We start from the raw sequence: 142,991 nt of genomic DNA, 5'->3' as shown, positions 1-142,991 counted from the left end.
GAGGCTTTGGTGAATGGGGCATGGGAAGCATTCAAGGCAGACATTCCTAAATACAGTGTTGTCTTCTACACCTCGTAAGTATTTTCCTTAAACAAACATATGTACAGTTTTTCATGCATGCATGCATCGTATGTGTGTGTGTTTGGTTTTGACGAAAACAAAATGAACAGAATACTGGAGAAAGCACCAGCAGCAAAGAACTTGTTTTCCTTTCTAGCTAACGGAGTTGATCCCAGTAATCCTAAGCTCACCGGTCATGCTGAAAAGCTTTTTGGATTGGTAACTCTCAGCCAAAATCAAATTCATTTTTTCTTATTTTATAGTTTGATGATATATTTATCATATTTTTTAAATTGTAGGTGCGTGATTCGGCTGCACAACTTAAAGCAAATGGAGCAGTCGTGGCTAATGCTGCACTTGGTGCTGTCCACTCTCAGAAAGCAGTCACCGATGCTCAGTTTCTGGTACCAATATTACTATTGTTTTATGGTCTTATTTAGAATAAATTAATGCATAATTTTCAAGTTTTTTTTATCAGAATAATAATAATAATAATGTGTTAATGAATTGCAGGTGGTAAAAGAAGCTTTCGTGAAAACATTGAAGGAAGCTGTTGGAGCCAAATGGAGCGATGAGCTCAGCGGTGCTGTGGAAGTAGCCTACGATGAATTGGCAGCAGCTATCAAAAAGGCATATTAGGATTGCCATTATTTGTAATAAATAAATAAAAAGAACTTGTTATTAAACATGTTCCCCATATAAATGTTGCCCAAAAATAACTAAATTATAAATTATATTCTATTTGGATAACTGGTCTTGATATATATATATATATATATATATATATTAAGCATTTGTATGGTAAGAAGCACAATTTACCTTTTTTTACCACAATTTTCCATTTTACTTCTCTATTTTCAGAGTAAAGCATCAGGTTCTGCTGCAGCTCCATCTGTTCAGGTATGTAATTACCCGCTCAATTGTGGAAGTTTTCTTTATTTTCTAGTTTTCTTTATCTGTATTAAATATGGTGAAATTATGTCAGCCTGTCAGCAGTGCTGTTACAACTGTATCAACATCTAATTCCAACCCAGCTTCTGATCCTCCAGTGCAGACTCAGTGAGTCTATCTTTGAGGAGGTCGATTTCTATACTAACCAGCCACATTTTTCTTTATTTAATTTATCCAGTTTTGCAGGGCTGCGAACAACATCACATTTAGCATGGATGTCCCAACTACCAAGTATGGTTTTTGTCTCTACATTTTTCTTAAGATACTGTTAATAAATTCTACTGAATTTTTTAATTCCGGATGCCATAATTTACTCCCATAAAATAGTTAATGAGTGAATAACAATGAATTATGGTTTGGATCTTTAGTTCAATAAGAACAATTTGTCATGCTTTGAATTTTAATATTTAGTGTTATGGTTTGACTTTTCTCATGAGCTTTGCGATTGCTGCAACTGTTTTAATCAAAGGAATTAGTTTGATACCTGAAGCAGTCTATTTTTTTATTCAAATAATTTCACTGAATCTTTAGGGGGTTCATTTGGTTATTGTAGTAATCATTTAAGTAAAATTTGATATTTGCTGATCCTAGTTATTATGCAATGTAAGATGTTTTGTCGCTGCTTTTATTGTAACCATGGTGTTATCTTTCTTTTTCTTTTGGCCTGTAAACATTGTTGGGATGAGTTGTTTCTTTCATTTACATTGTTCCCTTTCCTATCATCAAAAAGCCTTCTAAATATTGTCTCTTCGTCATTTTTTCAGTGTTTCTGCAGACACTTATGGTCAGGCTGCAACGAATTTAGTTGCTGGCAGTAATCTTGAGCAGACTATTCAAGAAATCATGGACATGGGCGGTGACAATTGGGACAGAGACACTGTTAGTCTTGCTCTTCGGGTAGCTAATAATAACTCAGTGCGGGCGATTGATTACTTGTTATTGAAAATCATTCTCGATTACATTCATAGTACTGAAGATCTGTAATGAATATCTTTTTAATTTTTATGTCTAAATAATTAGTTGTATGAATCATATTAACATGTTCAACAATTTTATATAATAATATTCAATTTTAGTTCATATTAATTTATTGTTTGTTTTGTCAATAAAATTAATTTTATCACAATAAAAAAAAGTGATTTGTATACATTTTTTATGATTTTTGAATCATGATGGATGTCGAGATTCGTTCAAGACTAAACGAATTTTCCACATTTGTTCAAGCCTTTCTGTTTCTCTTCTTTTTCCTCTTACACAACAAACCACATACATCCATTTATAGAGCACATATACAAAAACAAGGAAGCTTTAACCACAAAACTGTACAAAGGAAGAATAAACGAAGAGAAAGAGGGAAAGAGGGAGGGGTCAAGGCTCTCTGTGTGCGAAGAAGTTAGAAAGAGAGAAAGTGAGGGGTGAGAACTCTTTCTTTGAAGAAGAGATGAAAAGAGAAAGTGAGGGAATGTAGTTTTTGTGTAATTAGAGAAAGAAAAAAGTAAAGAGAAGAGGTAGAGACAGCAGAATTAGGATTTTAAAAAAAACAAATAAAATTAAATAGTAAAAATTAAAAAATTTTAACTTATTTTTGAAAAAGAAAAAAATAGGGTGGTGGAAAGAGTAATTCTCTTTATTTTAATTTTGTTTTAATACCTTATGTTAATTGAGTTTGAGGTCCAATTACCATTTTAACATTCACACTTTCTATATGTTTTAGGCTTTATTTTTTTTAATGAATTTAAAAGGAAAATAAATTTAAAAATAAAATTTATAAAAATTAATATAAAATTATATTAACGTGATAAATTAAAAAAAATTATTTTTAAATTCATTCTCGTTACTCGTGCTCTCGCTTTCTTTTGACATTCCTGCCTCCAAAATCCTCTCCCCTCTCATTTAACCACGTTGTTCATTATTATTGGACAAAACTCTGAATTCTGTTAAGAGTAAAAACCGTCTGAAAAGCGAAAAATCACACGATTTTTCTTCCCACGCTCAATCTGCTTCTGCCCACGCGCAACATACCATTCCATTTTTTCTCACGTTTGAACCCATCAACACTCACGCTTTCCACCCTATACATGTCGAGAAGCTCCAAGAGGTATGCTCTGAACCTTAAATTTAGGCGTGAGTACAGGTAATTGTTGGAAACATGAAATTGCCTTGATGAAACTGCAATGTGTCTGCTGCGTTTTCGTTTTTCGTTACCGCGTCAATATATTCTATTGCTTCAATGTTATATTTCTTTACCTATGGTCAAATAAATATAGCGCCGATTCCTTGCTCTCTGCCGGCGACGCCGATAGTGAGTGATTCTGGAATTAGTGAATCCAGTTTACCTCTTCTTCTTTTTATTTCGGTTTCAGTCCCAATGCCAGTGCGATTTGTTGTTGCTGTTTGGATTGCTCAGCATATATATATGAGTTTTCTGTTTCTAGCTTTCAAGCATTTGATTTGTTTCTATTTTTACTTTATTGTTTCGATGTCAGTGGTTCAATGTCCACCTTATTTGTTTGTTGGAGTATTTTCGATGATATATTGATTCCAGAAAATTGGAGATACTTATGGTGTTCATTTTTTAGTTTCAGTGGCCTTTAATTGTTGTGCGAGACATTTGTTATTTTTTAACAGCTTGTTTGGGTTGGGTCTTTATTTGGATGGAAAATTAAATGCGAGAATGAGGATTGAAGAAAATGTGGTCTCTGCTTGATTCCCATGGCTGTCCTCTTGATCCAATATTGAGAGGTTATCTTGGTTTTACTTTGTGGTTATCCTGGCATGGCTATGTGGCTGGGCTTTAGAGGTATTCCTTAAGCTGTTCTCTTTACATGTGAGTTGTTTTAATGCATGTAGAATGGTTCTCGGTGACATTTTAGTACCTACTGCATCCTTTTTATTTGTTTTATGGTATACTATGTGGTTTTATTCCAAAAGATATTTGCATGATGTATTCAAATGTTAAGAAATCCATCACGATGTATTTTAGAAAAGAGAAATGACAACTCATACCGATATTTTAATTATTAAAAGAGTTAATTTTTGTATCTATGAAAAAGAAAAGAGATTTAAAAGTAAAATAGTATATATAAAATGTGATCAGTAAAAATTTGTTCGTGTAAAAATAATCATACTCTTTAAAAAAATAAAGTGCCTGTGGGCCCGCTTGGTTTTTTAATTATGTGCACTTAAATGTACAAAAGGAAATGTCTTTTTTAACAACTTTTTTTTAACAATTTTTTGACAACATTGACATGGTGACTTATGATGGGTTGATTTCAAATATTTTTCTGAAAACAAATTCAAACAGACCAATAAAACAATAACATGTGGCCCATTGTCAAAAAATTGTTAAAATTTGTTGTTAAAATATCAGGATCCGTGTGCAAAATTTTCCTTAAATATGAAAATGAAAGTAGGCTATGCATGAAGTTATAAATAATGTATAATCTTTTAAAATTGTAATGATATAAAAGAGAGTTATAAATTATAAACTCAACACTACAAGGCATTGTACAGGTAACTTTTGACTTCTTTTTTGTTTAATAATTACCTTTACGTCAAAGCAGAAAGGAAAAATAAATTAAACATTTAAAAAATTCACATTTGAATTCCGTACTTACTTTGACTACTTTCAAAGTGAGATTTTGACGACATTTCTGAAAAGTTCACAGTCTCCTCCTCATAATTTGGATCGACAAGTTCCACATTCCACAACACAAGGCAAGAGAATTCAATTACAATCACAAATAAAAGCAAGTTTTCGTTTCTCTCACTCTCCAAACCATCTATATATAAACACTTATTGGAGTGAAATTATTGAACTGAACAACAGAAAACAAATACAGATAAAGAAATATGGGCGCTTTCACTGAGCAACAAGAGGAATTGGTTAATAGCTCATGGGAGGCATTCAAGGGAAACCTTTCTCAAAATAGTGTTACGTTCTTCAAATTGTAAGTTTTGACTCTTATTATATGAATTGAATCCTTCATAGAATTTGTCAGTGTTGTTTTTCCTTTCGTGTTTGTGAGTATGTTGGGTTTTGGTTTGATTAAATAAAAGGGTATTGGAGAAGGAACCAGGAGCAAAGGACTTGTTCTCATTTCTAGCCAATGGAGTAGATCCCAATAATCCTAAGATGGCTGCCCATGCTGAAAAGCTTTTTGGAACGGTAAACTCAGCCAACTAAACTTATAATTTTTTTACAAATCTAATAACATGTCTTTTATGCGTACTACTTTTCGTGCGACATATGATGTTTTTTGAATTGCAGGTGCGAGACGCAGCTGTTCAACTTAAAACAAAGGGAGAAGTGGTGGCCGAAGCCAAACTTGGTTCTGTCCATATTGAAAAAAAAGTCACCGATCCTCAATTTGCGGTACGTATGATGAATAATAAATCATAGATAAGCGTTAATCATTTGCGAAAGTTTTATCCGAAAAATGAAGGAAAAACATAGAACTGATTATAATTGATTGGTACGTAGGTGATTAAAGAAGCACTGCTGAAAACAATAAAGGAAGCAGTTGGAGACAAATGGAACCAAGAACTGAACGATGCATGGGAACAAGCCTATAATGCTATGGCAGCAGCAATTAAGAAGGCAATGGCTTAGGATCTATTCATATGAAGTCTAATCAATAATCTTTGTTTCGCTCAAATTTTTTATTAATTTCTTCATATAAATGTCAGTTATATCAAGTAGAATATTTTGTATTTGGATAAACATTCTTCATTTTTTTTTGCTCAGGCTTACGTCTGTGAATCACAAATCGATACTTGACAAACGAGTTCAAGTAATGTATACGTGTAATGAATTAGGTTTTTTGTTATTATTTAAGCATTCTCTTACACTTAAATTCTAATATTTAAGCAAGAATTTTCGAATAAGAGGAAAAATTATTTTACATGTATTTGAAATATTAACAAAAAAATTAAAAATCAAATGTAGATTTAAGTCTCCCTTAAGGATAGAAGAGATGTAACTTTACAAAGAAAAAAAGGTTTATAAATTTCTAAAACTTTTAGATTAAAGATAATGTTTAATGTTTTTTTTATCGACAATTATTAATTGTTAATATTTTATTAGTGGATAAGTTGCATTTATAACTTTTTATTTTTATTTTTTCTAAATTATTTAAACCAATTTTATAACTTTTAAATGATTAAAGAAAAGTTGAATTCATAATATATCTGATCTTCCATTCTGTATGAATTTCCTAAAAGAAAATACTATCAGTTGTATCAAACGCTACAGTATACTAAATTGGTTTTATAAACATTCAAGAAATCACTCTGTAATTTTATATAATTTACGTACATTACTTTAGTTATAAGTTATCACTATTTTTTTTTCTGACAGCTACATGTTGAGAAAAAAAAATCAAAAGAAAATCCTATAAGTCACCTTTCTACAATAGGGTGAAGCCAACTTTGAAAATTGGATCTCAAAAATGAAAAGATTGCTTTAACCTTTCAAATTAAAGAAAAAAACGGTTTCAGTGTCTTTGATCGATTTACTAATTTGGAATTTTAAGTTATTTTTAAAAATTTATTCCTCAAACTTTCAAAAAGTACCTGCACAATACTGGTTAAATTTAAAGTTTCAAAGTTTTTTTAACATAAATATTAGACGGTAAGATTTCCATAAATTGTTTGGCAGTCTAATTGGATAAAGGACTCATGGAGCTGTTTGATGTTGTCGTAATCTGACTGCATGCGGTGACTCTTATAATTAAGGGCATATGACATATATGTCTACATATTTACAGTTTTCTATGTGGTGATATATATTTTGAAATGTTAGAGTAGCTAAAATAACATGAAATTATTTTAAAATTATATATATATATATATATATATATATATATATATATATATATATATATATATATATATATATATATATATTTGTTTGGGTTCCACCTTTAAACAATATTTTAAATAAAATATAGACCATTTTTAAAGGTCTAACTTCATTTATTTCAAATTAATGGATTTATTGTATTATTGGTCTATACAAGTTATTAGTAATTATAATTTATTATATTATTATGTAATATATATATATATATATATATATTATAATAGAAATATTATATAATTAATAAATTACTTATTTACAATTGATTATCTGTTAGGATTATTAAACAAGGTATAAACGTTATCATTTTCATTAACTCTAAAAGTTTTACTTTTATGTTAGTCTAATTAAAAAAATTAAAAAAATTTATAATTAAACATTAGTTAGTTTAATTTGTATTTTGAACAATAATTAGTTCAATTTAAATTAATATAATTGAGTTTAAATAAAAAATCCTCCTACTGTCCACACCTTCTTGTACATCCAATCGTAGCCTGTGAAATTCTTTCTATCTGTGACTTTATATTACTGTTTAGGTCTTTTAAATAAAGCAAAAAATAAATAGATTTTCAGTACTGGTAAAAATAGTTAAGTCAATATTATATGTTTAATTTTTATTTCATAAATATAAAAATCAATAAAATTTAAACGATTTAGATTACTATTGTACATGTAATTCAAAATATACTTTTAACATCCACTAGAATGAATTAAGACAATAAATCGATACATTTGCATGACAAATAAGTATCTCATTAGAAATTACTGCTGATAAAAAAAATCTAATTGGGTATTATATTTCTTGTTATAACATGGATTAAACGACATACTCGTTTATTCTTTTTATAGGAACAAATATATTGCTGGTTAAAGAAAAAAAGTTACTGCATGCATCTTTCACATCTTGTTGATTTTTTACAAAGGAGTGCTCCCAAAAATAATAATTCGTTACAGAAAATATTAAAAATCGTTAAATTAAATTTTACTATAAGAAAATAATTAAACATTAACAAATTTAGAAAGAAAAATAATTAATTATTATATTGAATAAGTTAAACACTATTTTATAACTTAAAAGTTATTGATATCTAAAATAGTTAATGTATATATTGAATATAAATAAAAAAATTAAGTAATATGTAGGAAAAAAAAATTATAAACTCATTGTTTTAAAGTTTTGCATTTTGTCAATATCTTATATGAATTTAACTCTCTTCATTATTACTAAATTATTCTTCTGAATTCTTGTAAAAAAAAATTTATTGATGATATCAAATCAAAAGTTCATCAAAGTATAGATCTCATTAACACATTAAAGGAAGGAAATATGGAAATTTCATTTGTAATTTCTTTTACTTTATATTTGAAAACATGTTATTATAAAACAATGTGTAATATATATACTCGATCAGCAAGTATAGATGACTTTTGGGTGTAATATTTGTTGTAATTTGAACAAGTACAGAATCTTTTTTATTTTTGATTTCTTAATTGATGTTCTTAAGGCATATGTTAACCACACTTATAATTAAATTATGAATTTACTTTAATTAACTGAAAAAATGTTTGATGAAGTTTTTATAAAGATAATTGCCTTTTCATCATGCCTTTTGACACTCTCAACAAGCCAATTAATTACAAGACATATGCTTTAGTTTTTCTCACACCAATTAGCTTTCTATATAAAGAAGTAAAGGATGTAAAGTTGTTGCATAACTGAGTTGAATAGAAGAAACAGAAAGAAGAGAAAAGTAGAAAAGAAAATGGTTGCTTTCTCCGACAAGCAAGAGGCTTTGGTGAATGGGGCATGGGAAGCATTCAAGGCAGACATTCCTAAATACAGTGTTGTCTTCTACACCTCGTAAGTATTTTCCTTAAACAAACATATGTACAGTTTTTCATGCATGCATGCATCGTATGTGTGTGTGTTTGGTTTTGACGAAAACAAAATGAACAGAATACTGGAGAAAGCACCAGCAGCAAAGAACTTGTTTTCCTTTCTAGCTAACGGAGTTGATCCCAGTAATCCTAAGCTCACCGGTCATGCTGAAAAGCTTTTTGGATTGGTAACTCTCAGCCAAAATCAAATTCATTTTTTCTTATTTTATAGTTTGATGATATATTTATCATATTTTTTAAATTGTAGGTGCGTGATTCGGCTGCACAACTTAAAGCAAGTGGAGCAGTCGTGGCTGATGCTGCACTTGGTGCTGTCCACTCTCAGAAAGCAGTCACCGATGCTCAGTTTCTGGTACCAATATTAATATTGTTTTATGGTCTTATTTAGAATAAATTAATGCATAATTTTCAAGTTTTTTTATCAGAATAATAATAATAATAAAAATGTGTTAATGAATTGCAGGTGGTAAAAGAAGCTTTCGTGAAAACATTGAAGGAAGCAGTCGGAGACAAATGGAGCGATGAACTCAGCGGTGCTGTGGAAGTAGCCTACGATGAATTGGCAGCAGCTATCAAAAAGGCATATTAGGATTGCCATTATTTGTAATAAATAAATAAAAAGAACTTGTTATTAAACATGTTCCCCATATAAATGTTGCTTAAAAATAAGTCAATTATAAATTATATTCTATTTGGATAACTGGTCTTGATATATATATGTTTGCGATTCATAGATATTCGAGAAAAAGAATCACAAAAAAAAAAAACATACACACACATTATTTAAAATAATATGTTTTTTAATTTTTTTATCAAGATTAATTAAATGGGTCAAAAAAAAATTTCCCCTAAAAAATATAAATAAGTAGCACTGACATACTCTCAAACAATTAATGTAGCATAAATTTAATTTAACCCTATATTGAATATTGAGTATATTACATAATAAAGATGATACTTTCCCACTGGCAGTGAAGAATACTGTTTAAGATTAGAATAGTGCAATGAAAACAAATTTGTATATATGGCAAGACACTTATTTGGTTTTCTTTTCTGTCTGTATAACATGTATATGGTTTAGGACCTCTTTTGTTCTTATCTAATTTTTTTTATGATAAAAAAACATAAATTCAAAATTATATCATAACGGATGGCAAAATTATTTCGACTCATCTAACTTTAGAAATGGAATAAGATGGTTGAGTTATATAATTTTTTCTTTTTAAAAAGTATGAGTCTAAATCCTAAATATAAAAGAAAAAAATTTAACATGCAAGGAAGAAAATTGAAAAATTCAATGTCTTAATGGTTTTGGTTAAAAGTAATGTCAATATTTTATGTGGGTTGAATTTGTGTCTCATTGATATTATTTGTCTCATGTTCTATTATAAAAAAGTTTATCAATGGTATCATAGTTAAAGGTTTGTTTTGGTGATCAGTTTAAACGAGATATAATATTGGTAAAGAAACCTAGATAGAAGAATTAGTTGTATCTAAAGTCTTCTTGATAGGGTTTAAAGTAAGTGTGTTATATTGTGGTATAGCAACCGTATAAGAAGGTTACTATTAAAGTAGGGTTGAAAATGTTTTCGCTTGAGGGAGAATATACTAATATGGAAGGTATTCACCTTATTCTTGAGGTACAGATGGTTGGAAATTTAAGTATAAGTTATCAAAATAAAAAATAAAAATAATTGAAAAAATACTTAACTTAAAATAAAACGAGCTAACATGTGACACATCTTTAACGATGTTAGTGCGGAACTGACAGCAAAGACCTAATTGTTACAATTATTCAAAAATAAGAACTCAATTAAGATTAAAAAAAAAGACCTATTTGGAAAAGTCACCAAAAGTAGGGACTATGTAAATAATTAAATCTTATTACAAAAATGTCATCGCGTCTACTTTTTATACTAATTATAACTAGATCTAGTATAATAAGTTTCTTTCTTTATTACAACAATGTCATCGCACTCAATTTTTATACCGGTTGTAAATATGACCAAATATAAAAAGTGTTATCTTATTTAAAATTCTTCCACCGTGTCACTTATTATAATGTGTTAATTATAATTTGTATAAAAAATCGTTACAAAAAATAATTTTTGCACTAGTTTGTATTGAAAGTCTTCAAACAAATGGAAGAATAATTCTAAAACGTAAGGGTTTCTTTTATCAAAAGTTTTCATGGAGTTTCGAATAAGTGTGAATTTAAATTTCACATTAGATAGAAATAAAATATGAAAGTTGAGTATTTTATATATAAAAAAAACTCATCATATATATATATAATTTATAATTTCATGAAATTTAAAAATATATAATATATTTGTATGCAAATAAATTGTGTATGCTAATAAAATAAATGAATTAATACCTTTTTTCTTTTTACAATTTTTCTTTTTATTGTGTTTTTTTCAATCTTTTATGCTTCACATGTCATTTTATAGTTCAACAACTCTCATCTTATTATGATAAAATGCCAATTAAGAGAAAACATGTAATTTGAACAATATTAACATTAAAAGAAATAGTTAGTTGAGTCCGTATTCTCTCTCAACATCATTTCTTTAATTGGACAACTTATTTTAAAAAGGAAGATACAATATTAAATCTTCTTTAAATATCAACATTTTTCAACTTCCATATAATATATAATATGTTAGGCATCACTGTCATAACATAAATGTTTTATTAAAAAAAAAAGAAAACGGGAATAAAGCACACCAAATCCATGATAAAAATACATCAGATACATAAATAAAAAGTACCTATGATGAAAAAAAGTAAGTAAATACACAAATGGAAAAAAGTAAATAAATGCAATACCAATAGAAAACTAAAGTTCAATAATCAAATTTTGCTCATCATATTAAACCCCCTCACAATCTACAAAAGACCTTTAAAACTTACTATATTTGCTTTTTGGAAGATTTAATATTAACGTCCATCCTCACCAAACTTTCTTGTAGTTTGAATCCACTTATCATCTTTCTTAAAATTATAATTTTCACTCTTAGAGGTTGTTTTTAATTTCTCCATAAAACGAATTTTTTTATACATCAAAAATTAAGAACACCCTCATAATTACAATGAGATAAATATAAATGTGTTAAACCCTGTGAATCTTCAAGGTTGGGTTTTTTCTGAATTCTATCTTCTCCATTGTCATGATTTTTTTTTTCTTAACTTATTGCGAAAATACTCAATATATTTACTTCGTGTCGAACTAAAGACGAATACATAGCACACGCTATATCTGTTTAGCATCCACTCTCGCCAAACACAAGTTTCTACTGATTTTTATAACAAACATCTATTAAGAAGCTAGCATTTTGTTTAAACAAAGGATTCATTATTTAAAGTAAGATCATTCTCGTTTTAATATAAAGATAAATTATTTTAGAAAAAATGTTAATCCTGTGTGATCAAATTCCATATCTATTAGTTGTTGTATAAAAGCTGACAAAATCACGAGCAATATTTCTTGAGACATGTAGATTCATTATCCTTAAGGACTTACCCGCAACCCCCATGATACAACAAGAACTTCTCAGACCAGAAGAAAGAAGAAAGGAGAAGGAGAGAAGACTGACTTGGAATGTGTTTTGGAATGGAGAAAGAGCTCTTTATTTATAGAGCTAGGGAATAATAAAAGTAATAAAAGATAATAAAAAACATTAAATATTTACCGTTGGAACATTTAAGAAAATGAATTTGAACGTTGTTGTCACTCATTGCAAAACAAAAGAAAAAAGATAAGAAACTTTTATTTTGGGTCTCAAAGGATGTAATGCATCAGAGCTGGTATAGTAAGTTATATGAATCAGTCTTAGATTTAGAAACTTAACACACAGTGTAGTTAATATAGCAAGCTATATGAACCAAAGACACTTGACGTGTGTTAGAGGTTTATCAATCACAATACACTTCCACAATCATTGCTGTTATCGTTGTGTTGCGTTTACTAGATCATGCGCGTGCCTGATATTCATGAGTGCTCTAGAGATCATGACAAGATCTCATGCAAGTGGCCCCACTCGACACTCATATAAGTGATTTCATCAAGTGTATGCTGCAAATCATACACCATCCATAAGGGATATGAAAATCATTAAAAACTTTGTTTAAGCTAAAATTCTTTCACCACGTAGAATTTTAATAACAAAGTTTAGCCTCTCAATAATGCAGTCTCTAGCACTTTCACACACACCATAGAAATGGACATAATTGATTAAAATCAATTTAGTGCTATCAGAACTAACAAGTGACTTGTTTTTACCCATATGAACCTTATTCATGGGATCTCCAATCACAAAGGTTGGGTTACCATCACTTGTTTGTTTGCAAGTGGCTTAAGTCTCATTCTCCTATATGTTTCTAATATTATTTGTCTTCTCAGGGGTTTTTGTCAGAGGATCTGCTAGATTCCATTCACACTTCACATAATCAATGGAAATAGTTTTTAGCTATAGCTATTGCCGATTGGCAATCACAGTGTATTGACACCAATGAGTTGGTTTCATTACTAGTGGAATGTTTGCTAAGAAGTTTTTCAACCACTCAGCCCCACTATCAGCCATCTCAAGAGCGACAAACTCAGATTCCATTGTTGATCTTGCAATAATTGTTTGTCTGGCTGATCTCCATGTAATCGCACCGCCCCCAAGTGTGAATATATAACCACTAATAGATTTTGTCTCATCTGAATCAGAGATCCAGTTAGCATCACTGTACCCTTTTAGTACATCGGGAAATCCACTATATTCAATGGCATAATCCATTGAACCTCTTAAGTATCTCATAAGCCTGGAAAGTGCATCCCAATGTTCTTGATTTGGACATTGAGTGTACCTCCTCAGTCTACCTATTGCATAAGCAATATCAGGTCTAGAAAAACTCATCAAGTGCAGTAAGCTCCCAATTATCTGGGCATACTAAGATTGAGATAATGATTCTGCTCTGTTTGTCATTAATTTAGAATTAGCATCATAAGGGGTACTCACTGGTTTTAGGTCATAAAACCTAAACTTCTTAAGAAGTTTCTCAATATATTGTTCTTGGGAAACAATTTAGTTCTAGCGACAATCTCATTGCGTGTACCAAAATTTAGCATGTCATCCACATACAAACATATAATGTCACAATCACCATTTTCAAATTTAGAATACTATCAATATCATTAAGTGAAAAGCCAAAATTTATTTTTTCGAGTAATTAAGTAAAATTACCTACACCCCCACAATTTTAAAAATATTTTTTAAAATTGGTAAACGAGAAAATACCTGGTTGTGTTTTTCCCTTTTTAGGTAAAGTATACGAAAATTTACTCAAGTACCTCATCTTCTTTGTCCTCATCCGCAGTCCTTACAAATGCGATCAGAAGCCATCGTTTCTACGAGCACCTTGGCAGCCTCCGGAAGTTATGGGTTTCACAAACATTGTCTGAGTTCTGAAAACAAAGTTTTGATCCTCCGAGATTGAGTTGTTGATGTCAACCATAAGTCCTTAAGAGTATAAAATAAATACAGAATAATTTTAGAAGAAGAAAGAAGAAAGGAGAAGGAGAGAAGACTGACTTGGGATGTGTTTTGAAATGGAGAAAGAACTCTCTATTTATAGAGTCAGGAAAAAATAAAAGTAATAAAAGACATTAAATATTTACCATTGAAACATTTAAGAAAATAAATTTGAACATCGTTGGCAATTAAAATTTTAACCGTTGGAATCCAACGTTTTCTTTTACAATAATCTAACAACGTTATTACAACATTTGTTTCATTGATAAATAATTCATATCATAATAGTAAAAGAAGTATGGTACCATTAACTTAAACCACAAGGCCAACGATTTGTAAGCATGAGAAGCCAAACCAGTAGTCGTAATCAGCTTAAAATAACAAACGTCACCGTTGTCTTACATGCACCACACGAATTGCCTTTTTTTAATCTTCGATAAATCATCGCCAAAAAATATTTGTATAATTTATTTAAAACTTTTGGTAACAACTTTTAAGAATGTTTAAAAAGAAATAAAAATAGAAAAAATGATACTTTGACTTATATAAATTTTTTAATTTTTTTCAATTATTTGATACTGTTATTTCTTATTTTTTACTTTTTTTTAAATATAAAAATTATTATTTGCATCACCGTATCATTACTCATACAAATAATATAGATTGAAGAAAAAAGTTTAAAATCCAAGAGTTTATTTACAATTCCCAAAACAATTAAAGTAATGTTGAAACTAGTTGGAAGTTGAAAGACTATTTGAAAACCGAAGAAAGAAACTAGTTTGCAGTTGAAAACTATTTAGAAAAAATAATTTTAAACTTTTGCAATTTTTTGTTTGCAAATAAATCATTTTAATTATACGGTTTTCTTCTAATTATTATATATTTTTGTTATGTATTCAACTACCTTAAGGTCTACTAAAAATACAGTAAAATATCATAACTCAGATTGACGTCATACATTCATATAATATAATGGTTTAAAAAGTATATATAAAAACTATCATCTAACAACATTAATATTTTCAAGTTTAATTCCAAAATGACAAAACAAATACTGTAAATATTAAAATAATAAATGTGATATAGATATCCAAAAATAATTATTATTTATCAATGAAAATAATAAAATAAAATTTTATTTTATAAATGGAAGAAGAGAAACAATATATAAAAACAAAAATTACCTCGTATGGAGAATATTAAAAGATAAATTCTAACAGTATAAAAAATAAATATAAAATGCTAAAAGTTAGAACTACTATATTAAACAATACAAGCCACTGAAAGCAATTATCACTTTAAATATGTTTAATCAATATATTTTGAGACTTCAAAATGATAGTAAAAGGAAAAAAAAAGTCAGATTTTGTTTTACTAATGAAACTTAAAACTTTTTGTAGATATATTTTTAAGTTAAAAATTGTGCTTACTTGAAACTGATTTTTTTTATAGACATTATATATTCTAGTGTTTATAATAAGATATAAATTAATTATTACCTTGATTAATGAGAAAAAAATGATTTTACGATTTTGAAAAGATAATTGTCTCTTGATGATGTCTATTAGCAGCCTCGAGCCAAGAGAGTACGTGAACTTAGATGTTTTGTACTGTCCAAGGCATTCTATATAAAGAAGTAAAGGATGTGAAGTTGTTGCATAACTAAGTTCAATAGAAGAAACAGAAAGAAGAGAAAAGTAGAAAAGAAAATGGTTGCTTTCTCTGACAAGCAAGAGGCTTTGGTGAATGGGGCATGGGAAGCATTCAAGGCAGACATTCCTAAATACAGTGTTGTCTTCTACACCTCGTAAGTATTTTCCTTAAACAAACATATGTACAGTTTTTCATGCATGCATGCATCGTATGTGTGTGTGTTTGGTTTTGACGAAAACAAAATGAACAGAATACTGGAGAAAGCACCAGCAGCAAAGAACTTGTTTTCCTTTCTAGCTAACGGAGTTGATCCCAGTAATCCTAAGCTCACCGGTCATGCTGAAAAGCTTTTTGGATTGGTAACTCTCAGCCAAAATCAAATTCATTTTTTCTTATTTTATAGTTTGATGATATATTTATCATATTTTTTAAATTGTAGGTGCGTGATTCGGCTGCACAACTTAAAGCAAATGGAGCAGTCGTGGCTAATGCTGCACTTGGTGCTGTCCACTCTCAGAAAGCAGTCACCGATGCTCAGTTTCTGGTACCAATATTACTATTGTTTTATGGTCTTATTTAGAATAAATTAATGCATAATTTTCAAGTTTTTTTTATCAGAATAATAATAATAATAATGTGTTAATGAATTGCAGGTGGTAAAAGAAGCTTTCGTGAAAACATTGAAGGAAGCTGTTGGAGCCAAATGGAGCGATGAGCTCAGCGGTGCTGTGGAAGTAGCCTACGATGAATTGGCAGCGGCTATCAAAAAGGCATATTAGCTTCTATTGCCTTAAATTAAACTGTAATAAATAAATTATGTTTCATAAACAAGTTACCCATATAAATGTTGGTTAAAATAAGTAAATTATATTGTACTGTTTGATAAACAATCTTATAAGTTATATATTTCCATATATTTATGTTTGCGAATCGTAATGGATAATAATTTACACAAATAAATTCGAAATAGTTTATCTGTTTTAAAATTGTTTCATTAAACTTAATTAAATGGGATTGGGAACGAGAGAACATAAGACTGAATTAGTGATCAACTTTTAACAACCATATTTGTTTGAGATAAAAAAAAATAATTCATAATAGGTTTTTGACCGATTCTTACCTATTTATCTATGACCTTTATATAAATTTTAGTGTGACTTTTAAAAATTTGACAATTGTTAAAAGTTTAAGTCATCTGTCAAATGAAAAGAACAATATGCAAATTAACAAGTTTAATTACACCAACAAATTTAAATTTTTTAATGAATATTGTTTATTATGCAATCTTTATTCTAAAAAAGATTAATATTAAATAAATAAGAAAATTTAACTTATTGTATAAAAAATAGAGATACACAGAATTTATCTTACCACATGATCAAAAACTGAGAAAACAATTATAAGAAAAAATAATACTTAAAAAAAACCTGAAACTATTATCAAAGTATTCGTCTAATGAGCAATGGAATATGATCACTAAGTTTACCAAAATATTTAAAAAATAGTTTAAACAGAAAGATCTTGTTGAAGGGATATTTTCTTATCCGAAAATAAATGGTTAATCCTTATACGATTCAAATAAACTGCACAATCCTATGAAAACAAGATTAATATATGAATCCTTTCAAAATGTACAATTTAAGCACGGTGAAACTATACGCCTGTTTAAAACTATATTCTAAAGGACTTATTATTTATTAATTATTTCCTATATTATGGTTTATTAACCATAATTTAACATCGAAAATAATTGTGGCATATACCCTATTAGTAGTGGTTGTGTAATAAAAGTGATAAAATTTCTTAGATTTAATTAGACCGCTCAGTAGACTTACATGCTTATTCCCGCTTAACTTTTTTTTTTAAAAAAAAAGTTACGTATCTTGTTTAGTATATTTAGGTTATTTTTATGTAATTTTTTATTATTAATTTATTTTATGAACTCAATTGATGTAATTGCAACACTGTATTTAAAGTTATTAAAAAGTAATCTAAATTATTAATTATTTATTTAATAAATTTATCAGTTTAAATAAATTTTATCAAATTAAAAATTAATAATTTCTTATAGACTAGTGGCAGGTGTCTTGGTACAAATACTTCCGTTTTCCCATTCATATGCGGGGGCTTCTTCTTTCACCCCATGCTTTTCTTCTTGCACCCCACATGTGAAGGAGGTGCAGCTACGCAAAGCCAAATATGTATGATATAGGGTTTTTAACTTAATCAAAATCCAAACAATATGGGTGTTGCTCCCTCCACCACCATCCCTTGCTCCCTCCACTACCTCATTTTTGTTTTACTCCTCTTTTTATTTTTTCATTCCTATTTTGCTCTTAGTAAAATTTTATGGTTAATAATTTTTAACCTCTACCCACTTCAATCATCTACATGTATGTAGCGACAACTCTTATTCCTCTTTATTGTTCGTTCCCTCATTGTTTCATTGTGTTCTTCTTCCTCTTTTTCACGTTCCACTTCTTTCTCTCATTCTTTAATTGTGATAGAATTGTGGTCTTAGAACGTGGTGGACTTTCATTAGCTGGTGTGCTTAGTGAGAGATTGCAAGTGGTGGTGGAAGTCATTGATCAACCGTGCCAAGATCGATGTGTGGTGGTGCTTGAAGGATTCATTGTGAAGGTGCGTAATAAACCCTAAAAAAATAAACGTATAATCTTTAAACGGATGTGAGCATCCCTCAACGGATGTTAACATCCGTTTATGGGAAAACAGATGTCGATATCCGTTTTGTCTTAAACGGATATTGACATCTGTTTTGTCTTAAACGGATATTGACATCTGTTTTGCCTTAAACGAATGATGACATCCATTGACGGATGCTCACATCCGTTTATAGTTACATGTTTATTTTTCAGTTTATTTTTATTAGTTTTTTTTTTATATTAATTTTGGAGATATTTTAATAATGTAATTTATATGTTTTGATGTATTATTTTTGAATATATTTTTGATGTATTTTAATAATGTGTTTTTGAATATCTTTATTGTTATTAGTTTATATTTATATTTTTTTGTATTTTGTAGTTATATATAATTTGTTTTTTGTTTTAATGTTTTTGTATAATATATATTTTTTATATATGGTTTTTGTATTCTTTAACAATTTTATAATTATATAAAAAATTATTTATTAGTTTAATTATATGAAATATATAATTTTATTATATTAATATTTTGTAATTAAAACAAACGAATGTGGTGGAGTTTGGGGGTGAGAATCTGAAAAAAGAGAGAAGGAGAGTTGGAAGGTGGGACTGAGTGAAAAGTAAAAATGGATAAAAAGATATAAGGTTTGAGTTTAAAGTAAATAAATAGGGTTAATAGTATAAAAAGTTATTTTTATAATTAAATTTTTTTTGCGGAAGGTTGGGAAGGTGGAGGAAGAAATAGTGGTGGTGGAGCTAGCAACACCCAAACAATATTTTAGCCATTTAAAAAAAAAATTGGAGTTGCAAGAAGAAAACACTTGCATGCAGAAGCCCCTTCATATTTTCATCCACCTTACGTATTACTTCAAAATTGTCCAATTAGAAAGAGTTTTCACCTATTGAGATTAATCACTTCAAATTTAGAGTCTTATGAGTGAGTATTTAGGAATGATAACGAGTAAAATTTCCTTTTTCCTTTATGTTGTTAAAATAAAAATTCATTTTCATTCTTATTCTCGTATTTAATAGGTATAATCTAGTCTTCAATCTCATAGAAATAAGAAATATACTAATAGATGTTTTTGTACTTTTTATTATTATTTTAACATCAATTAATTAATTTTAAAAAATAAAATTACAGTTAAAAAATATAATATTATCAAATATTTAATATTAAAAGAATATATTTTTATTTTTTCAATATTAAATATTTTTAAAAAGATTTAATTATATGAAATTTTAAATTAAAGTATCATATATTAAATAAAAATGAAAAAATTATATATATATATATATATATATATATATATATATATATATATATATATATATATATATATAAATTAGTGTTGGATATTAATAATATTAAAAGAAAAAGATGGGTGAATTCTTCCGCTTGACCCATTCTGAACCAGTTAATTGACAAGCACGATCATAAGGTGGTTTGTTGGGTTAAAACCTTAACTAATGTTATCTTAAATGTTAAAAATAATACAAATATAAAAAAAAATCAAATATATAATATCTGAAAAGCAGCTAAGGGATATTTTTATATTCATTCGCTATTCTTGAATTTGTGCTGATTAACTTAATAAATATGGGAATGGGTGGTAATGATTTTTTTTTTATTAATGACTTTAATTGCCAAAATGAGTTATTATAATTGTTTTAAAATGAGACCTAATTTCTTTGCATGGTTGTTTAAAGTAATCCAAATCACAGTTATTAGCATTGGAAGCATGAGGAGCCAACCAAATATCAAATTGCACCCAACAACTTTTATTATCTCCCAAGAGATTTTGTTTACTATATAGTCTTCCAAATCCCAGTTATCAGAAATTTGGAATTGGAAGCACCAAGAGCCAACACCATTTTAAAATGGTTACACATTCAAAATCACACTTTGAGTACTTTTTTATATTTTTTATATTAATTGTTAATTAAAATTCACTTAAAGACTAACTTTTAAACTAATATAAAATATCTTATTATGATTCCTGCTAGTTCTTTTCTTCATTAGTAAGAAGACACAAAAATATCTTATTAACTTATATTATTTAGACATAATTCTTAAACCCTAAACTTATATCAGTATAATAATTGTAACCTTGTCATAATACTATCTTAAATACATATTTACACTAATTAAAATTCATTTATTGTTAGCCACAAATAGCATATAGGGTAAGTATGCCTGTAGAAAGATGTAACTTGTTTAAATGAAAAATTATGAAGAAAAATGAAATAGAGAACAATGTAAATACATTTTAATAAAAAAATTATTATTATTTCCTTAGAAAATGTGAAAGAAAATATAAAAGATATCAAATAATACACACTCAAATAATTATATCATGAGAACAAAATATTATACATATATCACATATAATATACATCACAATATTATATATATATATATATATATATATATATATATATATATATTATAAATACGTGTAATTTATCATCATCACTATCAAACATATACTCGTCACATAAATCATAGGTATAAATATATAAAATTGCACGTTCATTAGTAAGTTAATTTTGCTTAAAAATTTATTATTATCTTTTTAGATTTGTATTATATCAACTCAACAATATCTTAATGATATATTATATTTTAAAAAAATTCAAATAAAAAATTAAAAAAAAATTATGATGAAACAATGAATGAAATGCCCATACCTTATTTCTAAACTTTGTATTATTTATCTATCTAAAATCTTATCTATAATAAAATCTCATTTCTTACGTATAATTAAGTTGAAAAAAAAATAAAAGTATCTAATTTTTTTAAGATTAAATTTACTTATACCAAAACTTCCTCACATATACTTTAAATGATGGTTGTATTCATAATTTGTGAGGTGCCTTTCCATGCTTAATCCCTTCAAATGTGTATACAAAAACAAAATAGACGAATGTCATCCAATAATCCATTTTAGCAATTTCGCCAATTACATGAACAACTGAAAAGGGATTATAATATAGTCAGTTTTACAACATTTTTAAATTATTGATGCATTTTTAGGTTATAATAAGAACTGTTTGATTAAATTCTTAGAAAAACTTAGTATATAATACCTTATGCCAATTCCCACCCACCACAAGCCAAGGACAAACAATCACGAAATTTACCTAAGGTTTTGTTACCCTCCAAGATTCCTCTATATATATAAAAAGAAGCCTTGGACTCAACATTCTTGGATTAAAAAAAAATACAAATAATAGAAAGGAAAAAAAAATGGGAGCATTAACCCAAAGACAAGAGGCAGTGACCAGTTCAAACGACGAAGTCAACAAACGTATTCTTCATAATAATAGCCTTTGTTTTATTGCCTAGTGAGTGTCTTCTCCACTATATTACTACAAGAGTCATTCTCCCTGCACCTCACCACCCTCGTCCTGCACCTCCAAAAAAAAATTAAATTTTAACTCCCCTTCTTCCTGCCGCATCTCACACAATGAAACCCTAACCTACACCCCCTCCTTCCTCCCTCTTTTTCTCTCTGTGTTGTCTCTGCCATCCCAAACTGCTTGCGTTCCTCCGTTTTCCTCACAGATCTGAGCTGGCGTCCAGGTTAGTAGCTTGCATCTACTATATTTGTTTGTTGTAATATGTGGTTGGTTCGGTTGCTGGGTCGTGTTCGGAGCTCGTTGGAGGTGCACGGATCAGAACCGCATTTCGATATGCGGCAAGGATAAACGCATTTCGAACTGCGGCAAGCACGAACCGCAGTTCGATCTGCGGCACACATACACAGCGTCGCGTTTCGATGTGCGGCAAAGAAGAACTGCGTTTTGCGTTTTTTAAATGTCGTTTTGAACCTTCGTTTTGAAACTTAGTTTTTTTAATTAAATATCTCTATATGTATGTGATCTGATATGTATGTGATCTAATATCCAGTTTAGAGAATAATAGGCTTTTGACACTAGTTTGTTTATTTGAATTGAATGTGTGGTTGAAATCTTTTGATGTTATGATTTTTTTTTCAATTTTTATTGACACTATATCTACTGTAAAATGGTTTTTTTATATGAGTAGATACTAATGTAAAATTGTTTTTTTATACTAGTAGATACTAATGTAAAATGGTTTATTGACACTATATAGCCACTAGATACTAATGTGAACCAGTAGATACTAATAATAATAATGTATTTAATTTTATTTAACTTTTTTAATTTTTTAAATTGAAATAATAATTAAATTTTTTATTGAAATAAATAATAATTATTATTTTGAATTTATTTGTAATAATTTAATTATTATATATGTAATTTTTTTTAATTTTTATATTATTTTTTATTTGTTTGAATATTTTTTATTACATTATTAATTATTTTTTTGTATATAATATGTTAATAATACAATTGTAGTAATATAACTATAAATATAACTATAACTATAAATAATTAATAATGTAGTAATATAACTATAAATAAAAAAAATGCATCAAATAAAAAAAAAAGATTAAACAAAATAAAATAAGCATGCAAATAAAAAAAAACACATAACCGCACTTCAAAGTGCGGCCCTCAAAATAGAAAACGCACTTCAAAGTGCGGCTGGGTCTTTCCGCACCTCGAAGTGCGGTTGCGTACCTGTGTTCTTCGCCGGATCTCACAGTGTCTTCTTCCTCTTCCTCCTGCAGTCACAGTATATCTCCAAATCTTCCAACAGCACTATTACCACCCCGACCGAGAATTTTAACCATAACTCAATCCAATTCAATACACAATACAGTAAACCAGTGAAGTGCTACAGTGCAAAACGAAGAACAGGGCACCTCAGGGTTTATAACCAACAAATATTTTTGTGGTTGGGAGTTAGGAAAATAATTGGGGTTAAAAAAATTAAATTCATTAATTACCGTTTTGACTTTTTATTAAATGGAGGACAAACAGGTAAATTTAGGGGTGCAGGATGAACTGAGTGAGGTGCAGGAAGAATCACTCTTACTACAAATGCATGCATCATCTTTTTCTCATTAGCATTTTTTAGCAGATTTTAATCTGCATAAAAAATTGAATACTTCTTTTTAAATCCTGTAATTAAGCCCTAATTTGGTACATGCTTATCAATTCCATTTCCAATCATCATTACTGTCCATTGCCCTAAAAATGTAGATGATTGGACAACACGTACGTGTGTGTGAAATTATATATTTGTTTTTTGTGTGTGTCGGAGCAATGAAGTTAAAATTAGAGAGTTTCTAGATTGTTATTGTTTACGGGAGTGTTCAAAATTGATGGTGGATATGTTTTTGTTGGTTTCAATATTTCGTGAGCAAATAAAGCTTTCAGAGGAAGAAGGAGCAGTTAAAACTTTCAAGCCATAGCAGCAAACCCAAGTCAAGACTACGAAAAGGTGAACAAATGTTTTGTTTCATTGTGCTACATCTTGTTGTCTATTTAGGATTTCTCAAACTGACATGCTGCTTTTTTTTTAAGGAGTTTTAAAGTATCTTGTTCGAAAGTCCACTGAAGAAATTAAGGTAATTAAGAAATGTTTTTAAGTTTAATTACATAGTAATTCAATCAAACAAGTCATAATTACTGGTTTTTGCTTTAGCTCTGTGAACTTTTCTTGGTGCTTCTGGATATATACATTTTCATCTTGTTGTATTGCATGTAAACCTTTTATTCCAAATTTGACTATTCTCCACTATTTCTGATACCAGTCCATATCAGAAGAGAACGAAGTTGATAATCAATTGTCTGGAAATGATGTTCCATCTGATTTAAGTACAAGGGTAGATTCAACCATAAATGTGAACAAAAGAAGGAGTTTTGGTCTTGGTGTTCTATATTTGTTTCCACTGGCAAAGATTTTTGGAAGGTCAAAGGATGTGGATGCTTTAAGAAGTCAAATTGAAGCATTAAACAAATCACTCCAAGAACAGAAAATGATAATGAGAAATGAGTTAGATGAGATTAAAGAACAAATACAGACTTTAAAGATCAGTGGTTCTTCTTCTGCTGCATCTTAAGATTTATTCTTCTTCATCTTCGTCACTTCATTTCAACAATAAAAAAGACTCTCCTGCTTCTCATATATAAAATAGGATTGCATTTGCTATATCTGATATACCAGATGTCTAATAGAAATAATATGTTGCAATAAATGTTTAGCTTTTGTTGTGAAAAATCAGTTAACTTACCCAATTTAAATTTAATATATTATTTTTCTTTTATATACAAAAGTCATTAACTTAAATAATTTTTTAATATTGTGTAAACTAAATGTTATTATAATAAAACAATAATAATTAAATTTAAAACTATAGAGTCATGTGTTATTTACAAAATAAGAAAAGTATTTGATTTTTACATTTTTCTGCTTCAAAAATTATTTGTGAAATTTTCGGGCACATTCACCAATATTTTCCGTAAAAATTACTTGCTCATTTACCTGTGGCCTTACTTGTAAAACCTTTGCTACGGATGTTGTATATCAGCAGAATTATTATGGATTTTATTTTTTCTAGGAAAGCTATTCTCCTTATAACTATCTACAAAATTATTTATATGTTACGTGAATACATATTCGATTATTTTTTAAATAATTTATAAAACAAAAATAAAACAATATTTTTTTAATGTGTGTTTCAATAATATATACAAGCATGGAATTTTATACTAATTATAATTTATTAAATAATATATTTTCACTACTTAGTGATTTATAAGAAAAATTAAATATAATAATATCATATAAAAACAATAAATTTATTTATATTTTTATATATATTATATGATTATTTGCGTTCAAGAATGTTTTACTTTGTTTAATTTGATTACTTTCAATTATCTTTCAGGACAATTAAAATTAGAATAATATTTTTAAAAATAAATTTAATCTAAAAAAAAATTATAATGGATTATTTAAATCAATAACCTAGACTTTCAAATAGAATATACTATATTCTCTAAATTAAAACATTCACAATCTCATATTCCTATTATTAACAAGAAGGTTGTGATGAAAAACTTATTTTGGCTTATCCTTGTTAATATCTCTTCAATGGTACGAAAGATACAACATTGATCTCCAGTAATCTTCTTATCTACCAATTTATATTCAAAATTATGGATATAATGTGTTATAGGTGCGATTTTTTATATTGATGACTAATTTTTGTGGGAAAACTCAACTCGTTAATTTTAGCTCAATTTCCTTTGTGAATCACGTTTGTCATCGATCAACTATTTCAATACAATTCAATGCTTCATTTTTCAACACCCATAATTTAAAAGATAAAATAAAATAAATTCACGTCGTTTTGTGTTTGGAAAGCTTGAAACCATAATTTAAATATAAAAAAAAAAAGCTGTCTAATACGCTTAAACCATGGTTGTAAGACTTTCAAACTCGGAATAAAATAAGTTAGTCACGCTCAATATTTTGTTAAATACTTTGTCCTTACAAAAGAGGTTTAAAATCGTTTACGAAACACAATTCTTTTGACTTTTTACTGTAAAAAAAATGTAATACTAATGGGTCGTCCTACATTAGATTAGATGAAATGATATATTTAATTAATACAAATCTTAAGATTGACTCTAACTTATATTAAAAAATAAATTTTAAGCTTAATTTAATCTTAAATCTAATTTGTACTCTACATTCATATACATTTTAAATTAATTTAATTTTTAATCGATCTAATATTTTTAGTACTGTTTTTTTTTTTAAGTAATGAAAATGACGAAACCAAAACTTACCATTGGACCGCAAGAAATCACAAATCATAAGTGCTTACTTCCCTTCCCCATTTCATTATTCAATCAACTTTTTCCAAAAGTGCTTTTTAAAGTTCTTGCCGTCTAAGAATGGGGTTAGTTAGCACATATGTATATAAACCTTCTTGTTCTTTTCCACAATTTACATACCCCTGCTATTATCACACTTTACTACTCTCTGCACTGCATATACAAGTGGAAGGCCCATGTCAGTGTCAAGGTAAAATTTATTTTGCTATTCCTAAGATACACTACGTTCTTCATAACCACATCCACCATTATTCTAAACTTTATGATCCTAATAAAACCCAAAATGAATCGTATTTATTTTTTATTAATGTGAATAGCTAGTTATACTATGAGCAATTGTACAAGGAAGAACATATTCTGAAAATCAAGTTTTAGTTTTAGTTTTAGTCTCACAAAGTTAAACAAGAAGACCATTAACTCATTTTCTTTAATGTTTGGGTTGAAAATGATATCAATTTCTTACATAAGTTTGGCTCGGTGTAGTTGGTATCGTTCTCGTGAATATGAATTTCCGTAAAAAGAAAAAAAATAACAAATTCATCTATATGTTTCTTTCTTATTAATCTGTAAACTATGCACATCTCATTATTGTAGCAAATTATGTGACGTGAATTGGTTCAATGTGACAGAGTTGAAGCCTATTATGAGAGAAAAGGGAAAAAGAAAACATGCAATTTGAGCAGGCATAGCAGAGATAAATTCCAGGAGAGATTAGATTTCAAATTCTATGATTTCCACGCTCTGGAGGTTTTTTTTTCTAACTCTACTTCTTAGTATTAAAAAGGTTCATGGTTACTTACTATTATTATTATTATATTGCAGATAGAAAAAGGGTGGAACAATCTTTTTGTTTCCATTATTTCCATAGAAACAGGGGAAACCATAGCCAAGTCTGGCAAAGCATCAGTACAAAATGGGAAGTGTCATTGGGAAGATTCGATGCTAAGTACCATGTGGATTTCTGAGGATCTTTTACAAAACAATGAAAGCTTCCTCCTTAAGCTTGTTGTTGCCATGGTCTGTTGGTTACATTCATTACCATGCTTCACATTTGATTTTGTTTATTTAATATATGGTATAAATCAATTTTACACAAACATATGATAAGATTTAACCTCTAATCATATTCATTATTGGGAAGATTCGATGCTAAGTGTCATTGGGAAGATTCGATGCTAAGTACCATGTGGATTTCTGAGGATCTTTTACAAAACAATGAAAGCTTCCTCCTTAAGCTTGTTGTTGCCATGGTCTGTTGGTTACATTCATTACCATGCTTCACATTTGAAAGCTTCCTCCTTAAGTGTCATTGGGAAGATTCGATGCTAAGTACCATGTGGATTTCTGAGGATCTTTTACAAAACAATGAAAGCTTCCTCCTTAAGCTTGTTGTTGCCATGGTCTGTTGGTTACATTCATTACCATGCTTCACATTTGATTTTGTTTATTTAATATATGGTATAAATCAATTTTACACAAACATATGATAAGATTTAACCTCTAATCATATTCATTATTGGTGCCAAGGTAAATTCCAATCAGCAGTGTGTTTGGTCACCCTAAACATTGTGCAGTATAACTTACTGAACCTGAAATTCAATGGCTGTTAGGGATCTGCGAGATTTGGGACTCTTGGGGAGGCTATCATTAATTTAGCAACTTACGTTAGACCAGATGTGAGTACTGCATCATTGCCTTTGAGACAATGTTCCCATGGGACAATCTTACAAGTAAGAATTCTCTTTCTTCAATTACATCATTAAATGCAACAAACTTGTTAATAACCTTGGGCTATTACCAGTTTTCAGTAAGTTTTACTCCCCCATACTACTGTAGAACACGGACATCGTCAATTTGTCCAATTTTTTATACTTTTTTTATAATTACCAGTGAAGTTTAATACAGTACTCGATAAGAAAATGCCTTAATTTTTGTAGAAACACCTCCAAGTCCCAAAATTTCTGAAAACGTATTCAGTGGTTTAGAAAAGCATATTAATTTCAATTGCCGGTGAATTTGAACACCCAATGACAAAACAAGATCATAGGTATTCTAAGATGCAATTCATACATCTAGAAATTAATAGAATCAGTAGAAGGTTTTCAGTTGTGGTCGAAAATCATGATTTCAGCTTTTAGATAAAAGCTGGTTTGCCTTTCTTAAATCTAAGTTTTTGTGCAGTTGTCAAAAATCTTATCTTCTCTCTTTTCTTCAGGTTAAAATTCAATGTTTGACCCCGAGAAGCAAACACAGGTCTTCTGCTTTTAGAATAACTATTCTGCTTTAAGTTATGTTTGCTTTTTATAAAAAAATATATTTATGTATTATTCTTATGGGATTACACAGGAAGGGAGCAAATTCATTTGTGGAAGAAATGAGTGTTTGCTCTGATGATGTAGACAGCATATCTGATGTATCTGACAATACATTCAGCAGGACTAGTGGATCTCCATATTGGGACTATCAAGAAAATACATATCATCGAAGAGAACTTAGCAGTAAGGTATGTGGATTGTTTAGTTAATCAACTTCCATGTAATCAACCTTTTATACCTTCCAATGTCCTGTGTTTCAGTCTTTAGTCAAACAATTGTACATGTTAATAGTGGAATGTTCAATGTTCCTACTTAGCTGGTAAATGAAAACTCTTGTATTTTGGTAAGAGTCATCAAGTACTATCATTTCAGTGACGCAATTCCTTCGTGTTCATTGATTTCTCTTTTCCCTTGAAATAATTAGTCTCCACTTTATTATCTGAAACACACCTAGTAATCAGGGTTGTACTTAAGAGGAAGAATTTAGATTCTACTGATTACGACTTACATGAAGCAAACCTACTAGTTGCTTGAAATCATTAAGCGTGATACTCGTAAAAGCATATTCACATGCACCTGTGCAAACCATTCCCGATCTATCTTTTCTTTGCAAAGAACTATACTAATTATTCCCATAACTCCCAGAGTATATACAAGTATATTTTCGTTGTAATTTTTGTCCTCTTTCCTCTTTTGATAAGTTCTTGTTCAAGTTGGTTTTCCTCTAAGACAATAAATTGATAAAATCACTTTCTGATGTTACAGAGAATAAGTCCACTGGCAACATGTTCAGATCACGATACTGGCAGCTCCTTGTCCTTCTGGATCGGGAAGCTCCCCCAACAAAGCAATGTCAGTGGACTGAAGAAGAATATGAATGAGAGACAAGATTCAACTTACTCTGAAAATATCCACTATCCATTATATGATGCCTCCGGATCAATACATTCATCTCCAGTAACCTCAAGTTCGAGGACACCGGTTCAAGGTAAAATTGAAGAGCATGGGAAAGTTTCACATGCCAGCGACACGACGTTGACAAGGAGTGTTGGTTCATCTAAAGATCTTCTGGGTGTGGCACAAGTAACCATTGATTTACTTCATGGTGAAGCAAAGATGTGGGAAGAAAATGCTACAAAGTTGATGGTTGATGTGGAGAGACTGCAAAAGCATTTAAACAAGAAATCGAAGAATAAAAAAGAACTGGAAATGGAGTTGTCAGCATCACGCAAAGAGATTGATGCATTGAAGGATGAAATTCAACTACTAACCTCAGCAATAAAGCAAAATGACAGCAGAAATCTTAAGCTCCAGATTGAAGAGATGGATAATACAATAAAGGAGTTGAAGAATGAGATCAAGTATCAGAAAGGACTTAATTGTGACTTGGAGTTGATAAAGCAAACACAGGAGTCAAAAATTGATCTTGTTTCCATCCTACAGAAACTAGAAAAGATAAAAGAAAAGCAGAGAATGAAGATTGCTGGTCTATCAATGAATTGTTTGCCGTTTCAAGATGTTGACATTAGTAGCTGTGTGCCTGAAGACAGTGAGGAAGAGGACTTTAGTTTAAGCAAGGAAGTGCTACCAGAGAAAATGAAAAAGGAGTTTTGTCATTCAGATATTGATCTTGGCACTAGTGAAAATGCAATAAGATGCCTGCATGAAGGGATTGAACTACAGGAATTCCGGAACTTGGAACTTGAGCACCAACTTATGCAGGAGAAGCACAAAAGTATGGAAAGTACTATCCAGTTTCTGGAGAAAACTCTGAACGACAAAGATAAAGAGATGCAAACTGCAAGATGTTTTATGGCTCGAACATTAGAAGAAAATGAGGCAAAATGGAAGAGTAGGCTGTTTGAGAAAGGCAAACAAATCATCAACTTTGAAAAGAGGTTGTCTGATGGTGTTTATGCTTTTGGCAATGAAATCTTATCTTTAACACAAAGGGTGCAAGATCTTGAAGCTGAATATTGTGAGGAACAAGGAGAGTCCAGAAAGAATCTGATAATTTCTAGTTCCTTTTCCTCTAACTTTCCACTCTTTTGCTCTGATAGTAGTACTATCAACATCATTGAAGTGTTCCTTGAGTTATATAAGCAGCTGCAGCTTTCAGTAGAAAAACTGAGGGGTCAAGAGAATCTTCTGAATCAAATGACATTAACCAAGAATGAGAATTGTTTCAGTATATCAGATCTCTCAAAAGATGTGGGAAAAATAGATTTAAAGGAATTGTCTGAAGCAATCCTATGTACCATTATCCTGTTGAAGAAGTTGCTTGAAACAAAAACTTCTTCCTTTGAGTACAAGATTAATTCTCAAGATGAGTTAGTTGGGAGAAAAATCAGAGATGATAATGTATATCAGAATGAAGTTAGAGATTGCAGTGTAAGGGGAAATATAGTCTGTATTTCTTGTCAGGAATTGAGAAATATACAGGAAAAACTCATGTCTCATATTCCACCAGAGATGAAAAATCAACAGGTTGAATCTGCAGAGACGAACAAGCTGAAATCTCACAATATGTCAGGGAAGGAGAAAACTTGTCTAAGATATTCCAAGTTACAACTTGAAACTGAAGTTGCTTATTTGCAATCCAAAATTTCTTCAAGTTGCTCAGCTGATTTTCCAAACGATATGAAGTTTCATTATTGGACAAAGGACTCCCACACTTTGATCAGCAAAGATCGTGTAAGGAATCCATCTTTTGCAAGTTGTGATGATGAAGGCAATATTTTGTTTGGACTAGAAGCAGAAAAGGAACAGTTTTCTGAAAGGGTGCTTAGCTTAGAAGCTGAAATGAGACATTTGATTGAAGAAAAGGAGTCGACTCATTTGGCACTGAAGAATACTGAAAATGTTGTAAAAAATCTCCAGGATGAGATCAGAAGAATGGAAGGATTGAATGAGGCACAAGAAGTTGAATGGAAAAGAAAGGAGGAAAGCATGCAGAAAAAATGGAAAGAAGCTCAAGAGGAGTGCAGCTTTCTGAAAGTAGCCAACTTAGAATTACAAGCTACAAATGAAGAATTGATTGAAGAATCTAAAACTCTTCAAACAACAAATGATGAGTTAAGAATGCAAAATTTGGACTTGCATGGCCAATGTACAGTATTAGATTCTAAATTGGGGGAATCACATATTGCATTTTCTGATATGTTGAAACTAATTCAAGAATTGGAATACAAATTTACTTCAATGCAGGAAGAAATAGCTTTGAAAGAAAAAACCATTAATGTAGATCTTGATTTCATTCTTGAGGAAAGCAGAAAGCAAGAAGAAAGGTTCATTATTGAAGAGAAATTGTTAACACAGACGAATTTAGAAAAAACAACTGAGGTAGGTTACTTGCAGAGAGAGGTTGAACACTTAAGAGACCAGATCTCTTGTATCTGTGATAGACACAAGACGATGGCTTCTAATACTATACTTGAGGTCTATGATTTATGTGCTGATAAAGCTATGATTGAAGCTGCTCTTCAACAAGAACAGGAGAAAGGAAGGCTACATCAAGCCAAGCTTGATAATCTTCAAGCTGAATACAAAGTCATGATGCAAAATTATACCGAAGAACTGGCAGCCTCCAAGGCAGACCAAGAAACTCTTAAGGTTAATTATGAAAAAGTAGTTGCTTTGTTGGATAACGTCAAATCAAACGAGGAGAAACTGAAGGGCACTGTTAGAGGGCTCGAAGCAGAATTGAAAGCCTCTGAACTAGAGAGGCTACAAGCAACTGAAGAAATATTTGAACTAGAAGTTCAACTTCAGAAAACAGAAATGCTTCAAGATGAAATCTTTATCCTTAAGAGATCACTGTATGAAGCAGAATTTGAATTCAGAAGATTGGAAGCTTCATATCAGACGCTATCCTTGGAGTTTGAGGAGCTGAAGGCCAAGAATGCATCTTACATTGGAAGAATCTCAACCACTGAGAAAGTTACATCTGAGTTGGAGGACTGCAAGCGCAGTAAAATTGAGTTTGAGGAACAAATCCTTCGGCTGCAATGGAATCTAAAAACAAAAGAAGCTTCTTGTATCAATAAGGCCCAGTTAAAGTATGAAATTTCCCAAATGACAAAAGACAATGCTGAGCTTCACAGGAAGAAAGATTTTCTTCAACAAGAGAATGAAGAGTACAAGAACAAGGTTAAAGATCTTGAAGAAAGGCTGAAACAAAAGAAGGATGTAAAAGAAGACCATTATGACGCCAAAGATTGCAGTACTTCTACCACTGCCATACATGATTTGAACATTTTTACAGGTATGTACAAAAACAAACAGTTAATTTATTTTTTATTCTTTCAAACTGCGCCAAAAAGATAATGGGGTTCATAACTTTGGTTCTGCAGGAACAGGATAACTGAAGCAGTACCAAATCCAGTGAAGGGTCATTCTTGCCAGATCGTTTACATTAGAACCATTCTCTTTGTTCCTTTTTCTGTACAAGACTGCAAGTCATAACAATGTAGCTGATTTTAACTTTTCCTAATTTCGAAATCATTATTCTATGGGTTTTCAATCCAAAGAACCTGGCTTTCAGGTCCATGAAATTTCATTCCTACTAGTTCTTTCTCCACTCTATTTGCCACCAATTATGCCTGCGTTATCTTGTTAAAATTTCATGTAGCAACGCTTCACAGCAAATCAGCAATAACTATTTAGTTGAATTTATCGAGATTTACCAAGATTCAATGATGATTGTTGTACAAGTTAAACTAACAGGAAGCACTACTGTCACGCTTCCAAAATTAAATAACAATATTGCGACGTCGCGGCCAATATCCTAACAAAGAAAAGTGGTGGCTATATTATAACATGCGCATCAATAAACAAAACTTAAACTCGCTCTTCATGACGTCGCCATCCTCGCAAATCCTTTTCCCCAACATCACGTTATTAAATAAACACACGGGAAATTAGCTTTCATTTAGGTAAGGTAGCAGGCAAATAGCTTTGGATGTGTACGTATTATCTTGAAAGGAGGTAATATGTTATTTTACAGTTTCACTTAGGTTGTTCCAACATGTGTTTCTTTACCTGCTTCTTGCATTTATTTGTTGTAATAGAGAACTTATTAATGTTTTTACACGTTTGCGAATGCTTAAATTACTACAACATTTAAGCAAACGCTAGGGAATATACGTTACACATAAAACTAACTATTCCAGTAATCAATTGACTTAAAGGCCAAAATACAGTAAATTAAATTTCATGCAAGCCCTTACTTTGAATCAACTTGTACTCAAGATCAACATATCTTTTGTACGAGCAAAGAGAACAGAAGAAAAATAAAAAAGCAAGCAATACAGCACCTAATTTACTTTGGGTGTTATAGGCACAACGTGCCTGAATTTATCTTCTTTTGTTGCTCAATTTATCTTATTTGTTACAATTAGAGTCGAGTAACCTATAAATCTTTTGACTATATTTCCTCTAGTAATGATGAGGATTGTAAGGTTAAGAATGTAGACAATATCAATTAAACATTAAAAGAAACCAAAAACATACAAAATTAAACACCCGTTATTTTTAAGTCTCCGAAGCTGGTTGAGAATTATTTGAGAAAAAAATATTCTGAAAATATGCAGTATAAGTAACCATTTCCTATTTGCGATATACTGAGGCAAAGTATTGACCATCTCTGTTTTTTGGTAATTCTGTTTTTATTCATATACAAGATTGGAATTTTCAACGAAATTTTTTTGGAAAGAATAATCAGGGCAACTATTTATTTACGTAAGAATGATGAATTAACAGCGCCATTTGTTAATCCAAAATATACAATTCGTGGAGTTCCATATAATCAGAAAAACAATGGCATCTACTGAACACTTATAAATAAGAACCTCTGAGACCTTGAGAATTGACATCAACACCCTCAGATTTTTTTCTTCTCCGTGTCCTTTTAACTTCCTTTTTACAGTATGGAATATGCTCGGACCACCTCAACAATTGGTGCTCGGCATAAAGGACACTTACCACCACCACGAATTAACTCATTGGCACATTTTGAACAAGTACACATGTGCCCGCATCTGCAAGAAATTGCAATTTGGAGAAAGGAAGAAACAAAACCATTGTTCAGAAAAGTTACGAGTATAAAGTACGGACCCCGAAATGAAATGTACAGTATAATGTATAAATACCTGTACAAAAGAGAATCTATATGGTTATCACAACAAACACAGCAAGTTCCTTTTTTCACATGCCCCCATCTAGACCCATCATCAGATGTCTCAGCACCCAATCCTACAAAATAAATTAATATCTAATATGAACAGGATATAAAGAAAGATATACACGGATAACTGACACTTAAATAAGTCAACCGATACAGTTGCACTATCATGAAAAGAATTAAACCCCTCATACGAAGTTAAAAAAAATGACTGCATTGACAGAAGAGAAAATAAATCACACCGTTTTCACCGGCTGAGCGGTTCAGAGCTGCAGATACTTCCTGTCTGACAGAGCGCTGCAACTCCAGTTGCATATCCATGCAGGCCTCCAACATCCTCTGCATGTGATTCATACCTTGCTGAAGTCTTGCCATATCTGATCTTAAATCATTCATTATCTCCCACTCCTGCTACCAACCAGCAAACAATACCAGTACTTCAAAAAGGATTTTAATAAAACACAGTATGAAAACTATTTAGGCTAAGAAAAAACTCCAGAAATGAGAGGTAAAATAAGTTGACCGATTGTCAGAAAGGAAAATTAATATTCAATACCTGAATGACATCAAAGATTTCAAACGATAATTAGCCTAAGATTATAAGCTACCCAGAATTCATTTTAATTAGACTAGAATTCATTTTAGTATGGTGTTGTTAGATTCAACTAATACTTTTACTTGGACGCCTTAATAAATATGTGGCATCATTTAACACGGTAGCAATCAATACAAAAAGGTGATTGCTTACTAGCTTGGTAGTGACCACTAAAGACTCTGCAAAGAAATGCCTAGATTGGTTGCGAGTAAATAAGAGAAAGAAAGAAGTAACGTAATACTATTCTACATGACATTACATGAATGGAAGTCCACAAGGAATTTAGATCTGAAAGATGCTCACAATTTCAGAACGATGCATGCTATGGCGAGACCATCCAGTTTGATGTAAATCCTGGTGCCACAGAGGTTGTGGCGGAGGCACAGGTGGAGATGGCAACACCAGTGAAGGTCTGTTAATTGTTTCATGCTGACCCTCAGCACGTTCACCAGTCTGCTGATCTGGGTCCCGTTCAGGTGAAGCAGGAGTTGGTGTCGGCAAGTTCCGATGCAAATCCCAGTCAATTGGTGCACGACCTTGCCTTTCCACATATGACTGTATTAGTTGGTCCAGACTTTCGCGGAAACCACTGCGTAGAAGGTTAGAAACACTTCTCCTGAAATATTTGCAAAAAAATCCATAACAATCATAAGGCTCAGTGGCTAGAATAAATGAAAGACAATAAATGAAGTATCAACCACATTCAGTACAATCTCAATGTATAAATTGCCTACTCGTTCAGATTTTGTAAAGGGTAAAACAGATATTGTATGAAAAGCAAGATATTCTTGAGAGAAACACCTCTGATTTCCATTTCATAAAGGCCCATTGGGACAAATTGAAATCCATCTGAGGCAAAAGATCCAAAAGGAAAAAATTACCTGCTCAGAAGTTCTCTAAGCTCCATACTGTATACATTATCATCATCAGGTGGATGAAATCTATTGAATCTTCTAACAGGAACCCCACGATGATTCCTCGAAACTCCAGAAGGTCCATCAGACCAATTACCAGCAGTTTCCCTATTGTTATCTTCATGCCAAATTCTTTGAGCTTCCCGCGGATGAGGATTTTCCCCAGCTAAATTTCTGGGAGGTTCCTGTGGCCAATCATTGACTGCCCTTCCATCTCTCATCTGATTGAATGGACTATGTTGCCAATTTCCTCCCCCTTCCTCAGCAATTTGTTCCTGCCAATTCCCTCCTTGGTTACCAGTTTCTTGCCAACTAATACTCTCACTTGTGCTAGTCTCCATAGTTCCTGTTCCATTAGGCAACTGACGCACATCAGTTTCCAGGCTCCTAATCTGCTGTTGTTCATAATTTTCTTGTTGGCCATCTACCATACTGTTTGCTTGGTTTTCATCCCCTCTTGTTTCAGTGGCATTACTATTTGATATGGTATCAGGATTTGTGCCTGCTTGACCACGGACAATATTTTCTAATCTTGAACGAAACCCCTCCCTGGATTACATATTTAAGAATCAATGCATGACAATGAACTAGTAACTATGACAGGAACAAATTGTACACACATTATTCATTGACATACCATATTGGAATAGAACTATAGAAGTATAATCATAAACATATTTATTATAAACGTACGTCAAATAAAAATCTTAAAAGGAAATAAAAAAACAAGCCAAGTTAACACACATGGTATAGCCCAGCGTCTTATCAAAGGGCATAAATATATAGAGCTCAGAAAATAGAGTAAGAAACTTAAGAGAAAAAACTAAAGTGCTAACAAACATGACTAAATAAACGGAAACTATAAAAAATGATAAATTAATCATAAATATTTTATTTATAGTGCCACTCAGAAGAGAAGAAACCTATTATAAGTAAACAACCACAAAAATAAATCAGCGAGAATGTGTATTGGTACATTGTCATTATGAACAAAAATGCCATTTTTCTTGCAGAATAAATAAAAATAAACATTCATTTAAAACCACAAACAAATATCAAAAGAAATTATACTCTTCCCCGTACCAAGAGTATTTCCCAAGATATAATGAATTAGAATGAAAATCAACCATTGTGCACGAAATTACATAATACAAGACATGGAGTCCATAAAAATTCCACCAACGTGTGCCTAAGTTACTACTTCTTGTCAAAGATGTTAGAGCATCTCAATTACTTTTATTTTATTTACCAAAAGCTACTACTCCCTGTCACAGACGAGTATTGGCAGAAGAAACACCCACATACTGGATTTAAAAGAGAACATTCAATTTCATTTAAATTATAGGATTGTATAACATTTCTTTCTTATCTTGGAGAAGCCTAAAATATAACAGGGTGAGGGCCAGTTTTATTTTGTATCAGTTTGGCCTCTAACAATAAAAGAAACGAACATAAAACCCCTAACTAGATTGAATAAATAACGAAAGGTGGGGGTGGGAGTTGGGGGACACTTTGGAAAACTCTTGAATTGCATACCTTAAACCAGAGACTGTGTGCCGCTGTCTTAGCTGAACTAATTCACTAGCGGCCATAGATGGTGGCCTCTCGTCTTCAACAGTTCTTTCATTTCGCAGGAATCTACCTCTAAGCAGTGACTGGCAAAAACAAGTAATCATGGTGAAAAAAAAATGAATCGAATTGATGGGTGCATAAACATCTCCTAATCAAATGATTTGTCAAAATTTCAAATACAAAATAATTAAAAACAAAAAAGTAATCAACTGAATAAATCAAATTGAAAAAGAAAGCAATAGATTTTAAGAGAACAATAAAAGATCTCTTATAATAAGTAGATTATATATAGAAGCACAATTTGGCCACTATCCACTATGACAATCAACAGAACCGGAGGAATTAAGAAAAATGTTCTTCCTTCCTTCTATTATTCCCCTCGAGAAAAAGGTTTGGTAACCCAGAGCACAAAATTGCCTTTTTATAATATTCAAAATATGCCATGCATCAGGCAAGAAAATAACTAAGCATATTTAGCAACCTTAAGTATTCCATTCTAGAAAAGAGTTCGGTAATCCAGACCACAGAAATACCTCTTTCATAATATTCTAAAATTGTCATGCATCGGGCAAGAAAATAACACAGCACATGTAGCAACTTTAAATACTAGGACCAATAGCAATCGATAAACATATCCAAGGAGCGAGAAACCACACTTTTAAGAGATATTGTTATGTTAAATATTGCAACAAGCAAAGCCTCAAACTAAACTCAGGTCCTTATACAATTCATTACTTCCATTATCATCTCAGGTTTTCTATTTAAGTGAAGACACCATCAGTTGCAAAACAATTCAAATAGAGTACTCAACAAACCTGAATACGGTTGCGATGAGCAAAATCAGAAACAGCTCGATGCTCCAGCAATCCCTGCAGCTCTCTTTGTCTTTCCCTTTCTATCCTCACTAGCAAATCAACTAGAGCCTGTCTTCCGCGCAACCTCAACATGTCCCGCCGAACATGCTCTGGCTGACTCTCATCATTGTCAGCTACATCACGGACTGGATCAGCTTGAGCACCTTCACTTACTTGAGAATCCCTACGGCTCCCACGCGAACCTCTCTGCTGGCTAGTCATTTGCACCCACTCCCTGACAATTCTTACCCTCTCACGCTCTGTTTCTCCAAGCCATTCTGCTCTCCGGTTATTGTTTCGCTGACTCACATTGGAGGAATGATCACTAATGCCGCTTTCCATCCACCCCCGAACTATCTGTCTAACTCTCTCCCTCTCAACTTCGCCAAGATCAGGAGATTGCTCCCTGCTAGACCCGTTATGATCCCCATGTGCATTCCTCGACCCAATCTGATCATGTGACCAAGTACCATAATCATTTTCACTTTCACTTGCATCTCCCAAACTCCCATGATTCTCACTGCCTCGACTATCTGACATGGTACTGGACACATTGGTATTAGAGTCAGAATTCCTCTGCTGCCGCAACCTTACCCTCATCCTTTCCCGTGCCCGATTCAACAAATGTTCATCTTCCAATTCACGCCACATCTGCAAAATGGCAGACGCCTGAGTGCTTGGCCTCTCCACAGCCCCCTCCTGGCCAGAAGTTGGAGACTGTGAACCCCTCAGGAAAGAAGAATCCAACATCGAGACTGTATGCAAACCCGCAAGCGCCATCAACTCAGACTCTCGATTCCTCCTCTCAATAGTGGTTATCATTTCCTGTGCCTGCCGTGCAGCCCATCTGCTCAAAATTCTTGAATGCCGCCGGCGTGCAGCCGACGACTCTGCTAAATCATCCCCTTCAAGGTCAGACCTCCGTCTCCTCCGAACCAGCTGATCGCTCTCGTCATCCTCATCATCAGGTGCGCGGGAGGAGCTACATGAAGCAAACGACATACACTCATCCAAGTGCCCGCGCATAAACTCCTCCAGTCCCCTCTCAAACTCGGAATGGGAATCAGCAGGCTCGGGTTTCTGCTGTAGCGGCTGAAAATCTGTCATCCTCACAGAAAATTCCTTCTTCTACCCTCCTCTTACCACTACACTATAGAGAACCCAACCAACCTCTATCCCTGTATGTATCAACCCACGAAGCATAAATACACCTCAAACAAACTCCATTCCTAAGACTAACATAAATACAGAGCAGTGCTAAGCCACCACCATTTCAATCTCTCGGAAACCGAAAAGGAAAACAAAAAAGAAAAAGAAAAAAGGGAACCCCAATCTGGGAGTGAAGGCCATGGGGAAACAGGGGAAGAAATGAAAAAGGGTTTCCCTAATTAAACTGAAATTCAAAGCCCCACCGAACATGCCACCTGATAAACGATGCGAGTCAAAATCAACATACACAACCACGAAGAATTCTGGTGCAGAAAAATAAAAAGAAAATAAAAGAAAAAGAAAATTGGCGAAATCAAGCCAAAAATTATCGAAATTAAATCAAATTCGGGATCACCGAAAATGGGAAGGTGAGGTTGAAACCAAAGCAGGGAAGAGCATAGCACGTACCTGGGATGAAAGGAGAAATGGAAACCCTAGATTTCGTGGGAATGGAGGAAAATTGAGAAGCGAAGAGAGAAAAATTTGGTGAAAAAAATGGAAATAGAACACAACACAACACAAACAGAAAAAGAAAGAGAGATGGGAAGAGCCTTTGATGGGACAATTTATAAATTATTACAGAAGAGAGAGAAAGAAGAGAGAGAGTGGTGTGTGTGTGCCTAATCTAATCTAATCTTAACACGAAATTTGTGTTTTCCATTAACCATGTTTTTTTCTTTACAAACAAACAAAAACAAAAAAAAAAGACTTAGTTCCACATAAATAAAAATAAAAATAAAAATCATTATGCTCGTTATTTTTTTATATAGATAAAACACTTATAATCTTGTCCCAAATTTTATCCATGCAAATCTAAAAATATCCGTGTTTGCAAACTTTTGACTTGAGTGAAATATCATTATAAACGAACTTGATTTTTTTAACTCAAAAAAACTTAATTTGGTAATTTCTAATATATTAATCCTTTTTTATGGTAATAATATTTGTGGACTATTTATTATTTTGACGTAATTCTTAATTATTAACTGAAAGGTAGTTTCTGACACCCGTTATAACTAAGTTTTAGTTCTTTTTTAAAAGTATTTAATGCAGTCTAACTTATTTTAATGTTATAAATTTGAATGCATTTTTCAATGTAAAGATAGTAAATCTTTACCCCGAGAACTGACACATAAATAACAATTTTTTTCAAAAAAATAGAAAATGAAATTATTAATTAATACGTGACATTTCTGTCATTTATAAAATATTAGCAGAAAAAAAAACTTAACTGAATAAATTTTTCAAAAATTAAGATTTAATTGATATAATAATAAAAGTAAAAATCTATTTATAATTTTTCAACCAAAATAGATACTTAATGAATAATTAAACCTTTATTATGTTAAACGACAATAAACAAAATTAATCAATTTAAATTAAGAGTTAACAAAATATATATGTTATTAAATTATTTTATTATTATAATAATAATAATAATAATTAAAATTTATTCTATATTTTATTGTATTTTAACTTGGATAATGTTTTGTTATTTATTGTATAACTATTATTATATTTATTAAATAAATTTAAGTTTCATTTATTAAAAAAACTAAATATTTAAAACCACTACATTATTAATCTATATTTTTTTATAAAATTAAAAATAATTAATTTAAATGTAATCTTATAATATTAGAGTTTGTTTAAAAATAATTTCAAAATTATATAATAAAAAGTTGATTTGAATATAAATATTAATATAATAATGATACAACTAATAAATTTGTTCCTAACATAAGAAAGAACAAAATTGTTTTATTTTAAAATAATAATATTAAATTGAGTTAAATATATATATATATATATATATATATATATATATATATATATATATATATATAACTAAATTGAATACAAGATAAAAAGACAAGGTATTATCCTACCAATCACATTAGGAATATCTGTGACATGTCACAAAACTAGATACATGAATAATAAAAAAAATTACAAAAAATAAAAAAAAATTAGATGAATAAAATACAAAAACAAAACTACTTATGGACATGTAACATATTTTTAATGTGACTTGTGAATAACGACTAGAAAAATCTAATTGAATTAATTTTAAAAAAAATAAAATTTAATTAAACAAATATAAAGGGAAGAACTTGCAACTTTTCAAAAAAAAAAGTCAATTAAACCATAAAATAAAAACTATTGCATCATCAATTTTTCTCTTTTAGTCTTCTTGTGACAATAAAGATTCATATTAATACTAAAATCCAGTTTGTTTATCATTGCTAATTTTGTTTTACAGTATATTAATCTAGAGTACCTTTTGAATTCATCTTTCATAATGAAATTAAATAGCTGTAAGTGAAAGCCACGAAAGTACAACTAGGAGAGTAAAATAACTTTAAGAAGGAAAACTCTATTAATTCTTTACCGTTTTCCTTAATTAAACTCAAATGTTTTGTCTTAATTCTTATTTTCTTCTTCTTCAATATATATATTTATGGTAAGCCTTCCTCTCCTTTACAACTTGTAAAAGAAAGAAAAATGATAGGAGAGAAAGAAAATAAACCAAATCACAGTATTTATCCATAATTTTTTTTTCTATTTAGTGACGATTTTTTTCTGTAATTATTGATAAAAAAAATTTAATAATTATCAATGAATATAAAATTATATTGATAAATTTACCGATTATATTATTAATGACAAATTTTAATCTATCAGAAATTCATAAAATAAAAAAGTTATTACCTATAATTTTTTTATATTTTTAACAAAATTTAATTATCGATAATACTTATAGTCTTGTTGCCAATAAATAGCAAAGAAGTAATGAAGTAAAGGAATGAAATAATTCAATGGTTTTAAATTTGTTGAGAATATTCATATAGAGCTGCATGCAATTGGCTGAACAAATTCTTTAACATGTTACCTTCAAATATTGATTTAATTGCAAACTTTTTGAGAGATTACAGAAGCACGAAACGTATCTAATGCAAGTTTGTAATGTTGAATAATGACTTCACGTTGTAATTTTTGCTTTAAGAAAAATTACTTGAAGCAAAAAGTGACAACAATGGTTTGCATTGATTTTGATCCTATTCATCAAATTGCTCAAACCTAAGTTACTTCCACTTTTAGGAGTTGCTTCTAAGTTTATTCCGAATTCGGTTTAAGATTACGAGCTTATTTATCCAATGTTTGTCCATAGTTTTGTCGGGTACATTAATCAAATTTAGATTTATGGTTTCATATCAATTATTCAGACCCTTGTTATCACACCAGTCCAATCTCAGGGCTTGGACTTTGTTTATAGAGTTGTAGAATTTTAATATCACTGCTTTTTCAAATTCAAACAATATAGTATATCTTTAAGTTTAAGTGAAATTTATCAATATAAATACGTAAAACATAATTAATGTTATTAATCTACTAACAATAAACGTTTTATTGGAAAAATTGAAGTTAAAGAACTACAACTTTTAAAATTAGGGAGAACTTTGTGAAATAAAATTAAAAACCAGAACATGCCATTTTACTGATATGACAAGTGAAACTTTTAAGAAATAAATTAAAGTTAACTTAGATTATATCAATAATATTCTTCAAATTATCTTTAATCTATAGTAATTTGTCAACATTACAAATTTAAATTTAGGTAATGCAATTAAATTTTAAAAAAAAGTTAGAAATTTACGTGTCATACTTAAGTTTTATTAGAAATGAAAACAAGTATTTAACATAAATATTAAAAATAACGTCAAAATCTTTTTTATATAAATTTGTTGATTAGCCGTTGGTCTTAAATTTGTTTGGTGTCTTTATCTTAAAATGTACATAACAAATAATAATAAATAGAATATAAAGGAATACTCAATTATTTGATTATTATATTTAGGATTATTTTTTATTTTTGTTATTGTTTTTCTTATTCAATTGAGTTTTAATATTTTTTTATAACATCAATTTGATATATTTCATTAAATTATTATAAACATGTTTGGAAGATACAGGGAAGATATCATGTATCAAAACTGGAATATATCATTTTTTAAGATTAAAGATTATTTAGATTTTGAAAAGTGATTCTTTCAAAAAAAAAATGGTTAATGTTAATTTAATAATATATTGATTTGAATTGAATAAAAATATATATAAGAACTAAAATAAATCATATGATTAAATATAAAAATTAAATTAGTAATTAACTTATAATATAAATTATAAATAATAATAATTCTATTCATTTGGACAAAAGAATAAGTAAGAAATAAAGATTTGTTTTTGTAAATGATAAAAATAAACATAAAATTAAAAACAATTGTTTTTACTTATTTATTTATTTACTTGATATATATATATATATATATATATATATATTATCCTACTCTATGTCCTTGTTAGATCATCACTGTATATCTGATTTATAGAAACATCTTCATCTCCTCCAACCATTATCTACTCACACTATCAATATAATCATAATAAACAATAAAACAAACAAACATACAAACAAACAAAAGGGTATACTAATTTATCAAAGAAACATACACAATTAAATTATGAATATTAACACTTAAACACAAGTAAATCAAATAATCCTAAAGCGTACAATCATTAATTTTAAATTTGACCATCTTGATACACTAAACTCTGACAAGTTATGCATTTGTGATAGTCTCTACTGCTTTACGGAACCATTATCGATGAATTTTATCCTACCACACACAAGGTTAATCATTAACATCTTAGGCTAAGATAAAACCTCTAGACTAGGACCTCATATTCCTCTCACCACACACCCCATCATTCTCTACTTAAGATTGGATGATTATTAGAGCGTCAGGATAACTCCCAATATGGAATCCTTACATCATTACATACACAACTTAAAACCATATAAGAAACTTTTCCTTGAATTCTCTTTCACAATATACTTGATACATATATATAATCATACTATAATTCATAAGGCATCCAAATTCATACTAAACATACATAGCATCCATGTAGAACCACTTTAGGTAAGCAAATATCAGAAAATTACAAAAAGACGCATCGGTGTTAAGATTGATGCTCAACACAGAAACTCTCGCAAAAGAGAGCGTTCAGTGCCAAAGCTCTCGCACTTTTGCTAACTCAGCGAGACTCACTTGCCATTCAATGAAAAAGACAGAAAAAATAACACTAGACTTGTAGTGATAACTAGCGCTCAACGGTACCCTATCACTCCTTAGTGTTAGACCATTCGCACTTTGGGTCGCTCAGTAGTGAAAACTGACATTGAGCGCCATACCAAAAACATGCAACACAATTTTAATATGGTGAACTAGAGACCTATTCAGATGATCAAATTGATATTCCTGACTCAATATTTAGTCCAAAAACATGTTTCAAAGTCAAATTGAATATTAATTTGCTCAAATGATCCAAGACTCAAGTTATCAACTTAACACTAAATATAACCAATTTCAAGCATCACACAATAGTACAGAGTAAATTTTTTCTCAAATATACGTATTAATGTAATTTTGGAGAAAAACTACATGATTCTCTTGATTTTGCCAAAGATTAAACGTCACCACCATTGTCATAAAATAGTGTTGAAGCAAAAGACAGTAATGAAAGTAAGGTAATTTGGCCCTTTAACTTTACCAGAAAAAGCAGTTTTTATTCAACGAGTGGAATTGTGTTTTAGTGGTGCGATTGGTTAAACAGTAAATTTTAATTTTTTGGATTATTTTGATGGAGAATAGATGTGTTGTATAAAGGTGGGGAATGTTTGTTGTTCCCTTTTGTGTTGGGCAGTCCCTTCATTAGGTAACCCTTGCAGAACTGATTTCCAACTTTTAGGACTCAGTACACTATGAGTACACTTCGTACTCTCATCTCAACCAACCCTTCACATAATATATTCTATTCAAACTTCAAATTAATCACAACTATAAAGTTGGCCATTCATGAATTTCAAATTAGGTTTTGTAACAAAATTCATCTTCATTTTATCCTTCAAGCATCAACTCATCTACCTAACAAAATTAATTTGGGTCAAAGGTTTGTTCAACCATCAATCATCACACTCAGTCATTGAGCTGACCTACTATTTATATAGTTATAGCATGGATTGGATTGTGATTTTTAAAACTTTATTATCTTTCTCTAATTAAAACGGAAATTAGGTTTTTCAATCTTTTTTCTCAAACTAGAAAATCACAATACATTATAGAAAATTTAAATTGTTTTTCTATTGATTGTTCTTGTAATTAGATGAACGAGTGATTACAAGAAAAATCACTGGTTACACCTAACCAAAATTAGTTTTACTGAGAAAATTATATTGAATGTGAATCTTCTTAAAATGTGTGCAATTAGTTTATAATCAAAGATTATAGTGGTCCTGATTACGAAAACTAACCCAAGACCTAATTCTAGGTGGGAACCACATTTTCAAATTAATAATGATTTCGCGATTCTCAAGCATGATTAGAAACTCAATAAAATAGTATTTTAGCACTGATCCATTTTTTTTTTCAGAGTTAAAATATCAAACATATATTCTCACTGATTTTTTATTTTTTATCTTCCGATTCGATATTTCATAAATATAATTTAATCCAGATTGTGATTGTTGAGTCAAACTCTAATGAATATATTCAATATTCAAATAGTAATGTATTCGTTTGAGTTACGTACTGAAATTTATATATATATATAAAAAAGTGTTTTTGAACTTTTTCTTACACGAAAACGTAGATACACGTATTTTCCTTGAAGATTGGAGTATTTTTTTAATCCATAATGGAATTAAGAAAAATATAAAGTTAATCAGATTGATGCATGTGTTTTAGACGTTGAAGAAACCAATTCACTTTGGTTGTTTTCAAGTCACTGTCTCACCTTTCAAGGGCAAATATCTAAATTTTCGAACATTCCTCCTTGTTTGACTTTTAATTTTATATATTATTCCTCATCTTTCACCCTCGATTTTCTGAATTCTGCAAAATCCATTCACTCATTGAGTTTCCAATTTCGTAGATTTCCACATAAACTTCTTCCATACTATTTAGAAAAAGACAAAAAATACGGAGCCAGTATAAATTATAAAACTCTTAAAAATTATTTATTTGGTACGGGAAATAATATATTAATATAGATTTTTCTTAACTTGTCACATAATACATTTATTATTTTCTAATCAAGTTTAAAGTACAATAACAAATAAATAATGAATAAGTAAAATATGACACACACACACATATATATATATATATATATATATATATATATATATATATATATATATATATATATATATATATATATATATATTGTGTTAAGATGTAGTTAAGATATCTGAATCAAAATATTTTATTTCATTTAGTATATACTTACTTCTTATTATAAATGTTGATAACATCCTCACAAAATTAGAAAATGTTGATTCTTTTAAATGTTATGTGCTTTTCTTCCTTCTACTTGGTATTAGTATTTTTGTAAAAACACTCTAATATTAATAAAAAATAATATGTGTTTAAATCAATCAAATAGTAAATATATTGATAAATGTGTAATAATAAATAATTATTGTGGCTACTTTATAATTTGAACAGTGGTTATGGAATGAGTTTATAAGATAATTATATTTTCAACTAAATTTTATTTTATTTTATCCAATAATTTGTCTGAAGTTTAGGTTAATTATAAATTAAGATCTCTTACTCAAATCATTCAAAGTTGTCCGCTTCTTCATTCAGTTACTTTATCTCTTCTTCTTGTCCTAACCAATGCAAGTCAGGCGTAATAATTTTGTAATAAATATTAGTAAATATTATAATGAGTTTACCATTATGTATGACTCATTAATTACTAATAAATGACTTTATTCCTGTTAATTGTTAATTAATGATTATTATTCTCATTAACTATCAATTAATGGTTATTATTGCTTACAATAATTTCTAGACCGGTCAATATTTTTTCGCTGGACGGTCTATCCCTCGGTTCTTGACTGACTGGATGACCATACAAGGTTAATTATAAGTAAATTATTTTAAGATTTTAAATTTGACATTGTGTTGTAATTTTTTTATATGAATGGAATAATGAATATAATTTAAGGAATAAAGATTCTTACCACACAAATGTATAGGAGAGATACCTCAGAACTAATTTGATGATCAAATATATTTTAAACTCAATTTTTTTATTATAAACATATAATACAACATTTTTAAAAAAAAAATTGTATATATTAAGGCTTATATTATTTATGAGTTTATTAGAATTACTTTATTAAAATTTAAATTATTCAATTTTTTAATATTATATTAATTTTCTCACAAGCAATATATTTTATAATAATTTTAGTTATAGGTGTCGTGTGATTAATATCAATATGTTATAAAAAGAATTAACAATATCAATATAGAAATGAAAAATTCCAATTAAAATTGGATCTAATTAAATACTAATTTTCTTTAAAATAACATTAGAAAGCTTATACAAATTAACTCATGAAATTATTTTTAACTCGTTAAAAAATTAATTTCATATATTTTTCTTGTTCTTCCTAAAGTTTTTTCAAACAAGTTTATCCAAACATATTTAATTTTTATATTAAATTATAACTTATAGAAGTGAGAAAATACTTTTTTGAAGAGTGATAAAATAATTTAATTATGAATTCAGCTACTCAATTTTTACAATGCTCTAATCATATAAAGGATTAACACCACTTTTTATCTAAAACCTTAAAGCAATGAGTTAATGAGTCTTTCACCTTTATATAATGCTCTACTTTCTCAAATATGAGACTTTGACTCACACTTGAATTCCCAACAAATTGATATACTATAAAAAAAAATTTGAATAGAATGAATTCTGTAAACCTTATACATTCTTGATATTGGTAGTTTTATGTAAATTTCACTAAGCATTCAACAAGTATTTCAGCAATGTTAAAACAATAAGCAATTATCATTTATATTAAACATTTTTACTTAAGTGAGATCATAGTTGCTCAATAAATAGTCTCTTACTCAAGTAAAAGAAAACATAAAATTGGATTACGTGTGTGAAGAGCTAATAAATTAATATTGAATGCTTCTAAAAACTGTGATATTTTTGAAAGTTTGTTTTATTGTATGTAAAACCGAAACAAGTAAAAGGAAAGAGAGGTAGATGATGATTGATAGAAAATGTTACCTTTCATTGTTTGGAAGAAGATGGAAAAGTAAAGGAAAAAACGAAAATGTACTTGAATCTTAGGAATCCTTTTTCTTGTGCTTAAACGTAACGAAAGAAGAAAAGTTTATAGCTCTCTCCTTCAAAATACGAGATTGTCCTTCCCAAAATGTTTCTTACCCTTTCTTCTTGTTGTTTATGTGTGTTGTCATGATAAGAAATCACAAGTATAGTTGGTAGGACCACTACCCACTAATCTACAACCTTCCTTTTTCTTCTTCATGTTAACAATGTAAGCATTCTCGTGTGAAGCCTCTTTCTTCATGTTGTGGAAACCTAGGACCCTCTCACCATCACTGAATTACGAAACTCACATCCCTCACCATATTTTCAAATTCTTATCAAAATAAAGAATAACAATGACGTTATAGAAATCATTATGCTTGGATCAAAATTTTCAAAAATGTTTAGAAATTAAAATATTGTTTGTTTAGATTAAATAATTGAAATATTTTAGATTTTTTTATAAAGTATTTAATTTCTATTTTAAGATAAAAGTTTATTTTAAAAATATTTTGATAATTCATATATACGTCTTAAGTTGATTTAACTCAAACTTCAGTCTGAGTCCATTTAGTTCAATTTTTGACCTATGTCAACTATTTTTAACTTTCAACCTAATCGACTTGTTTTGATCTTCGACTAGCATTGACTTGACTTGATTTTCAGTCTGAACTAACTTTACTCGACTTTTGTCTTGAGCCGACTCGTTTCAACCTTTTGCCTACATTGACTTGTCTCAACTTTTGACGTAACAAATTACTGTCAACCTTTGACTTTGGCCAACACGCTTCAACCTTTGACTTTGGTCAATTTTTCTTAAACTTATAATTCGAATTGATTTGACTTTCAACCTAAGTCGACTTTGTTGAGTCTTTAGTCTAAACTGATTCTGACAAAGTTTTTAACTTTAATCGACTCAACTCAATCCTTCAATCTAAATCCACTCAATTTGACTTTCGTGAATAAAGTGAAAATGAGTAAAATTTCAAATTTCTTATATTTTTTTAGAGTATTTGAAATTTTTCTATTTTATTCATTTGTAATACTTTCCAAAAATTTATTAAATTTCAATTTTTTTCTATTTGCCTTATTCAAATAAGTATGTGAAATATTTAAACTTTTTAAATAATCATCCTAATATATATATATATATATATATATATATATATATATATATATATATATATATATATATATATATATATATTATTGTAGTGAACTATTAAATATTTTTAAGTGTATGTTAATTTCAAAGGTAAGATTAAACAAACAAGATAATACTTTTTTCTTTCATTTTTCAATAGTTCAGAGACCAAATTTGTTTTGATGTTATTTGGCTTTTTTGTTTTTCTAGTTGTGCAGGGCAATGCATTTCATTTAATAATGTTTATGTTAATCTTTATTAACAAGTGTTTTCATTTAATTGATATAAAAATAAAAGTATGGTTTATACAAAAGTTAAAAATAATAATTAAGTGACAAGCATACTAAAGTCACTTGATCTAATTTTAATATTTAAGTCAAAACTATATATTTGACCATTGTCTTACCTTCTCAATTACTTTCCTTACCTTTTCTGCCTTTTGCAACAAAGTTTATACCGAATCGAAGGATGAAAAGACCAAACATCAAAATCAAATAAGTTAATCATCAAATTAAGGTTAGTTTACTTATTTTCTTTATTTCATTTAGAATAACACTAGTAAAAAATCGGGTTTTTACAGCGCACATTATGCCGCGGTTCAACGAAAACCGCAGCATAATGGTGCGCGGTGGCAGTTTTGTAAATAAAACTAACATATATGCCGCGGTTCTACTGGGAACCGCGGCATATACCCCAGTCAACCATTGCCTTTGACGCCACGTATGAATAAAAAATTAAATAACAGAGTATATGCCGCGGTTCTCTGCACAACCGCGGCATATACCCTGCCAATTTATTGCAGGTGCTGACTGGGTCAGAGAATTTCAGAAGTTACAGGGGGTATATGCCGCGGTTCTCTGGGGAACCGCGGCATATACCCCTGCAACGTCTCAACTTCTCTGCCAGTCAGAGAATTTCAGAAGTTATAGGGGGTATATGCCGCGGTTCCCCAGAGAACCGCGGCATATACCCCCTGTAACTTCTGAAATTCTCTGAAAGGCAGTTGGGGAGACAGTTGTGTTGAACACGTTTTAGGGGTATATGCCGCGGTTCCCCAGAGAACCGCGGCATATTCTCCTATATGAAATTAATTTAATGTTCATTTGAAATATTTCGAGGTTTATGCCGCGGTTGCCCGCTGAACCGCGGCATATAGTTTGAATATAATTTCAAAAATGCCATTTCAAATAATTTTTTGAATTAGTATATGCCGCGGTTGGGGGTTAAACCGCGGCATATAACCCTTTTATACCGCGGTTAAGTAGGGAACCGCGGTAGATTCCCCCGTTCAGAGTTAAAAATCAAAACTTGGAACAGTGCATCGTCTTCCTCGCTGTTTTCGCGTTTCTTCATCCTCCGAACCACCCTTCATCTCAGATTTTGCGTTTTTAACCGTTTAAACTCAAAATTGTTCGGTCATTATTCGTTTTTGACTTTAAAAACGAGTTTTAGCCGTTCATAATCGTGATTTCCTGGCGTTTTTCACCCTCTCCGCCGCCGCCGCCGTTGTGTTGCGTTTTTCACCCTCTCCGCCGCCGTTCCTCTTCCAGGTATTTATGTCCATTTGCATTTTTAACGTGATTGCTTCATTAATTTTTGCATAATGCTATAGTTTTGGTAATGTATGAAGTTTCTATAGTTTTGGTATAATTTTTGCTTTAATTTTGATAGTGCATGAAATTGTTATAGTTTTGGTAATGTATGAAGTTTCTATAGTTTTGGTATAATTTTTGCTTTAATTTTGATAGTGCATGAAATTGTTATAGTTTTGGTAATGTATGATATGGTTTTTGCTATAGTTTTGGTAATGTGTGTTGTAGTTCTTCTATTATTTATAAACCTTAAAATATTATTTATGTAATATTTAGGAATATGGATCGAAATTGGATTAATTTACCACGTATTAGTGCTGAGTACGAGAGAGGTGTAGAGGAATTTATACAATTTGCGCAACGTAATGAGGGGAGAACTAATGATGAAGTGAAGTTTAGATGTCCTTGTGTGAACTGTTTGAATGAGAGAAAGTTTAACGCAACTCATGATGAGGGAATATACATATGATGAATCCATATCTTTATGTATGAATTTTCAATTTCTGTACTATTACATGTTTTGTTAATTTATATGATATTACATAAGTCTTGAAAGAAAATTTAATGTTGTTATTTATTTTGACAGATATATGGCTGATCATCCACATTCTTCAGGGGATGAGGCTCCCCCACCCAGATCCACTAGAGGACCCACTAGGATGAAACAACTATTAATCAGGAAAAATAGTGGTGAAAGAACTCCGGTGAATGTGAATGTCACCACGGGTGTGGCAACTGGCCCCCATGCAGATGACTTCCGATCATACCTTGGAGTAGTGGCACGTAATAAGATTAGCATTCTCATTCCATCTTTTGATCATGTGTCCGAGGGTGATAGGAACATTATTTGGCAAGATATATTGGTAAGTTAGTTAATAGCATTTGAATTATAATTTGTTTATATTGATAATTTTGTACTAATACAACTTTATTATGTTTTTTTCAGATGACATTTGACATTCCAAATGTCCCAACACTTAGAAATAAGTGTTTGTCAACTGTTGCAGAAAATTTCAGAAACTTTAAAAGCAAGTTGACATCAAGGTACATCTTTGGACACCTTAAACATAAAACTCCATGTAATGCATATAAGTCCATTGATGAGGAGACTTGGCGGGTTTTTAAAGAGAGTCGGATGTCAAGGAATGGCAGGTTAGTGTAGTTCATATTATTCAATTCCTCATTAACAAATATATATCATATGAACTCATTAATTAATGTGTATGTGACAGGCAATTAGAAGCAAAGCACAAGGAACAAGTGCTAAGAACAAAAACCCCCACCTATTATCTCGTGGTGGGTATAGGAAGCTTGAGGAGAAAATCCTCAAGCAAAAGGCAGATGCTATACCACCATCTCAGAGTGGTAGCCCTCCTCAGCCTCCTTCTCCACCGTCTAGACATGAGAAATGGAAGTTGGCCCGTATGCAACCATCGGGCACCTACTCTTCCGACACTGCACGAGAGATTTCTGAAAAAATTGTAAGTTATCATTGTTCCTAAAATAATGAATATTGTCATTATACATACTACATTAAACTATTTAAAGAATAATGGTGTTTTGTAATGTTACAGGACGCCTTGGTTGAGCAGAGCTCCCAAGGCCAATTCACTCCAGAGGGTCGCCAGGATATTCTTGCTGCTGCAATTGGACGACCTGAGCACCCTGGACGTGTACGTGCTGCAGGTCCTGGAGTAGGCATTACGGATTATTTTGGGAGCTCTTCTCGTCAGCCTTCATATTCGTACAGCGATACACAAAGGATGACAGAAGAGATCACAAAAAAGGTCCGACAAGACCTTATGCAGGAGATCAGGGCCGAGGTGAGGGCTGAATTCCAGATGCTCTACCAGGAGCAGTTTCAGAGCATGCGTCCGATGCAGTCTCCTATAGAGGAACATGTGGTCCCTCCCCCTCCCACAGGTAAACTTAATAAACATTTATGTGCAATTATTTCTATCTCTTGTATAATCTAACATTTACTCTGACAGGGAGAAGCGGCAAAGGAAGTTGTTCCGCATCAGCCATCCCAGAGGATGACATGGACGATGGTAGTCCATGTCTGCTATACATTTTAGAAGAAGATGAGATGGTGCTGGTAGCTCGTGGAACAGAGTTTAGGTCAGCGACTGTATGTCATGGTATGCAACTATTAGAGGATGAGGTGAAGGTATCAGTGGATGAAATGATCATGCCAGATGCCTCGATTCCACTGTCCACGGAAGAGATTTTCACTGTGGAACAAGCATATAAGTCGTTTATCACTTGGCCTAAATTTTTGGTTAAACCAGTTTCTGACCCCTCGGTATGAAATTCTTCTTTAAACTTCTCAATTTTAAAGGTTTTTGATGTCAAAACTTATCTTATCTTTTCATGTAACAACAGACGCAGGAACAACAGAAGATTCCTCTATCTGAGGATGACCCTCTTTCTTCATTGCATCTACTTGCTGACATCCTTGATGATAAGCCTTTGGAGGTTCAGTATGATGCTAATGTATTTGGGCATGGCTCTGAGGTCCCAATATACCTTAATAGCCAAGATGTCCGTGAGCTTGCGTCGGGAACACAAGAGTTGAATATTTCAATTATTCAACTATGGACGATGTAAGTCTATGACCAATTATTTATATATAAAATTGATTTATATATCAAGTATCCTTATATCAAAGTTAATTTTTGATTTCAGGTATATGTCTGGGGTCACTAATAAGTTGGGGCGTTCTGATGATTATGGATTCATTGATCCCCAAGACATTCATGAATCAAATGATTTTGATCATATCAACATGAGAATGATAAGCAATTTTCGAAGAGGCAAGAAAATATACTTTTTGCCTTATATATCCGGGTAAGTGAACTTTGTTAACATAATAATGTTCCATATGTGATTTTAATATTTAATAGTTACGTTATTATGAATTTCAGGCGCCATTGGCAACTTCTTGTTATGTCTGTGCAAGACAACTATGCTTTGTGGTTCTGCTCATTGCACAGGCCTCCTCCCACACAACTCAGACAAGCAATTGATTGGTAAGAACCTCAATGTTTGGACTTTCTTTGTTATATAACTGAATGCTAAAACATTTTTTTATATACAGTTCTATTCCAGCAAGTATGATGATGGACGGGAGATCAATTGTTAAGAGTAGAAAGATTGCTTGGATTTCTCTCAAGGTTTGACATATGCTACCGTCTATACTTTGTTATAATTGTTTTATAACAAATGTTATTCACTAACTATTATCAACTGTGATGATATATTGTAGTGTAACAGACAAAATGGGTCATATGAGTGTGGATACTATGTAATGTATTGGATGACCCATATTGTTCGTTCTCACATCACAAGAAGCTGGGAAACGGTAATATTTAACTTTAACAAATTTTGATTTTTTAACAAATGTTGAATTCATATACACTAATTAAAATGAATTGTCTTTTGCAGAGATTCAAGACTACTACACCAGTTCCTGAGAAGTCACTACTATTCATTAGGAACGCTGCTGCGAAGTATATAGTTAGATTATACAATAGCTCTTAGATTTAGATTTAAACAATGCATTTGATTAGATAGAATTTTCTTAGACTCTCTACTTTATTTGATGTTGAAATACATTTTAACATGTGTTTGTTATGTTGAAATTGAATTTCTGTAAATGTTTTTATATGCAGGTCTGTTTTTGTGGTAGTGGATATCACAAAAACAGACCTGCAATTTTAAAAAACTGCAGGGGAATATGCCGCGGTTCTAACCACAACCGCGGCATATAAGGGGAATATGCCGCGGTTCTAACCACAACCGCGGCATATAGTGCTTATTTTTTTTAAAAAACGAGACATATGGTCGCGGTTCAACCGCGGCATATAGTGCATTTTTAATTTTTTTTTATTTTTTTTTTTTTTAAAAAATGAATTTAGGCAGCGGTTCCCTAGACAACCGCGGCATATTTCTCAGCCTATATACCGCGGTTCGAACCGCGGCATAAAGTGTCTGACTTACTATCGCGGCTGAATATGCCGCGGTTCATGAAACGCGACGTATAGTGAAAATCAACCGCGGTAAAAGCCCCTCGCTGCACTAGTGTAAGTTTCATTGTATTTGCATGTAGTGCATCCGAAAAGCAAAACGGTGTCTCAAGTATCAGAAAAATCATATCTACGTTGGATGCATGGAAAAAGAAGATAAAATAAAATAAAGCAAGAGGAGGAAAGTTGAAAAAGCTGCAATGAATAAAGAAAAGGTTCTTCCAGGTGAAAAAGAGCAGTGATATATATAGTAATGAAGAATATCACTGAGACAATGACTATGCAATGCATGAGCTTCAAATTGGGAACTCCACCAGACAAATTAGGCCGCCCTTTTCTTACTCTATCGGCATTCAATTCAATACCATCATCACAATATACATATTATATATATTTCGTGATATTATAACTACTGTTTAATAGATTAATTTTAACGCACATTAAAAAGATAGAGAAAGTTTTGGAGAATGTACTTAGAATTAAGATTGATTTGGTGGTAAAGATGGAAATGATAATGAGAAAAGGTTTTGGATTTGACTTCTCTACTAATATAATATTAATAATTAATATTTGTTAATAACAAATGAGAATATACATTAGAGAGAATAATTTTTTAAAAACTTTTTTACATATTGAAAAATATACATTGTTTATTTGTTTTTACTTTCTAAAAACATATGGTTGGACATCTCAGGTTTACTAAAAACAAAATGAGTTTATATTATGAACTGATATAAATTTTACTTTTATATAAGGTTAAGTTAGATTTAAAATTCATTTTTTAGTAAATATCTGTTGGGTATATCGAGGAAGAGATTCACTGGAGAGACATAATACCAAATGAGATCTGAGTTCAATCCTACAAAGGATAGATTGACACTACTTTCTACCCAAAACCTTAAGATAATATGAACTTTCATCTTTATATAGTATTTTAATTTCTCATTTCTATCCAATGTGAGACTTAGACTCACTTGAATTCCCAACAATGTCAAAGTTACGAGTGTTTACAATTTATAACTAGATCCAAATATTATCTTTCAAATCGATTTTATAAGGTTGAATTAGATTAAAATTATTTCTTAATAAATTTTTTAATTCAATTTTTATATATTTATATAAAATTTTATTATTAACAATTCGTATTTACAAAAGATTATATGAAGGATAAAAATATAATGAAAGAAAAAGTTAAATAAAATATTATTAAGTATAAAATATTATAAAATGTTATTAAAATAAATAATTTTATGAAGTTGAGTTACTGTTTATTAACCTAATGTTAGAGTCATATTAGTTTTTTAATATATAAATTGATAAAAAAATTATCTTTTAGACATATTTTGTAAAGTTCAATTAGATTTTAAAAAAATTTAAACAAAATTTATAATTCAATTTTTATATATTTATTTAGAGTTTATTGTTATAACTATTTGAAAATATCTATTTAAAAAGGATTTTATGTGATATATATATATATATATATATATATATATATATATATATATATATATATATATTATTATTAATTAGGAAATTAAATAAAATATTACGGAGGAAAATGTTATAAACGAATAAGTTTCACATATAGTGCTATGGAATAATCTTTTATGGTTTATCTTTGTATTTTGAATAATCTACTCATCTTTTGTTAATCAGAATTCGACGTAGCAATCTAGATAAGGAACATTTTCTTTAGGTTTAATAGATTCGGAGATCCTGTTTGTGCATATTTTGAAAGTGCTCAATTAGGTCTCTATTTATGTAAAATTGAGTCAATAATGCCCTTGCCGTTAATTGCTGTGGACGACGTTAAATTTTTTGCGTTGTGGCATGCTGAGGTAGCATTTAATAATGACGTGGCACAGTAACAACTCATTACGGATTTATTTGATTTTAAATTTTTAAAAACTTTAAAATATGGTAAATTTAATAAAAACAAAACGTTATATTTATTTCTGGAAATGAAATTAAAACGTATTAGGATTAAGTTTGGTATTTTGGGGTCAGATTTTGAGTGTGCGAGAAAATTGGGGAAAATAGGGTTTTTCTGTGGATTCATTCTTGTTTGAAATTGGGAGAAAATATGGTTATGGTGAGAAATTAGTTGTGGATGAAGTTTGGTTTTACGATTTTGGCGTCATCTACCGGTGATTTTTCGGTGGAATCGACAAATTGTTAGCGGTAAAGCACTATGGGCAACACCTGAAGCAAAGTCTTCTGAGTTGACTCAAAACCAGCATAGAAACATTACATGGTGTTGGCGGCAGAGGAGGTCGAGGAGTTGGGAGGGGGAGAAGTCAAGGGGGAGAGGGTGGTGAGTGGCGGAAGTGGAAGATGAGAGAGTGGAGGAGAATTTGAGAAAGGTGTTGTGTGGCGTTGGGTTATTACAGTGTAAGGAATAAGGTGGCAGTAGAGAGAGGATAGTACCATTGAGGCAAATTTACAAACATGTGGCGTGCGTGAAGAATTGGTAACCACAGCAGCGACGTCTAGAAGCCAAAACCACCAAAGGAATTGAATAATCCAGTACAAAGATAAATCAACCAATTCACCAGTGAGAGATAAATTATCACAGAAGAAAAATTAGCTCCTTTTTTCCACTTCTTTCTCATCAATAAAAACACACTAAAAGTTCATAAACCCAGAAGCCAAAGCCATAAACAGAAAACACTGTAAGACTGTAAGGCATGTGAGGTGCACTAGGCGGTTGGATTGGGGGATAGGCGTGGATGTAAATGTTGAAGAGGTGGGTGTGGGAGGGTGAGAAGAAAGTTTCCCAGCGAGGGGAGAAAGTAAGGAAGAGGAAGGCGATTCTGGAGGTGGAGGAGAGGTGGGGGGTAGTGTGTGGGGAGGCGGCGCGGCAGAAGAGGGCGAGGGCGTCGACGGAAGAGGGTTATTCAACCATTTTTAGGTTTTCTTCTTCTCTATCTGATGAGATTGTAGACTTGATTGTGGACTTGATTGATTGTGGAAACAAAAATATAGAGAATTTGTTTATTGTTGGATTTAGAATGATTAACACATTTATGAGCTTTGAAATCTCTTCATTTACGAGGACTATATTTATTAAATATAATTTATTTTAAACTTAAAATAAAATAATTTCACGTAATAAGTTGTTACTATGTCACATAGTTAGTAATTGCTACCTCAGTATGCCACAACGCACATTTAACGTCATCCACAGCAATTAACGGCAAGACATTATTGACTCAATTTTACATTAATAAGGACCAAATTGAGCACTTTTAAAATACGAGAATCCTATTGACGCAAATCTGCACATACCTCCGAATCAATTAAACCTTTTCTTTAATATTACTTTCAAATATTTGATTAAAATATTTTATGTACGTAACTTTTCTATTAGAGCAGTGGTTGGAAATTCGAGTTCGAGTTTTGTCTAATAAGTGTATATTGACCGATTCATGTTTGGTTAAGTAGTAAAAAGTTAAAATAAATTAATTAAGTCAAAATTGATTTTATTTTATAACTGAATATATCATGTCAGACCTAAAAAAGAAAGAGAAAAACTCGATCCTAAAATCTTTTATTCTAAACTTCTTAAATCATCCTTTATAAGATGACAATGAAACGTAATTAAAAAACAAATGTTTAAAAGCACCAATTTTATTAATACAATTAAAAAGTTAAGGAAATAATTCTAAATATTATTTATTCGACATTTAGCAGTTTTTTTTTTCATTTTCGTTTTTATTTAACATTATACTAGTAAATAAAGTGGACATCTAATTTATATTTTTCTTGTATGGTTAGATAATCATTTGATGTGTAGTATATGTCCTAACATGACTTCAATATAAAGATACAGTGGTCCATTTTATTAAAGTTTTTTTACGAAAATGATAGTGTAGATATGGTTTTGATTCTCTTAGGTTAAAAGGGTGAAGTTAATAAAGCAAAGAAAGTGAGAATATATAATAAAAGTGAAAACTATATCTTCCGTATGGTTCGAGTTATCTAAGTCTTGTACAATTTTCTCTCGACGTTGTCTGGTTCACGCTCTTTCAATTTTTTTCGTTTGGTCAAGTCTTGTTTAGTCTTCTGTGCACTGACCGGATCGGTAAGTTAAACGCTGTAATAAATGCGTAATTAATGAACTTATCTACCTCTTGTCATTAACTTGTATTTATAGTTTTGGTCGTGAGCTTCAAATTAACAAAATCTTAATCATGACCCAATCCACAGTTCAATCATTCTTAATCCGTATTTTACTTTAATCACGTTCGAAAATTAACCTATCATCGTCCGACCTTAATGTTTATCGAATACCATTTGTCAAAGTTGTCCAGGAATCATCAGTAAACTATAGGTTCATGTGATTATTAATATAGTTTGTGTCTAATAATTTGTTTTTGAAAGGAATGTGTAAAAGTAAGAAATGTTCAGAGAGCACTTAAATTTCTTAAGAAGCCGAAATCAGCATGCTTAGAATTACAGTGAAGGAAAATTATTTGATTAGTGGGCCAATGATGCATTAAATTGTGTGTAATAATAACTGATTTATAGGCATCAAATGCGCTATATAACCTGCTACCAAAATTAATCATTGCTATAGTTTGGAGTCAAATCATGTTTGATCAATCAGATCAACTTCTACTTGCCATGCTCCTCTAAAAAATGTGGCGAAATGTAAATGCCTACTTTCTTATTCCCATTTGCATTCATGCATTCTGTTAAAAATAATAGATATCTTCCTCTAACGGATACGAAATGATAAATCCCATTAATGAATAATATACTAAATAATAAATACTATAAGTATATCCTTTATATATTATAATTTGATTTTATTTATAATCCTAAACATTTTTATTCATGAAATTAAATATTTATAAATAGTTTTAAAATAATTCAGATAATAAAATATTATATATATATATATATATATATATATATATATATATATATATATATATATATATATTGAGTTTAAATTTAATTCATTTTTGTAAAATAAAAATTACTCTCACTTATATAACATATAAATTAATGCTATTTTTAATTAATACACGATTTTCAAGTAAAAAAGTTATTCAATATGAGATACAGGGATGAGTCTCATTAGTATATATTGTTCATTTTTTATTACATATATTGAAATTTTTTATTGAAATAAATTAGAAAGATTAAAAAAGGTCTGATAATTGTATAAGAAACATGACATCATTTCTAACATAAAACTATACCTGACTTCGATACTATACCATTAAAATATTTTATTGAAATAAATGGTGAACCTAATTGTTTTTGAAATATGAGTTGTCTATATATCTTGAGACTTATCTGTTTGTAGTTTTTATTTTTTTTCATATCATTTTGCTTTCCCATTTTTATTAAATATCAAAATTATAAACTCATACTCTTGAATTTTATATTATTTATCTTTATAAATATTATAGAAAAATATAAGATATTCTTTTGAATGTATAGAAAAAAATTGAATTATGATATAAAAAATGTCTTTTTAACAATTTTTTTTTTACAATGTTTTAACAATCATCTATGTGATAGTCTATTTTAAATATACAGAATAGTAACACATTATTTATTGTCAAAAAATTCTTAAAAAAAATTGTTAAAATATGATGGTAGGATATCATATTACACGTTGCTTAAAAAGGAGGGTGGGCTTCCTTCCCCAATATGTATGGAGTACTTTCTAACTAAGAAAACAACTAACAGCTTGCAACAAAAAGGATGAAACAAACACTGATTTCTAGAGAGAAGATCCATCACCACATGCAATAATATTCCAGAATATGGGGATTAGGTATACAACTGGGGTACCTTTGATTAATACATCCTCAATTATTTGTGTTCCATTCATATCAATACAACGACACACACAATGTTTTTATCTCCTTCCAAATTGTCTCTTTTCCACTCTCTTCGCTTTTCAGCAAAACTCCATCTCCAACATGCCATAACATTATTTCATCCATTCAACTTTGTTCCCTTCCTCTCAAACAACATCACCTTATCCACCTTCAATTCGCTCACTCTTTCCGAAACAAAACTCTCATTGCATATTCTTTACTGCTGTTTTTAGGGTTTCTTCCTAAGATTCTTGCATTTTCGAATCCTAAGTTGTTGATAGGATCTTCTGATTAGTGAAAATGATAAAGGGACGGTGGTTGCTAATGTCTACTTCCATTATGAGCATGTGTACAAAGAGAAATATATTTTGCATACTATATACAGAGAGAAGAAAAAGTGAACAAATAGAAAAGATTGTTAAGGATAAAGTTAAAAACCAAAAGAGAAATGAAGACATATATAACAAGCATGATACGAATTTGAATAGTAATATAGGTTAATGTTTTAGTGTATGAGTATGACTGATAATGGAACAGAAATTTTCTGTTAAGAGAAACTCGAAGTAACATGTAACTGAAGTACTTTTATTAACAAGCAATCATGTTAACACTGATGTTTATTTTAACCAAAGTACTTTTTAGTGGAGTCTTTTGTATTTTTTCTGTTAAAAGTTGAATTCTTGTTTAAAGTTCACGATAAATACTATCCAATTATTTTAAATAATTTATATAACTTCCCCCAAATTTTTAATTTTTGATGATTAACAACAAATATATTATAGAAATGTTTGTTTGGTTTATCTTAGCAACTCACTTAAATAGTTTATCTCATTCAAATTTGGTTTAATGTTTTTTTTGAAAAATTAATATTCATTCTAATATTTACTTAATGGTAAAGTTGAAAAGAATGGTAAAAGAGATTCTTCGTTTAATTTTTCTATTAACAATTGGTTTAATGAGTTTAAAAAGAAGAACATAAGAAGTTGTGAATTTATCTAATTTACTAACAATTAACATAGTCTATTGAAAAAAAAATACCTTATTAATTTTTCTAAGATATAACGTGATTTAATTTTTATGTGATTTACTATCCTTATTAATTTATAACAATAGTAATTAATAACATGGCTTAAATTTTCTAATATTTGTGATCCTTTTTCATCCATATTCGTCGGACATAAAAGTCAACTTAATGAAGAAAAAATAAATCATAAAAAAAATTGTAATAGTAAATAGTAGACATTTGGGGCAGACAAAACAATGAATGTGGTCGCAAAAGAGTAGAAGAACTAGCGATATGGAAAGTAGCAATAACGATGGTGTACAAGGAAAGACCAATATGGAGAATTTTCTTAAGGAATTTAGAAGGAAAAAATTGAAAAGAATGAATAAATTGTCCACAAATTAAAATGAGTTTGAAATCTTTCTTATATAATATTAATTTTTATTTATAAAGAAAAATAATTTTCTTCCCTTCTCAAAGTCCTTTAAAAAGAAGACTATTCCAACATAGTCATTGTCATTCACTAACTCAACTCCACTTATGTTAATAATAATCATTAAGCCACTAATTGAGTTGACTAACTGCACCACCACTAACTTTACCACACAACAAATTTTTATCTTCATCCTATTATTTCAGATTTTATTTTTCGAAACGCATTAAATTAATTTTGGAAATTTCCAGTACACACTCTTCTTATTCTGGATAAAATTTTCCAAAAGCTTTGATGTCGTACAGGTAGAAAAATGATAGGGTGCAGAAAAACAAATTGCATTCGAAAAGTTACCGACATCCAAAACACATCTCACAACAAGCCCATATTAGAGAATGGGTAACCTTCGACTATAATGGGCCTAGATGTGGTTCTAGAGGCAAATTATTTTTGGACTTTTTCTTATGCACCCCATCAAATTTCTCTCTGCATCCTATCATTCAAGCTTCTTTTTTCAAAACACGCTAAATCAATTCCGGAAAGAACACTCATCCCCATTTTTTCCGGATAAAATATTCCGGAAATTTTGATGGGATATTGAAAAAAAAATATTGATAAGGTGAGGAAGAAACAGCCTCCTATCTAGACTGATATAAATTTGAAATTTTCAAATAAAATTGTGGGTGTAGAAAGAATTAAGGTAGTTTTTTGGGAGGAAAATAGTTTCTGCACCCATTGTTTCTTCCTATATTCTATAAAGTGCTAGTTAATAGACATTTTCCGTAATCCTTTAAAAAAAAATTGCCAAAACACTTTCAAAGTATTATATATTTTCAAACTAAATTCTAAAATTCTATTTATATTGCAAACTTAATTTTCCGATGACCTATTTACACATTCATCATACTCCCCTAATCTTTCTCCTCTGTTTCTCATAATCCTCTCCTCAATGATGCAGAATTTGGAAAAGTTACTTCGCTGATATGAAAACGTTCCTAAAATAAAATTTCAAAAGCTATTTATGTAAAATTCTACAAAACTAATTATGGAGCACATCTATACCCCTGTTTCAGTAATTAGTGGATTTGAACCAAAATTTATATCTGCTTTGCACTGTTCTGTAAAAAATTTAAGTGCCAATGACAAACTTTAAGAGCTATGTTGAAGAGATATTCTTTACAACTATCATTGACAATCCATCTTTAATTAATAAAACATTTAATCGTGAAAAAAATGTAATTATACTGTTCAGAATGACTAAGATAAATTGATTGTAATTTTCTAAAAATGTGAAATAGCTGTTAACTGATATCAAAGTATCAGCACTCCAGTTGATCTTGGAATTTGTTGAACACCCTTCGAGTGTGCTGTCATGTATAAACCACAAATCCAGAGATTCATAGGTACAAAAGTCAACTTAAACTCTTGGTAGATCAGCAACTTCACCAAATAACCATGCTACAATGCATAGGAAACAAAACAATCACTCTGGTTACCAGTTTCTGAGAGACAATTGAACCATAAAACGCATGCATGCAGCAATCCCTTATGTAACAACTTCAGTTGCATCTTCAGCCACTCAATTCAACGACACAATTGCCCAAATACTTTCTCCATCATAGACCTAACCTAACCCAGTGAACTATGACACTCACACATAACATTTAATTGAGTTATAGCTCTACCATTCATTGGATAAAAGGTGAGTGTCCAGAAAACGTAGGCTGCTTAATAATGCTGTTCTGTGAAATGTATATGGACCATCATAGTGTAACATTTTTAAACCAGTTCTCAAATCAGGGACCCAGAAACAAAATTGTTCTAGAATTTACTGAATACGGTCACAGTTGTCATTATATATAAACTGTCAACCATATATTTGAAGGTTAAACATCTTCATGAAGACAGCACAACCAGGACTTCATGTAAATTCAAACACAATACTACCATGAAATAGCACAATGTTTGTCATTTCTAATGAACTGCAAAATCTTAAATTTCACAGAGTTTTGACTCCATTTAAAAGGAGTATACTCAATAACAAACTAAACATTAAAAGTACTTGGATACACACAGGAACTAATAAACAGAAACAGAGCAACACTTTAAATAAAATTCTGCAATATCCACAAGATAACCAACAAAAATGTACAACCAATTGCAAGAGGCAATAACACCTTAAGAAACAACGAGGCTTAAAGAACTCCCCAATGCTATACGCCAAACCAGAATATCAACCCTAATATCGCCAACAAAACAATTTAACAAAAAAACATTACTAAAATCTCACAATGATATAAATATACCTTACTGTATAAAAAGAAAGGGAGTACCACAAGAATCATTTTCGGCTAATAAACCCATAAAATCAACAAAACATTACACACCAAAGGGTTAACCGATAAACGAAGAACATTTAAAGCCACTTATCCATGTACATAAAAGCTACCATCTTGCTCAAAAAAATTGAAACTTTACAGATACAACGCAAAAAAATGTGTTTATAATAGAACGCAAACACAGCCATTCCCAAAAGAAAGTGTTAGAGTTACGGAAAATTCCCAAAACATAAAAAAAAACGATAAAAAAACGTCTTCAAGAAATTGTAAAAAGGGAAGACAAAAATTAAAAGACTGCGATATATATTTAAATGTTCCAGAAAACAAGAAATGCCATTAAAAAGAACGATCCAAAATATACATCAAGAAAACCCTAACTCTCATAAAAGATCTCAAGAACTGGTAAATTTGGTGACTGCCTTGGTGCCTTCGGAGACGGCGTGCTTGGCAAGCTCACCAGGGAGGACAAGACGAACCGCGGTCTGGATCTCACGGGATGTGATGGTGGGCTTCTTGTTGTAACGGGCCAGTCTGGATGATTCTTGGGCAAGCTTCTCAAAGATATCATTGATGAAGCTGTTCATGATCCCCATTGCCTTGCTGGAGATCCCAATGTCAGGGTGGACCTGCTTGAGGACCTTAAAGATATAGATCTTGTAGGTTTCCACGCTCTTGGCCTTCTTCTTCTTCTTCTTGTCACCGGAGGTGGCATCCTTCGGGATCTTCTTCTCTGCTTTCGTTTTCTCGGCCGGAGCCTTCTCTGCAGGCTTTTTCTCAGCCGGTTTCTTCTCACCCTTGGCCATTGCTTGGTTTAAAATGCTTGAGAGGATATGAAAGGGGATGACAATGCAAAGGTTCAGTGATGAGATCTATCAGAAGCGGTGGAGAGTGGTTTATATAGGAATGAGTCGTGGAAGCTGATTGGTTGGGTTACGGTCACACGGATCGATGACGTGGCAGTATTTTTTTTGCTTTTGGAGGGAGATTTCGGAATCTTGGCATGTTTTCATTTTTTATTTAACTTTACAGTATTTTGTGCTTTATATTGTTTTGGCGGGTTATGATTTTTTCAATATTTTGGGTACGCGGCGGGGCGTTTGCATGTTTGAAAATAAAACTTCAAATGTAAATCAAATCAAACTAGTGTGTATGTCATATGCAGCCCAAATATAATAAGGTTGAGTTACATAATATATATATATATATGTATAAATAGTTAAAAACATTTGATGTGATCAAATTAAAAAAAAATAGTTCATATATCATATGTATTTGTTTATGAGTATTTATTTCTTAAGATGATGAATGAAGATGGACGAAATGGGTCTAAATTAAATATAATTTGTGCGGATGAATTTAGGAAAAATAAAATATTTTCATTTCTATCCTTGCATACACGAAGTGATGAGAAGCGACAGACAATTTAACACTTATACTTTTACTTCAATGTCCATAATTTTTTTTTAAATTCCAACAGTAAAAATATTAATTGTGAAATTAAAACTATTGAAATAATAATAATTATACTTATTATTATTAAACATTATAGATAATTAATAATAATAAATATTATTATATTAATAATAATAACATTAACATTAATTATTATTATTATTAATATTATTATATTATTATTATTATTGATGATAATAATAATAGTCAATAATTACAAATTATTCTATATTAATTTTAACAATCAAGATAAAATTATCATTTAATAATTTTTGTATCTATTATATTGTTCACTAACTTTCACCCACCTTATATACAAATCTTTTTACCACCATAATTTCTTTTCTCAAAACAAATAATCTTATTTTCTCCTTTTTATTCGGTCAAATTTATCCTTTTTACTCTTTTTCAGATATATAGTTAGAAACAAAGACATCATAATAAAAAAATATGCAACAAAATTCTACATAATGCATTATATAGAATAAAATATATTTTAAAACACTGTCTATATCTGACTCGATCCGTTGTCATCCCTACGTGTAAGCTAGAGTTAGAAACTATTTTCTCAAAACATTTTTTTAACAAATGTTCTTGTATGCACAAAAAACATTAAAAACTTAACCCATGAAATAGCTTCAAATATTGTGAGTTGTGAATGTAATAATTTTTCCTATTGTTTCATCCATATAAAATACTAAATTTGTTTTTTCACATTGTCATTTATTTTATCACGTTAAATCAAACCCTGGTTAAAACACTTTCCTTTTCAAATCAAACACTATCTCTCTCTACATATATAAAAATCAAAGTCTTTTAATATATTTAAAAGATCTAATTTTGTGAAACATGACAGAGAATGTGACAATAACTATGGCAATGAAGGTGAGTTTGACGAAAGTGGAGGAAAAAAGGTTTAAGATGACAATGGGGTTAAGGGTTTTTAAGGTTTGTGAAATGTGTTTTGTTTGGATGACGGCTAAGATGAAACTCTTGTGGAAATGAGGCTGAGGTTATTGATGAGGGAGAAGAACTTTGGGGTTGTGAAGAAGAAGGCTCAACACATGGCAATACTAAAATAACCATGTGTAATTGGAGATGTTACATTAGAATGTTGTTTAACATGTTAGAGAAAAATAATATATTGAATAGGAAAAACTATATCTAATAATAAAAAAAATCTAAATTTGAAGATGAGACAAATTTTAATTTTATATTATAATCGAAAAATCAAAAACATGTTTAACTTAATTTTTTTTAACCTTACCCACGGGAAACAACATGTAAATCCACATGCCAGGCATTATGTTGAACAAACCAATAAAATTGGTTTATTATTCTTAATCAAGTCACTAGTTAAAATAAAATCCTCAACTAACATTGTCTTCCTAATTATAAGTTTAATTTTTTAATATTTTTACACTATAAAAGAAATTATAAAACGTTGCGAGTTAATTTATTATATTAAAAAACACAATTTACTTATCTAGGTAATAATGAAATATTTATAACAAATTTTCTCTTCATAATTTCGTCACTCGTAATTTTGATTTTAATATTAATTATTTTATAAAACATTTACCACTAGAATAAAAACAAGTTATACCTTTTTATAAAAACTCAATTATTCATATTAAAAAAATATAGCAAATCACAAATTCATATCTTAACTTAATTTTTCGTCCAACAATTATTCTAACATAGAATAAACCTTCTACCTCAAATTGACCTTCTATCATATTTTTTATCAATTACACAACATTTTTCTCCTGCGTCCAGAAAGAATGATCTTTACCTTTAGATAAATAAAAATACAAAATTGACTCCAAATTTTTATCTTCAATTACGTATGTTAGATTATAAACAAAATAAGGACAGAAAAGTGAAAAAAAAGAGTAAAGTGTAGGAAATTGAAAAAAATATTAAGTAACTATATTTACAAATTTTAAAAATATCATTTTAAAAATGTTTATTTTTCCTTAAAAATAAATTTTGTGAATGGAAAGTGACGAGCCCATTGATGTGTTTGAATGAAGCGGAGATTAATGGTCCAAAACAATGCAGTTGATGAAATTTTATTGGTTAGGTTTACCATACACAGATTGATGACATGGCACTATTTATTATTCGAACGAAAATGAAAGGAACGGCCTGATTAAGAACAGTTGGTGGAATTTAATTGGTGAAGTTTTCTGTACACGGATTGATGACATGAGATTATGGTACCACAAAAATTATTAAATGGTAGATATTTTAATAAGGTTTAATCTCTATTTTCATCCAGAATATTAGGAAGGTCATTTTTTTTTGTGTGTTTTAATTAGGTTTTTATTTTTATAAAACTGAAACAAATAAATTATTACAGTTAAATTGGATCTAACGAGTTACTATATACTTGACATGACACAGTGAACTATATTTTTAATTATTTGATATAAAAGTAATTTAAAATATAAATGTAATAGTTATTTTAATTTTATCCAATTAAAACATTAATTAATTAGTTAAAAGTTCATAAAATATTATATGATTAAAAAATAAGCAAATATAAAAAAAAGACAAATCAACTTGTCAAGTAATTACTGGAATGATGCTTCCTCCACCACTCCATCTTCTCCTTATATCTTTTCAAATTTTTTTAAATTCTAAATTTACCCTTTTTACTTTTTATTTTTTAAAATCCTAATATCAATCTTCTCTCACTACCCCTAGTGTCACTTTCTCTCTTTCTCTTAATTTTCACTTTCGTTAACATCAAATTTGACAAAAAAAGCAAATTCTGCATAGTAGAGAAAATTTGATAGATATTTTTTCTTTTATTTACTTTTTATTTTGTACTCAACAAACATACTTCTATTTTCATTGCACCATTGTAAGCACGGATGTAATTTTAAGCATAAATTTTCAAGTTTGGTTATTTAAGACAAGGTAGTGGGGAAGAAATTTTTAGCAGATTATATTATGTAATCATAATACTTCAAAACTCATCAAAGTTATAAATATTTTAAATTTATATCATGCAAAATTTGCTTTTTCTGTTAAATTGTGTTAGCGGAAGTGAAAATTAAGAGAAAGAAAGAAAGTGATAGTGGGGGGTGTAGGCTTGCTGCTGAGAGTAAAAGGGAAAGTGAAAATGAGGAGATTTTGGAATTAGAGTTTTAAATATAAAAAATAAAATTGGTAAAAATAAAAAATAAAAAAGATAAATTTAGAATTTAAAAAAAATTAAGAATATATAGAAAGAAGATAGGATGGTAGAGGGAACATCACTCATATTACTATGAGAGATTAGCTCAGCCGAACCCAATTTTAATGGTCAAACCCATTTCAACTCGTTTTTGTTGGATCAATGAGAGGTGATATCACTCCCACATTCATCATTGATCATTTATTTACATAGAGCTAAAACTCATGCAAACAAATATTTACAAAATTTGATGAGTTCTTACATATACAGTCAAAATCCACTTATGTCTATACAACAACTAAAAGGATTCAGAATATACTCGTGTCTAAGGTTTTACGTACATATTAATTATATAACTATACTACATATATATACAAAATATCAATTTTCCAATAATTATTAACAAATTTACCATATTTACATCCATGACAAAACAAATAAGAAAATAAACCAATAAAAGAACAAACAAAATGAAATGTTAGCCCCTCTTATTTAAATGTTTAGACTAATAATTTTTCCTTTACTTTAAACTCCTCCCACAAGATATTTCCCAAAACTTCTTCAAAAAATCACTCACATTCTTCGTTAAGAAAACTCTTCATACCTCACTCCCTGAATAGCTTTAATTTACAAATGCTCACCAGCCTAACACATAAATTAATTACTCCCGCTAAGATTCAAACTTGATACCTCCAACCTACCAAACAAGCATTCTAACAATTTGGACTATAACTTCATTACTTCCTTAATCACAATATTTTTTCTAGGATCTCCCAATGTATCTCATTTCTAACCGAAGTCCTCATTCCTTTAAATTTCATTACAAGGACTAAAAAATTTGGTGTAAGACATATTTCACTTTGGTTACTACTTAATGATTCCCCAAGGCTCATGTTCATAGGCCTTTATTCTTGGTGAAGGATGTCCCCGACAATGGCGAATGGTGTTTGGACTTTAAATTCAAAGGTTTACATCTTTCCCTGTAAGAGGATGTCATTATCCACAAATCCAATTTTTTTATTAATTTACTCCAATCAACTAAAATTTATGCTTCAGTGATTAATCAACCAGTAGTAATAACTTAAATAATAAACTCAAATAGCTAATTAGATACAATCAGACAATTAGACCAAACTGGAACGAAATCCTCAATACAATGCTATAATCCCTTTAACTAATCCACAAAATACTCAGATTTTAGAATCTATTTTACCAGGATGGCACATAGCTAAGAAGTGAGAAAACATTATTATTATCAATTTGTGGCCATTTGTAACTGTAAGCAAAAAAGGACCAGGTGTAAAGTCAGTAAAAACCTAATTGTATTTCCTTGAATATTCTTGTCACACAGATACTATTCAAACCCTAATAATTGGCGACACAATCAAGAGCTGGTGAATTTTGTAACAGCCTTGGTGCCTTCGGAGACGGCATGCTTGGCAAGCTCACCAGGAAGGACAAGACGAACAGCGGTCTGGATCTCACGGGAAGTGATGGTGGGCTTCTTGTTGTAACGGGCCAGTCTGGATGATTCTTGAGCAAGCTTCTCAAAGATATCATTGATGAAGCTGTTCATGATCCCCATTGCCTTGCTGGAGACCCCAATGTCAGGGTGAACCTGCTTGAGGACCTTGAAGATATAGATCTTGTAGGTTTCCACGCTCTTGGCCTTCCTCTTCTTCTTCTTGTCTCCAGAGGTAGCATCTTTTGGAATCTTCTTCTCAGCCTTCGTTTTCTCTGCTGGAGCCTTCTCTGCAGGCTTTTTCTCTGCGGATTTCTTCTCACCCTTGGCCATGGATTTCTTAGAGAAGGGTTGATGAAATTCAGTTCAACACAAGACAGGGAATGTGAAATATGAATGATATGGCTTGTAGAAAGGAGCGGTTTATATAGGAATAGTGGATGGAAGCTGATTGGTTGGATTTACATTGCACGGATCCATGACGTGGCAGAATGAGTTTTCGTTTTGGAGGGAGATTTTTGAATCCCGGGTTTTATGTTTTCCGTATGTGGGTGGCCTGCGTGTTTGAGAAGGTAATTTCAATTTGGGCCAAAGTGGATGAGTTTTTAACTTAGGCCGAAGTGAATGAGTCTCAGGGTAGGGTGTTGCTCCCTCCACTACCATTTCTTACTCTCTCTACCTCCTCAATTTATCTTATTTCTAAAATTATTTTTCTTGTTTTAACTTTTTTACTTTTTATCTTTTGAGATTCTTTTAACATATTTCAAAATCCTAATTTACCTCTCACTTTCACTCCTGCGCCAGCTGTATCCATCACCACACCACATCTTTCACTCTCTTTCTCTTTCCATCTTCGTTCAAGGTTTTGTTCAAGGTTTTTTCTTCCTTCTCTTTCTTTTTCTTTCAACCTTCTCTTCCTCACTTTCCTTTCTCTTTGCTTCCTTTCATTGTTGGTGTTGATTCCTAGTGTGGAGAAGCGTAGAGGAGTAACGTAGATCTAGCGGTAGATTTGGTTTTTCATCTCCATCTCAGGTTAGTTTAAATCTGTATATCTATTTATCATGTGTTGTTGTTGTGCTTGGTTGTTTTTGAGAGCCGTAAAGGCCAAAACGGATGCGGGATATCCGTTTGGCCTTAAACGGATGTCGACATTCGTTTCACCTTAAACGGATGTTGACATCCGCTGAAGGATGACATTCGTTTAAATCTTTATTTTGGAGTTTATTGATTACGCACATGAACGAAGCACCACTGTAACCTTCGAGCACCACCACCCCACCAAGACCGAGTCCTGCTGGATCAATTCCTTCCACCACCACCAACCTTTGCAATCTCCCACGCACACCACGTAATGAAATTCTATCGCAGTCTCACACAACACGACGAATGAGAGGAAGAAGTTCAACTTTAAAGAGAAAAAAGAGATTGTGTGTTTGCCACTGCATGTTGGAGTATCAGGTATATGTCACTAAAATGGGTTGGGAGTGGAAAAAAAATTCAAAAATATAAGGGGTGATGGTGTAGGAGCAATACCCATTTTCCGAATTTATTTTTATTTAGATTTAGATACTAATGAAAAAATAATATTATGTCTATTGTAGTGTACGGCTTTTGGTAATTTTATCCAATTCTAATTTGTTATTTAGGCATGGTATGTTTGCTTACATCAACCAATTTAAAGACTAAATGTAAAGAAAAGTTATTATTATAAAGATTGAATTCTGAAATTATTTACTAGTATTTTGCATTGTCATAATAATATTTATTTTTTCACTTTCTTTTAGGAGATAAATTTTTTTTTCTTGAATGAATCACAAAATAAAAGAAATTTATTTTTCATTTTATATTATTTCTTAGTTTTTCTCTTCCTTAATTTATCAAATTAAACGTGTAAACAAAAAATTAGATTAATGTGATAAGCGTGTACTATGAAATTCTATAATTTTTTGAAGTTCATCACATGAATTGTTTTTTTTGAAAATTAAATTGTTATCCAAGAAAATTAATATTTAGCTCATCAACTCCAATACTTAACTAATGAATATTTTTACTAACTTGTTCGAGAAGACCCCAAATTCAGTTTATATGTTAAAAGTTTGATGCATTCAATTTATAAATCGTTTATAAAGTTAATTATGTTGTATCTTGAATGTTAAAGGCTATAAATTTTAGGTTTAATGTCTCCGTAGGTCCCTATTTTGGTCATGAATTTCAAATAGGTCCTCTTTCTTTTCGGCGTATCAATTGAGTCCTTGTTTTTGTAAAATTGAATCAATTACAGGCCTGCCGTTAAATTGAACAAACGGCCGTTACAGTATTAGTTATGTGGCATGGTTCAGTGCAGTTACTAATCAGACGTGGCATTTAAAACGATTTTTGTATTAAATAATTGGTATGCACATATGTATATTCACTTTTGGGTAAGGGCATACTAGGAAATTTGAAAAAATTAAAGGGCGAGACGTTTTAATTGAGGAATGCAACTGAGATTGGGGAAAGAAATTGGGGGTTCTTACTACTAGGGTTCGCGTGAGGGGAAAAATCTCATTCTTTCTTCGATTCGAAGCGCCGGTGTTCGTGGGTGAAGATTATGTAGTTGGAAGTGGGAGGGTGCGCGTTCTTTGTTCGATTCGAAGTGATGGATAATGAAGTGCAGAAGTCGCATTCTTGTTCATCTTCGACATGCAATGGGTGGCGGAATCAAAACTGTGATGTCGTTTTTCGTGGTGGTAGAGTATCTACGATTGATGGTGTATCACCCCTTTGCCTCCGTGGAGAGAAAACAATGGTAAGAACAGCTAGAACTGCTAAGAACATAGGGAAGCAATTCTGGAGCTGCCCTAAGTACAAGGTAAGAACGTGTAGAAGTAGTGTTTTGTTTGAGTAGAAAGTCGTTTTAATTGTAATTTTTTTCACAGACTGGACATGAAGGTGGTTGCAATTTCTTCAAATGGTGTTGTGAAGACGATAATGACAAAAGCTATACAAATGTGAAGTGGGAAGAAAAGCATGAGTGTTTGTCAAAGATAGGAGAAATGGGAGGTAGATCGAAGATGATGAGTGATTTGATTAAATCTGTCAACGTTGTGGAGAAATGGATGAAGGTGTTGACAAGATTGGTTATTTTTATTTTTTTACTTAATATTATTGTAATTTCAATATGGATTATAAATCCATAATGTAGTAGTGTTGATTGTTTTCTTAGGAAGAAATTAACCGGGTTTTTCGGTTTGTTAGGATGGAACTGTTTATGTATATGAGGAGATGTGAAGGAATGAAGTTGTGTTACTGAAGTGATAAACATAATCAATTGAGGTTTTGGTTTAATGTAGCAGGTTTTAAGGCCTTTTAAAAATTGTTTAATGTTTATTTTATTCACAACAATGTTACATAATAATTAACGCTCGGTCCGGTCGTCCTACCGTGTCTATCGCTCGTCCAACTAGCTCCTTGTTCCCGAGCGTTCGGTATGGTCGTCCTCCCTCGTGTATTGCTCGTCCAACTACCTCTGTGCTGAAGACCGTTCGGTCTGGTCGTCCACCCTCCTGTATCACTCTTCCAACTACCTCCGTGCTCAAGACCATTCGGTCTGGTCGTCCTCCCTCGTCTACCGCTCGTCCAACTACGTTCGTGCTCAAGATCGTTTGGTCTGGTCGTCCACCCTCCTGTATCGCTCTTCCAACTACCTCCGTGGTGAAGACCGTTCGGTGTGGTCATCCACCCTCCTGTATCGCTTTTCCAACTACCTCCGTGTTCAAGACCGTTCGGTCTGGTCGTCCACCCTCCTGTATCGCTCTTCCAACTACCTCCGTGCTGCAGACCGTTCGGTCTGGTCGTCCACCCTCTTGTATCGCTCTTCCAAGTACCTCCATGTTCCCAACCGTTCGGTCTGGTCGTCCTCCCTCTAGCGTTCGGTCCCCCTCTCTCTCCCTCCCACACCTTCTTCTCTTGTACACTTTCCAGCCCCTAACATGTGCTCCCTGCCTTCCAACGTTCGACCTTTACGATCGATATCGTTCGGCCTCACTTCTATATAAGACGTCAAAGAAGGAAATTCTAATATATCCAAAATATTGTAATACATCCAAAACAGTTCCTGGTCATTGACAAAATAGTTCATGGTCATTGTAATACATCCAAAACATTGTAATACATCCAAAACCATACATAGTTGGCATCATTGTCATTCATTAAATTACATAGCAGTAAAACCATAAACCTTGTTCCTTAGACTATTACATAATAAGATCCTTAAACTTGGCATCATTGTCATTTATACACACATCTATAGTTGAGCTTCCTGGTCATTCATACACACTTCAAATAACTGTGATGATGGCATGATTGGTTCTTGGGTTGCTTTAGGGCAACGACTCCTGTTGTGCCCAACCTCCCTACATAGCCCGCATCTCTTCCGCAAACCACCCTTGCTCACTCGTGAATCATCCTTTCTGATCTCCCACTGCTCCAGTCTTCTTTTCCTTTTAGGTCTTCCAGGCATAACCTTTTTCCTAGGAGGCATGACATCCGGATATGGTGTTAGGTCCCACATGTTGTTTCCGTTGATGGGATATACGATTGATGCATGAGTTTCTTCATAGGTGGACTTTAGAAAGCAAGCCGGAATGAACTGCTGGCCATCAATATTAAGAAACTTCATTGCGGCTAGGGAGTGACAACATGGAATTCCTGTGATGCTCCATCTCCTGCACGAGCATGAGAACTCGTCTATGTTTACAACAATTTTTTCTCCACTTTGGGAGACGTGTCTTACTTCAAAGAGTTTGTGTGCTGACCAGCTATAAAGAAATAAAAAAAAATTTAAACTACACATTTAAATAACATAAAGTTTACCAAGGAATGAATAAACATTTATGAAGTTATGAAGAAAGTTACCTAGGTATCCAGTTCTTGGTTGCTTGGGATTCGTTTGTAAATCTGGCCTGGATCTTTGGACAAATTGGTCCTAAAAATGATTGTATCTTAGACCTGTTTTTTGCCCATCTTTGCATTATGTATACCCTAATTTCTTCCAGCATTGTTATGATTGGTTTAGTCCTGGTGTGAACCAAGACACTGTTGAAAGCCTCACTCATATTGTTGACCAATGTGTCACATTTTGGTGTTGGACTGAATCTGGACCTTGACCAATATCTACAACATATGATATATACACATGTTAAAACTGCAACTAATATGGACAAACATAAAATAATATAGAAAGGGCAAAAATAATTAATACAAATTGTCAACCTTGGAGGGATGACAATCAAATGCTTGAATGCGTTTTCATTTATATCTTTAATGTTTCTCATCTCCCTTTCCCAGTTTTGTGGATGAGTGGCAGTAGCTGCCCTCCACATCAGCTGTTTCAGATTTTTACCAGGAAACTTTTTCCTAAAGTTTGAATATAAGTGTCTGACACAAAATCTCTGGTCAACACCTGGGAGTAACTGTTGTATGGCTGGTAGTAGACCCTGTGGTGTTAACATAAAACATTTATCACCATATCAAATTATTGAACCAATATACGAAAGAAGCAATTTAAATATGATTATTAGCTTTTGTTGGTCGGAGACAAAAGTAATTGAAGAACATACTTCTCCACCACCAAGATCATCAATCAAAAGATTCAAAAATCACATCCATGAATCTTTGTTTTCCACTTCTACCACCGCATATGCAATGGGCAACATTTGATCATTTCCATCCCTCCCAACAGCCGTCAAGAGCTCACCACCATACTTCCCTTTCAAAAAGGCTCCATCTAATCCAATTATTGACCTACAGCAGACAAAACTGTCTTTGCATGCCTTCAGACAACAGTAAAATCTGTTGAAAATTAACTCACCCTCATTATTCTCAACATGGACCTTAACTGTAGATCCTGAATTTCTTTCCAACAACTCATGCGCATAATCATGTATCCTCTTATATTGTTCATTAAAGGACCCATCAATTTGATTAGAAGCAATAGCTTTGGCTCTATAAGCCATACACCTTGATATACCTATGTTCCACTTCCTTTGAACTTTTTCACGAATATCAACACCCTTCATCTTAGGATTTTCCTTAACTGTTTTCACCAACTTTTTGCTCAACCACTTGGCGTCAACTAACTTCAGGTTGAACTCTCTACTGCATGTATGAATGTCTTTTTTAGTTCTCAGCTGCCGTGATTTTACAGCCTCCATATAACCAAAGTATATGGTCCATGGGCATTCTCCTTTTGCACCAAAGCACTTCATCCTCAATCTTCTTTTGTCATTTTTTACAAACTTTATATTCCTCCCATTTTCCAAGGCATACCCTTTTAGAGCATCTAAAATATCTTGCTTTTCTGCAAAAAAAGTCTCAACTTCCCATGTAAAGTCTACCATACTTTTTGGCATACAAAAAATACCAAACCTCCCATAACCTTCACTGTCATTAACCTCTTCATCACTATCTGTTGCACTAAGAAATTCCTCAGATTTCCACTCAAAATCTGACAATCCTCTATCGTCATGATCATGACATTCAACACTGACATTATCACGGTCATCATCACTGTCATAAAGACTTTCTACTTCTACTTCTACTTCGACATTACCATCTACATCACCATCTATATCACATTCAACACTCACATCTACTAGGCCCTCTAAGCACTCATTATTTCCATGTACATCACCTTCTTCAGTAGATGTACTCCAACTACAAAGATAAACTTCATCCTCCACAACTCCTTCACACACATTCAACTCTTGCTCTTCTTCAACCTCATGCAACTCTTGTACGTGACCATGACCTTCAACCTATACTTCAACAGCACCACCATCTTCTTCACCCTCGTTCACCTCTTCTAAGTCACCATCAACTACACCATTTACTTCAACACCGTCACCATCTTCTTCACAAACATTCACCTCTTGTAAGTCACCATCAACTACACCATTTACTTCAACACCGTCACCATCTTCTTCACAAACATTCACCTCTTGTAAGTCACCATCAACTACACCATTTACTTCAACACCGTCACCATCTTCTTCACAAACATTCACCTCTTGTAAGTCACCATCACCTTAACCATTTACTTGAACAAAATCACCATCTTCTTCACCCTCTTTTTGTACTGTACCATTACCTTCGACTTCTCCTTCATCATTAGTAATGTCTTCAAGCATATGAATGACTTCGGGATCAGAAACTACATGGACAACGTATAAATGAACTTCAACATTAAGCCTAGCTAAGTTAGCCATATGCATGGCACCTCTGTCATCAATCAATTGTTCCAACCTATTTTCCAACACTAAACCCCCTCCTAAACAGTACCATAAATCTTTAAAATTCTCATATCCTAAATTTTCACTACACTGACAACCACAAAAAAACTCCACATGTCAGGGTCAAAGGACAAAGTTGTTGTCTCCCCTTCATACTTTAGGGTACTATCATTAATGAACTTTCCTCCATGGTGGAAAACACACACAATAGCGTCCTCCATTACGCACAACACAACATAAATATATCTACAGACCTATTATGAAAACATATCACGACAAAAAAAATATATACTTAAATAGGCACAGAGATCAAATAACTTTAAACATACGCACTCAGACAAAGTCAAATAACTTTAAACATACATGGGGGACCACCAAAATGCAATCAAAACCAGAGACCAAACCATACATCAATGGGGGACCACCATCGAATATTGTAGTTTCGATTCAATAAAAACGAAGACAATAAAGCACAAACACTGACCTTCCTTGAGATTAACCTCCACTCACCACGTGCTTCAGCTTCTTGCTTCCAATAATAAAAGGACCCACACCTGACCTACCGAGACACGAACCCCTGCATGCACTCTGCCGCTTCAGCTTGAACTTAGGATCGCGATTTTTCTTCTCTCACGCGAACCCTAATAATAAAAACCCTCAATTTCTTTCCCCAATCTCAGTTGCATTCCTCAATTAAAACGTCTTGCCCTTTAATTTTTTCAATTTTCCTAGTATGCCCTTACCCAAAAGTGAATATACATCTGTGCATACCAATTATTTAATACAAAAATCGTTTTAAATGCCACGTCTGATTAGTAACTGCACTCAACCATGCCACGTAACCAATACTGTAACGACCGTTTGTTCAATTTAACGGCAGACCTGTAATTGATTCAATTTTACAAAAATAAGGACTCAATTGATATGCCGAAAAGAAAGAGGACCTATTTGAAATTCATGACCAAAATAGGGACCTACGGAGACATTAAACCAAATATGTATTATGATACTAAAATTACACCACTACAAAACAAGATGTTTTTATATTATTATTGTTTTTATTTTCACGACACTTTTCTTTTTTATATTTAATTTTAGACAATATGTATCTATTTCATGGTAGAGAGCTATATATTTGAATTTAAATAATATTGATTTAATGTAAATATTATTTATTTAGTCGTAAATTATTACACACACCTAATTGATTTTAAACTAAATAGTTTTAAATTTGTTTGCAAGGTAATTTTAAGTAATTACTTAAAATTAAAAGTATAAAACACAAATATTGTAGAAAAGTAGTTAAATTCGATATTTTTTTTATTGGATTAAGTTGAAGTCGAAGAATATGTATATTAAAATAGAGCAGACCAAAGTTCAAGAGAAAGTGTAGAGAAGATACATAAAAAAAAGGTCAAAAGAAATATTAAATAACAATCTTAACATCATTATAATGATTAACTTTATTCATCCTTGAAAATAAAGTTGCATCATCGCCCTAGAAAAAAAGGTTCTAACAATATCAGTATGCTCCATGCATCGTAAAGCTGAGGATTCAAGCTTTTGATTCGTATTAAAAAAACACGTATTTGTATGATAAATAAATTACATTTAATATAGTCAGACCAACTAATTTGGTTTAAGTTCAATGTCATTTTTTAATTCTAATTTTTATAAGTATTTTGATTTTAAGTGTGGTGAGTAATATAGTCAAAACTAATCATTATATATAAGAAATATTATTTGTTTTAAAGACTATAATTTTATTTTAAAACATAAAATTATGTTATTATTTTATTCTTAAAAAATGTTTCAAATAATGAAAATAAAAAAATATATTTAAACTATGTTAAATTACAATTTCTGAATAATAAGAAACGATATATCAAAAATATTATGTAATTTTTTAAAGAAGTCATTAAATTTTAATAAACAACACTTCAACTTCTCATGTAATAATTATTTTTGATGAAAATATACATATGATTTTTAAAATTCTCGACCAACTGACACAAAATGATTTTAGCTTGATAAATAATTTTTAATCTGTGTTTGATATACAATTGCATTAATTATTTGCCATCCTGTTAGACTAAAGTTCGAACATAATTGTCATCAATGCGAGATATTTGTGGTCTATAATTTCAGCTTTTTTTTCTAAAAGGATTTACTCTCTTTATTTTTTCCATCAATATGTATAAAGAGAATTGCATGTAAATTGTGATTTTTTTTTTTTAGTACACAGCACAGTTGAGTTTTATTATCTAAACGTATTTATTTCAATAATATAATTTTTATTTATGATCAAAATTTGACTTCCAAAAACTTGAATTCCAATTTTTATTTTAATCCATTTACTTAAAGAAAAATGTTAAAATTCAGTTTCGGACCGAATTCTAAATTAACATTTAATAACATTTCTTTTGAACCGCACGCGCGCTTTTGAATTTAATTTCATAACCATTTTGCCCTTCGACTTTTCCTAATATTCCCACTCACTGCTTCACTGCCCATGCTCTTCACACTCCTCATTCTTAATCATTAAATCTCAAGCAAGAGCATTAATTTCCCATTTCAATTCCATTTTTCAAATTCATTTTTCATACCAATCATATTTTCGGTTACAATTTCTCAGCCAAACCTTCGTTTCTGTGTGTAATTTTTCTAAAATCCACAATCAAAAACCTCTGCTTCCTTTCAATTTCGAATTGTTCTTCTGCGCAATCTTCTTCTTTTACCGTTTGAAATTCTGTGAGTTCCTCTCCCTCTGTATATATCTTTTGTTTGGACAATTTTTTTTTCTTTTTGTTGAGTTTGTGTCTCCTGGGAAAGTCGATAAAAGACAATTGGAATGGAAAAGTTGGTTTCACTTTTTCTCCACCTCACTCACGTCACCAAAACCCTGAATTTCAGGTTTTATTTCTTTTAGGGTTATGCAATTCAGGTTTTGTGGAGCACGGAAACTGGGCACACCATTGTTTGCCTTCTGTTCTTTAGCTTTTCTTTTTTTCTTTTCCGAGTAATTTATGAGAAAATTGGATTATTTTAGGATGTGGGTCTGCGATAGTTCGTTTTCTTGTGTATGGTTGGTGTTGTTATTGTTTACTTGATGGAATTGATCAATAATCGGACCATGTTTGTCGTATGAATCCAAGAAACAGGGTTTTTGTGTAACGGGCGAGGTTTGGGTTGAGGATAATGTCGTCTTTTCGTTCACTGCATCAGCTTGGTTGTTGGCTGGATATATTCTTACTAATTAATTAATAATGCCTTGTCGTATCCGTTGGGTTTTGATATTCTTTGTTTAATTTTCATTTTGAAAAAGTGAACGTTCTTGAAATCAAATAATCGGTGTTTCTCTTTGGTGTAACGTGTTTCTGCTACTCCTTAGTGCGATCTTATTCTCTCTTCTTTCTTCTGTTTTATTTTCTTTATTTTTCTGTTTTGCTTTTCTGTAGCAGGTTGTCATCTGCCTTGGTCCTGGAAATTTCCGGAAGCTGAGATTTGATGAGCTTGTGGCAGTGATTGTAGGGAAGGTTTAACGCATGAAGAAACTATTCTTTTTCACATCTTCTGCGTCTAGTAGTGGAAATAACAACAATGCAACTCCGCCGAAATCAACAAATAAGCAAAAGGCATGGGATAGTGTTTCCGAGATTGGAATGAACAATCAAGCTTACGGTAAAGCTGATGATTATTTCCAGAGCTCCAAGGGCTTTTTCTCCAAAACTCGAAAAAATGTTTCTGATGATCAGAGTTCTTCTGGTGTTCCAGATCTTAGAAGGAGCAGGTCACTGTCGTCATCTGCTTGCCAGTTCAGAGATCCAACGAGGTCTTCTTCAAGTAGCATTGTTAGTGATCCATATCATCAATTTGAGCGTTCATCTCGGTGAGACTTGATAACCTAACTTTTGAAGCATATTGTTGACTGAACTGAAGCTTATTCCACGTTGTATTGGCTACATTTTGCACATATTTATTTTGGTTGAACTTTCTATGTGTATATATCAGTTGTCAGGCTCCTAACTATGAGAAACAAAAGCGAGACACGACAGCCCAAGTTTCTTCTGTCCAGAATTCGCACGGATATGAGAGACCTGGGTCTACCAGTTCTTCAAGATCCCATCACGAGTCATATGGGAACTCATTCCAGCAACATTTCAAGTAAGGTTCTTGATCGTTACATTGATGGGAATTTATATTTTAACATTTAAAGATTTTTCTAAAATAAAATAGAATAATTTGTAGTATTTGGTTTTACATAATAAAACACTTTATTTAATTTTATTTGTACTGTGTTTTAGTTTAGAAATCATAAGTGACGATTAGTAACTTATTTGTGGTTAGTTTAGAAATAATAAGTGACGTTTAGGAACTTATTTGTGGTTAGTATAGAAATAATAAATTGTGGGCTAGAAATAATAAGTGACCTTTAGTAACTTAATTGGCCGTTATATTAACATCATTTCATATATTATCTCTTCTTTTACTGTAGCTATATGTGGTTGATGATTTTCATTACTTTTGGGCTACAGGTTGGTTACATACCTCACAATCTCTTTTGCAAACAATTATTCGGACATATCCTCAGGTACGAGAGTGCACTGTATAGTTCATTTGCACTATTTATGTTGAACTATTTCTTTCATTGTTTGCTACTATGTAGGTAACTAATTATCAAATTATATATTTTCTGAATAGAATTTCTAGAACTTTATTTTATTTTTTTCATCTCAATTTATTGGGCTACTGGTTGGTTACACACCTCACAATCTCTTCCATTTGCAAACAATTATTCGGACATATCCTCAGGTACGAGAGTGTCCTATGTAGTTTATTTGCACTATTTATGTTGAGCTATTTCTTTGTATTTCTTCCATTGTCTGCCACTTTGTAGATAACTGATTATCAAATTATATATTTTCTGAATAGAATTTCTAAAACTTTATTTTATTTTTTTCATCTTAATTTACTAATATTGGCAGTTATACTAACTAACTCAACCACTCATTTTTTTTCCCATTTTGGTTGGTGGGGTGCTGTTAATTTTGCATTAATGATGTCGCAAATGGAGGGAGGTTTCCCAGTTGATTACAACACCATAACTGATTCTTTTCTTAAGGTGTTTATCTACTATGATTAAGTGATAACGGTAATTCTTACCATTATCTGTGTTGCATTTTTTTACCAAATCAACTCTCTTCTTGAAGCTTGAGACCTGTTTAATCCTTGTATCTAACTTTGTGAATAAGTTTAGTTTAGGTTACACTTAGGGATTTTCATCACTAATTCCCTCAATTTTGTTGGAAAATTGTGTGCATTGGATGAGTATAAAAACCATCAAGAATGAAGCTGTAAAAGCAAGTAATTAGAGGACTCACGAAGATAGTTCTCACACCTGTGCGCCCCAGAAAGGAGGCTAAGCGCCAATCTTCGCGCATTCTGTGCGCAACTTTCACACCAGGGCACCTCAGAAGGGGGCTGAGCGCGATACTTGCTGATGTGGCACCCTAACCCTATTTAAGGCTACCATACAATGAGGATGTGATCTTCTTGGTGGCTGAAGCACAAAAACACCATCTTGGACATTTGGTAGCTGGTTTTGGTCGTGGGAACTCTCCATTCTTCTTCCTTGGGTCTCCATCTCTTCCATTTTCTTCCATTGTAAGTTCAAGCTCTCCATGACAATGGAGAGCTAAGTTCATTTTGTTGGGGAATGATGTAACTATCTTGTAAATGCACTTGTTTTGAATGAATACAAGCTTGAGTGTTTATTTCCTTTGCTTAAAGCTTGTTGTGACTTGATCAATCCTAGCATGATTCTCTGGTTTGCTTAATGTTGGGAAATATTGGGTGAAACATGAACTGGACTAAACACCTAAAGGAAATTGTATCTAGGGATAGAACTTGGACCTTTAGTTGTCTTAAACCTTATTTCTTAGTGCAGATGAACTTGTTAGGTTTCCAAGGAATTGTTAGGTAAGACCCTATATCGTATCTCTTGGAAACCTAACAAGTTCATTTGCACTAAGAAATGAGGTTTAAGACAATTAAATGTCCAAGTTCTATCCCTAGATACAATTTCCTTTAGGTGTTTAGTCCAGTTCATGTTTCACCCAATATTTCCCAACATTAAGCAAACCAGAGAATCATGCTAGGATTGATCAAGTCACAACAAGCTTTAAGCAAAGGAAATAAACACTCAAGCTTGTATTCATTCAAAACAAGTGCATTTACAAGATAGTTACATCATTCCCCAACAAAATGAACTTAGCTCTCCATTGTCATGGAGAGCTTGAACTTACAATGGAAGAAAATGGAAGAGATGGAGACCCAAGGAAGAAGAATGGAGACTTCCCACTGCCCAAAACCAGGTCCAAGATGGTGTTTTCGTGCTTCAGCCACCAAGAAGATCGCACCCTCGTTGCATGGTAGCCTTAAATAGGTCTAGGGTGCCACATCAGCAAGTATCGCACTCAGCCCCCGTCCTGGGGCGCCCGGGCGTGAGAACTGTCTTTGTGAGTCTTCTAATCACTTGCTTTTGCAGCTTCATTCTTGATGGTTTTTATGCTCATCCAAAGCACACAATTTTCCTACAAAATTGAGGGAATTAGTGATGAAAATCCCTAAGTGTAAGCTAAACTAAACTTATTCGCAAAGTTAGATAAAAGAGAGGATTAAGCAGGTTTCAAGCTTCAAGAGAGTTGATTTGGTAAAAAAATACAACACAAATAATGGTAAGAATTACCGTTATCATTAAGTCATTATTGTGGTGATTAGTAACATGATATTCATGCTTCATTATGTTGGTTAAATGTTTCTTTATGTGGCTTTTTGTTGATTTTTATGTACAAACACTCCCTTGGTCCTTTCCTCATTGTTTTAACTATTATTAATTGATAGTTCATGTATTACCTTCTTTTTGTCATGTTCACAGAAATCTGATCCGTGAGGTAACTGCCTTTCTCCTAGATTTTCTGTATCCACAGGTTTGTGTGCTCCATTGCTTTTATAGTTTATATATTGAAACATTGTGCTAATTTAAAAGGCACTAAGTGGTTTTTTGGTTCTTGCAGTCACTTGTTAAATTTTTGATGAACAACAAATAAGGCATATGGCCTAGTGCGCTACGCATAGGATATAGTGCATAGGGAATAAGGTATAGTGGACAACATAGAGGACATATGGCATAGGGCATAGGGTATGAGGCATAGGTAAGGCTTAGATCAAAGTAAGGGTAGAATTTAGGGTTTAATGTACTAGGACTTACCACCTAGGCCATAAAGCTTAGGACTTGCTACAGAATATTGCAAACAATTGTGCATTGATGCCTGCATATGGATTTTTGAGCAATTCAGGTCATATGAATGACTGTAATTTTTTTTTCTTGGATCATATTTGAGCTCCAGGTAATTATTTAACTTTTTGTAACGGTTTTGTCTGGTGGACAATGTATGCCTTCTGTAAAGGGGACAAGCTTGGATGCAGTGAGGAACTAGGAGATCTTGTAAAGGTAGGTTGCATTTGAAATTTTGAAATACTTTGAATTGATTGCTTTTTTTATTTTTTGCTTTTTGTTTCGTTCTATTTGTTGTATATTTAATATGAAATGAGATTTTTTTGTTAATTTTGGTAATATGTTCTAATGTAAACTGCGGACAATGATCTTGTTTTAAAAATATTCATCAAAGTCTGAGCTATTCCAAAATTGTTGTTGCTTTTGCTGAGAGAACAAAATTTGACAAGATTCTAATATACTCTAAGCAGGTAGAGGCTTGTTTATATTATTGATTTCTATGTACAAGCACTCTCTAGTTCTTATCCTCTTTTTATTGATTACATGATTTTTGATGCAGTATTCCATTGCTTGTATAATTTATCTAATGAAACTTTGAGCTAATTTAAAAAAACTAATTCGTTTTTCGGTTCTTGTAGTCACTTGTTGAATTTTTTGGCAATCTATCAGGAGAATGGGCACTAGAGAGCATGAAAGACTTATTGTTGTTGAAACTCAGAGGCAACCTACAAATTACTGTGCAGGTATGAAACTATAATTTTCTTCTATAGCATGATATTATTAATATTTGATTGATAACTGAATGCTTATTTATATCTGTCTAGGTTGCTAAAGAATGTTGTGAACAGTTGGGCATTGATGCTTGCATAAGGATTTTTTAGCAATTCAGGTCATATGAAGGGCTGTCATTTTTCATGGGATCATATTTAAGCTCCAGGTAATTATTTCATTTTTATTTAACTGATTTTTTTTGGTGGACAATGGATGCCTTCTGTAAGGGGGAGAAGTTTGAATGCAGTGAGGAACTAGGAGATCTTGTAAAGGTAGGTTGCATTTGAAATACTTTGAATTGATTGCTTTTTTTATTTATTTATTTGGTTTTTCTTTCATTTTAATTGTTGTATATTTAATATGAAATGAGATTTGTTTCTTAATTTTGATTAATATGTTGTAATGTAGACTGTGGACAATGATCTGACTTTAGAAATAGACATCAAAGCCAGAGCTACTCCAAAAGTTGTTGTTGGTTTTGTTGAGAGAAGAGAATTTGACAAGATTCTAATATACTCTAAGCAGGTAGAGGCTTGTTTATTTATGAAATTCTATTGATTTTTGTTTATCAGATTATTTGATGCTTCTTTTGTTAATTTCATTGATATTCTTCTGGCCTAGAGTGTTTTAATTGGCCGTTATATTAACATTATTCCATATCTTAGCTCCTCTTTTACTACAACTATTTGTGGGTAATGATTTTCGTTACTTTTGGGCTACAGGTTGGCTACACACCTGACTATCTCTTCCTTCTGCAAACAATTCTCCAGTCAGATCCTCAAGTACGAGAGTGCACTATGTAGTTCATTTTCACTATTTTTGTTGAGCTATATCTTTGTATTTCTTTCATTGTCTGCCACTCTGTGAGATCCCAAAATATTATTATAGATATTTTATTTCTTCGTGAGTTTAATCAGTAAAAATTTATTATTGAGCTATTATAATCTGGTGTTCAAATATTGAGAGTATGATTCTAGTATTTTATTTATTCTGGTAATTTCCAAGGCACGTATATATATTTTTAAGTCATAATACTTAATCCAATATAGTATATGTTTTTTTTTTTCAATGCAAGTAATCCTTGTTTTTTTTAGCCAAGGAAAAACCGTAGCTTCCTTTTATTCTTCCTCTTTAACGTCTTTTGTCCTCTTTCCCATACAATTGCATTATTTCCTCCCTTTCCCCACACACAGAGTGTTGTCTTCTTCCATTGTAGCGTCCTTTGACACCTTTTACTTCATATCAAGACTTTCTTTGTATAAACCAAACGAAACAAAACTTGTACAGGACTTTGAAGTGAAACTACGGGAAACAATTAAGCTTAGATTAAGGAAATTTGTTCCTTCTTTGATTGAAAACGTCCAAACATAGGGGCTGCTAGCTTCAAGGATAAAACCTTAACTTCCCCTTAATGATAATTAACAAAAATAATAAGGAAAAGCAGAGGAGAGAAGGTTGGTCTGAGATAGGAAGAAGTAAGTAAAGAGGTTGGACAAATTCTGTAGATCTAGACAAGTAGGAGCTACCTTAGATCGTGTAGAAGAGTTGGAGCTGCTAATTTTCGTAGAGGAGAACCAAAGAATCTAGGTAGAGGAGCTAAGCTATACTTTAATTGTATGAATACTTGAAATTGTTGATCTGTGAAATGTGTTCTGATGATATAGTTGATGTAAGAATAGCATAGTTGCTTGGCTTGTGTGTATGCTCTGCTTCATGAGTTTGGTTGAAATGTATATTTTAACTTTGAGATGGATGAACTAGAAGGATGAATGACCGAATAATATGGCTTTTAAATACCTTATATCTCTGCGTTTGGAAAGAAAGGAGAGTTTGGTTGGCAGTATATTGTTTGTGGCTATTAGAACTCTCCGTTTGTTTCCCTTACATGCTCGAATGAGATTAAAATCTCTTGTATATGTCTTGAAGCCGTGTAGAATTATTGTGTTAGAGAATTAAAGGTGTTCAAAAGAAAGAATAAGAAAGGAGGGAAGGAGATACAGTAAAGAAGGCGGGAAACAGTAGGATATCAGTTAGTTGATATCAGTTAGTTGTTAGTTAGGAGGAAAAAGGGGAGAGTATAAATAGAAGTTAGTTGAGAGGGGAAGGGATCGATTCTGTATTCTTTGAATTGTACTGGAACTTTGTCCAGTGGAGGAAGGTTCAGGCTTCCTTGAGAGAACCCATTGTACATTGAATTCTTGGATTAATTCAATAACACGAGAGTTATTCATTGTTTCTAATTTTTCTTGAGTATTATCGAGTGTGGATCGACTTCTTGATTAAAGAAGTCTATCATATTGCATAGGGCCCCTACATCCATTTATTCATGGCATGAATTTTATATCCTGAAGAATTATGGTTTCACATGGGTCACTAAGGTTAATTGTTAATCTTAATGGTTCTGCCACTCGATACTTATATTTTATTGTTATTTGACCATGCCTATCGGTGCAACATTACTCCCCATCTGCTGATTAACTCTTTGTTTTTTATCTTATGTATGTGAAAGGCCAAAAAGAGTGAAAACTTCTGATTCCTTTTATTAATAGTTTTGTAACTGTGCAGAATTTTACTGCTAGAAATAATTTCGTGTCCTCACTCATCTATGAGTGAACTGGCTGACTTTCTTTTCTTATGGCAAGTCTGAAGTCTGAATTGAGTCAGTGTGGGGCAATGGTATGTTGTTTTGTTGTTGTTTTGGTGTCTTTTATAAAATAAAAATAAAATAAAAATTTCCAAGCATGGTTGATATGTATATTGATAGGTTCTTTAATCTAGAACCTATGGAAAACACGCTCTATACACCCAAGTCACACAACACAGAATGCGAAATAACCTCTTCATATTGACTTTCAATCAAAGAAACGAATACAAAGAGCTTAACCTCCCCCTCTCAGGACAACAAGTTCTTGACAAAACTCTTATTCTCTCCCCCCAAAAGTCCCTCTACAATTAGACCTAAAACTATTTATACAAGTTTCTTCCTGCTCTCCCTAACTGCCTAGGCAGTTAGGTTAACTAATGTCTCTTCCTTCTCTCATACACTAATAACGGCCTAACATTACTCCCCCCTCCTTCAGCAACCTTGTCCCCAAGGTTGAACTCAGGGTATTGATCCTGCATGGTTTTCACGTCTTCCCACATAGCTCCCTCTCTCCCTCCGTCTTGCCACTCCACCAAGACTTGCTGCATTGTTTCTTCCCCCTACTGCCTTGTTCTCTTCTCAAGAATCCTCACTGGCCAATAGCTGGATCCTTCTGCCTGTAGCTCAGCTGGCAGCTCCTTTTCTATTCTCTTTTCCCCCACTGCTTTCTTTAATTGGGAAACATGAAAGACAGGATGTATCCTGGCTGTTTCTGGCAGCTGTAGGCAATAAACAACCTTCCCAATTTGCTGAATGACCTGGAAGGGTCCATAATATCGAGCTGCTAGCTTGGGATGCAACCGCACGGGCGTAGAAGCTTGTCTATGAGGTCTAATTTTTAAGTAGACCCAATCTCCTACTTTTATATCCACTTCTCTCCTCTTTTTATTCGCTTGATTAGACATTACCTCCTGGGCCCTGCGTAGATGGAATTTTAATTGTCTCAGAGCCTCGTCTCTCGTTATTAAATCTTGTGCCACCGTTTCCACTGCTGTCTCCCCTGGAACGAACCTACTCAAGGACGAAGGACGCCGTCCATACACGATCTCGAATGGGAAGCACCTTGCCGCCCCCTGATAACAGGTGTTGTACCAGTATTCCGCCCAAGGTAACATCGTCTTCCAGCTTTTGGGCTGCTCGGAGCAGAAACACCTCAAATATCCTTCTACAATGCGGTTCAAGACCTCCGTTTGACCATCAGTTTCTGGATGGTAGGCAATGCTCATTTTCAATTGGGTTCCCTGCATCTTAAAGAGTTCTTTCCAAAACATACTAAGAAATAGGGGATCCCTGTCACTTACAATTGACAAAGGGATGCCGTGCAACCTGACTATCTCCTGAACAAAAATCTCTGCTACCATTCTCGCTGAGTAGGGATGTTTCAGCGCTATAAAATGGCCATATTTGCTTAATCTATCCACAACCACCAATATTGCATCAAAGCTCTAAGATTTAGGCAATTTTACGATGAAATCGATACTCACTTCTTTCCACACTGCCTGCGGAATAGGGAGGGGCTGTAATAGACCTTGGGGAGACGCGGCCATATATTTATGCTGCTGGCATATCACATATCCAGCCACAAACTCTGTTACCGTGTTCTTCATTCCCACCCAATAGAATGACTACGCTATCCTTCTATAAGTTTGAAACACCCCTGAATGCCCACATGTGCTTGTTACATGGAACTCTGCTAACAATTTGGGGATCCAAATAGATTTAGCCAAAAGCACTATCCTTCCTTTGTAGTGGAGCCAGTCATTCTCTAACGTATACAAAGCGTGGCAATTCAGGTCCTTCTTAAGGTCATCAACTATTTTCTTGAGTGCCTCATCCTCTCCTAATTCTTCCAATATTTCTCAAAAATCATGCCAATACGGTCTAGAGATAGCATGCAACTCGAGTTCATCCATACCTCCTTCCCCCTTTCTCGAAAGGGCGTCATCAACCTTATTCGAGCTTCCTGTTTTGTATACAATGTCAAAGTCGTATCCCATGAGTTTGGCTATCCAGTTTTGTTGACTGTGCGTGGTAATTCTCTGTTCCAACAAATACTTCAAGCTACGTTGATCGGTATGCACCACAAATCGCCGTCCCAGGAGATATGGCCTCCAATGTTGAATGGCCATTACCACGGCCATAAGCTCTTTTTCATATATGGATTTACTTAACGACCCCTCCGATAGAGCTTTGCTAAAAAAAGCAATGGGTTTCTTGTTTTGCATGACCACCGCCCCCACACCAACTCCCGATGCGCGCAGTCCAAATGAAACTTCTGCTTGAAATCTGGCAGAGTCAATACCGGTGCTGTTGTAATGGCTGTCTTGAGTGCTTCCATCACTGTTCTGGCTGCTTCCGACCACTCAAACTTCCCTTTCTTAAGCAATTCGGTAAGAGGCTTGGCCATTTTCCCATATCCTTGCACAACCCTCTGATAGTAACCGGTTAAGCCCAAAAACCCCCTCAAGGCCTTCAGATTTTTCGGTTCTCCCCACTCCAACACTGCCTGGATCTTCTCCTTGTCCATCTCAACACCCCTTCCAGATATTATGTGGCCTAGATATCCAATCTGCTGCCTTCCAAATTCACATTTGCTTTGATTAGCTACCCACCTCTGCTGCCCCAATAACTGCAACACCTGTCCCAACTGTTCCATATGATCTTTCCACGTAGGATTGTACACTAAAATGTCATCGAAGAAGACTAGCACACACCTCCAAAGGAAGGGCTGCATCAGATTATTCATCGCATTTTGGAACGTTGCAGCTGCGTTAGTGAGCCCAAAGGGCATCACTAGAAACTCAAAGTGGCCTTGGTGTGTGCGGAACACCGTTTTAGGAACATCCTCCTCTTCCATCCGTATTTGATGATACCCAGCCTTCAGGTCGATCTTGGAGAAGTATTTGGCACCATGCAGTTCGTCTAATAGCTCCTCTATCACGGGAATGGGGTATTTATCGGGAACAGTTGCTTTGTTCAGGGCTCGGTAATCAACACAAAAGCGCCAGCTTCCGTTTTTCTTCTTCACCAATATCACCGGGCTGGAGTATGGGCTCTTGCTTGGCCTGATGATCCCAGCTTCCAACATATCAGCCACTTGTTTTTCTATTTCTTCCTTCATCAAATAGGGGTATCTATAGGGCCGGACGTTGACGGGATTCACTCCTTCTTTAAGGGTGATGTGGTGCTCCATTTCTCGAGACGGGGGTAGACCTTCTCTTTCCTGAAATACCCCATAGTGCACCTGCAACACTGCCCTCAAGTCAGCCTGCTGTTCCCCTGTCAATTCCCCAACACACTCGTCGCACCCCTGTTACTCCACTTGGCCCAAATCCTACACCAAGACCCATGACTCAGCATCCACTAATTTTAACAAAGCCTTGGGTTCCACCAGCTGTCTGGACAGTGTTGGGTCCCCCTGTATCCGTACCTTCTTACCCTCCACCGTATACGCCATGGACATCTCCTTCTAGGTTATTACCACTTCCCCAAGCTGTGCCAGCCAAACGATTCCCAATATAATATCAATGCCTCCAAGCTCGAACACGTACAGATCCTCCACCACCGTAGCTTCCCCTAAGCATATTCGAACCTTCTCGCAGCATCCCCTCGACATTCTCCGATGTTCGTCCCCAAGGCTCACTACGTAAGGTGGTGTGTCAGTCACTGGCAACTCCAATTCCTCTGCCACCCTTCGACTAACAAAATTATGGCTGGTCCCACTGTCGATGAGAACCACTACTCTCCTATCGCCGATCATCCCTGTCAGTTTCATGGTCTTGGGTGGTGTCAGCCCCTTCACTGAACACGCTGATAGTTCCAGGGGCTTCTCCTCTGGATTCTCTCCTTCGGTCACTTCGTCCTCCTCGTCTTTCCCCAAGAACAATACTTGCAAGCTCTTCTCCGAACAACGGTGACCTGGGGCGAAAGGGCCCCGCAACGAAAACAGCATCCCTCCTCTCGTCTTTTAAGGAATTCGGGATAAGGCAAATTCCTCACCATCCTTCTGCGATTATCGCCCCCTACGGCTGTTTCCCCTCTGTTGTTATTCGCCGTCAATGAGACCTCCCTTCGATTCAACCCACTTCCCTCCATTCCTCCAGAACGGTTCAGCGGCTATCGGTCAACCTCCCCTCGAACAACAGTGGTCGAAGTTCGCGGACCCACGGCGTTTAGCTTTATGCCGTTCCAACCTCCTCTTCTCGCTCTAGATATCGCGTCCTCCACATCACGTGCAATCCTTATCGCATCCTCTAATTCTTTGGGATCTTGAATACGTACTTGGCCCTTAATGTCATCCCGTAATCCTGCCAAGAAAAAACCTAATGAAAGTTCCTCTGACAAGCTTTGCGTCTTCCCAATAACATCTCGTAGCTTCTGGTAAATTCCTCCACCGATCCTTCTTGACGCAGAGTCGCTAATTGTTCATACACCGTCCCATGACATCCCCTCCGAAACGATTTATCAATGCTGCCTTCAAACCCCGCCAAGAACGATTCTTGGTTTTATCTTTCCAGATTTTGAACCAATAAGTTGCACTACCCTCCATACTAATATAAGCAAGCTCCACCTTATCCTCCTCTGGCACCTTCTGTATGTCAAAGAAGCGCTCTGCCCTGTTGATCCAGCCGTGTGGTTCTTGTTCCTCAAACCCCGGTCTTTCGCCAATTATGTTGTATACCCCCATTATCGCGTCTCTCGTGGTTATCATTCACCGAGCTACTACTCCTTTCAAAACCTCCGTCTTGATTATTCTGCCCTCCGCTCATCAATCTCATCATTTGCTGTAAGTCACGTCGTATAGCCGCTGTCTCCTCTTTTATTCCCTCCACGGTGATCTCAAGATTATCTAGTCTCCCCTCTGTTTCACTCCCTATCGCTGATTCCCGCCATTTTTTGAAATCCGGCAGGTCAGACCAAATGATAGGTTCTTTAATTAGAACCTATGGAAAACACGCTTTATACACCCAAGTCACACAACACAGAATGCGGAATAACCTCTTCGTATTGACTTTCAATCAACGAAACGAATACAGAGAGCTTAACCTCCCCCTCTCAGGACAACAAGTTCCTGAAAAAACTCTTATTCTCTCCCCCAAAAGTCCCTCTACAATTAGACCCAAAACTATTTCTTCCCGCTCTCCCTAACTGCCTAGGTAGTTAGGCTAACATCTCTTCCTTCTCTCATTCAGTAATAACGGCCTAACATATATGGTGGGGGTCTTTTATTTGAACGAGCTTGTCTGTTCTCTCTCGGTGCAACTTTGATTTCCACCATTCACTACCTTTTCTGATTTTTCTTTAATGAAAATAAGAAGCTTATCCTTTGAACTAAGTTAGATAATGAATCATGCGGGACAATTTTGGTCACTTTCTCGATATAAGTAATCAAATGATTCTTCTTTGTGTGTTAAATGGAAACATAGCCTACTTTTCGTATTAGGATTGTTATTGAATGAAGAAAATTTTCGGTACATCAAATTTTATTCCTAGTTGTTGTTTATTCCTCTTCCATTTAGATTAATACAGACCTTGGAGACAAAGGCTGCAGACTTTTCATTCTTTACATTACTTTAATATCCAGTTATGATCATTAAGTTTTATCACAGTAGGAGAGTCATTTCTAGTCATAATTTAAATGGATCTTAGCTATGGTAGACACATTTAAAATTGAACCAAGGTTAGCACCACTTGCATCAATCAATACAACTTTTATTTTTTCATTCAAATACTACACGTGACAGCCCCTTTGTGTTTGCTGCTATCTTATCACTTTGAACCAAATTAAGGCAGACTTTGGAAATGGTGTATTTTATTCCTTCTTTATTATTATTCTTGTGCTTGGACCCATCTTGTTCTGTCCTTTTTTTTACTTCCTTTTAGCAAGCATAGGTTAAATGTGGGACAACTTTTCCTTGGTGTTTTACTTTCAGTAAACGTGAATGATGAAACTAACTCTCACTTCACTTCCATTCCACAAAGGCCACTGAAACCAACTCCTCTCTTCAATTCTTATTCGTTATTAGTGCAGTTTTTCTGGTTTTGTTTTTTTACTGGATGGTTAGACTTCTTTCCGGCTAAGAGATGCAGTGCTAGTGCTCTCACTCATCTTGAATCCATGAACAACATGATAACTCCTAAAACCAGTAGCTTAATTTAATGAAAACTAAAAAGGATCCGCAGAACGTTTTAGTACAACATCATTTAATTCTAGCTTTGGTTTTATAATCTAATATATGCAAAGGAATTCTGTTTGGACATGCCTGGTTCATGAGCCTTGAGTTCATGAGTTATTCTTCCTTGACCATACTTGTATTATACACCTGCAAGTGTGCAACCGAGAGAGTCATGCTCCCTTCTTTCGAAGTTTTTTCATAACACCATAAAATGTCTAGTTTTTGTTTTAATAATGAATAAGAACCTGTACCCTGAATGAATATTCGTGAAATACTTTGAATGGATTGCTTTTTTATTTATTTATTTGCTTTTTCTTTCATTTTATTTGTTGTATATTTAACATGAAATGAGATTTGTTTGTTAATTTTTATTAATATGTTTTAACATAGAATGTGGACAATGATCTGACTTTAGAAATAGACATCAAAGCCAGAGCTACTCCAAAAGTTGTTGCTGGTTTTGTTGAGAGAAAAGAATTTGACAAGATTCTAATATACTCTAAGTAGGTAGAGGCTTGTTTATTTATCAAATTCTATTGATTTTTGTTTATCAGATTATTTGATGCTTCTTTTGTTAATTTCTTTGATATTGTTCTGGCCTAGAGTATTTTAATTGGCCGTTATATTAACATCATTTTATATCTTATCTCTCCTTTTACTGCAGCTTTTTGTGGCTGATGATTTTTCTGACTATCTCTTCCTTTAACAAATAACTCTCCGGACAGATCCTCAAGTATGAAAATGCACTATTCAGGTCATATGAAAGGATGTATTTTTTCCTGGGATCATATTTAAGCTCCAGGTAATTATTTCATTTTTGTGTAACTGTTTTGTCTATGGACAATGCAGGCCTTCTGTAAAAGTGACAAGCTTGAATGCAATGTGGAACTAGGAGATCTTGTAAGGGTAGGTTGCATTTGAAATTTTGAAAAACTTTGAATTGATTGCTTTTTTATATTTAAGTTGAAATGGGATTCTTGATTAATTTTGATTGATATGTTCTAATGTAGACTATGGATAATGATCTTGTTTTAAAAATATACATCAAAGCCCGAGCTTCTCTAAAATTGTTGTTGCTTTTGCTGAGAGAAGGGAATTTGACAAGATTCTAATATACTCTAAGCAGGTAGAGGCTTGTTTACTTATCATATTATATTGATTTTGGTTCATCAGCTTATTTGGTACTTGTTTTGTTAATATCTTAAATATTGTTGATTGACAGTTCATATATTACCTTCTTTTTGTCATGTTTAGAGAAATCTTATCCGTGAAGCAACTCTCTTTCTCCTAGATGTTCTGAAACAACAGGTTTGTGTGCTCCATTTGCTCTTATAGTTTATCTATTGAAACATTGTGTTAATTTAAAAAATACCAAGTGTTTTTTCGGTTCTTGCAGTTACTTGTTGAATTTTTGGCAGTCTATCATGAGAATGGGCATTAGAGTGTATGAAAGACTTTTTGCTGGTCAATCTTAGAAGCAACCAATAGAATATTTTGCATGTATGAAATTGTAGTTTTTTTCTATAATATCAAATTATTAATATTTGATTGATAACTAAGTTTATTTATATTTGTCTACGTTGCCAAAGAATATTGTGAACAGTTGGGCATTGATGCCTAGATAAGGATTTTTGAGCAATTCAAGTCATATAAAGGGCTTTATTTTTTCCTGCGATTATATTTAAGGTAATTAGTTCATTTTTATGTAACTGTTTTGTCCTGTGGACAATGTAGGCCTTCTGGAAAAGGGACAATGGAGTGAGGAACTAGGAGATCTTGTAACGGTAGGTTGCATTTGAAATTTTGAAATACTTTGAATTGATTGCTTTTTTTTTTTATTTTTGGTTTTTGTTTCGTTCTATTTGTTGTATATTTAAGTTTAAATGGGATTTCTTTATTAATTTTGATTGATATGTTCTAATGTTGACTCTGGATAATGATTTGGTTTTAAAAATATACATCAAAGCTTGAGCTATGTTGAGATTTTGGCAAGTGTACCAAATCGTTTCAAGTAATAAAACTGGTAAGACTGGATATTGTTTCCCAAGAGACTCGTGTCACCAAACAATCTTATAATTTTCAACTAACTTAGACTAAAGAATGCTTCCTTAATTTGGATTTTAGTGCAATTAAAGTAAACATGAAACATAAATGATAAAAGTGATCTTAGATACTCAAACACTTGGAAATGGAAAGATTAGAAATGATATAGAATGGTATTGTTGGGGGTATGATTTCACTTACTTTACTCTTATGTATAGAAAATCACTTCCTCTTCATTAATATGCCAATGTCAATCTACTAAACTACTCAAACTCAATCCCTTGGTAGAGAGAGCCTATACTTCCTTATTAGGCTCCAATCCCTTGGAAAACCTAACAATTATTTTCGCATTAAGAATTGAGATTTAAAACAACCAAAGGTCCTAGTTCAATCCCTAGATACTATTTCCTTTAGGAGTTTAATCCAGTTACCCAACATTTCCCAATATCAAACAAACTCTAAAATCATGCCATGAATAACAACTTCACAACAAGCATTAAGAGAAGGAATTAAATACTAACAATCAATGAGAGAGGCATATATTATTCAAAACACAGTCGTTTACATAAGAGTTCAGTGGTGACATCAATCCCCAACAACAATGAAACTAGCTCTCCATGAGTGGAGAGCTTGGGCTTACAACAATGGTGGAAATGGAAGAAGGAAGAAGACCCAAGGAAGAATATGGACTGTTCCCACAGCTCCTAACTCGCCTCCAAGAGCTCCAAATGAGAGAAATTGTGTCTGGGTGCCAAAAAATCCAAATCCCTTCGAGTTTCAGCCTTAAACAGACCATATTTACCACATCAGCGTCGCCACCACTCAGCTGCACCCCAGCATCAGTATTCCAGAGAGCAGGCGCTCAGCTGCACCCCAGCAGCAGCATTCCAAAGAGCTGGTGCTCAGCTGCGCGTCGGCTGCACCTTAGCTACAGAAAGCTAGGATGAATGAGGCTCAGCTGCACGCTAGCTGCACCCCAGCCACAACATTTATGTTCAATGTTCTTCTTTTCACATTTCTTCTTGCTTCTATGGTTCTTTGTTTGTTTGGATTCGCACACAAGCTTCATGTGAATGATCTAAACATAGTAAAAAGTGGGGATTAGTGATGAAATTAAATCAATACAACTCAAGAGAGCGTCTGTCGGTGCGCGCCGAAGACCTTGGAAGAGTTCTGTGAACGAGTAGCAGTTGAAATAAGGGTTGAGGAGATGAAGTAGTCCTACCGGAAGGAGGCTCAGGAGGCCAAGGAAAAATCGGAGGGCAAAAGCCACGGAGGGCTGCCGGGGAAGGTCGGGGGGTTCAGGCCGAAGGATCCCCCCATGGGCCCGCGTTTCCAGCAATAAACCTCGTTAAACGCCCCTCGAGCTAAGATATTACAAGAGGCATTGAGTGTCGAACTCATACAGACGCCTAAGTGGCGCCCGACCCCGCCAGGCGCTGTCGGGAACAAACATCGCTTGTGGCACCAAAACTTGGGTCACACTACGGAAGAATGTGTGACTCTCAAAGATCGAATTGAGGAGCTGATCTAGGCTGGCCAATTGAAGAAGTATGTTAGGACCGAACATACCGAGCGCCACGTTGGCTCCTCAGTACGACCGCGCAGTCCCCGCAAGAGTCCATTGAGACAAGATGACAGGGGGTGCTCATGGCATTATGGAGGTAACCGTCTCCGGAACGAGAGACGTCGGAGTAGAAGCCGAAGGAGGGTTTGTCGGAGGAGGGTCGTCCTCATCGGCACGGAAGAGTCATGTTAGGGGCCTCTAGCTGGTCAATTCGGTGCAAAAAGCTAAGAGATCCATGTCAGCGATCACTTTCACAGATGATGACTTCCATGCTCCAAACCCGAAGCAAGATGATCCCATGGTAATCACAGCGGAGATAGCCCGGCACAGGGTGAGTAAGGTCTTGATTGATTAGGGAAGCTTTGCCAACATCTTGTATTGGAAGAATTTTCAGCGCATGGACCTGTCGAAGGATCTTATTGTGCCATACAATGAGCACATAATGGGATTTGCAGGAGAGCAGGTGGACACTCGCGGCTATGTTGACCTCTGTATTCGTTTAGGAACCGAACGGGAGGGCAACGAGAAGAAGGTTCGATATCTGCTGGTAGACGCCAACACGTCTTACAATGTCCTTTTAAGCTGTGCCTAAACGCTTTTGGAGCAATAGTGTCCACCCTACATTTAACTATGAAGTATCCATCAGAAAGAGGAACCATCTGCACCGTTAGAGCTGACCAAAAAATGGCCCGAGAATGCTATGCAGCGGGGTTAAAGCTCCACCCCCGGGTGATGCGACGACGGACGGTCAATTCAGAGGTGGCGATGGCTGACCTCGACCCCCGGACGAATACAGAAGATTGGATTGAGTCGATTGGAGAACTGCACGAAGTGAAGATAGGGCGTGATGAAGAACAAACTACTCGCATTGTAGGGGGATTGGAGTCGGAGGTGGAGCGGGAATTACGGGCGATAATTTGGTGTAATCACGACCTATTTGCTTGGGCAGCGTCTGACATGCCGGGAATTCAACCCTCGGTAATGTCACAAAAACTGGCTTTGTTCAAAGAAGCCAAGCCGGTCGCCCAGAAGAAGAGGAGGTTAGGCATGGAGAATAGTGCAACTGTCAGTGAAGAGGTGCGCAAGTTGAGGGAGGCTGGTTTCATACGAGAAGTGACCTACACCACCTGGCTGGCAAACCTCGTCATGGTCAAGAAAACTAGTGGAAAATGGCGAATGTGTACAGACTACACCGACCTCAACAAGGCATGACCCAAGGATTCTCATCTACTTCCCAGTATTGATGGTTTGGTCGATGGGGCGTTCGGCCATCATATGCTCAGCTTTCTGGATGCCTACTCCGGCTACAACCGGATTCCAATGTACGCCTCGGACCAGGAGAAAACGACCTTCATAATTGAGAAGGCGAATTACTGCTACGATGTCATGTAGTTTGGCCTTAAAAATGCAAGGGCCACTTACCAGCGCCTGATGGATAAGATCTTTGCGGGACAGATCGGCCGCTGCATGGATGTTTACATCGACGATATGGTTGTACGGTCGAAGTCCGACGGCGACCATATCAGGGATTTAGAAAAGGTCTTTGGACAAGTGAGGTGATACTCCATGAGGCTGAATCCAGCTAAGTGTACTTTTGGAGTAGTCGTCGACAAATTCTTGGGCTTCATGCTGACTGCTCGTGGTATAGAGGCCAACCCGAACAAATGCGCGACCATCCTAGAGATGAGAAAGCCCGTCAGTCTCAAAGAAATTAAGAGACTGGTGGGTCGACTTACCTCCCTGTTCAGGTTCATTCCCTAAACTTGCCGAGCGCATAAGACTGATCGTCAGAAGAATGAAGAAAGGAGCTGGCGTGGGGGATTGGGATGCTGAGTGCGAGCAGGCGTTTTTGGAAGTTAAGAATGAATAAACCATGGCTAGGCGAGGAGCTGCAAGTTTATCTGGGCGTGTTTCCAACCGCAATCAGCGCTGCGCTGGTACAGGAGAAGTCGGGGCTCCGACTCGTCTACTTTGTCAGTCGGGTATTGCAAGACCATAAACACGGTACCAACAGGTGGAAAAAGTGGCTCTGGCCCTCCTCAACACGGCCAGAAGACTTCGCCCTTACTTCCAAAGTCACTTCGTGGTGGTTTGAACAAACCATCCCATATCCAAGATTTTGAAGAAGCCCGATCTGGCCGGGTGGATGGTCAGCTGGGCGGTGGAGTTGTCAGAGTTCAAATTAAGGTTCGAGCTTCGAAGATCGGTTAGAGGTGAGCACCTGGCCGACTTCGCCGTAGAGTTACCACAAACTCCCGACCTGGGCGAATGGAATTTATACAGCGACGGAGCCTCCGGAAGAGCAAGAGGGCGTCCGGGCGTGGTCCTGGAAGGGTCAGACGACTTCCTACTGGAACACTCCCTCATATTTAAGTTTAAGGCGTCCAATAACCAAGCTGAATATGAGGCCCTGATAGTCGGCCTTGCCCTAGCTCACGATTTGGGGGCACGCAGACTGACCTGCAGCACAGACTACCAGCTTGTTGTAGGTCAAATGAAGGGCGAATTTCAGGTGAAGGATGCACACCTCCTCCGGTACTTCCATTAAGCCCAGTCGTTGCTTGAAAGGCTCGAAAAGGTGGACATTAAACATATCTCGCGAGAAGAGAACGTCCAGGCGGACATGCTGTCGAAGCTCAACAGTGCTCAGCAGCGGGAAGGAAAATGGACAATTAACTACCGTAATCCGGCAGGTGCTGTCAAAGCCTTCAGTCGTATACCTAGCTATCGGAAGGGACGATAAGGAGGATTGGTAAAACGAAATTCGCAAATTGATGCAAGAACAAGACAACAGACGCCTGGTCTGACCAGTGGACGCCCGCAAAATTTCAAGATATGTCGTCATAGGGGACAACCTCTACAAAAGAGGATTTTTAACTCCTCTTCTCAAATGTATGGATCGCCCGGAGGCGTTGTACGTGTTGGACGAACTCCATAATGGCATATGCGACTTTTACACCGGCCACCGCACCCTGAAGGCCTGCGTCCGAGCAAGCTATAACTGGCCAACGATGAAGGAAGACGCCAGGGACTTTGTTCATAAGTGTAGGAAATGCCAGGCCCATGCTAATATCCCCCAGGCTCCCCCAAGCAAGTTGCATACTCTAGTCTCACCATGGTCGTTCGTCCAGTGGGGAATGGACATCGTAGGACCTTTTCCACCCGGACGAACACAGAAGAAATTCATCTTAGTTGCCATCGACTATTTCACCAAGTGGGTAGAGGCCGAGGCCCTCGCGAGAATAACGGCCCAACAAGTTCAAAAATTTGTATGGAAGATAGTGTGTCGGTTCGGCCTCCCACCAACGGTAGTGACCGACAATGGTAGGCAATTTATTGACAGAAAGCTAGGATCGTTTTACCAAGGTCTGGGGATTAAACATGTTACGATTTTGGTGGAGCATCCCAAGACGAACGGTCAGGCAGAGGCTATAAATAAGACAATAGTGGCTAAGCTTAAAAAGAGATTGGGAGAGAAAAAAGGCGCATGGGTGGACGAACTCCCTAAAGTCTTGTGGGTGTACCGGTGCACCTCACACGGGACCATCGACGACACCCCGTCCGCCCTCACTTACGGCACTGACGCCATGTTACTAGTAGAATTGGGGGAACTCTCCTTGCGGCGACAACCCCAAGACCCTCTACTCAACGACGAAGAACTTAGAGTAGAGCTGGATACTCTGGAAGAACGTCGCGACCGAGCAGTCCTTAGGGCAGAAGCCTACAGATGAATGGTGGAGAGAAAATAAAACACTAAGGTACGACCCCGAAGCTTCAAGGAAGGCGACTTGGTCTGGAGGAAGACGGGAGACGCACGAAGAGCGCCAACCCATGGCAAGCTTGCGGCAAAGTGGGAGGGGCCCTTTAGGGTAACTGAAGACCTTCAGAATGGAGCATACCATCTCTCCCACCCGAACAGTAAGACCATCCCTAATACGTGGAACCCCTCGCACCTAAAATTTTACTTTAGTTGAATTTGTCTTTGTAATAATATCTTTTTCATTTCAGATATATAATGCAATGCTCCGGGTTTTCACTAGTCGTACTACTTAACTATCGGTGCATTAACCAGAAACTGGGCGGTTCATAAAAAGAACCCCTGTCGTCCAGCACGAAAATTGGTAATTGGGTGGTGAATGACGAGTTTATAAATAAAACCACTGCCACCCAAAAGCTAATAAACCGAACGGGTGGTGAATGGCGAGTTCATAAATAGAACCACTGCCACCCAAAAGCTAATAAACCAAACAAGTGGAGAATGACAAGTTCATAAATAGAATCACTGCCACCCGAATCCAGAATTAACAAAATGATCAAGAGGCGAACGACTAGTTCGTAAAAAGAACCCCTGTCGTCCGACGTGCAGAACGACGAATCCAATCATGGAGTCAGTACACTTAAGAAAAATAAGTTCACAAAATGAACTCCCATACCGAACAGTCGAAACCCAACAAAGCCTCTTAGCAGCATAACTTTCAAAAAGCATAAAGTATCTTAAACGGAAGATAAAGTAAACGGTCAACCGATAAAGCACAGTTTAAAAAAAATACTTCAAAGTTCATTGATAAGAATTCAAGTTTGTAATTACAACCAGGAGTGAACGGCCACCGGCCGGTAAAAAAACCAATATAACCCCCACAAAAAGCAAAAAACACTCCCCCAATGCTCAATCACTCTTCATCGTCCCCGTCCGGACGCATGTCTTCCTCAGCTGCCACATCCTCATTAACCAGCGAAGTAATGACCAACATCATCTTCTTGTCATAGACGTCTTGGCCGATGTCGAAATCAACGACCAAGGGATCTGCGCCCAACAGAAAAGCCGCTTGACGGAGGGCCTTATTGAAGCCCTCCTCATGCTCAATTTGAGCATTGGTGTTCAAAGTGGCAATGGCCTCGTTGGCCCTTTCCACCTCTTCGATCAGGCGGTCCACCTTACTCTGCAGCTCTTTCTCCCTTTCCGCCAGCTGCCTTGCCTCCAGCTTAAGTCGCCCAGCTTCCTCAACTATCCGGGTCGCTCCTCGACCGAGTGTCCTTCAATTGTTGGGCGGTCGTGCTCAGCTCGCCACGTACCTCGTCCATTTCCTCTTGCAATTTAGACTGCTGCTTCCCACAGTCTTTATTCTCGAGAGTGAGAGCTTCCAGTTGAGCGCGGAGGTCCTTGACGACCTTCTTCTTGGTGACCAGCTCCGCTTGGACATCCTTGGCGTTTCGCCGATTGGCGAATTGCGTAGGTACCAGACCAGCATGGCCCCCCGGCTTGCGATTTCCAATGCAGCCTTGGTGATGTCCTTCTTTGACATAGGTTCAATCACTGCTCATTGGGAAGAGCTCGTGTGGCAGCTCACTCGGCCCCCCACGTTAAAGGCCGGGTTGAAGAGGTTGCCCGGAGAGGATGGGGGGCACTATTCTCTTGGCGACTTCGCTTTGAGGATGACTTCTCTTCCTTAGACTTTCTCTTCTTGTCTAAAGCGGTGGTAGGTGTAAGACCCGTATAAATAAAATGATTTCTTATCTTAAGTATTTTATTTTGTGGTATTGTATAATAAATTATGATGAAAAATAATGTTGAGGAAGGGAACAAAATTAAATTAATATTGATTTTATATTAATTTTCGAAAAAGTTTGAAAGAGTGTTTAAGTATAATTGTTTGCGCTATTATATCAGCGGATGGAGCTTGGTCAAGTGGTTGATGTGAGTGTGCATGGGAGGGTATGTGTGCTTGGTCTCAAGTTCAAACCCTCCTAAGACCAAGAAGGCTCCTAGCTCTTTTTAATTTCCACCTTGGGTGGGTACATGTTTTTCTAGACTTAGGAGGCTTGAAAGTGACCTTAGGGGAGGTTAAAGCTTGGAGAGTGGAAAAGAGATTTTGGAGAGCAACCAAGTTGGGAGAGAAAGGAAGAGCCACCCTAGCCTTGGAGTTTTTGGACATCTCTTGTAAGAGACCAATAGGAGTGGAAGCTTGTTGTCTAGTGAGGAAAGGGAACCTAAGAGCCTTTGGAAGCTAGCTTGGAATTGAGGTAAAGAGTTTAACTTGGGATATAACATAGTGTATGATGGGTAGAAGGTAACAATGTAATGTTGTTGCATGCTTTCTTTTTTGTGTGTTGGGATTAAAGTTAACATGTTGAGGCATGTATTTTTATTTTGGGTTTAAGTTTCATGTGTTGTTGCATGGAGAATGGGTATTCACATGTTCATTTTCGTTTTTCTACTATATGGGGTAGTTAATGGATTATACATGTTCATATTTTATGAAAAGTGGTGCTGTTGTAATGGGTATACATGATGGATGTATTGGGGAGTTGTTTGTGTATAAAAAAGTGTCATGGATACACTTTAAAATCATGTATATTTTGTATATTTTGGTTCTTATTACCTTGTAAGAATTATATATTGTTGGGAGCACTTATCTATACTCTTTAACCAAGAGTGTGGGTAAGAGGGTATTGAGAATTCTCTTCCATTGTTGGAAGAGGAAAGAATGAATTATGAGAATGAGAGGAGTGAAAGAGGTGTTTGGTGAGTTGGGGTACATGTGTTTGATGAAAAACAATGAAGAAGAATGAAAGTTTGATGTCTTGGGTAGAAGAAGAACATGATGGAAGAAGAGTAGAAGTGGAAGATGGAGATGGGCATGACTTGGTTGATGTAAAAGTGGCAAAAAAAAAAAAAAGAAAGGTGCTGGAAGAGGACCAAAGACCATGAAGGAAGAAGCTTCGAATGACCATTGAAAGCAAAGAAAAAAAAATGAAGGAATGGTGGGTTACGTAATGGGTAGAAAATAATAAGAAAAGAGGATAGGAATGCATGGGGTGTGTGTTACGTAAAATGAAGAGAGAAAATCAAAATGAAATAAGGTGTGAGAGTAGGTGTGGGCCGTGAGTTAATGAAGGAAAAAAAATGAAATAAAGATTGAAGATGGTGGTGTGCGTAACAGAGTATGTGTAGGAAAAGTGAATTAGTAAGTTTTAATATTAGAAAAGAGAAGTGGGAATAAAACAAAAGAGTGAATAAGGAGTGTGGGACCATGAGTGTTAAATGAAGAAGGGAGAAGAGAAAAGGGGAGTGTGAGAAGAAGGGGTTGCTACGTATGAGATTGGTGCATGGAGTGAAGTTGTAGTTTTAGTATATAAAATAGATTAAAAGGAGTAGAAGAATGGGAGTTGGGTCCACGGTTTTGTTTGGTGAGAGAAGGAGGTGAGGTGGACTTGGTGTAGTTAAATGAAAAACAAAAGATAAAGAGAGAATAGTAATGGAGAAAGAGAGAGAAAAAGTGATTTAGGTGAGAAATGAGTAACTTAAAGTGGGACCTACCTTGGAAGTGAGAGAAAAATGTAATTTAATGGCCTTGGAGCCCACTTGAAAAGATAGACGTAGAAGGGAGTGTGTTTAGAGAAAAAGGGGTGTATCGAAATTAGGTATTTTTGGGAATTTAGTAAAAAGTGGGGGTGCACTAAAAATGTTGTTATAGTTGATGGAAGTGTGAAATTAGTAATTTCAGAGGGGTGCGGCAGTAGGATAAATTATTAAATTAAGTTATTTAATTATTTGTTAGTCAAGGAATTTAGTTGACTTTATGTATGATGGTGATGGTTGTGATGGTAAAATTGTGAGAGCAAGCGTTCTGTCATTTCCTTAGAATTTTTGTCGAATCGATGTGTTCGTATTGCGATACGATATTGTGTTGAGTCTCTGCAGAGACTGAGATTCGAGTGTCACCCTTTCCTCATGCGTGGGGACTAGAGAGGGTTGGATGTCTTGCCCAATGACTTCGGCTCGTGTGATTATAGTGCTCGGTGGGTGCGCCTAACCGAAGTTTTTACTCGTAATTCCTTTAGGAGTTGGGGAGATAGGTCTGAAGTTGCGATGGAAGACGACTCGAATCGCTCTGTTTTGCGAAACAGGTTTGGTACGACAAAAATTTAAGGAAACAACAGAAGCTTGAGTAAACGATTGAGTCGTGAGTTAATACTGTGATGTATTGTAATATTGTGACTTGTTAGTCTGAGTGGTGATGATCTGAGGTATTAATATTGTGACTTTGATAGTCCGAGTGGTAATGATCTGAGTTATTAATATTGTGACTTTGATAGTCTGAGTGGTGATGATCTAAGTTATGAGTTGAATATTGCGTTGTAATGTAAGGTTGTGACTAAGAAAATCTAAGTTGTGATATTTTGATATTGAAATTATATGCTATGTTAGGTTCTTCGTTACTCACCCTGAAATGTTGTGGTTGTGGTTTTCACCTATGATGATCGTACTTGTACGGGAGTAGATGGCGTTGCAGATGAGACAGAGATGAAGTAGCACAACGAGAGTTACGGGAAATATTATGGGGAACTTATCATGTTTTTAAGTAATTTTATGTCTTTGAATAATGAATTTGATATTTGTAAGATTTTAACCTTATGTTGTAAGATGCTTAGACTTTTGATGGTTTAGTTCCGCGATGTTATGTTAATAAATAAAAAAAACTGGCGTAAAAGTTTGGATTTGTTATTTTTTTAGTGACACTCCATAAGGGGTGTTACAGTAGGGGGGACAACTGCCGCCTCAGACGACTCCAAGTTCACCATAGGAGCCGGTTGCGCCACCACGACCATCACTGGGGGATCGGTTACCATCCTCGATTGTGCGGCCGTCAATCCATGACCGGAACCTCCCGATCGGGGATCCCTCTTTCGGGACGACAGAACGTAGCTAGTCTTGCGGGGCGGTGGAAGAGACATGATATCTGAAAAGGAAATATAAATTTAATTAAGTTAATATGAAAATAATATGCAGATATTGGCAAATGCTGCATCGAACACCATTTGGTCAAAATCCTCATGCCAAGGCATTTGACTACATGTCGTAGTTTGATTTAGCTACATGCTGCAAGGTCGAAGTCGTCCAATCCGTTTGTCCAAGATCTCCTGCGACATCATTCGAAAACATTTACACATGTTGTAAGTAAGGAAAACACAGTGTAATTAACATTCTTCATTCACTAGGATACATATGAGGGCATACCAACTACTGCAAACTTGATGGGAAGTTGAGAAGGTGGAGTCTTGAAGTTGTATGTTAGGGAAGAGGGTGGATCACCCAAACGGTAGTAGTAGACAGTGTTGGGGTTGAGGGGACCAATTACAACGTCATGAATTTCACCGGACTTGTAAAAGAGATAACGGTAGGATGAGGTAGTCCCTGTGACAGATAATGCATTTGCTGAAGGAGATGGACCGTAGGAAACCTTTGGTGAAGTTGGGCTGTCTGTGATCCACGATATCCTCATCTTGTTTTCGCCCACTTGAGATATGTGTACCTGAGACAGAAAGATCCACCCATTGCCAACACATTCATTATTAAGACTTCGTCGGAGGAAACTTGTTTAGAATAATTTATGAGAGAATAACCTATGCCAACACTTTAGTTTAAGAATTTTCTCTTAGATAAACTAATAATTTAATTAGTGTTTCGATCAGACCTATGTAACCACTTGCATAAAATTACATGATTATCTATATTTTTATAAAATTACAATAAATGTATATAAATTAAATCATTCAAATATTTAAATTAAATTGTGTTCTTAGTTGTTATGGATGATCAGACCTTTTTCTTTGGTACATGGAACAAAAGCAGGACTACACTTCGAGTTAGAAATCTCATCCCTACAAGTGTTAGTGGAAACCAGTTAGAAGAAGCAGATGGAGTTCAAAACCGGTTTGATAAGCTCAATCTCATTGAAAAAAAAGATTGACCGCAACATGCCATGGGCAACTATACCAGCAAAGGGAATTCCAAGAAGGTGAATTGGTCCTAAAAAAGATTTTGCCAATACTAAAGGATCATAGGGGCAAGTGGACTCCAAATTATGAAGGTCCGTATGTAGTAAAGAAGACTTTTGGTGGTGGTGCACTTATTCTCACCAGAATGGATGGAGAGGGGTTACCTTTGCGAGTTAATTCTGGCACAGTCAAAAAATTCTAATGATTCCATGATAGGGAATGCTTTTAAAGTGGAATTGACAATATTATATTGTTTTATTCAATAAATCTTTTTTCATCTCTTTCATAAGGTCGTTCTTAACTTTCAAAATGCCTCTCAAAAATAATAAACATCACAGGCAGATTCACTGAGTGCGAGTGTATTCTTAAAGGATGTCGTGGAATTAAAACAAAACGAGAAGTATTTGGGTCTCACATGAATTTTCACCCATATATTCATGCATTCATCATAGTGTAGGCATCATCACAGGAAAAGCATGGCACATTTTAATATTAATTAATTAAATTTTAAAAAAAATTACGATATTACTAAATATTCACTATCAAATAAATGTATTTTTATTTTTTTATTATCAAATATTTATAAATAAAATATAATTATATATTTTAAATTAAAATAACAAATAAAATTTGTGAAAACTAAAATATTTATTAAAATAATCAATAAAACAAAACTGATAAAATTAAAAATATTTTTAAAAAAGTTATGACAAGAAACAAGTATCGAGTTTAAAAATATTTTAAATATTTTTTTATTTCCTTTTCCTAAATTTTAGTTAAATCTTTTTTATATAATAATAAAAATTATAATATATCACTTCAACGAAATCATATAAAAAATTAATAATAATTAAAATTTAATATAATTTTTTTATTTTTTAAAATTTAGTTGGATAATAATAAATATAAAATTGATGATAATAATATTAAATTAATACTTATACATATATATAATTTGTGTATATAATGGTTAACTTTTATATTTCTATTTTAAATTAATGGTTAACTTTTATATTAAATTAATAATAATAATCTTTTTGTGTATATAATTTGTATTTCTATTTTATCTTTTACAATTTAATTATTAATTGGCTTTTTAAAAAAATATAATGGTTAACTTATTATTTTTTATAATAAGAGCTATTTTGAAATAGTTTGTATATAACTGTCAAACGTTTTTTCTTTCTTTTATATATATATATATATATATATATATCATTATATCATATAGTAAATTATGACTATTTTAATAATTAAAATTGAACGAGAAAAAATATTAAGCAAGTATAAAAACAGAGACGAGATAAGTATGTAGATACCTATCCTTCTTCTTCTAATACTCAATAAGAAAATCGAATATAACTTATACTTACTATATCGTTAAAACGGAAAATGTTTAAATAATACTCACTCATTTGTCACTTAAAATAAAAAATATACATGTTACCATACAATGATTTTCAATTTCATGTATAATCTAAATAGGCTACTCTTGTTTTCTACTACTTTAAAAAAATAATTATTTTTGCAGAAAATAGGTTTATCATTTATGAAAAACTCGGCATTGAATGTAACTTGCATAATGCATGAATCATAATGACATGTATATAAATAAACCATTGCTTAAAATGGAGGAGAAGATTAACTACAGTTTCAGATTCAATTAACTAATATTGAGTGTTAGTTTACCTGTTCTTAACATTATTTTCTTTTTTACTTTATAAACCATTTTATTGCTAATGAAGATTTTAGGGAGCTATTTATGACTCAATTTCTTCCAGCTGATATCCTGATCCGTATTCTATATAAACTTACTCATGCATTTTATTAATCTAATTACACTTTTCATCAATTAATCATTTTTTTAAATTAAAAGTACATTATGAAAAGTATTTTACGAAATCCATTATCTCATTGACATTCATTTATCTCTTTATTCGTGTTATCGTGTCATGTTTTACTAAATTCTTATTTATATTAGATATTATGTGTTTTTTTGTTCTGTATAAAAACATTTGTAATCAATACAGAACTGAATATACAGATAATACAGTTTCATTCCTCTCTACTTCTGCTATTCTTTTGGTGCATTATCTTCATTACTTTAACAATTTAACGTTAGAAAATCATTAAATTTTTTGTAATAAGAGAAATGTAAGAATGAGTTGTAAGCATTACGATTTCACTGTTCAAGGAAATATTTATATTTTATACATGTCGAGTGTTTTGGATGATATTTTTTTATTCGAAAACATATTTTAAAATATTCTATTCTGATTTTTTTTATATTCTAAAATAATTATTTTCAAATACAACTTTTAATCTGGTAATATATTCAGATCTCATAAATACATTTCAAAATTGAAACTGCTATTCCTAAAGTCATTTCTAAATCTTAAAATACTTTCAAAAACATTTGTTGCAAATTTGTATTTTGAAATGATGGTTCAGGAAGGTGTTTAGAAACACATTTCAAAACAATTATTCTAGAATAAAAAATTATGAAATGATTGTTCTGAAAATTGTTTTTATGTTTCGAAATATAAAAACTTTCATAGTGCTCGGGAAAATAAGTTCAAATCTAAAAATGCCTTCATAAATATTTATTTTGGAAATTTTTTTCTTATAATCCGGATAAGATGTTTCCGAAAACATTTTCCGAATACAATAAAAATTAAAATTAAAAAATAATAATAATAAACTACAAATATAATGAATGATAAACCATAAATCTAAGAATGATTAAATATAACTCCAAGAATATAAAATTATAATAAATTGGAGGTCTATATCATAAATATAAATTAAAACACATTGTTCAAAGTCCAAACATGAAGGGTGTGTTCTTTTGAAAGAATTTGGGGGAGATGATTTGAATGTATTTGAGTCGATTTGAGGGCAATTTTTTTGTTGTTTTTTTGAGTGGATTTGTGGTTAATTGAGAGTGAATTTGGAAGTAAAGTTTGTGAGAATTAGTATAGGATTTGATTGATGTGATAGATTTTAAAAATTTGTTTAATTGGTAGAAAATAAAGATTACCAAATTGCCCCTACTTATAAAAGTATTATAAAATGTTATTTTGTAATGTTATATTTAATTGTAAAAATGTTTATAAAGAGAAAAAAATTATGAAAAATTATTAAAATTGTGAAAAAGTTTAGGTTTAATGTCTCCGTAGGTCCCTATTTTGGTCATGAATTTCAAATAGGTCCTCTTTCTTTTTGGCGTATCAATTGAGTCCTTGTTTTTGTAAAATTGAATCAATTACAGGCCTGCCGTTAAATTGAACAAACGGCCGTTACAGTATTGGTTACGTGACATGGTTCAGTGCAGTTACTAATCAGACGTGGCATTTAAAACGATTTTTGTATTAAATAATTGGTATGCACAGATGTATATTGACTTTTGGGTAAGGGCATACTAGGAAAATTGAAAAAATTAAAGGGCAAGACGTTTTAATTGAGGAATGCAACTGAGATTGGGGAAAGAAATTGGGGGTTCTTACTACTAGGGTTCGCGTGAGGGAAAAAATCCCATTCTTTCTTCGATTCGAAACGCCGGTGTTCGTGGGTGAAGATTATGTAGTTGGAAGTGGGAGGGTGCGCGTTCTTTGTTCGATTCGAAGTGATGGATAATGAAGTGCAGAAGTCGCATTCTTGTTCATCTTCGACATGCAATGGGTGGCGGAATCAAAACTGTGATGTCGTTTTTCGTGGTGGTGGAGTATCTACGATTGATGGTATATCACCCCTTTGCCTCTGTGGAGAGAAAACAGTGGTAAGAACAGCTAGAACTGCTAAGAACAGAGGGAAGCAATTATGGAGCTGCCCTAAGTACAAGGTAAGAACGTGTAGAAGTAGTGTTTTGTTTGAGTAGAAAGTCGTTTTAATTGTTATTTTTTTCACAGACTGGACATGAAGGTGGTTGCAATTTCTTCAAATGGTGTTGTGAAGACGGTAATGACAAAAGCTATACGAATGTGAAGTGGGAAGAAAAGCATGAGTGTTTGTCAAAGACAGGAGAAATGGGAGGTGGATCGAAGATGATGAGTGATTTGATTAAATCTGTCAACGTTGTGGAGAAATGGATGAAGGTGTTGACAGGATTGGTTATTTTTATTTTTTTAATTAATATTATTGTAATTTCAATATGGATTATAAATCCATAATGTAGTAGTGTTGATTGTTTTCTTAGGAAGAAATTAGCCGGGTTTTTCAGTTTGTTAGGATGAAACTGTTTATGTATATGACGAGATGTGAAGGAATGAAGTTGTGTTACTGAAGTGATAAACATAATAAATTGAGGTTTTGGTTTAATGTAGCAGGTTTTAACGCCTTTTGAAAATTGTTTAATGTTTATTTTATTCACAGCAATGTTACATAATAATTAACGCTCGGTCCGGTCGTCCTACCGTGTCTATCGCTCGTCCAACTAGCTCCCTGTTCCCGAGCGTTCGGTCTGGTCGTCCTACCTCGTCTACCGCTCGTCCAACTACGTCCGTGCTCAAGACCGTTTGGTCTGGTCGTCCACCCTCCTGTATCGCTCTTCCAACTACCTCCGTGGTGAAGACCGTTCGGTGTGGTCGTCCACCCTCCTGTATCGCTTTTCCAACTACCTCCGTGTTCAAGACCGTTCGGTTTGGTCGTCCACCCTCCTGTATCGCTCTTCCAACTACCTACGTGCTGCAGACCGTTCGGTCTGGTCGTCCACCCTCCTGTATCGCTCTTCCAAGTACCTCTCTGTTCCCAACCGTTCGGTCTGGTCGTCCTCCCTCTAGCGTTCGGTCCCCCTCTCTCTCCCTCCCACACCTTCTTCTCTTGTACACTTTCCAGCCCCTAACATGTGCTCCCTGCCTTCCAACGTTCGACCTTTACGATCGATACCGTTCGGCCTCACTTCTATATAAGACGTCAAAGAAGGAAATTCTAATATATCCAAAACATTGTAATACATCCAAAACAGTTCCTGGTCATTGACAAAATAGTTCCTGGTCATTGTAATACATCCAAAACATTGTAATACATCCAAAACCATACATAGTTGGCATCATTGTCATTCATTAAATTACATAGCAGTAAAACCATAAACCTTGTTCCTTAGACTATTACATAATAAGATCCTTAAACTTGGCATCATTGTCATTTATACACACATCTATAGTTGAGCTTCCTGGTCATTCATACACACTTCAGATAACTGTGATGATGGCATGATTGGTTCTTGGGTTGCTTTGGGGCAACGACTCGTGTTGTGCCCAACCTCCCTACATAGCCCGCATCTCTTCCACAAACCACCCTTGCTCACTCGTGAATCATCCTTTCTGATCTCCCACTGCTCCAGTCTTCTTTTCCTTTTAGGTCTTCCAGGCATAACCTTTTTCCTAGGAGGCATGACATCCGGATATGGTGTTAGGTCCCACATGTTGTTTCCGTTGATGGGATATACGATTGATGCATAGGTTTCTTCATAAGTGGACTTTAGAAAGTAAGCCGGAATGAACTGCTGGCCATCAATATTAAGAAACTTCATAGCGGCTAGGGAGTGACAACATGGAATTCCTGTGATGCTCCATCTCTTGCACGAGCATGAGAACTCGTCTATGTTTACAACAAATTTTTCTCCACTTTGGGAGACGTGTCTTACTTCAAAGAGTTTGTGTGCTGACCAGCTATAAAGAAATAAAAAAAAATTTAAACAACACATTTAAATAACATAAAGTTTACCAAGGAATGAATAAACATTTATGAAGTTATGAAGAAAGTTACCTAGGTATCCATTTCTTGGTTGCTTGGGATTCCTTTGTAAATCTGGCCTGAATCTTTGGACAAATTGGTCCTGAAAATGATTGTATCTTAGACCTGTTTTTTGCCCATCTTTGCATTATGTATACCCTAATTTCTTCCAGCATTGTTATGATTGGTTTAGTCCTGATGTGAACCAAGACACTGTTGAAAGCCTCACTCATATTGTTGACCAATGTGTCACATTTTGGTGTTGGACTGAATCTGGACCTTGACCAATATCTACAACATATGATATATACACATGTTAAAACTGCAACTAATATGGACAAACATAAAATAATATAGAAAGGGCAAAAATAATTAATACAAATTGTCAACCTTGGAGGGATGGCAATCAAATGCTTGAATGCGTCTTCATTTATATCTTTAATGTTTCTCATCTCCCTTTCCCAGTTTTGTGGATGAGTGGCAGTAGTTGCCCTCCACATCAGCTGTTTCAGATTTTTACCAGGAAACTTTTTCCTAAAGTTTGAATATAAGTGTCTAACACAAAATCTCTGGTCAACACCTAGGAGTAACTGTTGTATGGCTGGTAGTAGACCCTGTGGTGTTAACATAAAACATTTATCACCATATCAAATTAATGAACCAATATACGAAATAAGCAATTTAAATATGATTATTACCTTTTGTTGGTCGGAGACAAAAGTAATTGAAGAACATACTTCTCCACCACCAAGATCATCAATCAAAAGATTCAAAAACCACATCCATGAATCTTTGTTTTCCACTTCTACCACTGCATATGCAATGGGCAACATTTGATCATTTCCATCCCTCCCAACATCCGTCAACAGCTCACCACCATACTTCCCTTTCAAAAAGGTTCCATCTAATCCAATTATTGACCTACAGCAGACAAAACTGTCTTTGCATGCCTTCAGACAACAGTAAAATCTGTTGAAAATTAACTCACCCTCATTATTCTCAACATGGACCTTAACTGTAGATCCTAGATTTTTTTCCAACAACTCATGCGCATAATCATATATCCTCTTATATTGTTCATTAAAGGACCCATCAATTTGATTAGAAGCAATAGCTTTGGCTCTATAAGCCATACACCTTGATATACCTATGTTCCACTTCCTTTGAACTTTTTCACAAATATCAACACCCTTCATCTTAGGATTTTCCTTAACTGTTTTAACCAACTTTTTGCTCAACCACTTGGCGTCAACTAACTTCAGGTTGAACTCCCTGTTGCATGTATGAATGTCTTTTTTAGTTCTCAGCTGCCATGATTTTACAGCCTCCATATAACCAAAGTATATGGTCCATGGGCATTCTCCTCTTGCACCAAAGCACTTCATCCTCAATCTTCTTTTGTCATTTTTTACAAACTTTATATTCCTCCCATTTTCCAAGGCATACCCTTTTAGAGCATCTAAAATATCTTGCTTTTCTGCAAAAAAAGTCCCAACTTTCCATGTAAAGTCTACCATACTTTTTGGCATACAAAAAATACCAAACCTCCCATAACCTTCACTGTCATTAACCTCTTCATCACTATCTGTTGCACTAAGAAATTCCTCAAATTTCCACTCAAAATCTGACAATCCTCTATCGTCATGATCATGACATTCAACACTGACATTATCACGGTCATCATCACTGTCATAAAGACTTTCTACTTCTACTTCTACTTCGACATTACCATCTACATCACCATCTATATCACATTCAACACTCACATCTACTAGGCCCTCTAAGCACTCATTATTTCCATGTACATCACCTTCTTCAGTAGATGTACTCCAACTACAAAGATAAACTTCATCCTCCACAACTCCTTCACACACATTCAACTCTTGCTCTTCTTCAACCTCATGCAACTCTTGTACGTGACCATGACCTTCAACCTCTACTTCAACAGCACCACCATCTTCTTCACCCTCGTTCACCTCTTCTAAGTCACCATCAACTACATCATTTACTTCAACACCGTCACCATCTTCTTGACAAACATTCACCTCTTGTAAGTCACCATCAACTACACCATTTACTTCAACACCATCACCATCTTCTTCACAAACATTCACCTCTTGTAAGTCACCATCAACTACACCATTTACTTCAACACCGTCACCATCTTCTTCACAAACATTCACCTCTTGTAAGTCACCATCACCTTCACCATTTACTTGAACAGAATCACCATCTTCTTCACCCTCTTTTTGTACTGTACCATTACCTTCAACTTCTCCTTCATCATTAGTAATGTCTTCAAGCATATGAATGACTTCGGGATCAGAAACTACATGGACAACGTATAAATGAACTTCACCATTAATTATTTTTGCCCTTTCTATATTATTTTATGTTTGTTCATATTAGTTGCAGTTTTAACATGTGTATATATCATATGTTGTAGATATTGGTCAAGTTCCAGATTCAGTCCAACACCAAAATGTGACACATTGGTCAACAATATGAGTGAGGCTTTCAACAGTGTCTTGGTTCACACCAGGACTAAACCAATCATAACAATGCTGGAAGAAATTAGGGTATACATAATGCAAAGATGGGCAAAAAACAAGTCTAAGATACAATCATTTTCAGGACCAATTTGTCCAAAGATCCAGGCCAGATTTACAAAGGAATCCCAAGCAACCAAGAACTGGATACCTAGGTAACTTTCTTCATAACTTCATAAATGTTTATTCATTCCTTGGTAAACTTTATGTTATTTAAATGTGTTGTTTAAATTTTTTTTTATTTCTTTATAGCTGGTCAGCACACAAACTCTTTGACGTAAGACACGTCTCCCAAAGTGGAGAAAAATTTGTTGTAAACATAGACGAGTTCTCATGCTCGTGCAAGAGATGGAGCATCACAGGAATTCCATGTTGTCACTCCCTAGCCGCAATGAAGTTTCTTAATATTGATGGCCAACAGTTCATTCCGGCTTGCTTTCTAAAGTCCACCTATGAAGAAACATATGCATCAATCGTATATCCCATCAACGGAAACAACATGTGGGACCTAACACCATATCCGGATGTCATGCCTCCTAGGAAAAAGGTTATGCCTGGAAGACCTAAAAGGAAAAGAAGACTGGAGCAGTGGGAGATCAGAAAGGATGATTCACGAGTGAGCAAGGGTGGTTTGCGGAAGAGATGCGGGCTATGTAGGGAGGTTGGGCACAACAGGAGTCGTTGCCCCAAAGCAACCCAAGAACCAATCATGCCATCATCACAGTTATCTGAAGTGTGTATGAATGACCAGGAAGCTCAACTATAGATGTGTGTATAAATGACAATGATGCCAAGTTTAAGGATCTTATTATGTAATAGTCTAAGGAACAAGGTTTATGGTTTTACTGCTATGTAATTTAATGAATGACAATGATGCCAACTATGTATGGTTTTGGATGTATTACAATGTTTTGGATGTATTACAATGACCAGGAACTATTTTGTTAATGACCAGGAACTGTTTTGGATGTATTACAATGTTTTGGATATATTAGAATTTCCTTCTTTGACGTCTTATATAGAAGTGAGGCCAAACGGTATCGATCGTAAAGGTCGAACGTTGGAAGGCAGGGAGCACATGTTAGGGGCTAGAAAGTGTACAAGAGAAGAAGGTGTGGGTGGAAGAGAGAGGGGGACCGAATGCTAGAGGAAGGACGACCAGACCGAACGGTTGGGAACAGGGAGGTACTTGGAAGAGCGATACAGGAGGGTGGACGACCAGACCGAACGGTCTGCAGCACATAGGTAGTTGGAAGAGCGATACAAGAGGGTGGACGACCAGACCGAACGGTCTTGAACACGGAGGTAGTTGGAAAAGCGATACAGGAGGGTGGACGACCACACCGAACGGTCTTCACCACGGAGGTAGTTGGAAGAGCGATACAGGAGGGTGGACGACCAGACCAAACGGTCTTGAGCACGGACGTAGTTGGACGAGCGGTAGACGAGGGAGGACGACCAGACCGAACGGTCTTGAGCACGAAGGTAGTTGGAAGAGCGATACAGGAGGGTGGACGAACAGACCGAACGGTCTTCAGCACGGAGGTAGTTGGACGAGCGGTACACGAGGGAGGACGACCAGACCGAACGCTCGGGAACAGGGAGCTAGTTGGACGAGCGATAGACACGGTAGGACGACCGGACCGAGCGTTAATTATTATGTAACATTGCTGTGAATAAAATAAACATTAAACAATTTTCAAAAGGCCTTAAAACCTGCTTCATTAAACCAAAACCTCAATTTATTATGTTTATCACTTCAGTAACACAACTTCATTCCTTCACATCTCGTCATATACATAAACAGTTCCATCCTAACAAACCGAAAAACCCGGCTAATTTCTTCCTAAGAAAACGATCAACACTACTACATTATGGATTTATAATCCATATTGAAATTACAATAATATTAAGTAAAAAAATAAAAATAACCAATCCTGTCAACACCTTCATCCATTTCTCCACAACGTTGACAGATTTAATCAAATCACTCATCATCTTCGATCCACCTCCCATTTCTCCTGTCTTTGACAAACACTCATGTTTTTCTTCCCACTTCACATTCGTATAGCTTTTGTCATTACCGTCTTCACAACACCATTTGAAGAAATTGCAACCACGTTCATGTCCAGTATGTGAAAAAAATAACAATTAAAACGACTTTCTACTCAAACAAAACACTACTTCTACACGTTCTTACCTTGTACTTAGGGCAGCTCCAGAATTGCTTCCCTCTGTTCTTAGCAGTTCTAGGTGTTCTTACCACTGTTTTCTCTCCACAGAGGCAAAGGGGTGATACACCATCAATCGTAGATACTCCACCACCACGAAAAACGACATCACAGTTTTGATTTCGCCACCCATTGCATGTCGAAGATGAACAAGAATGTGACTTCTGCACTTCATTATCCATCACTTCGAATCGAACAAAGAACGCGCACCCTCCCACTTCCAACTACATAATCTTCACCCACGAACACCGGCGCTTCGAATCGAAGAAAGAATGGGATTTTTTCCCTCACGCAAACCCTAGTAGTAAGAACCCCCAATTTCTTTCCCCAATCTCAGTTGCATTCCTCAATTAAAACGTCTTGCCCTTTAATTTTTTCAATTTTCCTAGTATGCCCTTACCCAAAAGTCAATATACATCTGTGCATACCAATTATTTAATACAAAAATCGTTTTAAATGCCACGTCTGATTAGTAACTGCACTGAACCATGTCACGTAACCAATACTGTAACGACCGTTTGTTCAATTTAACGGCAGGCCTGTAATTGATTCAATTTTACAAAAACAAGGACTCAATTGATACGCCGAAAAGAAAGAGGACCTATTTGAAATTCATGACCAAAATAGGGACCTACGGAGACATTAAACCTAACTTTTAAGTGTGATGTGTCAAAGTTGTGTTAGAATTCCATAGCAAATATTTGCTTGTGATAAAATTCAAAAGGAAATAAATTGATTTACTTACTATAAAATCTTCATTTCTATGAAATAATTTTATAATAAAAAATTATCTTTTATAAATAACAACAATAGAGATAAAAAAAATAAAAAATTGAACAAATAATTTTACATTGTTCATATCAAAACGTATATTTGTTAATCTTTTTAAATATAAATTAACTAATCATTATGAAATAACCAAAATTTACACTCACGTATAATAGATTTAAGGTTAGAAAACACTCAAAATGTTATGAATAACACCTTCTTTAACACACAAAGCATTAACAATTTTTCTAATAACAATACTCAGTCACATAAAACACACTTAGTTAAAGTTCACATTAAGTGTTTAAAAGTGTTTTTCATAAACACAGTTTTTTTAGTTTTTATTACTCTAAATTTATGAGTGAAAAGTTATTTTGAAAACTAAATTTAACTAAGATATATAGAATTTCTTTTGAAAATTAGGTTAAAAAATAAAAAAAATCAGTTTGCAACTGTGACTTAATTCCAAAAACCTTTTTTAAAAAATATTTTTCTCAATGTAATAATTAATTACCAATAGTAATAATCAATTTTCAGAAACACTTTTCTAAAAAAAATCATTTTTAATTCGATAATTAATTATTCCATAAAAGAATTTATGAAGAATATTTTTTTTAAACGTTCTATTACTTAAGTTCTGTCTTTAGACTTTTATCCTACTAATTTAAATAATATACACAAATTACACATTTTTCAGTATGTTTTTTTGAATTCAAACATTTCTTTTAAGTCTTCAACCCTTTTTCATAAATCATTGTCGTCAAATTATACATTATCAAAGTCACATTCTATTTCATGTTACGTTGAAAATCATAGTGCTAATTTTTATACTAGGGTATCCTATCATTTACATAATACTATATGGACTTATGATTACTATGCAACTCAATAAACTCGGCAAACCAACTTTATTACTACAACAGAGATCTTATTGAAGGTTTATATTCAACCTTTTATTGTATACGTGCATATACTACTTTACATATAAACAGAGACGTGCATTGATGGGTCACAGATCCTCGTCAGGACAAGCTTCGAGAAACTCCTTTATTCTCAGTCGTTCCTCCGGTGTAAGATCAGGATCATCAGAACTGAATCTCTCCCGAAGGGAAACACGACCACTGCTGCTATTATCAAGGACCTATTAGGAGAGGATAGAATATGAGAAATCAGTCCAATAGAATGTGCACAGACTAATAATTCAGAGTAAGATGGTGAAATATAATGTGATGAGCTAAAATGTGGAGAGACAAATAAAAAAAAAGGGTTAAACCCTCCAAATTTTTTCACTGTTTTTCATAGCTAACATTTAACAAATTTATTAGTAAGATTGAAATGTTTTTTGAAGGTACCAGTTTGAATAACAGTCAATTTTTGGAGTTACAAAAAAACATTTAACCCTAAAACAATAACATGGTTGTGAGCGATAAATGTTCTGGTACATTACATTTTATTTTTTTATTTGAGCAGATTACCATGTACTAATTCTAGCTTTGAGCTTCTAGCAATTTCCTAGGAGTCAAAGAAGTTACCAATCGCAAAATTTATTTTCTGAGCTATTTAGTTGAAGTTTATAACTTACTTGAATGAAATTGTTGACATGACCATCTTTGTTGGGAGCAGTTACAAGCTCATCTTTATTGCATGTCCATTCCCCATCAACAATGTACTTGTACTCATAGCGTCCTTCCTGGTAAATATGACAATAAACTTGTTTCTCATCAATCTATTGTTTTAATCACAGCGGCTGAGCCGACAAGTTATTAAACGTTCAATATTAAGACCAAGCTTTGAACAGGCAAGTAATACCAGCCCAGTTTTAGCAATTTCACTTACAGGTAATTCCCTCTCGAGATACCACAAACCCGATTTGTCATCAAAATTTAGGGGTACTCTCTGAAAAGAGATCAAGATTAAGTAAAGATTTTGCATGAATTCGTATAAACAAAGCATATGTTGAAAACATAAGTCAAACTGTGATTCAGATAATTTTAAAGGTAAAAAGTCTTCGAATCTGAAATCAGACTTCGTATCGTACGTTGAGGACATCAGTTTGGCAAGAAGACATAAGTTATTTTAAAGATAACTTTGAACTTCCCAGGACCAAACTACCAAACTAACAGGAACTACAAGCTACAGTACAGACAATATTAGCAAGATGATGAATTACGAATATACAACATAAAAATCCCGACAGGAAACCAGAGATCATACATGTGAATATGTTTCACAACAAAATGATAGATGGCTGTAACCGAAGCAGTTAAGGATGATGGTGCATATAACATCTCCATGTAATTTAATGACCGTTACACGTACTATAATAGAGGAACAAATATTCTTAAATCTAAATAAAATGAGACTCAATCATCACCTGCCCCCATCCAATATCAAGTCCTGAAATTTCCACCCTAGAGCAACTGCTGTCTTCCCATGTCAAAGTGACAGGTTTCTTACTAAGGCCTGTAAGCTGAGTACCACAAATAAATAATGTTCAAAGGTGATATATATATATATATATATATATATATATATATATATATATATATATATATATATATATATATATATATATATATATATATATATATATATATATTTTAAATAAGAGGGAAACCAATAAAAAGATATAAAAATGAGGAACAGTTTCTATTAAATTCTCATCTTGAAACATCTAATTTAATTATGTTAGCTTTTAATGAGAAAAGACTTATCAGGAAGATCACACCTATATTAATATAAAAAAAAATTCACATTCAAGATTTAAATCACAATAAATATAGAAAATTAAATTGACTCACGATGTCTGCCGTTGCACTTTTAATGGCATCTAGTTTGGGAAAACACTCCCTTTTGCTCTGCAAGAAAAAAAGAGTAAAAAAAAGGACACAAGAAAACTTGACCAAATTTCAATCTCATTTCTCTCTTTACACCAAATGTATCCAAAAACTGATTCAGAAGAATTATAAACCTCAAATATGAAACCGCTAGAATGAAAATTCTATGACATGCAGAAAACGAAAATGACATTAAATTAATTTCTTTAGGCATACACAACTAGAGAATAGGACATATATTTTGAGTAAAAGAACTCCTAGGAAAATAAAATAAATAAGAATGCTTGTAAACTAGCTGTAAGAAAATAATTCTGTTACCAAGTAAACTGCCCAGTTCCATAATTCACAGATACCAAAATTTAGAAACTAGTGATTTAACTGTTGACGAATTGGTAATTGCTACACAATCATCTCACTGTGTACAGAAATAAAAAAAATGCCATGAACTAAAGAGTTACTTGTCAGTCAAGGAAATTAGTGGAACAAAATTCACTAATAAGTTTACCAAGCCTAAAATAGATTTTTGTTAAAAATCATTGAGAAGAAAATCAAAATGGAAAAATCAATTTTGTTTAATCAAAGCAATATGGATGAGTACTGAAAAACATTCAGCATATTATTTTACAAGAACCCCGCATGACTTTATTAAGCATAAGTCACCTGAAGTAGTGTATGAGCCTCTTTGAATGTATAACCCAGAGCCCAAAACATGTAGGCCGTCTGAGCAAAAAACAAATTGTTAGTAAATAATCTTACACACACAGAGAACTATAAAACAGATAAATGATACATGAAATGCCAAAATATTTGAGAAAAACAAAATCATACACGTCCACCTTTTTCATCTCCATCTTCGAGATAGATTTAAATGATTTCATGGACATATCTACCAACAAAATAAAAGAATATTGATTTTATGATTTCATTTCACTTTTTTCATAAAAACAATGGCATCTTCAATACCAATCTGCAGATGAAATTAGGAATGAATGTAACCAGATGGCATAGATCCAGGCTATATAAAGTCAATCGATTTTAATAGCCCAAAGCACAAACAATGGACAATAAAAAGGGTCGCCCGATGCTTAAGGCTCCCACTATTGTGAAATCTTGGAGTGGGGAAGGTCAGATGCAGATAGCCTTAATCATGAAAAGAGTTTGTTTCTGTAACTATGACCTGTGACTGCCTAATCACAAGTCAAAATTCTTATTATTGTTTGTTTAGACAAATTTCTTTATAAACATTTCTGAAAAAAATAAGAAGGAAAAAACGAAATAAGTTTCTCTATAAGGTGAATTAACTTATTCACAGTTAAATATAAGAAGTTAGAAAAGCACGAGAGAGTTTCTACAAATTAACTAACGGTAAAACTCATTTCATTCTGTTTTATTTCTCTCTTAAAAGTACTTATAAAGAAGTTCATTTCATTTTATTTCTTAGAAGTGCTATTTGAAAAACTTGTTCAAATAAACCTTTATAGGTCTGTTTGAAATTCCACCAAACCAACTTAACTGAGGATTGCTCAATTTTTCTAAGCACTCCTTGGACTCCAAGTCACTGTATGCCAACAGTGACAACTTCACTCACCAATTTGTCAGTCCTTTGCAGGTACGCAGACACATACAACCAACTTTGATGGGCTGCAACAAGGCGTGCTAGGCTTAACATGGGGATTTTCAACAACTTTCATCATTGAATAATTTATAGGTGTTTCGTTGTATCAATATATTTAAGTCAAAACCTTTTGAAACCATTCTGTGAGAGATTACTGAATACATTCACCACCTGCCCTTTGTGTATTTAACTTCTTAAACAGGAAATTAATTCTTTACCATACACATAACTAACCAAAACACGTTTCAGGTTAAATATTCTATCAGTAATAAACAAGTAACACAATGAAATCAAGGGACATACTGCAACGGCAGGAGCTCTTCCAAGTCCAGCAGTGCAATGAATATATGTTACGCCTCCGTTGGAATTTATTGCCTTATACAATTTGCTAACTACAGCTGGAAGTCGCATCCTTAGATCAAATGCATCAAAGTCCCTGTCACATCCATGTTAGATCATCACACAAGGTGAAGAAGAACATGAAAAACAAAGGAAAGAAACTGTAAAGTAAAGAGAAACCCTAGTACAACACAATGCACAACACATACGTAAAGAAGAAATGACTACAAGTACCCATTTATACTAGATTAGAAATTATCATATGAAGGTGACATTACCAACTAACCTTACACAAAAACACACAAAGAACTGAACTAACTGCTTGAGTTTTGGCTCGCTGACAACCTAATGCCTAAATCTCATTATTATATTATGTTCAGGGTTACCTACCTATTTATCATGATTATATTGTGTCTAGGGTTACCCTATTTATCATGATTATATTGTGTCTAGGTTACCCTATTTATCATGATTATATTGTGTCTATGTTACCCTATTTATCATGATTATATTGTGTCTATGTTACCCTATTTATCATGATTATATTGTGTCTATGTTATCCTATTTATCATGATTATATTGTGTCTAGATTACCCTATTTATCATGATTATATTGTGTCTAGGTTATCCTATTTATCATGATTATATTGTGTCTAAGTTACCTTAATTATCATGTACTCTTATCAATTTATTTTTATAAATAGAAGATTATGAGAGAGATCAATTAAGTCCTCTAGAATTCTTTCTTTTCAATCTCAAGTATCTCCAACATCCACTTTTGGTAACAATTTAAAAGACATTTTTCAGATTTTTTTTTTCTAGAAGATTTTGGGATGGGGGAAGTTATGAAAATATAAAACTACTATATGTTTGAGCAAGGGAAAAAAGGAAATGTAGAATTTAGATTGATAGTATAATAAGTATTACTACTAACTAACTGAAGACCCAGATAGAAAACTAGGATCTTATCTTATTCCCAACCAAGCTCCACAATGTCAGTAGGACAGCACATCCTTGCCTCACTCAGAAAAAAAACTTGGCATACCCTTACCATATTTGAGGTTTTCTTTCAAAGTCTTTTACCACCATAAAAGCAAGTAGAATGCGTCTTAAACCATAACTACTAAAGACACATAGATACCTTGTGAGGAAGTCGTTTTTAAATTCTTAAACCATAACTACTAAAGATATACAACAGTACATAATTTTGAGAAAGTTACTATGTGTCACATACACATAGATACCTTGTGAGGAAGTCGTTTTTAAATGAAAACGAGAAAAGAAAATTCAGATCATACAATAATACACAAATGATTTATATTTTAAAGTTTAAGCCACAATCTTCTAATTTAATATCATAGCATTCAAAGCATCTTTTTGTTTTGTTCCTGCCAGTTTAAACATAATTATTTCTTTGACAGTTATGATAGAAATATTTCATTACATAACTAACCTTATCTCAGCTCGCAAGTGTTGAACATCATGTGCCTTGGCATATTCTTGTATGGCCTTAATATCAACTCCAAAATATCCAAGCAATTGTAAAGAAACACAATGCTTCATTTACTAACTAAATATGGTCTTTGTCTAAAAAGATGAAAGTGAATCTAATTAAACAAATTGATTAGGATACTCAAGGTCTGGATTTTGTTGTAAACAAAATATTGTTTTCACTCCAATTCTATGCAACTTCTCAACATCGTCAGGAGTCTGTCAATTTGAGTAAAAGAAAATAAAAGTCAGATGACCAGACAAGAATTGACATAATTCCATTAGGTATCCATGATTGAAACAAAAATACCTGTGGGCATGATCCCACAATTAAGTCTGGACGGATGAAGTTATAGTTCATTCCTAACTCGTGCCTATAAGTCAAAACTGAGTAGCACTTTGTTAGAAAGGGTAACAACATGAATTATTCAAAGAACAAAATAATAGGATAGGCAATTGAGTGCTCTTATAGTTAATCCAAACTATTGTTTGAATATGAGTATTACAAAACCTAAGAATGTTAGAAATAATTGCATCCCCAATATGAAATATTTTGTCACAGCTTACAAAAAAAATTACAAACGATCAGGGACCTTCAAGCTAAAGATACTCTAGGTTTACCCAAATTGTATTCCATGTCTTTTACTAATCTAGAACCACAAAGTAAGAAAAGAGAAATGTACATTGGAATATATTCTGATTCAAAGGCGCTGAAGGAAACTTAGGAGAAACAATTAAAACAAGACCTTGCTCTATATTGAAATTTAGGTTTCTGCAGGGCCTAAATGATGTTTGATAAGTGCAGTCAAGTCTATATAACAAGATAAGACTACATCATTTGTTCAACTAGAAGAACCAAAAAAATTAAACATACCAACACCCATGGCTTCGGTCATGTTATGAGAGTATGTCTCAGACTTTTCCTCTTCCTTGCTGACATTACTTTTGTCTGCACTTGGTACAGAACCTGAAGCAGCCTGCAAAAGAAAATGTCAATCAAGTTCTCTAGAAAAACAAAGTATGAAGCAAAAACATGAATAGCATATACCAATAAGTTCATTTACACAGTCAAGCCTAAGTGAGGATGAATATTTCACAGGGCAGGGCATATAAATAACAAACATTGTTCATCTTTTTAGAATTTAATAGTTACTGCTACAGCAATATTTTCTTTACATTTAAATTTGCTCGTTGGCTCACACCAAAAATGACAAATCTTACAACTTTCAAATGACAACACAGTCATGAATTCTGGTTTATTCCAGAATATGCGGTGAGCAATCCACAATTTCTACGCATTCACATGTTCTAATTATTCTATCCATAACCTCATAGTGTAATCCTCACAAAAGCTGAATCAGGTTCAAGACAATAAATGTATTGAGCAACAAAAATCCAGTAATACTAGCTTATTAGATGGATCTTGACAAAATGCTTTATTATTCCAAATCTTAGCATTTGGGTGGGAACAAATTCAATACTACATAACCGACTTATAATGAGTATAACTTCCACCGTACATAGTTCAATCAGGTCATATCACTAGTCGTACAACAGAGACTCAGGATTTGTTTAGACAAACTTCTTCAAAAGACTTCCGAAAGATTAAAATTAACTAGTGCATAGGCTAAAAAGCAAGATTGGGAAAGTTATTACTTCTACAAATTATATATAAACTAATTCAAATTTTTAAAGAAAATCATGTCACTCTTTCTTGTAAAAGTTGTTTGAAATAAGTTTGTCAAAACATGATAAGATGGGTACAGCTTCCCACTTATATACTTCAATAAGGTCACTTCATAAGTTGACGCAAAATTTCCAACACTAAGGCCTTGTTCTCTTGAGTGGATTTGAGAGAATAGATTTGAAGATAACTCGTTTATTTGAGTGAATTTGAAAGTAAATGAGTGTGAATTTAGAAATAAAGTTTATGATAATTAGTATAGAATTTTATTGAGGTGAGAAATTAAAAAAATTTACTTCAAAATACACTCTCATTTACCTCCAAATTGACTCAAATAAACAATAACAAAATTTATCTTCAAATCTTCTCAAATCCACTCAAGAGAAAGGCATAAGAGCTTTTAATAGATTGAACTTGAAAAGACTATAAAGAAAGACTACAAAGAAAATAGTATACTAACAAAACAGTATTAAAAAGGAACTAAAGAAACGGAAAATCAAAGAGTGTAGCTACCTTGAGCGCCATACTTCGATTACGATGAAAATTATTGACGATTCTCTGTATCCAGCGTTGAAAAGAGAGAGTGTGAGAGAGAAAGATAAGTATAATTGTAGATAGGTATCAACGAAATAAAAAGGGAAAATGGAACGTACCAGCGAAAGGGGAAGATTGTTGCGGTGGCGCGTGGCAACAGTTTCAAAGGGCAAAATAGAGAATCTGAAAAATAAAGAATCTGATTCTTTGAATTTGGATAACAATAAAATGAATTGATAAGGAAGAAGGATAAACGAACCGAGAAAGATTGTGAAGACAGTTCATGATATTTGTCTGAGTTGAGAGGCACGCTGCTACACTGCACTGGGTTTTGTTTGGATTTGATATTGATATTCTTGTTTTTCTTCTTCTCACTCTCTTCTTTGTTGTGAGGGAAAAGAGTCAAATCAAAATGAAGCAAGAAAAGCCAAAATCCTTTTCCACTTTTCCTCTCCTCGCATAACTATCTTGTTGAATCACGAGCAAGAATCTTTAAAATCACGCACAAAATATCCTTTTTCCTAAAAATTCATCTTCATCAAAATTCCTAAATTTTCGTAAATTTAACCGGTGTAAAAAAGTGCACAGAGAAGTTATTCTTTTAACGAACACAAAATTCTTACTTTAAATAACTGTTGAGTTTCTTTAGCTGATTGGCCTTAAAATATACTACTTTTAGTATATTGAATTTTTTTTTAACATATTTTAAAACGTTAAAATTTGTGTACGTATTTTAAAATACAACAGAAGAAAGCACAGTAGTATTTAGTCGAAAATTCAAATGCTAAATAAATGGTTTTCTTTCTTCTCTTTGCACGTCTGTTTTTACTTTATTTTTCTTGAGATATTTTCTTAGAAACTATGTTTGTTCTAGCATGGTATAGTTATTATGTGACTGAATACAACGTTAATCAATGCTTTAAAAAGAAAATGTATAAAAAACATATATACATACCGAGTGATTTTTTTTTCATTAATGACACATATTACTTTTAATTTGACATATAGCATACTGTTTTTTATATTTACTTATATAACACACTTTTTAATAAGTTCATAATTCAATTTTTGGAAAATCGAATTTTAAAATATTTTTACAAAAATTAAAATTTAAAACTCATTTGTCAAAAAATAAATTCTAATTTGGAGATTTTACTTTGAGAAATTTTTATTTTTTACTTTTAAACTTTTCTCACTCTTTTTCTTCTTTCTTTTCTCTTTGACCTATCCCTTCCCTTTTTCTTCTTCCTCTGTTAGTTCTTCTTTCCCTTTGATCTTGTGACACTCCACCACCACAATATATACGTACTATTACAATTTTGATTAGATTTTACATAGTTATATATATTAGTTTGGTCTGGCCTGTGAGAAAAATAGTGATGCATTGATCTGGAAAGCATGCGAGGGAAAAACAATAAGGCTTATTGAAAATCATTGAGTCGTTCAATGGGTTTGGAAAACTGATGAATGTTTCAATGATTTTCGAAACCCAATGAACAACTTTTTTTTAAAAATTATTGAAAATCATTAAATTGTTGAATATGTTTAGAAAATTCTGGAAGGTTTCAATGGTTTTGGAAATTCGGTGAACAAATTTATTTATTTTTTAATCTGGAAAACGTTGAAGGTTTGAATGGTTTCCTCCCCTTGAAACCTTCGACAGTTTTCCAAAATATTCGACTTCTTAATGATTTTCAATAATTGGTATCCAAAACCATTCAAACCTAAGGGTTTTCCAAACCTATTAAATGACTCAATGATTTTCAATAATTTAAAAAAAATTGTTCACCATACTTAAAAAATCATTGAAACCTTCAACAATTTTCCAAACTCATTCAACAACTCAACGTTTCTCCAAAAACCGATTTGTAACCTACACATACTTTTATAAAAAAATCAAAATATAGGTTTAATCATTCAATAAGTCCTTATTTTCGAGGAGAATCTTAATTTGGTCCTTTTCTTTCTTGGTGTTTCAATTGGATCCTATTTTTGTGAAAATTGCAACAATTCGGCCCCTACCATTAAATTGAACCTAACGGCGTCAGTATCTGATAAACGTGGCACACTGTACTTTTTTTTTGACGTGTCACGGTGAACTAACTCATGCTGAATGACGTGGATTTAGTTTATTTTAAAATTAAAAAATTGAGAGTTTCATGGGATAGCCACCCACCGCAGATCTTCTTTCACAGGTTAGAATTTTTTCCTAAAGTTCCACCGGAGACTTCTCTCCCTCCTCCGATTCTACCACCATTCAGATTAACTTACATATAAGGTATTGAAAGGTGTGTTTTTGTAACTACTTCGTAAGGTTCAATAGTAGAAAGTTCCAAAATCCCACCAAATCACGAGGTTCATCAATGGCGTCGTCGCTCGCGGTTCTCTTCTTCATCCCCTCCTTCGTCTTATCCTCTCTATGCCATGCACTACCGCACGAAGCCGCATTTGACGTCGTCGATGTCCTCTTGGATTCAAGGTTCGTATCTATGGCTTTAACACTAGAAGTTGTTCAAGAAATCTGGCCAGCCGTCCCTTGACCTCCTCCGCTTCCACCTCGCACCGTTCCCGCTCACCTCGTCCAGCCTCCGCCTCCTAAGCGTTGGCGCAAGGATCCCGACAACGCTCCCCGGTCAGTCTCTCACTGTCACAACCTCTCCATCTGATTGCGCAACCTTCATTAACAACATAAAACTCACGCCATGGTCAATCTACGACGACGTGGAGAAACTTGCGATTAAGGTGCGAGTTAGGGTTTTTGTAATTAGGGTTTTTTTGGTTTTTGATTTGGGAATTTTCTCAGTTCTTATTTTGTCTTGCAGTGGTTAAAATGTTGAACGAAGGATTGGGTTCCTGTGCAGTCTAAGGTGGCTGCCATGGAAGCTGGGCACTGGAGAAGATGAAGGATGGCATTCGAGGAGATGGCAGATGACTACTTTGTCCTTATTATTTTTTAATTCAAAAATTAAAATAATACACTTCACATACATTTCTAATGCCACATCATTTAAAAAGACATCATCAACATGCCACGTCACACTCTTCCTAACGGCGTCTTCTAAATTTAACAGTAAGAGTTTATTTGATTCAATTTTACAAAAATAAGGACCCAATTGAGACGCCAAAAAAGAAAGGGACCATATTCTGGACGAAAATAGGAACCTACCGAAACATTAAACCTAAAATATAAGTCAGAAAAAATAATTAAAATATAAGTCAAAATTCGATTTCCTAAAAACTGAATTCTGATCTAAGAGAAAATTGTGCTACTTGTGTAAATATAAAGCACAATATGCTATCCTCATAATTTTAAATATAATATGTGTTGTCAGAAAAAATATCTACTCAGAGTTCACTCTTCTAGGAGGGTGCAACTTGACATGAATTCGAATAAATTCAACTTGGTCTGACTTGATTTTGAGTTTAAGTAAATTCAACTTGATCTGACTTGACTTTATCTTGATTAATATGTCAAATTTACTCTTAATCAAATTAAGACTGACATGGATAACAAAACATGGTTAAACACAAGTCAAATTTAATTTATATTACGATAGACCTATCATTACTTGATCGGATGTAGAATGCACAAACTCGACATTAACTTGTATCAACCTAAACCAGAATTAACTTAATTCGACTTTGGATTAGGTTGATTCAACTCAATTGAGATATACTAAGTAAGTTCAACCTATGTTCAAACTAATTTACTTTAGTCTAGACTCATACCAACTTAGGTAAACATGAACTGAAGTCAACTCAACTCAACTTGAACCTAGTTTAATTCAATTTAACTTAAATCGACTTAATTTAAACTTGACTAGGTGTTATTTTAATATGACAGTAAGTGAGTTTATCACCTCTTAATTTAAAGACAAACTTGTGTAACATAAATAAAGAAAAAAGTTTTACAAATATAAAATAAAATTATCTTGAAAAAATTTAACGAAAAATAACATCAATCAAGATCAATTATAAAAAATTATTAATATTAATATATATCTTTTATTTTTAACAAATATTTAATATTTAAAAAAAATTTTGAATTTGATGATAATCAAAGTACTTTAACCAAATAAAAATTTTCATTAAATTTAAATTACTATAAAATATTTAAAAAGTGAAACAATATGAAATAAAATCAATTCCAATTCAATATATTTGAATGCCTTAAAAATGATAAAATCGTTCATCCAAACTTTGTAATATCTATATAATAACTTGAAGTCTAAACTTTCAAATTAGAATAAAAAAGTGTTCGTGGAGTAATACTGGAAAAAAAGTGCTACATTATTTTTAGTTGACTTTTTAGGTCAAATCCTTTTATGTAATTGATTATGCATCCTGTAGCTGTCTGTATGGGTGTGAAAATGAAAGCACTCATTTTTAAAATAATTATTAAATACTTAGCCTACTTAACACAAATTTAATATATCTAACTATAGAATCAGGGGATATACCATCTTCATGCTCAGGTAAATATACATACACACACACACACACATATATATATATATATATATATATATATATATATATATATATATATATATATATATATATATATAAATAAAGTTATACAATACATTAAAGTTAAATTAATTGATGAAATATTTAATAGTTTTAAAATTGTATGAAAATATGTAGACTTAATCTATTTGATAAAAAAAACAAGTAACAATCGAGTTAATGAAATTTAATTTTAAACAGCAAAAAAAATAAATCAAAACTTCATCCTATGCTATAAATTGAATCCCTATCTGCCCTGTGCTTTTTAAATGAAATGCCAAAAAATAAAAAATTCGATCAAGAAACGAAAATAAGGACAATGGAAAAATATCCAAAGATGTGCCTCTTCAATGGATCCATCACATAGCAGCTAATACAAAACATCCTAAGTGGAAATTTCAAATTTAAGAAAGCCATTTGATTATTCCTAAAGCTTCTAATAAAATTACATATCAATAAATAGAAGTAAATGCTTGTAATATCAGTCAACTGGCCAAATATACAAGGGCTTAGATAAATGTTGATACAACAGCACAGCAATGAAGACTAATTCAAGAGTTTGAGTGTTGTCACATATCAACTGGTCCCCAAACATTTTGGTCGTCATAGGACTGGGGATCTCTTAAGACAGGTTTAAACCTAGGTCTTGCTGGTTGGTCTTTGCCCATGGGAAATTTCCAAAATGAATCAGAGTTCTCAAAGAATATGTAAAATGCAACAATTGATGCTAAAAATAGTCCCAAAAGCACCAAATAGATCTGCCACTCTGCAGGTTTGAAAGGATATTTAAAACGTCAAATTGAATAAAGTTATGGTATGCCTTTAGAAGGAAGAAGGAATGTATGCATGTGTGTAAGAGAAAACCTTTCCAATCTTTAGGTACAGTCAGCTTAGTGACCAGGGCTCCCCATTCTACCGAGGTTGTCAGCACAACCCTGAACAAGAAAAGCCCGGATGAGTATACAAGACAGAAAAGGTAGATTCATTAGGTTAATTCATTGAGTAACTTGCTATTTGCAAAGATCATGCAATCAGACTTCAAGTCTGATTGGTTCTCTAAAACCAAGGTTCAATTTCAAAAAAGTTCACATTTACTCTGGCTAATAATCTGATGGGGGGGAAATCCATTGCTGATATTAATCATAATCATAAGGGAATTGTAACCTATCCTAGATCCATTTCAGCAATAACCTGTCAGTTACACTGTGCTTTGCTAATCAGGACAGTCCAGGGAACAGCCTCATTGTTCAATATTATCTACAGTCATGATTTTTTCACCAAATCATTTGCCTTCAAATTTGGATACAGGACTAACTCAACCTTAAAAGCTAACTCATAGGGTGACGGTTGTCTGTGAAACTTAATTTTTTCTAGTATTTTGCACACCTTTCTTCGCATGCCCGATCTTGTAATTCTACGCTTCTGTCTGATTTTCCTTGATTTCTCAAACAAACAAGAGCCAATACATTACCTAATATTTTAGAAACCACTTATCATGCATACTTGTTACATCGATCCAATGTTTCCTACTAATAAATATATAGCTTCTAAATATTGGATCCTTAGATTATAAAATCCAAAAATCTGAGAAGGAAGGAACCCAGAGGATTAAGCATATTCATACTATCGCAAATCATCTTCTTTATGTAACCATCTATCTTTTTGGCAGTTAACACATTCTCCTTAGCCTCTAGCTTTTTGTTTTGTAAGTATCATAAAGGCTATAACTTTCCTTTCTAACATTTACACAGTTCTTAAAATACCATTTACACTAACCACTATGCTTCCATTTTTTGTTTTAAAATTTGGGAAAAGAAGATTTTAACAATTTACTCAAAGTCTACATAAATCCGTACCCAATGAATGTTCCAATATTTAAATTAAAAGCTTAATCCCAACTTTGTGACCAATATTGAAAAAGAAGGAGGATTAACCAATTTACTAAAAGCTTGGATAGGTATTTATTCATTTATGAAAGGTGCCAAATTAAACCAATAGAGGATAGAGACTACCTTTCCCCAGGACAGAACTCAAGTGATGAAATATTTGTACCCAGGTGCAGTCTTCTGCTATAATGGTATATCTTCATTTTCTTTACTTCAACTACACATATGTCTCCATCTTTGCTGCCCCTGGACTCACAGAACTTTGATGAGTTGAAATACATGAGGCATATACCATAAAATGTAATGTGATATACAAGTTAAGTGCAAATCATATGTCAAGTTTGCAGGCCTTCAAATTTTTTAATAAAAAATTATAGTAGTTTTTCTGGTGAATATATAATAGTAATTTTATAGGTGGTGTACCCCAGACTTTGGTTTACAAGTGCACTATATTTAAACATTTTTTATAGTCATGAAACAAGCAATCGCTCGCTCTTCTTTTAAGAGCTACCCGAAAAAAAAAACAAAAAGAAAATGACAAAGGCAAGCCACGATTGAAAAAATAGAATGACATACATCATCTTAGGTCATATTGTTTCCTGGGAAAATGAGTTTTGAAAAAAGCTATTACGATTGTAAAAGGAAATAGGATCAATATGACACAACATGAGTTTTAAACAAGTTAATTTATCTGTACTTTGCAAACAACTTTTCAACCACTTCTTATGCATTAAATTGGAGAAATGGTAAACACAAACTAAAAAGCTCAGCAGTTATAAGGAAATGATTGGGTAGTTCTATCACCCAGATGACTTATATGTGCAAAGGAAAAAAAATGATTCACAAGAAAATACATAGATATAATTAATGCAAACATAAATATAAGTATCAAGCTACAGTACATCAGAAAGAGGCAAAGTAATAAGATGGAAAAGCATGGTCAATTTCACAGTTTTGGCAACATGGACAAAATCACTATATGTTTAATAATTTAAATATACTAATATAGACTAGATGTTCTACAAAAATTAAGAACGTGACTGACTTTATTACATAAGGAAGACTCTACATGGGAATATCAACATCATAGTAAGTGTTAAAATAAAAGAGAAAGAGACATAGGATGAACCCCTAATGTGTATTGAGCACATAGAGTTATGCATTTATAAATAGGAAAATACAAAGAGATGGGCCTAAGCCCGTTACATTTAAAACTAAAACATAATATTGTAACTAATAATATCTAATAATGTCTTAATCATATCTAACAGTAAGATTAATGTAAATTTAAAAAAGGAAAACTTATTTTTGTGATCATGTATTCATTGAAGAACTTCGTGGTCAACATTTTTAGATTGGGATATTGACTTCAACATCGTGACTGGAGTTTTTGCTTTGATTATTATGGAGTGGTTTGTTTAACGTAGGGTGAAGTCAGGTAATGAAGAACATTCCTGGTCAACAATTTTAGACTGGGATATTTACTTTTGAATCAGATAATGCACGGGGAAGAAAATACAAGCACTCCTTACGGTATGTAGAACTGCTTGGCATAACAGAAGGCAATTGAATAGAAGTTGTGTTGGATAAAACAAAAGAAATAAAAATTCTAAATCCTAAAGATAAGACTTGCGATAGTTACATATCTCAGACAAATTTTCAAAATCAAAAACTGCCAAAAGATTAGGGAAGAATGTTGACCAATGACCACGCATAAGCCCAAAATTCAGAAGGTAACTGTAGGTCTTACAGAGAAAGGTATTTCCCATCTTGGCTAATGGACATTACTGAAGCAGACTTTCTAATCAGCCTCTTGTGCCCAATTTTATTCCATGTGCTAATATCATAAACTGAAGTGACTGAAGTATCACCTGCACAAAGACAGAGATGTCCACAATAAAGGCCATGCTTTGCTGGTCAAATAGATTTGAAGAATATACAAATTAATACCATAGAATATACACTATAAACCAGATACTCTTATACCTTTTTGAACGGAGCAAAATAGAAATGGTTTGGTTCCATCCTTGGAAAATCGACACAGTTCAATCTTTTCATCCTAAAGAGACACAATGAAATATTTAGATCATGCAATATAAGTAACTGCTTACAGATCTTGCCACAGGTTCTTAAATCAAATATACCATACCGAACGGCGAGACAAAGTAGTCAATGGAATGCCATCTTCAATCTTCCAGATTCTTGCTGACCCATCAGTAGAAGTTGAAGCCAGAAATTCTGAGTCTAGACTGAAGTATGAGAAAAATGAAGGCCGTAGAGTAAGTATCAATGTCTTCAAAGTTTCTGGCTTAAGATATTTACAATGTCACATACTTTTATTATCTAAATAAACAAAAGATCACATATACACAGTCAAGTTATTGCAGGAATGAAAATAGAAAGCAAAAATTATCTTCTTTTGTTGTAAGAAGTCCAAATAAGATTACTAAAGTTACCAACTCTATCAATTACTTTTAAAATTTACCAGATGTATCGATTAATGCATCTTTTAGAAGGATTCAACTAGATTTGTTTATTATACTTACCTAAAATCCATATCCCGGACTGATTTGTGTGCTTTCGGTTCATCCAAAATCACACCCATACTAGGCCACTCCATAATTCTGAGATGTCCATCCTACACTTGTCAAAGACAGAAAGTCAAACACAGGATCAAACTTCGTACTGCACAGAAAATAAAATCAGTTGGTTGGATTCTAGAGCTATGCTTACCAATCCACCAGCAGCAAATTTAGACCCATCAACACTAAAACTAATGCATTTCTGGGGACCAATACCCTGCAGAGGAGTGGGTTCCTTAGCCAACAACTTCATGTTTGTTTCACGGCCATACAGCTCAAACAATCTACAGGCCATAGAAAAATAATTCAATCCATATATCTATGTGAATTAAGAACCATGAGAAGATCTCCTACCCAATATTACACATCTAGAGGCTAGAGCATGAAGTTTGTAGGCTGGACCAGACATGTGCGGGTGGGCAAACATCAAGACTGAATATGCTTTCATATCACATTAGAATTTAAATAAAATGGGTCCAAGAAAACCTCAAAAAGTTAACTCAAGTGGGGGGATTTATAAAGTGTACTTTGGCCATATAACCAACTGATGTAGTTTCTTCACACAGTATCAAAAGAAGACAACCATCATATGATAAAAATAACTAGAGGCAAAAATCCAGTTTTCTATACTTAAGAGACAACAATAACTACTATGTCAGACATTCACCTAGTTCCCGGGTAAAAGAAGAACAAGAAACTGTGCAAAAGAAATCTGGTAGACTTGAGCCTACAGTATTATTTTCCCAATTGAGTAATTAAAGGAAGATAATATTATGGACGTCTGATTCTGAGATTATTGAAAGTGGAAGGGATTGCTAACTTTAGAAATGTAAGTTGAGACCCAGCTTTAAAATATTTCATCGGATATATATATATATATATATATATATATATATATATATATATATATATATATAGAGAGAGAGAGAGAGAGAGAGAGAGAGAGAGAGAGAGAGAGAGAGAGAGAAAGAGAGAGAGAGAGAGAAGAACAAAGTTTCAATCCCAAAAGCTCTAAAGGAACTTACTTGCAGTTACCGCTGCTGAAAGCACACACAAAATCATCCCCACTAGGGTGAACTGCAATAGCATCAGGATCACCTTCCTCTGCTTCCAACACATAGGTGGTCTGAAATATCAAACAAATAAAAACATCATTAAAACAAAAAGCAAAAAGCCCATTCGTGCTTTGCTTCCATTCAGCAACCCAGAAACTCGACACCAAAAATATTTTCAACAGAATTCGTTCATAATATCTACTTCCACCAACTATCTGCTTCTGGGAGGAAAACATAAACAGTTTCAGCGAAAAACTAAAAGGATAAGCGCACAAATTCGAATATTTCACTCCACATAATCTACATGCTCAGACACCCGCAAACACAATACATTAAGAAAACAACTTTAACTAACATTAAATTAGTGTTTCAAACGGCCACACTACATAATACAGGATAAATTACAGGCGCATGTATGCATAGACACACATGCTTGGTATGCATATTATACTTAGGGTCTTAGGGATATACCAGAGGAGAGGTAGACAAAGAAATGGTCTTAGGGTCGAAGGAGAAAATCTCGAGGAGAGCAGGACAAGAATTGCCACGTCTGGACCTTCCCAACACCACCAAATTCAAATTCTCGGGCCTCCGAATCCACAACCCGCAAGTAACTGGACCCTGCGGTGACCCTGCATCATTCCCCATAGAAAGTGTTCGAAAATTTAATACCCAGATTCCAAGTTCGCTTCTTTTTCCAATTCAGGTGCAACAAATGGAACTCTCCGGAGATCACTGAATTAATTCTTCAGGAAATTCAAAATAGAAATTTCAGAAAGAAGAAGAGAACCCCAGTTAAAAGAAAAGTCAAAAAACATAGAAAGAGGCTTTTGCCTGTTTTAGTTAAACACTTCTTAGCAATAAGTTAAACACATTCAAAACAGACATGTCTCACCTTTTAACGTGAGTAGTAGGTATGCACAAATGTAGGGTTTTATTATGATTTTACTTGCACAAATTGTGAAAATAAAACTAATAGAAAATATTAGGGTTGGAAAATTTGAAGCGATTTGTTTAATGAAAGATGGGTCCAGAACAACAAGATGGTGGAAGAAACATTGTCAACTATGGAAATATTCGCATAAGATTCCGCGGCATTAATACCACGTTGTTACTGTGTGCCGTAAGGAGACAATAGAAGACAGTGGCTAATTTTTATCTAACAAATAAATTGTTTATGCAGAGGATTACACTGATTTAAATGATTAATTTTCATTTAAGATGCCTGATTTTACTCCGTTGGAACCAATGTTAATTTAATCACCATAACAAGTCATGTTAAGAATAGTATACAGTGGTGAAATCGCAGATCAGTAACTAACCTCGCCGCAAAGAAGATGCGCAAAAGTGATGGCACTGCAACTGCAGTAAATTTGAACGATGAGATTTTATACAGGATTTATTTGTTTGTGTTGGAATTTGCTTTCATTATAATTTATAATGTGGAGCAAATAATCTACTCTACATATAAAGATATATAATTTGGTGTGATATTTTATCTTTTAATAAATAAAAAAGATATGTCAACATTTAATTAATAAAAAAGTTAATTAAATATCTTGATTTATTTTAAAATAACGATATAATTTTTCTTTTCAAATTGTATACTTTTTTAATACATTTTTTTTAAAATTATATACAAATTATTACTCTTTTACATTTGAGTATTACTACCTATATTAAATTCTACGAAATAAGCTCTATTCTTCATTAAATTCGACGTAATTTGACTCATTATTCCATTTGGGACGTTCTCATTGAAAATACTTCAAATTGTGATACTTAAAATACTACATTGTGGCCTTCGAAAAAATTGTCACCCTTGTGATGATAACATCTACATTTAAAATCCACAATAGATACTAAATTAATATTTTTAATAAATATATGTGAATAACGAATACATATACTTATTGATTATATATATTTTAAGAAATATTAATATTTTAATATATTTATTTACATATAAGTATTTTAGTAACTCACTCGACGGAGACGGATATCATAATTTGAAATCCACGAATGCATGTTGTTGATTATATTTATTGAATTTTATTTGATTCATTTTAAGAAAATAAAGTGATGAAATAAAATTATCAGTGAGATAATATTTTTAAAATTTGATTTTTTATATTTACATACTGTTATTTAAACTACAAAAATTAAAGTTTAAAAAAAATCTTAAAAAACTTACACTTTAGTGTAACTCATTTAATTTATTTTGAAAAGATCAAAGTTATTTATATAAATATTTTAGTATACAAATTGTACTTTAAAACAAAGTTTGTATTTGAGATTATATGGTAAAAACCTAATTTGAAAATAATTTTATTTATAATTTAAAAAATATTTGCAAGTATTTATGGGTATTAAAAGAGATGTACTTTTTATTTACAAATACTCTAATAGATAGTGGAATAAATATTTGTAGTAGAGTTATTAAAATAAATAATTCAATTTAACATAGTTCGATTTATCACAGATTTATCATTTAGGAGTCAATTCAACCTAATTCACATATTAGTAAAAAATTTAAACTTAGTTTAACTTGCTACTGATTGATGGATTAAGTGAGATAATTCACTTAATTAAAAAAATTACTAATACATTTTTCTAATCTAATATTTCTTTAATATATAACCAAAATTCAAAAATTTAAATCTATTTTAAAACTTTGCTTTTTATTATTTTAGATAATAAATAAGTATCCATCAAAAAAACTCAAAAACCCTATATTATATCTTACTACCTTAAAAAATGACTAATAGAAAACAAAGTGGAAAGTGAATGAACAAGGTGTGTTATAAGCTGAACTATTAAATTAATAATTGATTGAATTTTATTTTTTTGCGAGATTGGTGAATAATTCAGTTTACTACATATTCTGTTGGGTATATCAATTCTGTTGGGTATATCAAGAAGGAGATTCCTTGTGGGTTACACAAACACCCAACATATTCAACCTAAGTGAACTATATTATAGAGTGTATTTACTTTTTGTTCATGCTTAAATTTGTAAAATATTTTTAACTCAACTTGACTATTACTTAAATATATAATGGATTAAATTTGTTCATAGATTTTAATTCATTTTTACAATTTTTTTTAGACAAAATTGTGACAGTAATTATAGATGTTCATGTCCTAATGTTATATTTGACCTTGTTATATATATATATATATATATATATATATATATATATATATATATATATATATATATATATATATATATATATATATTATCTTCTATTAGTTTTCACATTTAGCAATTGTTCGTTATCAACAAATATCTCTTTAAACTTTTATCCAAGAACCACCAAAGAACGTTAAAGTTCCTTAATATACATTTTTGTGTTTCTTAAATTTTTAATCAAAACTGATCATCACTTGGTCAATATTTGATTAATTTTCTCACCTCCTCAAGTCAAACACATCCTTTCCATTATTTACTTTTTATCACTTACATTAATTAGACAAAATATGTAATGGTTGTTTTATATTATTTAATTTTAAGTACCTCAAACTCTTTCATAAAGAATTAAAAAGTGATTTCTTTACACGACGATTAACCTTAAATTTTTTATTATTATCTTTAAAAAAGATAATATTTGGACACCTTGTACGGAGGTTTAGTTTCTTTTTGTTTGCTTTTGAATGGAAGAGTTTTAATATTTTAATGATTGTTTGGTAATAGATGTCGAATACAATGTGATTTATGCACGTTGTTATACATGTATTAAAGTATGGTTAGAGAATAATTTTTGAAGTTAAATTCTTGGTAGATATTTATGTATTATTATAGGAGTTCAAACTTTGAGGGTTATATTGACACTCTAATGGTCATTTATTCTCAAGTAACACGAGATCTTAGTTTGGGAGTCTTTTTCATTGATAAATGACGTT

The 142,991-nt window shown here is 33.1% G+C and overlaps 13 protein-coding genes and 2 long non-coding RNA genes across 41 annotated transcripts in view; 9 read left to right on the top strand and 6 right to left on the bottom strand.

The window, feature by feature from the left end:
• Positions 1-794, top strand: part of LOC108321976 (leghemoglobin-1) — an 873-nt gene extending 79 nt beyond the window's left edge. Inside the window, exons 1-4 of the mRNA XM_017553899.2 lie at positions 1-74; positions 171-279; positions 360-464; positions 574-794. The exon at positions 1-74 is cut by the window's left edge and continues 79 nt beyond it. Of these exons, the coding sequence (XP_017409388.1) occupies positions 1-74; positions 171-279; positions 360-464; positions 574-699 (414 nt within the window). The 3' untranslated portion in view covers positions 700-794. The remainder of the gene's footprint in view (positions 75-170; positions 280-359; positions 465-573) is intronic.
• Positions 795-858: 64 nt separating this feature from the next.
• LOC128195898 (probable ubiquitin receptor RAD23a) lies at positions 859-2,091 on the top strand. 2 transcript variants are annotated; one of them, XM_052874690.1, is made up of 4 exons: positions 859-960; positions 1,046-1,119; positions 1,198-1,242; positions 1,776-2,091. In XM_052874690.1, exons 1-4 carry the CDS (start codon positions 859-861, stop codon positions 1,993-1,995), a joined length of 441 nt encoding a protein of 146 aa, XP_052730650.1. In that variant the 3' UTR covers positions 1,996-2,091. The 2 variants fall into 2 exon arrangements, with proteins under 2 accessions (XP_052730650.1, XP_052730651.1); XM_052874691.1 differs by lacking the exon at positions 1,046-1,119 and having other exon boundaries at positions 1,190-1,242.
• Positions 2,092-4,535: 2,444 nt separating this feature from the next.
• LOC108321975 (leghemoglobin C2) lies at positions 4,536-5,777 on the top strand. Its single transcript, XM_017553898.2, has 4 exons — positions 4,536-4,961; positions 5,071-5,179; positions 5,282-5,386; positions 5,495-5,777. The coding sequence occupies exons 1-4, from the start codon at positions 4,864-4,866 to the stop codon at positions 5,621-5,623; spliced, it is 441 nt and encodes a 146-aa protein (XP_017409387.1). The 5' UTR covers positions 4,536-4,863; the 3' UTR covers positions 5,624-5,777.
• A 2,802-nt stretch (positions 5,778-8,579) lies between these two features.
• LOC108321974 (leghemoglobin-1) lies at positions 8,580-9,470 on the top strand. Its single transcript, XM_017553897.2, has 4 exons — positions 8,580-8,732; positions 8,829-8,937; positions 9,018-9,122; positions 9,234-9,470. The coding sequence occupies exons 1-4, from the start codon at positions 8,635-8,637 to the stop codon at positions 9,357-9,359; spliced, it is 438 nt and encodes a 145-aa protein (XP_017409386.1). The 5' UTR covers positions 8,580-8,634; the 3' UTR covers positions 9,360-9,470.
• A 6,474-nt stretch (positions 9,471-15,944) lies between these two features.
• Positions 15,945-16,859, top strand: LOC128195900 (leghemoglobin-1-like). Its single transcript, XM_052874706.1, has 4 exons — positions 15,945-16,099; positions 16,196-16,304; positions 16,385-16,489; positions 16,599-16,859. The coding sequence occupies exons 1-4, from the start codon at positions 16,002-16,004 to the stop codon at positions 16,722-16,724; spliced, it is 438 nt and encodes a 145-aa protein (XP_052730666.1). The 5' UTR covers positions 15,945-16,001; the 3' UTR covers positions 16,725-16,859.
• A 4,941-nt stretch (positions 16,860-21,800) lies between these two features.
• Positions 21,801-24,814, top strand: LOC128195952 (uncharacterized). The gene is made up of 4 exons (XR_008247907.1): positions 21,801-22,197; positions 23,918-23,988; positions 24,072-24,115; positions 24,302-24,814. It is a non-coding gene; the product is annotated as an uncharacterized LOC128195952 (long non-coding RNA).
• Positions 24,815-26,437: 1,623 nt separating this feature from the next.
• Positions 26,438-33,287, top strand: LOC108321955 (uncharacterized). 2 transcript variants are annotated; one of them, XM_052875556.1, is made up of 8 exons: positions 26,438-26,583; positions 27,023-27,140; positions 27,216-27,793; positions 28,004-28,123; positions 28,609-28,646; positions 28,740-28,896; positions 29,474-32,972; positions 33,061-33,287. In XM_052875556.1, exons 3-8 carry the CDS (start codon positions 27,566-27,568, stop codon positions 33,069-33,071), a joined length of 4,053 nt encoding a protein of 1,350 aa, XP_052731516.1. In that variant the 5' UTR covers positions 26,438-26,583; positions 27,023-27,140; positions 27,216-27,565; the 3' UTR covers positions 33,072-33,287. The 2 variants fall into 2 exon arrangements, with proteins under 2 accessions (XP_052731516.1, XP_052731517.1); XM_052875557.1 differs by lacking the exons at positions 26,438-26,583; positions 27,023-27,140; positions 27,216-27,793 and adding an exon at positions 27,822-27,920.
• Positions 33,288-34,408: 1,121 nt separating this feature from the next.
• On the bottom strand, positions 34,409-40,676 carry LOC108321990 (uncharacterized). 5 transcript variants are annotated; one of them, XM_052874638.1, is made up of 8 exons: positions 40,442-40,676; positions 38,786-40,002; positions 37,935-38,053; positions 36,366-36,947; positions 35,788-36,100; positions 35,132-35,297; positions 34,858-34,960; positions 34,409-34,746 (listed from the first exon to the last, which is right to left on the bottom strand). In XM_052874638.1, the coding sequence occupies exons 2-8, from the start codon at positions 39,929-39,931 to the stop codon at positions 34,629-34,631; spliced, it is 2,547 nt and encodes an 848-aa protein (XP_052730598.1). In that variant the 5' UTR covers positions 39,932-40,002; positions 40,442-40,676; the 3' UTR covers positions 34,409-34,628. The 5 variants fall into 5 exon arrangements, with proteins under 5 accessions (XP_052730598.1, XP_017409409.1, XP_017409412.1 ...); XM_017553920.2 differs by having other exon boundaries at positions 35,132-35,300; positions 38,786-40,248; positions 40,442-40,592; XM_017553923.2 differs by having other exon boundaries at positions 38,786-40,248; positions 40,442-40,592.
• A 13,491-nt stretch (positions 40,677-54,167) lies between these two features.
• On the top strand, positions 54,168-55,581 carry LOC128195788 (uncharacterized). Its single transcript, XM_052874460.1, has 7 exons — positions 54,168-54,281; positions 54,362-54,582; positions 54,665-54,826; positions 54,904-55,008; positions 55,077-55,152; positions 55,245-55,340; positions 55,424-55,581. Exons 1-7 carry the CDS (start codon positions 54,168-54,170, stop codon positions 55,517-55,519), a joined length of 870 nt encoding a protein of 289 aa, XP_052730420.1. The 3' UTR covers positions 55,520-55,581.
• A 10,433-nt stretch (positions 55,582-66,014) lies between these two features.
• On the bottom strand, positions 66,015-72,128 carry LOC108321970 (histone H2B.10). Its single transcript, XM_017553895.2, has 3 exons — positions 71,654-72,128; positions 68,830-68,843; positions 66,015-66,416 (listed from the first exon to the last, which is right to left on the bottom strand). Exons 1-3 carry the CDS (start codon positions 72,054-72,056, stop codon positions 66,015-66,017), a joined length of 819 nt encoding a protein of 272 aa, XP_017409384.2. The 5' UTR covers positions 72,057-72,128.
• A 3,880-nt stretch (positions 72,129-76,008) lies between these two features.
• Positions 76,009-79,215, bottom strand: LOC108319502 (uncharacterized). The gene is made up of 7 exons (XM_052874459.1): positions 79,201-79,215; positions 78,853-79,084; positions 78,563-78,771; positions 77,399-78,520; positions 76,977-77,200; positions 76,620-76,877; positions 76,009-76,522 (listed from the first exon to the last, which is right to left on the bottom strand). Exons 1-7 carry the CDS (start codon positions 79,213-79,215, stop codon positions 76,009-76,011), a joined length of 2,574 nt encoding a protein of 857 aa, XP_052730419.1.
• A 2,271-nt stretch (positions 79,216-81,486) lies between these two features.
• Positions 81,487-109,605, top strand: LOC108321986 (uncharacterized). Of its 19 annotated transcripts, none has more exons than XR_008247886.1 (18): positions 81,487-81,745; positions 82,453-82,675; positions 82,769-82,883; positions 83,006-83,158; positions 83,530-83,585; positions 85,932-85,983; positions 86,071-86,507; positions 86,930-87,034; positions 87,116-87,334; positions 87,471-87,587; positions 87,785-87,844; positions 96,547-96,636; positions 96,732-96,788; positions 96,893-97,008; positions 97,137-97,190; positions 97,279-97,382; positions 97,617-97,666; positions 109,127-109,605. It is a non-coding gene; the product is annotated as an uncharacterized LOC108321986 (long non-coding RNA). The 19 variants fall into 19 exon arrangements; XR_008247883.1 differs by lacking the exons at positions 97,279-97,382; positions 109,127-109,605 and adding an exon at positions 107,775-107,975 and having other exon boundaries at positions 87,116-87,228; positions 87,310-87,334; XR_008247884.1 differs by lacking the exon at positions 109,127-109,605 and adding an exon at positions 107,775-107,975.
• On the bottom strand, positions 108,003-108,974 carry LOC108321985 (probable purple acid phosphatase 20). Its single transcript, XM_017553917.2, has 2 exons — positions 108,512-108,974; positions 108,003-108,414 (listed from the first exon to the last, which is right to left on the bottom strand). Exons 1-2 carry the CDS (start codon positions 108,774-108,776, stop codon positions 108,344-108,346), a joined length of 336 nt encoding a protein of 111 aa, XP_017409406.1. The 5' UTR covers positions 108,777-108,974; the 3' UTR covers positions 108,003-108,343.
• An 11,821-nt stretch (positions 109,606-121,426) lies between the features above and the next one.
• On the bottom strand, positions 121,427-129,613 carry LOC108321993 (phosphoglucan phosphatase DSP4, amyloplastic). Its single transcript, XM_017553927.2, has 14 exons — positions 129,313-129,613; positions 129,173-129,236; positions 129,033-129,077; positions 127,710-127,812; positions 127,146-127,222; positions 126,978-127,054; positions 126,798-126,875; positions 125,309-125,441; positions 124,051-124,110; positions 123,355-123,411; positions 122,928-123,023; positions 122,390-122,449; positions 122,136-122,243; positions 121,427-121,694 (listed from the first exon to the last, which is right to left on the bottom strand). Exons 1-14 carry the CDS (start codon positions 129,336-129,338, stop codon positions 121,563-121,565), a joined length of 1,116 nt encoding a protein of 371 aa, XP_017409416.1. The 5' UTR covers positions 129,339-129,613; the 3' UTR covers positions 121,427-121,562.
• A 4,279-nt stretch (positions 129,614-133,892) lies between these two features.
• LOC108321957 (SEC12-like protein 1) lies at positions 133,893-140,129 on the bottom strand. Of its 3 annotated transcripts, none has more exons than XM_017553882.2 (11): positions 139,981-140,129; positions 139,557-139,831; positions 139,056-139,156; positions 138,182-138,314; positions 137,995-138,086; positions 137,598-137,697; positions 137,435-137,507; positions 137,199-137,319; positions 135,575-135,694; positions 134,427-134,497; positions 133,893-134,328 (listed from the first exon to the last, which is right to left on the bottom strand). In XM_017553882.2, exons 2-11 carry the CDS (start codon positions 139,731-139,733, stop codon positions 134,132-134,134), a joined length of 1,185 nt encoding a protein of 394 aa, XP_017409371.1. In that variant the 5' UTR covers positions 139,734-139,831; positions 139,981-140,129; the 3' UTR covers positions 133,893-134,131. The 3 variants fall into 3 exon arrangements, with proteins under 3 accessions (XP_017409371.1, XP_052730787.1, XP_017409370.1); XM_052874827.1 differs by having other exon boundaries at positions 139,920-139,990; XM_017553881.2 differs by lacking the exon at positions 139,981-140,129 and having other exon boundaries at positions 139,557-139,913.
• Positions 140,130-142,991: the final 2,862 nt, after the last annotated feature.

This window comes from Vigna angularis, chromosome 3 (assembly GCF_016808095.1).
Source record: "Vigna angularis cultivar LongXiaoDou No.4 chromosome 3, ASM1680809v1, whole genome shotgun sequence".
Taxonomy (NCBI): domain Eukaryota; kingdom Viridiplantae; phylum Streptophyta; class Magnoliopsida; order Fabales; family Fabaceae; genus Vigna; species Vigna angularis.
Note: the sequence above shows the minus strand (reverse complement) of the source record. Positions and strands in the feature narration are given on the sequence as shown.

What these genes read in the sequence shown, in the direction of transcription:
- LOC128195898 (XM_052874690.1), top strand. Translation starts at nt 859, where the DNA reads ATGGTAAGAAGCACAATTTACCTTTTTTTACCACAATTTTCCATTTTA. An exon ending in CTGCAGCTCCATCTGTTCAG is followed by an intron (nt 961 to 1,045) that starts GTATGTAATTAC and finishes AAATTATGTCAG; the next exon opens with CCTGTCAGCAGTGCTGTTAC. An exon ending in GATCCTCCAGTGCAGACTCA is followed by an intron (nt 1,120 to 1,197) that starts GTGAGTCTATCT and finishes CCAGTTTTGCAG; the next exon opens with GGCTGCGAACAACATCACAT.
- LOC108321975 (XM_017553898.2), top strand. Translation starts at nt 4,864, where the DNA reads ATGGGCGCTTTCACTGAGCAACAAGAGGAATTGGTTAATAGCTCATGG. An exon ending in CTGAAAAGCTTTTTGGAACG is followed by an intron (nt 5,180 to 5,281) that starts GTAAACTCAGCC and finishes TTTGAATTGCAG; the next exon opens with GTGCGAGACGCAGCTGTTCA. An exon ending in TCACCGATCCTCAATTTGCG is followed by an intron (nt 5,387 to 5,494) that starts GTACGTATGATG and finishes ATTGGTACGTAG; the next exon opens with GTGATTAAAGAAGCACTGCT.
- LOC108321974 (XM_017553897.2), top strand. Translation starts at nt 8,635, where the DNA reads ATGGTTGCTTTCTCCGACAAGCAAGAGGCTTTGGTGAATGGGGCATGG. An exon ending in AGTGTTGTCTTCTACACCTC is followed by an intron (nt 8,733 to 8,828) that starts GTAAGTATTTTC and finishes CAAAATGAACAG; the next exon opens with AATACTGGAGAAAGCACCAG. An exon ending in CTGAAAAGCTTTTTGGATTG is followed by an intron (nt 8,938 to 9,017) that starts GTAACTCTCAGC and finishes TTTAAATTGTAG; the next exon opens with GTGCGTGATTCGGCTGCACA.
- LOC128195900 (XM_052874706.1), top strand. Translation starts at nt 16,002, where the DNA reads ATGGTTGCTTTCTCTGACAAGCAAGAGGCTTTGGTGAATGGGGCATGG. An exon ending in CTGAAAAGCTTTTTGGATTG is followed by an intron (nt 16,305 to 16,384) that starts GTAACTCTCAGC and finishes TTTAAATTGTAG; the next exon opens with GTGCGTGATTCGGCTGCACA. An exon ending in TCACCGATGCTCAGTTTCTG is followed by an intron (nt 16,490 to 16,598) that starts GTACCAATATTA and finishes AATGAATTGCAG; the next exon opens with GTGGTAAAAGAAGCTTTCGT.
- LOC108321955 (XM_052875556.1), top strand. Translation starts at nt 27,566, where the DNA reads ATGCTAAGTACCATGTGGATTTCTGAGGATCTTTTACAAAACAATGAA. An exon ending in TTAAGCTTGTTGTTGCCATG is followed by an intron (nt 27,794 to 28,003) that starts GTCTGTTGGTTA and finishes AATGGCTGTTAG; the next exon opens with GGATCTGCGAGATTTGGGAC. An exon ending in ACCCCGAGAAGCAAACACAG is followed by an intron (nt 28,647 to 28,739) that starts GTCTTCTGCTTT and finishes GGGATTACACAG; the next exon opens with GAAGGGAGCAAATTCATTTG.
- LOC108321990 (XM_017553920.2), bottom strand. Translation starts at nt 39,931, where the DNA reads ATGACAGATTTTCAGCCGCTACAGCAGAAACCCGAGCCTGCTGATTCC. An exon ending in CTCATCGCAACCGTATTCAG is followed by an intron (nt 38,054 to 38,785) that starts GTTTGTTGAGTA and finishes TGTTTTTGCCAG; the next exon opens with TCACTGCTTAGAGGTAGATT. An exon ending in GCATGCATCGTTCTGAAATT is followed by an intron (nt 35,301 to 35,787) that starts GTGAGCATCTTT and finishes GCTGGTTGGTAG; the next exon opens with CAGGAGTGGGAGATAATGAA.
- LOC128195788 (XM_052874460.1), top strand. Translation starts at nt 54,168, where the DNA reads ATGCCAGATGCCTCGATTCCACTGTCCACGGAAGAGATTTTCACTGTG. An exon ending in ATTATTCAACTATGGACGAT is followed by an intron (nt 54,583 to 54,664) that starts GTAAGTCTATGA and finishes TTTTGATTTCAG; the next exon opens with GTATATGTCTGGGGTCACTA. An exon ending in TTGCTTGGATTTCTCTCAAG is followed by an intron (nt 55,153 to 55,244) that starts GTTTGACATATG and finishes GATATATTGTAG; the next exon opens with TGTAACAGACAAAATGGGTC.
- LOC108321970 (XM_017553895.2), bottom strand. Translation starts at nt 72,056, where the DNA reads ATGGCCAAGGGTGAGAAGAAATCCGCAGAGAAAAAGCCTGCAGAGAAG.
- LOC108319502 (XM_052874459.1), bottom strand. An exon ending in TGATGAAGGAGAAGTCGAAG is followed by an intron (nt 78,772 to 78,852) that starts GTAATGGTACAG and finishes GTGACTTACAAG; the next exon opens with AGGTGAATGTTTGTGAAGAA. An exon ending in TTGATGGTGACTTAGAAGAG is followed by an intron (nt 78,521 to 78,562) that starts GTGAACGAGGGT and finishes GTTGAAGTATAG; the next exon opens with GTTGAAGGTCATGGTCACGT.
- LOC108321985 (XM_017553917.2), bottom strand. Translation starts at nt 108,776, where the DNA reads ATGAGGATATCGTGGATCACAGACAGCCCAACTTCACCAAAGGTTTCC. An exon ending in CATCAAGTTTGCAGTAGTTG is followed by an intron (nt 108,415 to 108,511) that starts GTATGCCCTCAT and finishes ATGATGTCGCAG; the next exon opens with GAGATCTTGGACAAACGGAT.
- LOC108321993 (XM_017553927.2), bottom strand. Translation starts at nt 129,338, where the DNA reads ATGAACTGTCTTCACAATCTTTCTCG. An exon ending in ACAATCTTCCCCTTTCGCTG is followed by an intron (nt 129,078 to 129,172) that starts GTACGTTCCATT and finishes CGCTGGATACAG; the next exon opens with AGAATCGTCAATAATTTTCA. An exon ending in CACTTGCGAGCTGAGATAAG is followed by an intron (nt 125,442 to 126,797) that starts GTTAGTTATGTA and finishes TGGATGTGACAG; the next exon opens with GGACTTTGATGCATTTGATC.
- LOC108321957 (XM_017553882.2), bottom strand. Translation starts at nt 139,733, where the DNA reads ATGGGGAATGATGCAGGGTCACCGCAGGGTCCAGTTACTTGCGGGTTG. An exon ending in ATTTTGCTCCGTTCAAAAAG is followed by an intron (nt 137,320 to 137,434) that starts GTATAAGAGTAT and finishes GTCTTTGTGCAG; the next exon opens with GTGATACTTCAGTCACTTCA. An exon ending in TGTACCTAAAGATTGGAAAG is followed by an intron (nt 134,329 to 134,426) that starts GTTTTCTCTTAC and finishes TCAAACCTGCAG; the next exon opens with AGTGGCAGATCTATTTGGTG.